The 124,800-nt window shown below is 39.3% G+C and overlaps 4 protein-coding genes across 6 annotated transcripts in view; 1 reads left to right on the top strand and 3 right to left on the bottom strand.

Moving 5' to 3' along the window:
* The first annotated feature begins 2,237 nt into the window (after positions 1-2,237).
* tnfa (tumor necrosis factor a (TNF superfamily, member 2)) lies at positions 2,238-4,106 on the top strand. The gene is made up of 4 exons (XM_047605466.1): positions 2,238-2,467; positions 2,595-2,628; positions 2,885-2,941; positions 3,062-4,106. The coding sequence occupies exons 1-4, from the start codon at positions 2,306-2,308 to the stop codon at positions 3,529-3,531; spliced, it is 723 nt and encodes a 240-aa protein (XP_047461422.1). The 5' UTR covers positions 2,238-2,305; the 3' UTR covers positions 3,532-4,106.
* Positions 4,107-8,174: 4,068 nt separating this feature from the next.
* gabbr1b (gamma-aminobutyric acid (GABA) B receptor, 1b) lies at positions 8,175-104,778 on the bottom strand. Of its 2 annotated transcripts, XM_047605720.1 has the most exons (24): positions 104,527-104,778; positions 90,770-90,847; positions 87,629-87,693; positions 84,174-84,312; positions 78,789-78,974; positions 78,480-78,497; positions 50,574-50,734; positions 45,414-45,548; positions 43,339-43,509; positions 42,043-42,144; positions 40,863-40,928; positions 39,760-39,951; positions 33,710-33,955; positions 33,510-33,573; positions 30,788-30,865; positions 25,824-25,974; positions 22,496-22,628; positions 21,602-21,718; positions 20,332-20,439; positions 19,534-19,627; positions 18,901-19,028; positions 13,159-13,287; positions 12,219-12,362; positions 8,175-11,607 (listed from the first exon to the last, which is right to left on the bottom strand). In XM_047605720.1, the coding sequence occupies exons 1-24, from the start codon at positions 104,732-104,734 to the stop codon at positions 11,320-11,322; spliced, it is 3,201 nt and encodes a 1,066-aa protein (XP_047461676.1). In that variant the 5' UTR covers positions 104,735-104,778; the 3' UTR covers positions 8,175-11,319. The 2 variants fall into 2 exon arrangements, with proteins under 2 accessions (XP_047461676.1, XP_047461677.1); XM_047605721.1 differs by lacking the exon at positions 90,770-90,847.
* A 3,417-nt stretch (positions 104,779-108,195) lies between these two features.
* sh3bp5lb (SH3-binding domain protein 5-like, b) lies at positions 108,196-120,914 on the bottom strand. Of its 2 annotated transcripts, XM_047606007.1 has the most exons (6): positions 118,055-120,914; positions 117,700-117,762; positions 116,829-116,957; positions 112,360-112,521; positions 112,036-112,209; positions 108,196-110,830 (listed from the first exon to the last, which is right to left on the bottom strand). In XM_047606007.1, the coding sequence occupies exons 1-6, from the start codon at positions 118,301-118,303 to the stop codon at positions 110,258-110,260; spliced, it is 1,350 nt and encodes a 449-aa protein (XP_047461963.1). In that variant the 5' UTR covers positions 118,304-120,914; the 3' UTR covers positions 108,196-110,257. The 2 variants fall into 2 exon arrangements, with proteins under 2 accessions (XP_047461963.1, XP_047461964.1); XM_047606008.1 differs by lacking the exon at positions 116,829-116,957.
* Positions 120,915-121,210: 296 nt separating this feature from the next.
* Positions 121,211-124,800, bottom strand: part of gtf2h4 (general transcription factor IIH, polypeptide 4) — an 8,582-nt gene continuing 4,992 nt past the window's right edge. The window contains exons 8-13 of the mRNA XM_047605726.1: positions 124,733-124,800; positions 124,392-124,522; positions 123,716-123,763; positions 123,538-123,616; positions 122,515-122,576; positions 121,211-121,482 (exon numbers count right to left, since the gene is read on the bottom strand). The exon at positions 124,733-124,800 is cut by the window's right edge and continues 95 nt beyond it. Of these exons, the coding sequence (XP_047461682.1) occupies positions 121,372-121,482; positions 122,515-122,576; positions 123,538-123,616; positions 123,716-123,763; positions 124,392-124,522; positions 124,733-124,800 (499 nt within the window). The 3' untranslated portion in view covers positions 121,211-121,371. The remainder of the gene's footprint in view (positions 121,483-122,514; positions 122,577-123,537; positions 123,617-123,715; positions 123,764-124,391; positions 124,523-124,732) is intronic.

The raw sequence follows: 124,800 nt of genomic DNA, 5'->3' as shown, positions 1-124,800 counted from the left end.
TCTTTCCCTCCATCGTGTGTTTTCGACCCAGTCATCTTCAAGTGCATATTGACAATACAAAGCAGACAACAAATGATAACATTTGCCTGTCCAGAAAATAGTAAGTGTTTAAAATGTGTTTAGGAATGTGTGGCTGTTTTTGAAGTGTGATGGTTTTTTTTTGTTTTTTGACATTATTTTTTGTTAGTCTAAACAACACTCACAGCAGGGTATCTCCAAGTTAGTCTGATTGATGTGCAGGAGAAAATAGGTCAATAGTAAAATTATTATACCAACTTTCTTGTACATATCTGCCCAAAAATGTGATTGCTGTGTTGCATATGATTTAAATACATTTTGGACATGCTCTCATTTGATTTTATGCTGTAATTAAAGTGATCGCTGGTATAGCTCAAAGGTTGTGCCCCAAGTAGTTATTTCAGGCTTCTTTTATATATTATATTATTTATTTTTAGGACAAATGAACCATGGTTTAGCTGGTGATCATATCTTGAACTTGGCTTATCTTTTCTGGTTTATTTAACACCTTGCAGTGTTAGTCCACCCAAATTGTAGTTTGAAAATGACAGGCCCATTCTCTGACATGAACTGTTACTTTCAAAAAGTGGGTAGTGTCAGGAAGGAAGCATCATATTCTCCGTGATGAGTAACATGCTCTGTAGTGTAACCACAATACCTCAAAAAGTATAAAAATTTTTTACAACCTTCCTTTCCTGAACTTCGATACTAAATTACCCCTATGTACTCCTACAAGGAACTCATGTCTAGATCTTAATTCTGTATTCTCCAAGTGTTTGCTCTGTGTGTCATTCCAACAGAAATGATAGTGTAGTATTGATATCTTTGTGTTAGTTGCTCTCTCTACAACTCACTGCTAACTGTTCTAGAACTGTGCGTTCTATGTTTTATTCATCAATTACTTTTCGTTGTTTTGAAGGCCACTGTGTTATGTAAACCATCAACCTTTGTGAAGTTTACTCTTATGGCAGCAAACTAAGGAGGATTCTTCAGGAAATGAAGGAGGATGCCATTAGCCAGTGAAAAGAACATAACATTTTGATTTTTGATGATCAGCTTTTACATCTTGTTTGTCATCCAAGACATTTATTGCAGTTTGGCAACTTTAGATTTGTTTGACTGGATCGATGAAAAATTCTTCCACACAGACTCCCTTCTGCTAATAGACATGAAACATCCACACTCATTCTTACTCATCTCAGTTGGTACAGTTCACGCATCAAGAACTGGAGTACCACAATATGAACTAAAATATCACACCGTAGGGGTTCACCAAAACTGGCACTGGTCGCACACATGCAACGCTCTGTTGGTTGCTGACTTAATCCACTAGTTGGCTATACTCCTGCTCTTCACCAGCTTTTATTTTACAATGCCAGACAAGGCCAGTGGCTGTAACACTCTGTGATGATTTCCTATTCGCCATTTTTACCTAAGGTCGTGGTGGTCGTTAGGGACCACATGCCAAAGTGTCCTTGAGCAAGACACACTAACTCCCAGCGCCTGTTACTGGTATACGTGGTTGTGTGAGTGAATGGGAAGATATGTCACTGTCACTACATAGTGCTTTGAGTATCAATAAGGAGAAAAGTGCCATATCAATACCATTACCATTTCCATGAAAGATCAAAACAATCAGACTGTTCTCCTGTTGCTTAAAGAGCCAAATTATTTTACATTCTTTTTATAATAGTATGTTTTACCAGTTTTACTTTTCCTTTTTTTTACTTTGTAATATATTCAGTGTCAAAGTGATAGACATGCTATTCACATTATTAGGATGAGCTTTGTTGGTTGCCTTGATGAGGGTAAACCATTTGTTATTAGCCACGTGTGTCTTTGTAAGGAATTTTAGTTTAATGGTGGACAGCATGTGTTTTCTGTAATTTTGTCTATGCGCTTCAAGAGGAAAGCTTGATGTGAGGGTGACTGTTTATTTGAGAGTAGGCTGTGTGCCATTATCTGTGTCTCTGTCAACCTGCATGCGTATTGTCTGTGAGGTGCGAAAGGGGTTTCTGTAAAGATCTTTGTGTATGTAGGGATAACTCAGTCATGTACATAGAAGCCATGTGTGGGGGAGTGTGAGGTGTGTAAGTTCCTCCCAAACTCTTCCTCATCACTCACAGAATGAGTGACATCACTGGAGTTTCCCCAAGAGGAAACTAATGTCTCTCTTTAAAGAGCGACTTGCAGTGACAGCCTGCAAACCATAGCAGAAGAGGAAAGCAATCAAAGCTGCTGCTGAGCACTGAAAGATCTGAAGTGATCGAGGAATTCATTCAAAACAATGGAAGGCGAATGCAAGGTAGAGCTGGACACCATGGTCGCCACAGAACCCGGGAAACAATCATCACAGGGCTTCAGACTAAGCTCAAAGCTAACCACAGCCCTGCTGACATTCACACTTTGCCTTGCTGCTGCTCTAATCATTTTCGACAGGCATGCTAAGGTGAGAACTCAAATGTTACATGGGAACTATTAAAGGACCCAGATGAAACACCAAGTCAATGAGAGGCTGTACTCACCTGAAACGAGCAATTCTTTAACATCTCTTTATCATTCTCTTTGTGAAACAGGTTTCTGGACAAGATAAAGACAAGAATGGTGATGGTGAGTGTTTTTCCCTTGATTCTCTCAAATGTTTAATAATATACTTTGTGAATCTTTGTGAATCCATATAGCTTTGGGTTAATAATGATGGCACTTCAGAAGTAATAATTACCTGATCTTATCTCACTTTCCAAATAGTTTCTCTTTGGATGTTGTCAAACTAATCTAAAAGTCAAAATCATGTAGTCTTATTCAGATATTTCCAGATTCCAGATAAGACCAGATTTTTTAAGCTTTTGTTTTTTCTTCCTTGCAGATCTTCGTCACACACTGAGGCAAATTTCTAATGTAAGAGCTGCCATTCATCTGGAAGGTAAAAACAATCTATATAACATAAAAATATTTGGGGTCTCACTTTTGCCTGAACAGTAAATTTTATTTTACCAGAGATATGAGACCTTTTCCTTCAACATTTCTCTGTTATCTTCACCAGGAGAATACAACCCTAACAGAACTGACTCAGTGGAATGGAAGGCTCAGGTGGATCAGGCCCATTCTCAAGGAGGACTACAACTCAATGACAATGAGATCGTGATTCCTCAAGATGGCCTCTATTTTGTTTACAGTCAAGCATCTTTTCGGGTCAGCTGTAGCAGTGACAATAAGGACATGACCTCAAATCCTATGGTCCATCTGAGCCACACTGTGAAGCGCTGGTCCAGTTTATTTGGAAATGACAAGTCTGAAGAGTCTTATCACACCATCCTGTACTCTGCCCGTACGGCTTGTCAGAAGACAGTCAGCAGTGATTCAAATGACGAGAGCTGGTTCTCAGCCGTTTACATGGGAGCTGCTTTCAACTTGAAGAAAGGGGACCAATTGAAGACCGTCATGGAGGAGAACATGCTGAAGAAACTTGAGGACGAACCAGGGAAGACCTTCTTTGGTGTGTTTGCCTTGTGAAGACAGGGGACTGGAGGCATAAATGTACAAGTAGAAGAGGAACCATTTGACACCACTGTAGATCCACTGTGGCCTGCAGCCTGCTGTCCTACTACAACTCATTATGATTTACACCCAAACTTTAAATGATTGTATTAGCAGGCTGTTGAACTGCAGCCATGAACACCTTAGCTATATGTCATACTATGTACTTTCTACTCTCTACTTTGTTGTACTACAAAGCTCAGTCTCTACTGTCTTTGAAATTTGTATGAAAGTACCGTGACTGCTGCACATCTATGATTCACTACAGACTGACAAAGATGTATAGATAGGAACATTTCTAAGGATGTGCCAATTTAACAGAACATTATTTTATTTATTTTTATATATTGAAGTATTTATTTATTTATTTATTTATTATATTTTTGTGCATGTGTGTTTCCTGATTTTTTGTAATGAATGCCTCAAACTGTAACTGTGCTGGATTTTATACATAATTTATTTAAATTATTTGTTTGGGTATTTATATAGATAATTAGTTTGTGTTTGTCTGTGTGTTTTGCAAAATATCAATTAAAGAGTCTGTGGTGCCAGGAAATGCTTGTATAGACTCATCAATGTTTGCATTCTTTTCCACGTTTGAAAAGAATGTGGAGATGAAATGTATAGTTGCACTGCTAAGCATGGACAAAAAAATTATCAACAAACTTCAGAGGAAAGCAGCAACTAGTACTGCGAAGGAAGTTGCAGCTGTTAATGAGTGCACTGAGGTTACGCTGTCAACCACACAGTTCTAAAACCACAGTGCTCTATTGCCTTTTAAAACCCAACCCTCTGCACAGCGGAAGATGCTGTGAGTTTGATATTTTAATGTCTCACTTCATCCACATTAAGGCCATTACTATCATGTTAAACAGATATGAAGATAATAATTTCATTTGTGCGACTGTAGAGATGGCTTAATATCATTTGGAGATTCTTTGCTCTCTGTCCTTTCCCAGAGTTTGATGATTGGGGTGTCATTGGGCTTCTTGATCTTGCTGTTTAGAGTGATGTAGAATAATTTGGATTTTTGGAATTTTGATTTTTTAGCCATTATCAACAAATAGAAACTGAACTGAATTTAGGATTTCTGATTATCACACATCATTCTAACAATCAAGTCAACAGACATGTCCCAGTTCTAACATCCCGTGAGTCCAAATATAGCAAATGAAAAGTAAACACTGACATGTTGGTAGATTGCTGCAACATTGCTGCACTACTAGAGAGAAATTATAGGGCATAATAAGAATTTGTTCTCACAGTTTGATTTTATCTGGGCTGTGATTCCAGGACAATTTGAATGAGTCTGAGATACTCTTCTGTCTTCTCCATTGTCTTGAGGGGGACTTTGACTTCAATCTTAACTTATCAAGTTGATGGATCTATAGTTATTACACCACATCTGGAAAGTGGAAGCTTGCTTAAGGTGCAACATACAGTAAATGCATACTGCATGTACTAGATGTCAATTGATGTTGCTTTGGAATAACAGCTCTTATATTGTTTGAAAATGCTATTGGTAGCCTGATGGCTGCAAGGAAAAAAACTTGAGAAACCATGAGCAAAGCCAGGTCATTTGGGGTTACATACCTAATTGAGGCTGACAGGTAGAGACAATATATGACTGAAGAGAAGGGAGGAGTAAAGCAGCAGTAACAAGAAACACGTACGTACGTGATACAAACAGTGTGTGTGTAATCATGTGATACATGATGCATAGGGAAATTGATAATAGATTAAAATGGATAGAGTCAGCATTAAGTATGCACTGTAGTAAAACTTAGTGAGTATACAGTGTGGGCAGTGATGACAATTGGCATGTCCGTGAGGATATTTGTTAAATTAATGGTGGCGAGGGCAGCATAATATATGGACCTATTATATGAAGTAGTAATAAGTAGATTGGAGAATTATACACAGTATTACGATAGGAATCGATAACTACAAGAGAGAGTGTCATGGTTTTTGAACTTACTGGTGTCCTTATTTAGCTGTAGTGGTTATTTCTCACTGACTCATACCTCTTCCTCTACCACCATCAGTTCCGCCGGGGTTCTTTGCCCAAATTTAGAATTTCTCGCTGCACTTATTAAAAATGGTGTTGTCTCAGTCAATGTTCTCAGCCATCTGGGTCATCTACGTAGCGTAAGATCTCCAATATACTCTTGTTTCAATTCTTATTTTGGGGTAAAAATAAAGTTTAGTAACATGTCCAATTCAGGTACTTGGCAACTTACGTGTTCTTTTGGTTTATGCAGTAGTCTTTTCTTATGAAGCTATAAAGCTGCACTGTTGATAAAGTAGGTAGATGAAAAAAATTCCAGGAAATTTTAAGGTAGTCTTACCAAGAATAGTTCACATCTCCAAAGAATGACAGTCAGTCAGTGACTAAAATGAATAACAAATGAGGTGTTTTTGTACATCTAGTATTTATTTACTCATGCAATCTGCAATGGGTTGGCATTAGTTAGCAACGAAGCTCTTCTGTAATCATCAACAGTGGATAATTATAGCACTGGTATTACATAAGATACTATGACTTGGCTATGTGCTTTCTATCCATTTATTTTCAGCGCATTTCTTATGACATAGCGTGAAGTGTAGCACTGGAGCAACAGTCCCTCAACTCAGGGGAAGTCCCTGGTAATCTGGCAATCCCCTTGTTTCCTCCTCCATTGGCAGCTAAATACCACAAATAGAAAGAAATTGTCTTGGGGTGGGAATATACTGGGCATTTTTTCTCCTTTCATTCCATATCATTATATCATTTTCTCTTTTGATGTGTCGCACTTGTGGACATTTTTGATAGAAAGAAAAGTTTGAGAGTGACTGACAGATACTGAAAGTTCAAGATCAAAGTTCAAACTAAGAGGACTGACATGATATGACTAAAAAAGTATGCTAAGTAAAAAGCATTATTGGTAATAGTAAAACGTGGAAATAAATAAAGCTAATGAAGGCATGGAAGGCTGCCCAACCTCCCTTGCACATTGTGTAACTGTGTAACACATTCAGACACGTTTAACTGATACTGAGAAGAAAATACATCTGCATGGAACTGAAAAGCTGTACAAGCAATCAGAGCCATTTTGTTGTAAACAAATTCTTAACACAAAGATGACCTGTATGTTGATGTATTGATGCCCAATACTGCATTTCATGCAGTATTGCAGTATATTGCAGTATAATCAGTTTCCCAGTATACAAATCCAGACCTACTCCCCCCCCCCCAAAAAAAGGCTGCCATGACAGCTAATGTCAACTAAGTTATTAGCCCATACAACGAAGTTAGGGCTTGTATGTATGTATTCACATAGATACAGAGGCACATGCACACATACTGTAGGTCCTTCACTGCTTTGATTGTGAGAAGTGTTGCAGTGGAGCACATAGTGGGACAGTCTGACAGATCATCATGAGGCCTTCCTTGCGAGCGAAATTAGAAGGCTGTATTAGACAATATTTAACTCATTGAGGTTCATATCAAGCAGCACATCAGATATTTCACCATGTGTGTCACCCTCTGTGTTAAAAACCACAAGTCATTTCGTTGGATTTTAATATAAAAGCGATTGCATAGATTTAAATCTGTGCTAGACCACAAAATTTACATAACCGCAAAGGCACACGTGTGCATAAATTTGCAATAGCAGGATGTTTTCAGTTGAAATACACTGTCGAGCAACAATCAGCCTAATCAAAGGCTGCCATTACCATTAAAAAAGTGTGGGAGCTCGCTATACAAACTGTATATAAACACAGTTGCACATGCATTCCCTGATCTATTCAGCTGTATAACTCATCCTTTTGAGTCAATTAAGCTACTATGATCGATTAATTTTCCTTGTGGATCATTAAAGTCTGTCTTAGTCTAATTCACCTATGCGCTTCCGTGTGTTGTTACATGATCATGTAACAACACATTTGAGTTGTTTGATTAAAAAAAATGAACAAAAATCTCTGCCCTTCAAAGATCGGTCTTAATGGGAGTAGATCAAAACTTGTTTGTGAGCTGAAGCTTTTCAGGCCGTCGAGTGACAAAATCAACAGGCAGATACATCAACATGAGAGCGAAAAACCTGGGTCTACATGGCATTCCTTTTCACATTGAAGCTGCGTCGAGTCGAGCGGATAAGTCGACCCTTTCACACTGATGTGAAATGGGCTTTAGACATTACTTACCACCCACCTAGACCAGACTGGCACCCCCACCCCATAGTAATAACACTCCTTGACGGCAGCAGCCATCCCCAGCAGGATGCAGCCTGACACAGACACACACACAAAAAACACTTTAGGTATTTAGGTAAACACTTTAACTATAAAAAATAAAATAAAATGACATTAAAAACATCGTGTTGACCTGGCCTCCAAATTCACTAAATCCCAAAATGATCAACTATCTGTGGGATGATCCACAGAGGATCCTCCCCTCAACCAACCACATTACACCCTCAGAATGACCATGTCCATTCTCTGATGAGTCACAACTGTCTTGGAGGCACAAGGTGACCTACAAAATATTAGGAAGGTGGTCGTAATGTTATGCCTGATAAATGTGTATGATGTTATTTTTGTTTTTAAACCCAGAGAGACATCAAATCTGTGCAAATATGTGGAGAAAAACAAGTAGTTTTATTTTTATTCTTGCATTTGAAATGATCTGTGATATCAGATGATTTAGCATATAGAAATATATTTTGAATACTGTACCACATGAAATACAGCTGGGATATGCAGAGTCTGACTGATTATTTACATGTTATTCACAGTCCTTGTGCATATTCTCATGTGTATCAATATAACAGCTTCACTGCTTTACAGACCCAACAGTTAAAATACATCACACACACATACAGTAGGTATTTACACATGGTCACTTTGAATAAAAGTAGCACTGCACAATGTTCTCATGTTTTGTTTTGATTTTTGTTTGTTTTTTTACTTATCAGCGCCTCATTCTGTAGTAGTCAGTCAGTTCAGAAGTGCGTGCACCAATGAAACAAGCTCTGCTACCACATGGAGAAAAGGTGAGAATAAAACAGAAGTCAAGACATTGAAACGTTTATGAAGAAAGACGAAGCAATGAAGTGAAAATTAAAAACTGGTTCCTTAATGAATAAAAAGAACTGTCACAAGGACTGGTATGTACATGTTTCAATATAATAATGTGATATCATAGAAATCAAATCAGTCCAAATAACAAAAAAAATGGGAAAAACAGGAGGGAAGATAATTTGTTTAATGCCAAAATTTAAATAAAAAACCCTGTAACCAGTTTTGTGACTAAGACCTCTGTTGTGAATTTTAACTTGTATTAGAGGAAGTAGACACAGACAGTTGAAGACTCGGTGGATTTATATATTTCCTGGTTCCTATCACTTTTTCTCATGAACATGATTTTCACTAAAACCCAAACCTCTAACATTACCAAACCTTAACCTGAGATGGCCAATCAGAGAGCAGTTATTAAATAGCAAACACATATCAAATACTGTTCCTTTATACAAATGAGAAACATTAACCCTAACCGTTTTCAGTAATAGTTTTCTTGATGTGGAAACTCTAATCTTGAGACATCAGCAGCAGGAAACCCATTCTGTCATCTCTGTTAGGTATATAGGAGCAACACACATGATGGACTTTCACTTTTTGCCATGAAAAGTTTAGCTTCACAACTTCATCAGGAGGTTTTTATTTTGGTCAACAAAATACCCAGAAAAACTGTGATATTTGCATGTGACACCAAAACCAAAAAAGCAGAAGAGTGAGAAGGAAAGAGAAATACTATAAAAGGTCTTACATAGGAAGTATGATGTCGTTCTACTAGTTTCGTGAACATGCTTTTTTTAAGCTGAGGGGGAGAATTAATACTTGTCCTTTCCTCCTTCATGTAGAGCTGTTCCAGTTAGGGCAGACATGACAATAACTGTTATATGTGTAATGGCATTCAAATAAACATATCTTTTTCACTGGATGATTTTGGTCCCCTTGAGTCACATGTTCCCCACTGCATGCCACAATTACCTCTTGCCTAAAAACAGACAAAACACAGGTGACTGCACAGAGCAAAATAACAACAACAACAACAACAACAGGTGGAATTATTTAACTCAATTCATAAAGTACTGTCACATAGATATGTAACTGAAAACAAATAGGTGGATTTGAAATGCACTGTGAATGTGTACGCCTTCTGTTCAATTTGTATTGTAACATTATATTGAAAAAAATAATAGTTTTCTAATTCAAAAATTGAAAACTATTATTTTTTTCTAATTTCTAATTCTTTACTGCACTGTTTTATTTGGTCCCTCAATCAGAAGAAAATACAACAGTCACCAAAGTATATTTCACCAATTTCTTATTTACATGTTGTCAGTTGGAAGCTATTCAGTATTTATTGTGGCGTAGGAGTACATGTAGGACATGCACAATATGCAATGATACAGAATGGTTACAACATGGAAGTCAGTTAGTGATGCCTGAACAATGGAGATAAGGACAAAAATATGTTCAGCTCTCGCTTACTATGGTTGTCTGCCTTGTTGTCAATGCCTTTTCCACCGGAGTATTAAACACTGTTGCAGCTTAACATTAAACATCGACAGGACAGGTGCATTCCATGATGATGATGCTCTTGGTGATCATTACACCTCATGTAATGCTCCTTCAGATCCTGAGAGTGGCAGTCACACCACTTGATTCTTCACAGATGCCAGCAGTACCCTCAGCTTACTCTTTTCAACCTTGAATCAATCGGACTGAGTTGATCCACAGTGACAGGTTTAACATGAGCACACACTATCTAACAATTCTGCACTCTGTCTGAACAGAGACCAGTAACACTGAGTAAGAAGAGCTAAATAGCTAGCAGATAGCTTGTAATGTAATGGACATAACCAGTTAGTGGCATCTCTTATTTGACCTTTTATTTAGGCTCTTAATGGAGACCATAGAAACATATCGGGAGTTCTAAGGTACAGATATGATAAATGATTTGGGGAAAAAAATGTCCCCTACACTTAACCATTTGTTAAGTCAGTTACTGATACAGGAGTAATATAAGATGACTGAGGCCAAGAGTCATTTGTCATGTTAATATTTTTGAGTGGACACAGGTAATATTGAAAGTGTTGGATGCAAATGTTTCAGTTTAGTAAGCAGCTCTTTACTTGAAGAGGTTGCCAAACTCTGTCCTTCAGTTTCAAAGTGGATGTTAAAGACCATTTCACAGGTTTTAAAGCAGAGCCAGCTTCATTTTGTTAAATGTCACTAGAACTAACTAAATCACTGGTTGACAAAATCACCAAGATGCAACTGACTTCTTCTTTTTGCACATTTTTGGTAAACTTGCTAAAGCTGTAAACTGCATTGTTTACAGTGTTACTATTAAATGTTTGGCAGGTTAACACATGTTAAAAACTTGTCACACTCAAAATGGCACATGGAAAAATTACTGGAAGAAAGGTGATAGCATCACCTCACAATGAACAACATATTTATTTTTTTTTCTCAGAGAGAAAAAAAAAATCAGTTCAGACAGAGCGAAACAAGTAGAAATGTAAATCCTCATTGATGATTTCTTCTACATGAAACTTTCCACTGATTATCCTCTGGTCTCTGCTGGGAGGTGGACATTTGGAGTGAGCTTCTCCAACAGGTCTGCTATTCAAACTTGTTTTTGTAGTTAATTTTCTCCACCTCTATGTGTTGATGAATGTCATTACTATCCACATCTCTCCACCACTCAGCCTCATCTCACTTGTAGAGAAGCTGCAGCCGGCTGGTATGACAGTTATTTCGGCTGATCTTACTGTCTGGCTGGTAGAGGCTGGATGAATTGGCGAAGGGTGGAGGGACGGAGAGGGGGTCAGAGGTGGGCGCAGGGTATCCTGGGGGAGGAGCCAGGGACCTGGGGTCAGTCTGGGTGATGGCAAGAGGAGGGGGACTGTGATTCTGATTGGTGACAGTGGATGCTCTCCTCCTCGATCGCAGGGCTTGTCGCTCGGACAGCTGGTTTCTCAGCTCTGAAACACGCTCTTCTTTCTGAGGGACCAAATTGTAAGGAGGACTCAGCAATCCCGTCTGGTTACAGGCACTATTCTTTAAACATGGCTTTAGGAGGTCATTGCCAAATGCCAACAATGTTTGTCCATCTAGTGGTTCAAATTGACAGCAAAAGTTTTAGTTTCATTTATGCAGATTTTGAGATCTGCCTTCTGACTCCTCTAAACAGCCAAGAGTCTATCAATATGCAGTACACAAAGTCTTGAGAAAACTGAATTAACCTCATTCTTGTGTATCTATGTGAGGTTGATAAAAAACAGTCTAGCTATATTACTCTAGAAGAGACATTCATCTCAATGCATGTATGTTTATCGGGGTCTATCTACAATTATAATAATCACAACTCGCTGAACCTCTCACTGAATGGCATGTTAGACATATCAGGATAGCTGGTTATATTAGACACAAAAAATACTTTTGGCTTAAAACTGGTTTCTTTAAAATTGTTTCACATTTGAATTACATGTTAACCCATAATCTAGTAATGGCAACATAATTTATTGTGACTCTACTGTGCCAATTCAACACTGGCCTAGGTATTTCTTTCATTAGCATATCCAAAAGAATGCAACACAAATGTTTGCACTTACTTCCTGAATTATCTTCTGCAACTCCTTGTTCTCTCTTTCCAGTTGTCTGGACTTCTCCTCGTCATTGTTATTGGTTGACGAGCCTGTCTTCATGGTCTCCTGGGCATCTGACTGCCACTCCCCCCGTGTGATCAGGCGCCGCATCTACAAAGCATGCACGTTTTCCTTACCAGACATGTAAAGTGTTTTACTATTGTTCAATAAACAACAAATAAAAAAACATTTTGTCATTTTAGTTTATTATTAACTAGATCCCTTTCCTTCTCCTACTACAAGTCTATAATTCTGCGTTTTGCCAAAGAACTGTTCCTACGTGACTTGTTTGTACCAGCATTTTGGTGATGCTTCCTATTGACATCATTCTCAAGATGGCAATTTGATGAATACATTTTTCAGGGTCTGGTCTGACATTCAGGTTTGTGTCTATAACAATCCAAATAATCAAGATGCTTTATAGAACTGAGAGAACCAATAGTTAAAATCTCGTCATCAGCCACTGATTTTCATTCATACTATCCTAGACTATTCAAAGTGTTCTGGTACACTGAATAATATTAAATCTTCTGATGCATGCTAGTCCAAATTGTACACCATGACATTTCTTGTCATTTTAACTTCTTCTGAGCATCATTACCTAATCCTAAATCCTAATCCTAGTAATAGTCCAGTATAGTATTGATTGACTAATCAAGTTTGCTTGCATTTGTACAGAAAGTACACTTGTGGTATGCGTAGTTTTGATGAATCCAAGATTTACTGTGAGACTGTTATCTTAGAACACATTTGTTTACACTATAGTGAACCTAATGGACTGGAAAGTGAGTTGACTGGGCAAAAAAATGTAAAGAGACACTGAGGACCTCCGGTGGGTGGACATGGAACACCCAGACTGCAACAATTACTGAATAAGTAAAAGGGACTCAATCCCCACTTGTTTTACCTTTGGAACAAACAGAACCACCAGGGTGATGTAGACTGAGAAGACAATGGCCAAAGAGGCAAAAGCAAAGGAGGCATCCTGCTGGGATGACAGGATCATGGTGACAGGAGCTGTGATCATGCACAGCACCTGGGGAGAACGTGAGAGAGACACCACAGGTTTAGTTCTTTTACAACAGAAAAAAATACATATAGGCCAGGTCATCACAACATCACAAGTAAAAAATGTAAGTCCAACAACTACAGACTAGATCTTATCCTTAGAAGAAACAACAACAGAAGTGAACTGAGCTCCAGGTATCTAAGGTGCAGCCATCGGAGCTCGTGGAATTCTGTGAAAAAGAGCCTAAGCCCCTTTCTTCATATTTTTTCTGCAAAATTGTTTGTCAGTAAAAGAAAGTCAATGCTGTACTTTTTTGCCCAATGATTCTGAAGACATAGATGTGTGGTCAATATAAAATATTGTAAAGACAGGGCTTCTGGGGAATCTGTGACCTGCAAGGAGACATTCAAATAATTTCAGGATCTTTATATGAAAACAACTGAACGCAAAAACAAAAACTGTGTCGTTAAGAAGAAAGAATTTTTTAAAATAGACTATCACTGTTACTTTCTGTGTTGTTGCTTTGGTAACAAAGGTTTGATTTCCGTCATGCAGAGAGGTGATTGATTGCACAGTGTGAGATGGAATGTGAGAGGGTGGAGGAGTGAGGAATGCAGACATAGCATGGCATCCAATGAACATGAAAATGTGGCGGTAAACCTGGAAATAATGCATATTGATCAGCCGTCAGCCATCTCTGCACAAAAGCTGCAAACCCTCATCCAGACTGGCAGATGGAAGCAGCATGCCGACACCAACAGCAGTCATGTTCTCTTTGTTATCTCATTACTCACAGTGACACACAATCCTGTCCTCTGCTCTCACAAAACTCATCCTTTTCATTTCACCCACCTCACTAGAACAAATACAGTAGCATTTCTGTGCACCTGGAATCTTAAGGACTAGCTATAGTCATTCATCTGGAGACAGATGCTTTCCAGCAGCCTACAGCCTTCACAGTAGGGCTGGGAGGTACGGGGAATTTGGGTATCAATCCGATACCAAGTAAATGGTGGGCTGGTATCCCGATACATTTTTCTTGAAATGTCATGATCAATGAATAACTTCAGGATTTTGCCTTTATTTAGTTGATTGTGATTATGATAAAAAGCCAGACACATATCTAGGCAAATAAACCAGGTTTTCTTAACTAATTACAATATAAAACAATTTAACTACTGTACATACAGTTGTTTTAGCCGTCAGCTGAGAAAGTGTGTGTGCAGCCCAGCAGAAAGACGGAATAGAGGACAGGCTGATATCGTGTGTGTCTGAAATACCTGAATCATATGAGTTTATGTGTATTCATGAGCGCCTTGTTCTAAGCTTTTCCAACCCTTCAGAACCGAGCAGATCTTCAGCAATCTGTTGAAGTCCAATTACCGTAACTCACTCAAACAATGGTTTGCATTATTGACAAAATTTCATAAGATTATTTTAGAAAACCAGTCATTAGTGCAAAATAAGAAAAAGGAACAATGTAACAAAAATATAAATAAAACAATGTAAATAACACAACAACAATGGGAAATAGTTATTCAGTAAATGTCAGCAATATTAAGGTTCAGCAAATAAGTAAACAAAAGCAACAATGTAATAATATAAAAATCTGTAAATAAATAATTAGAAAAATGTTTCTCATTAATTTTCCACCACAGAAGTGGGTCTGTATCCCATGTAATTGTCTTCTCTTCCGAGTACCAACGCATTTCAATAACGGCATCACTATCAGCTGTGTGATACTGCTGTGATGCTAGGATTTGAGTGTCAAACTCTGTTCATATCCATCTTATACTAGAGGTGAGGATGGAGAAGCTCCTGCCACGATGAGACTTGGTGATAAGCTACGCTCACATGAACTTGTCACAAGTAATTTTTTGGACTTATAGTTGAAAAACTAACAAAAGTATCGATCTCTGCATGCTAGTATCGGATACCAATACCGATACTACCTTTGTGTTGATACCATCAATATTTAGATCGATACGCCCAGCCCCACTTCACAGAGACTTTGCATGGACATGGCTGCATAGATTTGTCCACCATTCATAGAATTCAGTGATTGAATTAGGGATGGGGCTATCAGTGAGCTCACATCTTATTCAGTTTAGGTGAAATAGGGTACAGAAATAGTGCCATGTACTAAATCATTTCACTTCCTCACTGCTCACGTCTGGGATTCCACATTGACTACAGATCTGATATTAATACTGTGTTCATTGTTTCCAATGTGAATCTTGGGTTTAGCTCTGTGGGCTGTGATCCCGAATAGAGTGGCCAAAAGTTCAGTTCGGGCAGATATCCATTATCCAGCTGGCTGTTCTGATTTGGTTCACTTTGGTTCACAAAAAAGATTTTGTCATTTGCTTCTGGTAATATACAGCCATGCAGAGTGAGTTCATCCAAATGTTTGTGCCTGGGTTTTTTGATGTCAACATCAATAAAGCAGTGAGCGCATAGTATTTAGTTTGCGATGTTCATACAACTCTCTACATAATTGCCTAATTGCTGAGATTAAACTAAATTATTCCAGAAAGACAGAAGCAGACCAAAAAGGGAGGAAAAGACAAAACACAACAATAAACACATGCAGATTTTTCCCCCTGTACCAATCTGCACTTCACCTACTCAGCTTAGGCTTAAATTGGGTTCAGTGCATAATGGATAATCCTCAGAGATGAATTAAAATACAACAATGGGAATGAAAATCATAAAACCAGCTATACCGGAGATGTTGATTAAGAAGTCGCTGTTAGTGTGTGTGTGTGTGTGTGTGTGTGTGTGTGTGTGTGTGTGTGTGTGTGTGTGTGTGTATTTGTACACCTACCTTTCCGAGAACCAGTTTAAGTTTTATACCATCAGATTGAGGACATTTGTGCAAAGTGAGGACATTTTGGTTGGTCCTCATGTTTTGGCCTCACTGTTTTACGCTGTTTTTAAAGGTTAAAACTCAGTTTTAGGGTAAAGGTTACAATTAGGTTAGGGTTAGGGTTAGGGCTAGGGTTAGGCACTTAATTTAGATCGGTTAGAGTAAGGGGCTAGGGAATGTATCATACCTAAAGGTGTCCTCACAAAGATGGCCATACAAGAAAGTGTGTGTTTGTGTGTGTGTGTGTATGTGAGAGAGAGATATGGGTGATGGTGGCAAGAGAGGCAGCAGCATAAACCGCACTTGCCTTTCATGTTGTTAAAGACAGAGGAATATATTTCGATTTAGCAAGTGCAGTTTGGCTAGAGCGAAAGAACTCCTGATGCGCACTGAGTGTTGTGATGTCTTTGGAGACATCAAAACCCCACTTGCAGTATGACTGTTTGGACTTAGACAGAATTGTTCAAACATACTACTGGCTGGGGAAATTCAGTTTCTAAATCAGCAACCAATACTATGTGATGGCTCCAGCGTACCACAAAAGAATCATGTTGTCCCAAATGTGCACAAAAAAATAACATATAACTCACATGGCAGTTGGTAAGTGATAAAGATATGTCACTGCAATTGTCAAATTTACACTGAATTGCCACTAGTAATGAATATACTGTCTCAGTTATTTAACCCTATATTAAAAGACCAACATAAACATGTCCATATCAATGTCCAGAAAGTCAAAGACTTCTTTTTTGTGTGGGAATGCATTACATATTTCCTGTTGCGTTCAAGGCATCACCTCAACCGGAAAGCTGTTTGCTTTGGCACAAATTGTCTAGGGTGTTTTATTTGTCTATTTTTATTTATTTATTTATTTTTTTTATGGACGGTATAAATTGAGTACAGTGCCTTCTCATGGCTGGGACATGCTCTGTTTCGTACAGCATGACCTCAAGACTAATGAGGCTAAGTCTCTAAGTGTAAGGGGATATACTGTATTTAGCTTGCTTCTTTTCATAACTAATAGTTAAAAGCCCAACAATAGTAATATTATATAATATACTTCATTCTTTCTGTGGGTGTATTGAGTTGAACCAAACAGTTGTATGCAGAGAACTCTGCCATGCCATAATTGAAATTTCTTTTTTTCTTTTTTTAAATCACATTACAATTATTAAATGTACCAGACAGTTCATTGATTTTCAGTAAAATTTGCTACTTTTCCGTCACTTGATTAATTGATTGCTCAATACAACAATTCAGCTCTGTATATGTCCTCCAAGCCTGTCCTAGGCATTTAGCTACAAAATAAAACTGTGTTAGACACAGTATAAGACAAGGGTCTAATGTAGAACATGCAATGTGTGGGGGGAATTCTGACATGTGATTCTATCCCTGATGATGGGGACGAGTCACAGCTGTGTCAGTGAAGCTAACTGTGTTTACCAGACTGCAGAGCCTCATGCAGCAGTTTTGGTGTCATCATTTAGGACATGAGCTCCAGGCTGCAAAAGCCACCAGACAGCTGCGTCCTTATTTAAGTTCGCAGACTGGGCCCAGCACTAAGGACAGATGAGTTTCCTCAGCGGTGTGAAATGAAGGAGGAGAAGTCAAAGAAAAGAGAGCAGCTGTACTGGTGAAGAACTCAAAGTGAAGGCTCAGGTCCTGCAGGGAGGCGCACTACCGATGCTACATTAGTTGGGCTGCCAAGAGCTATGGCCATAAACAGGCACAATAATGTTTTATGTGGTGAATTTAGACAGGCTGCCCAGACACAGAAGTAACACTCCACATGACTATTATTCAGCAGTTTGTATTGGGGAGTAAATACTGTTCTGTTGGCCCTGCTTTAGTCAGAGCATGTTGAGTTAGGTTTAAGGTATATATATTTAGTGGTGCCGAAATGCTATCCAGGATTGGTTTATGTGGGGTTATAACACAGTGGACTCTCTATATGTTACCCAAATTGCCCTAAACATAAATATTTTTTCACTTAATGTAGCCCTGTTACTTACAATCAATTTGTTGTTTTGATGAATCAGAATCTTGAATGGATTTCTTTTACTAGGACATTATGCTAATTTTACTGACAAAATTCTGCTATCACTGCTACTTCTCTGCGTTATATGATGGGGATAAATTTGCTGGTATGAAAATTAGCCTTTCTGTTTGTTACTAGATAAAGTGTAGTGAAATGTCATGCTGGTCTGGACCGCCTGCGCAGGTACAGACTACATGTTAATGCCAGAGATGGAATCTGAACGCTAAATACCAGCAGGTCTGGCAGAAACCTGGCCTGATTTGTTCACTGAGCGTCTCAGTGCTTTTTCAAATTTGACCCATAAATGGTAAAAGAAGTCAGAATATAACTCATAATATAACTCATTCTGAGTGAAAAAAATATTAGTAATAATATTAGTTATTTTGGGTCTCCTCTAAGTTACCCTGTGCTTTGATTAGTTTTACCACTATTTACAGCTACTCCCTTTCCCCTGTGAATCACAGCATTCTTAAGAAAAAACATGACGGCTAGTTCACCCAGATCAGGTGATTTCTAACAATGATTACTGATTGCTTTTGAAATCAACGGGTGTCAGTGACATGCATATGGTCATATTTGGTTTAACTGACAAGTTGACAGTATTTTTTCAGTGCCAGCTCAGACTTCCTTTTTTTTTTTAATACAAGACCACAAGACCACACACGCACACGCACACACACACACACACACACACACACACACACACACACACACAAACATTTATTTAACTTACAGCAACATTATAGATGGCCATGCCCACAGCTCGGTGGTCATTGATCTTCTCTGTAGAGATGGACTTGGTCTCATAGGCCAGGAAGATGCCAAGTAGCAGCAATAAGCCTTTATAACCATATACCACACCTACAGAGATGGAAAAAATGGCAACTGTGAGGAATGAAGCAGCTGTTTGTCAAAATCAGAATACTTTATTAATCTTTCAAGAAAAATACATTTTGTTGCTGTTCAAAATTTGCAGAGGTAAATTATTTTTTGACTCTATATGATAGAGTCTGAAGTGTTAAGACTGTTAAATGTGACCAACACTCAGCAGGACAGGTTATAAAGTTGGATGGTCACTGGCAGGAATGACGTCCTGTGGTGTTCTGTGGTACATTTTAGTATGGTGAGTCTTATACTGTAGTGTGGAACATTGCATTCTTAAAGCACTTGTTTAACGTTTAACAAAAACAACACATTTTCCAGATCCTGTCATAAGTTTAGTGTTGAATTTCTAACATACATTTCACATTTATCATGACCTGATCTGTCATGTCACAATTGGCCAACTGAATGGATTTAATCAGCGGTCTAAATAGTTAGTGACCGATACTCTGACTGATTGAATAGTGAGTCATATTCCACTCACCCAGCCATGTGTTCATCTTTTCTGAGCTGCAGTGCTCCAGTAAAGGCTGGATCAAAACATCAAGGTCTCCTTTGGGGGCCTCTCTGGTGAATTTCTGTAACAACATGAACACACAGATGAAGAACAACTCAATACAACTTCTACAGTAATTTAGCAAATATATGATTCATGTACTTATGGTATATAGGCTAATAAGTAATTACATGTTCTATAAATAAAAAAACTTTTTTTATGTCTGAAAAAGGTACTAAATCTCCCAATCTCAGTGTGTGAAAAAGTGCTGAATAATTGATTAGTCAATAGAAAGCCACCCAATACACTGACTGCTTCAAGTAGGTCAAGAAAATACCCAAAATATCTGCTGTTTCAAGCAATCCTATCTTACCTAGATTTTATTTCTAGGCTGCTTTACATTGACAGATAGCAGTAAAAATATGAAAATGAAAGCAAGGTTGAACATAACAATGTCATAAAGATAACGATAACCTTCCAGAGGACAAGAGGTTATAGAGGATGAGAAGAGATGAAAATAAAATGGAAGGTTGCCCCTGCCATAACATCTCATTTCACAAAAAACAATCCTGCCATTATAGACATTTGTTTGGAAATGTAAAACAAATTACAGCAGAAATCATTGTCAGACGACAGTGCTCATTCAGTAAATACACTTAGTTATAGTCAGGAAATGTAGTATTAAATATGTATTTGTAATAAGTGCTGACTTATGAAAAGCATCAGGTTGTGGCTCAGGTTTATTGCTGTGTTGTGAGTCAAAACAGAATGGATGTGTGATCATACCTCCACTGTGATGTGTAAAGGATCCACAATCTGCCAGATCATGAGAGACAGGATGTCAATGCAGAGCAGAACACCAACCGTGGCATAGAGTTTCCACGGTTCCAGGTGCTGCAGGGAAATAGGAGTGTGGTTACTGGAGCAGCATGGCAAGAGATCAAGAAAAGATACAAATCCTGTCTTTACTGATTTTGTATGGAAGGGATTTATGAAGCCATAAATAGACTGGCCTGAGCTGGACGAGAAAATAATGATCCATCACTAACAGAGGCCAATTCAATCTGCTCCCAAAGTGCTGGGCCATGACAGCGAATGAGACACAGAGGCCATACTGATGAGAGTAAAAATCTCCCTGGCTGAGTCAATAAATAAAGACATTCCTTTATGTATTCAACTTTGAAGAAAGAAATTGTGGGATCAGATCCAACTCTCAAAAGTGGTTATTGATTTTGTTGCAATATTTCACAAAACCAAAGCTTTTTGGCTACTCAGAAAGAAAATAAATATTAAGTAAGTAGTAGGAAGAGTCTGAACCCTTTGAAGAGTTTAGGTAAACTGTCATGGGTCGCTCTTTATCTAATGTGGATATGTTTACCTTAGATAGATTTGCCAAATGACCCACTTATTCTGTATTCTTAAAGTGCGATAAAACCAGTTTTGAGAATATGATGCTATTAAGTGTTAACATTTGTGTGTGTACCTTCGTTTTTGGTTTTACTTACATTTGCCATTACAGTACCAGATGTGGACCCTTTGGAGGTATATGGTCAGACTTTATCGTACATGAATTATTTTCCACACACGTAGTTTGCAGTATTTTATTCTCATTCTCATTACTGCCAGATAATTTGACCTTGTAACTATTTAGTGTAATTAACATTTGCCTTTACCTGTGATGTCATCTAATTTACATTAACACGGAGAAAGAGTAAATTCAGATTCTAGTGCCTTTGTTGTATGTGTGTTGGATACTGGAGAGACAGTAAGCATGGCAGAGAACTAGGAATAGTTGACACAGCATGATAAATAGTATGATAAATAGATGCAACACAATGCTCAAGGACATCCCATGTAGGAGCAGGGCAGAGAGTAAATGCAAGGAGATAACGCTCCAATGGGGAATTGTACATCATCTCTGGCTACAGGGCTTGTCTTTTAAAAGGCAATGTTTAAGTAGAGGCTAAACCCCCCATGACTTGGCAGAGGAGCACAGGGTGGACTTGTTAACAGCCTAAAATGTAAATCCCTGGTATCAAATTCCTGTTACATTTACCTTCCTCTTATCTTTCTTTTCATCCTTCTTTGTGAAGACAGTGTGTACCCACCAGATCTTGGTGAACATGCTGCCGTATGCAAGGCTGAAACCTAAACCAAGCAGCCACAGGCGAAACTAGACGAAGAGAAAAGAAATGAAAGGCTTCATAATTAACTCCTTAATATATCAGGCATATGAATTAAATTGACTCTTAGTCTTTCTTCATATTTAAGCCCCATTTGTGGTGGATAAGAATTTGACAAAACACAAAAGGAAAGATACAAGTTCAAAAAATTAGGGTTAGGGGGCAATAGCCTATGTAAGTGGGGTGACAATATCACTACATTGCGAAGACACAGCCAAGACACTCTTCAGTCAACAGAAATCTGGACTTTAGGAAAACATTCCTAAAGTCCAGATTTCTGTCCTCTTGAGAAAGAATTCATTTTGGGCTAAGGTAATCCTGGCAGCGCAGATATTCATTCAGATTTTTATGGTTAAAGGTGTTATATCTGCTTGCAGGCAAAATTCCAGATTCTTGAAATGCTTTTGTTGTAAACAACGAACAACAAAAATCACTATAAATAGAACTCTCTAGATAAAGACAGTGACATACTTTTACAAGACAGAATAAATATCTTCTGACGGAGGTAGGAAACAATTCAAATAATATTAGTGGAAAGCTCAAAGCAGGCATGAGTTCAGTAAAGGGAAACTTCAGCATCAACACCTTGATATGGGATTGCTTGTTAAACTTAGGAATTTGTCTTATGGGTCTGTTATCATTATAAACAGTAACTGGATATGACAATAACACATATTTGCAGTCCTAAAAGGAAACGAATGATCACTTTTTATAATGTGTAATTGTGAAGCCAAATAACAGTGTTCGGAGCAACTTTCACTGTGTACCTGGCAGACAACGGGAAACTGCCTCCTGTGGACATGAAGACCATCAATCCCCAGAGGGAAGATGGCCGCTAGTGCCATCATGCAGCCCACTGCAGTCATGTTGTTAAGGTAGGGCTGAGAGTTCTGAATGTACCTGGAGCAAAAAAAAAAAAAAGAAAGAAAAGAAAAGAAAAAAGAAACAGATAGATTCAAAGAGATAATGAGATGGAAGTCATGGTGAAGGAACAGCTTCCTGAAAAACTAATTTATATAGGAGACAGGATTTTGAATATACAGCAGAAATTGTACCCAGTGAGTACCCATCTTTGAAACAAAAGATCCATTCAGATACGTATCGTTACCTTGTACTACAATTGAAATTAATACTGCAATTGTCATTGCTTAAACTTTAACTGCTTGTCCGTACTGCCTGCTGTCAGAACTGCTTCCTACTATAATAATACATAATACATACTATTGAACTGACTCTAGCCTTAATAGTTTGTTTGAAATCTATACTGCAACTTTGATATGTTCAAAAGTTGCACACCAGCTCACATTCTCATGTTATTCTCTTGTGTGATGATGTGGGCTAATCTATCAAAATATAACAGGCGGAAGTGCTATTATATTATATTATATTATATTATATTATATTATATTATATTATATTATATTATATTATATTATATTATATTATATTATATTAAATTCTATTATGAAAAGAATTCAAGGGTCACAGGGACAGGAATTGTAGTGTTACAATTTACCCACCCATGCATCCACAAACTCTCACTACAATGTAGGCAAGGGTATTTGTGTCTGTCACAGGCTCCCAACGCACATACAAACACACACGCAAGCTCCTCACTGCCATCCTGACTGTCAGCCTCAGATTGTCACCAGAGCAGAATATGACATAGCTGTATGTCAGGAATAGAAATTCCAGCAGGTCTGGAATGTTATAAAGAAAAAAAATATTCTTATATTTTCATCCGTCACATAACTGTATTGTCTGTACTGTGTTGTAGATTTACCATGAAAAAAATACAACGTGTGTAGAATAGCTGACAGACTTAACCTACCAGTATACTATATTAAGAAGGAAATATCAAGTGTAGGGGAATGAAATTATTAAACATTTAAGTCTAATAACTGCACTCGTCGAAAGGAGGCACCACCTACAGAGTACACTGTACACTGTAAGAATTAATCAATTAATATCAAGATCAGTATTAATTATTAGTAATTAATCAATCTCATCATATCTTAGATGTCAGCTCTCAGTACAGGGATCATCTATTTCCAGCTCACAAGGACCTTCTGACAATGACTTAAGTGAAATGTGTGGTTTACTTACAATGGTGAATAGTGAATAATAAACAATAGGATGAATAACATAACAGAGTAATGGAAAATTATGAGAATACCTAGATAAATGAGTTTAACGAAAGTGAGAAGTATGAACGACAATGAGATCGCAAACGGAAGCAAATTGCTTAAATTAATTATTTAAATTTGTTTAAGGTTTCTTTACACATGTATCAACTCTGCTCAAATATGAAGGTGATAGTCTACTTATGTGAACTCCTTGGATGCTGCTCCGAACAACTGGATCGGGTGACCAAATGCTGTTCAGATGAGCTCGATTTTCCACAGTGCTACAGTGCCACAGTAGTTTGATGGACAGTCATGCAGATCCGAATCTCAGCGTCATTTAACAACAAAGTGGTTGTCGATAAGGAAATTGGAAAATACTTCCGAAGGCCAGTTGAAAATATCTACAAAAAGATTTTTAATGTGTGACTGTTTTGACAGTTAAAATAAAATTCAGCTTGTACTTTTTTTTGCGTTAAATGTGGCAAGAATAATTCAAAAACACAAAACTTAACACGCCAACTGGTGGACAACAAAAACTTAGAGTTAAAAGTAAAAAGTATCACAAAGACAAAAACGATCTGAGATGAGAACTGAGCCAAGAGAGAACTGAACTAAGACTGGCCAGGCGCTAGTTTATCACCACATCTTTGCGCCTTTTGATGATTTACACATGAATGCTTTCGTTTCAAGAGTAATAAATAACAGTTGTACTTCTCACAATGTTATACTCAGAAGTAGGATGAGAGAGACATGAAATCAAACATGTTCAATGAAACATCATGTTGGCATGAAAACACGTTATCAGAAACATTCATTAATTTCTACCACTTTCCTCAATATCCTAACATATAACTAAATAATAATAGTAAGCAATGCTAGCTAATATCGAGAAGAAGGAAAGGTAGGTCATATTCGGGCTAGGCTAGCCAGTCTTGCTTTGTAGAATATAGATGTATTAAAATGGCAGTATTGTTCAATGGTAACGAGCTGAGAATAGATTAAACACTGTAATTTTGGTTGCAAGTGTACATTTCATAGTTTGTAGTTCTAGTCAAAGAGAGTAATCTTGCACTTCTTAATTTATTTACGATCTTTATCTGCCACAGGTGGTCCAGGCGCCGAGAAGTCTGATCATTCTTATCTGTGGTGCCTGTTGGTGGATTACATGTAAATGGGAGAAAAGTTTTAAATCCTTATTCGTTGGCTCCGGAATGTGCTTAAAAGCTTGTTTTATGGCTTTGTTTTATGGTCTCAGAAATCTGCAAAGGAAACAACAACAGTCCTGTCCATTATGGACTGAAGTGACCTGTCCTGGTGGGTCTGGGGAGAAATAAAATGTTCTTCTACACGAGTCAAATTCACACTGATAAGGATGAGTAATTATGCCTATAGCCTACAGCCTCGCCTGATGTCTTTAAACATATTGTTTTTCTTCTTAGAATTTAGCTGAAATGAAAGACATTTTTGTATGTGATTAATAAGTATGCTATGGTCTAGGTCCATGAGCAAGTCAGACAATTTTTATTGATTAGATTTAGCATGTCAGACATGTTAAAGCCAATGTTAACTCTTAATATAACTGAACACAGCAGCCACACAGAATTCACAGTTGCTGTGTGTTTGTTCCATATCTGTGGCTAATGAATTCTTGTTCTTCATTCATATATTAATGTCAGATCTGGAGATGAAGATATGCCTCAATACTTACACTTTAAAATAGTATAATGTTATCCTAATAATGTTCTTCCTCTACACGAACAATTCTGGAATTGCTATGAGAGTACTAACTGTGTGTTCACAAAGGGCGTATAAGTGCATTAGTCCTTTCTTTCTAGTTCTCGTTAGGTGAAAACCTTGGAAATTGTGTTCTAAATATCTGAACAATACTCGATTATAAGATAGCTCAAAATAAATAAAATCTATATATAAAAATAGGGAGCATTGCAACTTGAACCTTTCCTGTTTGTACCTGACATTGCTGTTATAGATGTTGAAGGTGAGGCAGACAATTCCCAACAGGATTCCCAACCCAGCAAAGACAGATACAGTCACAAAGAGCTTCTGAGACAGGTAGCGAAACTCTTCAATGACCACTGTCTGGTCTGCAGGAGGTCCTGAGCCTAAAAGACACAAAGGAGATGTGATGTGAAAGATGAAGAAACTGCAGGCAACAGAGGAGATATGAGAGGTGAAAAAAAGTTGTAAAAGAATGTAATGATCACACAATTTGGGTGTGGCTCCATTACCAACATTTATTTAACACTCACGACACAACCAGCTCAAATGGCTGGACAGTCACAGCTTAGGAATGAGAAAAACAACTGCTGCTTTTCAAGTCTTGCTTCATTTAATTCACTGACCTCTACTTTGCATTATTCATGATCCATTTGCCAACTTAACGAAGCAACACAACTGGGACGACGAAGTGCAAGGTCTTTTCAATGTGATGCACAAGGCTCAGTCAAACGAGACCGTGAAAAAACTTTGCTGTTGCATTTTGCCAGTGTACAGCTGTGATACAAATCTAGTGATTAATATCATGTTTTGATACACTACAGTATTGGTGAACCTTATTCAGACTTACTATTTCTGTAAGCACTAAAAAGACAAAGAAAAGAATAAGTGATGAAACAGCACAAATTTGTCACAAAGAAGAGTCATGTTATGGAAGCTGTGGACTGGCGCTGTCTGCTTAAATTTGCCTGCTTAATTTCTTTTCTAATGTAAAACATGTCAATTACTAAATTACAAAAAATAACCATGTCAGAAACAATTAAAGCATAAAACATCCACTGTGGAGTAGTGCAAATGTGAGCTTAACGTAAACAGACCAGTCGATCTTAAAATGGCTAAGATTTCTAAAAAAAAAAAAAAAAAAAAAAAAGCATATAAAGTACAGAAGAAAAAAGCTTGTGAGCTACTTAATGTTCGGGCAGCTTAGTTGGAGTATAGAACCGGTTCAATTTGAGTTTGGGTTCAAAACAATAGTCTGACTAACAATTTACTATTTTTTCCACACCAATTTCAAAAATTCAGTTTTATGATATCTAATTTTGGTTGTTAACGTCAGTAAATACCAGCACATGGGCATCACAAACAATTACAATTTGCCCAGACTGTCCCAATCCCATTTGTCCTACTGTTAACAATGACAGGTAGTAACCAAAATTACTCTCAGACTAAGGAGGTCAAATATTATATTTTAGACACATAGACAAGGTGTAGGAGCTGATAACGAAATAAAGAGAAAATAAACTAAATCTCGCAATGTAATACACAAAATAAATTAGTATGACAAGCTAGTATGACAAAACTTTCACCTGTTTGGTGGCCTGATGGCTGAGAGCTTTAGCCTGCCACAGTAAGAATATTTAAAACTGTAGTGTTAATACACTCTGGTCAGGTTACAAATTGTTCACCTTCAAAGTAGGAAAACACCCCCAGACATATTTCCATCACCATGTTTTACTGTGTGTTTGAAATACAAAAGCATCCTTCTTTCCCCAGTTCATCTTTTCACACTCAATCTCAGTTTCAAACTATGATTCATCGGTAGAGGCTGAAGGTACTGGCGGCGTCACCTGGTCCACCTCCTGACTCTGTTGGAGTCCCTGAGCCAGACTTGGCTGATCGTTGAATGTATTACTTTGTAAAAGTCATAGTGACATTTTGACTATTATGTACAGAACACTTGCTAAAATAATATGAATAATAACAAAGAAAATGGCATCCTTGCTTGTTAGGGATTTTGAGTCAAGTTCTTTGATCCAGAATGGAACACCCCAACAACTGTTTGATAAATTCAGGGAAATTTGGTACATATACACACATATTCGTAGAAAAATCCTACTGCAACAATGAGGTTCATATTTTGGGCTTATGTGAACCATGTCAACAAGTATCAAATAGCTAGCTTTGCATATAGAGTTTGGTAAAATTAATAGAAACTCTAGTTGTCCCTTGAATTAGCTCCTCCACCACGTCAAATGTTTCACTGATCCTTTGTCTCTTCTGGTAATCTTTCGACAGTTAACACTGAGTGACTTGTAAGGTTTAGCTACCATTTAATTAGAGCAGTAATCACCCTCATTCCTTCTCAGGTTCTACTCTGTCACTGATGCACGCATAATGCATAATACTGGGTTAGTTCAGCTTTTTAGCTGTCAGTTTTCTGTGAAGTTTTTATTTTCTACGGCACATTTCACTTTCTTTGCTGACTTAAAATAAATAAATAAATTGAATTACAGCACAACTTGTTAACATAAAGCTATGGGAATATGGAAGTCGTCATTTGTTCAAAGATGCAGGGTTTAGGTATTTTCATAGCTAAACATAAGTGCTTACATGATGAACTACTCAACAGTCATCTGCTCTCTCTTCCATCGTGATCATTTAATTTATGTTTAAGATCTTAAACACACCTCTGTTTGTTTAGGGCTGAAGCATCCATACATTCATTTACTGTATGAAGTGCACATATTCCCTCAGGGTTGGCATCAGTCTAGCGAAAACAGTCCACACTGAAATTCATGTCCGTAAAAATGGTGCGCAGTTCACTTTCTACTGGCATCTGAGACCAATTTGAGCAAAGGCACCACCAGTTTCTTTTTGTGCTCAGTCTCTTTGTTTCTGGATGCCCCCACCAGCCATATCCTCCTACAAGGCTATAGCCTCACCATCTCTGCATAGCTCACATTCTGACTCAGCCAATACACTGTAAGAAGTATCCTTATCCACACTATCCTCATCCATCCTCTGCACTTTGTTGCTAGAAATGTAGTTAGCTAGTTGGTTAGTTACAAACAAAAGAGGATTTCAAGCAACATTCCAAGCATGTCCACAGGATTGCCAGAGGTGAGCTACAAGAAGAACCAAGAGCATTTGGTTATTGGAAGAACAGATTTTAAGAAAAAGCCACAAGAGCACAGAGAGAACATAAAAACAGACTGATTGTTTTCCATTAAATGCTTCACACCGTGTTGTATATTGCCTTACAAATTGTTCTGCAGTAAAAACAGTGAACAGTAGGAAGCCAGAATCATAACTCATGAAGATTACGCACAGTTCATGTGAGTGGGTGTGTTTGCTGAAGGCAGCTACAGGGTACACTTGTGAATGTGTGTGGGTTACGGAAAGAGAGAGAGGCAGCGTGTGTGTGTCTGTTCTTATATGTGTGTCTGCCTATGTGTGTGTGCAGATGTCCTTTGGGAAAATGTGTTCTCCTACACTAATACCTCTCCCTGCCCTTGATGGTGGTATCAGGATAGAATGTTACCATGGCGACTGCCTCCATAATAGTTACCATGGCAATCTGAGAAAGAAGCAGTGATGCAGCAGTTGTTGTCAAGGAGACCAAAAGAATGACAAAGGAGTAGAACAAATACTGGGAAATAAAAGTAAAACAGAGAAGGAAGGGGTGAGACAGGTTAAAATGGTACAATCAGGCAAGAAAGTAAAATGGGTACTAGGGTGGACTGTAAAGAAAGTGGAAGAAAAGAAACCATGACTGGTAAATGTGCCTGTATTCATATAGCACTTTTCCACCTATTGGTACTTAAAGCACCTTGCAGTCACAGTGACACATCTACCCACTCATTCAGACAAGTGCCAAGCACTGGTTTATGAATGATTGAAACAGGATTGTAGAAATAAACCAAATTGATTTAAAGCAAAAAATAAAATGTATTGAACAGCAACCAGTGTTAGAGTACATGAACATGCATTGGGCAATCTGCAACAAAGCCCTGATCACTTTATAGAGCCATAATTCTGTAATGTCACTACACCAACTATTTTTGGTGTTCAGTGTGGGGAAAGTAGCTACTGAGGGCAGACACAAAGAGGACATTCTGACCTAATGTGACTGTCACACACAGTATCACTTAACTTGTCCGAAAGTCAAAATCATTTGCTGACTTTCAAACCCAATGTGCATGACCCAGACAGCCTCACTAGAGACAGCATGACTGCAGTGTCAACCATTAAAACATACGAGGTCAACACTTCTCTGGTCTTCCCCTGGGTCTCGTCATATCAGAGTGAGAGGCCACTTGGATAACCTTGCTTTCTGCTGGCTTGGTTACAAAAACACTTCTGTGGCACACTGCCAGAAATGTATCAGTGCTTACAGCTTTTCAGTGACAGTAGGTAAGGGGACTTAGCAGCTTGGCTTATGTCTTCGCAGGGTATACGTCAACTACTAGCTGAGAATAGTAGCTTAGTTTTCAGGGAATTGGTGGAAAATCCACAACTTTAAGTCTCGGTAAATGGATTTCAAGTGCTAAAACAAACAGAATGTTTTACATGCGATTTGTAAGGAGCTAAACAGTCACACCATAGCCAATTGTATCACTTGATTCTGTTTTCCATTGTATATACTGCAATCCTCCAGTGCTCATGAAGGTAGAACTGATATGGATGCACACAGAGCTGCCCTGCGTACTGTTTACAGAACACAATTTCATTTCTCATAGTCAAAGTCACACGGCCCAATCGCATTAAACCGCCACCCACACTGCTTTCTTCTGTTTTTTGGGACTGTCAGCTGGCATGTTTTATTCTTGTATTGCTGTTACGACTCTGAACAAGTTGCTATGTTTAATTAGTAAATGGAGTGACATTTTCATCACGTTGCTTAACTGTAGCTCTATCTAGCACTGAATCACTTATATATCTGTTGAGCTGCGACAAGTCAGCAGGAGCCCTCCCTACATGCTAAATAAAACCAGACTGACTGACTGATGAACATTTGTAATCATCCTTGTATGCAGAGAATGGGAAAGAGGAGAGAGACGAGAAAGCAGTAAAGCAGAAGGAAAAGAAGAATTAAAGAGATGGGGGTACAGGATAACTTGAGATTGGAAGGTAGAGGGAGTGCAACAGACAGTGATAAAGAGAAAAATAAAGGGGCAGAGGAAGATGAATGTCCCTCACCTATCCACTTGTCATTCCCATACCAGGACAGATTGCCCTTGGTGCTGTCGTAGTATCCAATCTTCTTGTAGCTCCCTCCTGAGAAAGAAAGTGGGCGAGAGAGGGGAGTGGGGGTGGGAAGGAGGGTAATGCCTGTTACTATAACAAATGTTTCTCGTGGCAGTACTGAGTATCCACAAATCAGATATTTCCTGATTTAAAATGTTAACAATCCTAGACTGTATTTTACATCATGCACAACTAAGTGTGTGTTGGAAAACTTCAGCTTTAGTGTTAAATGGAAAACAGTTCAGTTCATATATATACTGTATATATACTGTATATGTACATTATATATGTATATGTGTATCTCTGTATAAAAATGTTTGCGGTTTGTAACACTATTGAATCTTATTGTATTGTATTTATACAGTATATATAGGGCAGGTTTAAGTTTTAATCTTTTCACCAGCATCAAACTTGGCCAACCCAGTGCACTGAGACATTGTAACCCATCATTGGTCAATAGGTCCACCTCTAAGTGCCCTTTTGTTTTTAAATTGAAAATGTTTAAAGCTCATCCAGTTCATTTTAGGAAGCAGGCATCCAGATGCTTGAATGATCAGTTTATGTGCATTTCTATTAAATCACTAAGATTAGTCCTGATCAACTTCGCAGTGCTGGTATGGTTTAAGCTACCATAGCAGCTCATCATTGACTCATCCCATTATGGATGATGAAACCGCACCAACAAAGTAAATCAAGTGAAACAAGCACAGGGAACACAGGCTGAGTAATCAAGCTACAAAAAGGACTCCCATAACCATGTGATCTCTTAGCCACCACTGTCTCTTTCTGTATAAAACAATAATGACCCTCCAGGTCTGTGCAAGAGTAATAATATGAGTAATAATATTCTTATATTGTTAACCATGAGAATAATTATTATTATGGAATGCAAGCTGAAGCTTCAGTAGAAAACATTTCATTAAAACAATTTCACTGGCAATAACTAGTGAGTTGTTGCACTGGTCTTATATTAGAATATAAATACTGTAACAATTTTATGATTACAATTTTTTTTGAGTAATAGTGTACTTTTGCGAATACCAGGATCCACACAGTTTAAATGGTAGGCAACAAAGCATTTTTTGAATCTTGCAGATAAAGTGAACTGAATCTTAACTATTTTAGGCAGCCTTTCTTCCGCCCTATTTGCATATCAGGGACTTGTATATCAAACTCGGGGAAGTGTGACATTAACACAACTGAAAGGCTTGGTGCAACTTGTCATAGAGAATAGAGAGTTTGACTAAGGGTCATTGAATAATCCTTTTTTGAATGAATGAAAAGCAGACTGAAATGGGACATTATGCTCAATATAGAATCTTGAATTTCTTTGCCAAAAATATTACTTAAATTTACCTCTTTAGAGGAAAGAATTTATTTATTGTGTTCATTTTAAATCACTTCACAAGATGTGTCTTTGACACACACTGATGCCATGAGATATCAATAAAGACAAACTGATTTACCTGAAATGACAGACTGTGTACTCAGCTTCAGAAAAGTAAATTTGACAAGTCTGTGAGTCTCGAAGGAAGCTTTTTATAAACTTTTTTTCCCCTGCAATTCTTGGCACTATGTACTGTACAGTATATACCTACTCTCAGTTTGCATACATGGGTATATACATACAGTTGAAATAACACCATGGGAATGTCCATCTATCTTATTGTCCAGGAAGGGCTCTGTGTCTAGATATGTATGTGCTTTGGTGCGAAGTGTGCCTATCAATCCCAGAACAAAAGCAAAATATGCCGGCTGCATCTGGTCGTTATCCACAGTGAAACAAGTCCTATACCAACATGGTCTTAAAGTCCACTCAAGTAGAGAAAGCCATTACTCCAAAAGCAACCTGAAATAGTTTGCAATTGCACACAAGGACAATAATCGTAATCTTTGGAAATATATCCCATTGTCTAATAATGCTGAACTGGCCATAATGACCACCATTACGTTTGGAGTGAAAAGGGGGATGCTTGTTAGCCTTAAAACACCATCCCAGCTGTGAGGTGGCAACATCCTGTTGTGGGACTGTTTTGCTGCAGAAAGAACTTGTGCACATCACAAGATAAATGAGATCATGAGGAAAGAACATTATGTTAAAATAAACACCTCAAGCAACACCTCAAGACATCATCCGGGAAGTTAAAAGTGCTTATGGGTCTTCTAAATGGACAATGAGCCTAAGCATTTTTCCAAATTAGATATGAAATAATAGGGACAACAAAGTCGAGGTTTTGGGGGTGGTCATCACAAAACCCTGATCTCAGTCCTATTGAACATTCTAGACAGAGCTGAAAAGTCATGTGCAAGCAAGGTGGCCTACAAATCTGACCCAATTACATTAATTCTGTCAGGATTGGGCCAAAATTCCACCAAACTATTATGAGAAGCTTGTGGGAGGATACCCAAAATACTTGTCATACAGTTTTAAGAGAATGCTACCAAATACAAGGGAATGTATGGAAACTTCTGAGTCTGAAGAAAGTAGTAAGACAATTTATCTTTCTCATTATTATGGTATTTGGCAAATATAAATCATTTTGGTGACCCTAACTGACCTAAAACAGAAAAAAGAGTGTGCACATAAACAATGTGATGGATAGAATAACATAACTGAACATTTAATCAAACAAAATTAATTCATTTTAAAGAATAGATGAGAGCTGTAGCATACCTTGAAGCTGTTCAATTAGAGTCCAGGCCATTCGAGAACCTTGAGCGTCAAATACAACATGACCCTGAAAGAAGTGGGCAGAATTTTTAATACTGTGACCCTCTCTTACATTCTCTTTCATATTAGCATCCAGCACTCCCAAGCCTTTTAATCGTTTGCACCCTCTTGTTCTCTCTTGCCCCTCTGGGTTTTGTACTTACTGAAACTCCTTCAAAGGAGCTGGTGTTCATTGCTCGGTAGATCTCGGAGGTGATATCTTTGTTGTTGTAGTTGAAATCTTCAAGACGGTAACCCTTAGCCTTAAGTGGTCCCACGGTCTTGTTGAGGGCTAGGGCGAGAGCCCATACAGCATCATAAGCCAGTGGCGCCTCCTGGAAACCACCCGTCTCCTCTGGATTTTTACCCCCAAGTTTTGACATCAGCTGAGCTAGAAACTCCTGAGAGGTCTGAAGAGGAGAGAACATTGCAAAAGAAACCAGTATAAGTGCCATTCTAACCGTGAGAAATCATCAGTGCAAAGAAATATTTTTCTAATCGTTTCCTTGTCTGTGACATGATGTTGTGTTTTGGACCATTTGTAATTCCTGAGATTGAGTCTTGAACATTTGCTGTAATCCTGTTCCTTTTCCTTGTGTTTTATTATTTTGAAAGCATTCCCTGGTTCTTTATATCGTGCTTTTCTTGCTTTGGTGTTTTCCCCTCTTTTTGTCAGTGTTATTTCAATATGATGTACTTAGTTTTTGTTGAGTAAAGAGTATAGTTAATAAATTATAAGGCTGACTGTTGCTGCAAACTGTGAATATCTGTCCACTTTCTATAAATCTAGAATTCTTTGTACTTCCCTCCATAGCCACTGTTCAGATGAGCCCCAGGTGACTGTCAGTTAAACATACAGTAAGTAAAACGTAAAAAGTCAGTTGATCTAATTACTTCTGGAGTTATTTGTTTTTCTTTGTTGCTCTCGAAGTGGCTAGTGTTTATAGCACGCCTCTATCCACAGTCTAAATGAAGATGCCATAACAACTATGGTCCATTTTAAGGTAAATTTAGATTTCCAAATGAACAATAAGAATGTTGAAATGCTAAGGTAAGCCATTCCAGAGGTCCTTTGTTTGAAATTACAGCATTACCAGTTTTCCCTTTTCAGTATCCCACAGTTTGAAGCTGGACAGTTTTTCAGAATTTTACAATGGTCATGTAAACCTCACATTTACATAATCAAAATTAGGCCCTTTTCCAAATGTAGTATTTTCAGTTAAAAGGTAATATCCCAATATTGCTTGCTATTTAGGAATATTCTTTGGAAATCTATACAGTGCATATAGAATATATATTCATTGGGGTTTTTGATCACAATATACACCAGTCAGCAGCTGGTCAGGGTAAGGTAGAGATGCTTGCCCAAAAGAAAAGCCCACATTTCTGGTTGAAAGAAGAAACACAGCTGCTTTTACACATATGTTAAGATTTGAACATCAACAGGCTCTGGCTTAGATGCAAATGTATTTTGAAGTTTTACATGTATATATATATCCACTGAAGACCACAACTTAGGCTCAGGTTAATCTAATAGTCTCTAAAATGTATCTTTGAGGGCAGCAGCAAGTAGTCAGTAGATCTGTCAACAACTTCTATTCCTGCTTATCTCTCCTTTTGCAGTGTCATTCTCCACATTTGCAGTAGCAGCCTTTATTACATTCCTGCCATTCTCAGTCACCTGATCCATAGTTGCCTTAGGTGCATAATTTTATTTTCTTTTCTAAGATGGCAGAACAGCTATGAGCACATTTGTCCTCCAACAGCGTCTTCATTGAATGCTTTCAGTCAGGGAACATGCCCCTAACTCAGAGAATTATGCATACTTTAAACACCTATTTTTCTTTAATCAAACAGAAATCCCATGATGCATTCCCTGTGTGCAATGAACCTTTATTATAGTTACCTATAATACCTTTATTAAAGTTCAAAACATGTCACCCAATAACTGCAAATTAGAGATACAGTGTTACAAAAAGAATCTTCAGTGATGTTGTGTAATGATGGGGGCTATTCATAGATTTTTGATTTTGGGCATTTTTCTGACCCCAGATTTTCAAAAATAATCATTATCAGTCCTTCATGGGGAAATGTGTTCTCTGAATTTAACCCTTTCATTTGTACACACAGCAGTGAGTGAACTCAGGGCAGTGAGCAGAAACACATGCGGTGCCTGGGAAGCAGTTCAGGGCTTGCTCAAGGAACCCTAGGCATGGGCGTGGAATGGCCCTGAATTAGTCACATGATTTCTCCATAAACAAACAATATGCATTTAAATGGAACCACAAACTTTCTAACTCATGGTGGATATATTTAACTCAACAGCTCAGATTTAACATTTGTAAAATCTTATATTATCTTTTCCTGTGTAAATACATGGTATGTGATTTCAAAATCAGCTACTCAAGTGGCAGATTTGGTTGCTGCCTAAAGTAAAGACATCGAAGGACTGTAGCCACACACATACTGTATATGTATTTTTATATGCCTTAGTTACTGGCATATTCATGACAGGGAGTGTACGTAGGACAACAGCTGATTGAACTAGTCAGTGAGATCACCTTTGTTTATTTTTTTTTACTAAGACAGTACTAAGATGGGCTATCTCACAGTGGAATACCAAAGAAAATGAATGCACTGTATTATACACATTCAATGCAGGGAATACAGAACATTCCTGAGAACCACACTACAACTAGTTGCCCTTATAAACCACATGTCAGAAATTAGGTAGTGTGTTTAGATGTATTGGTGTCTTGAAACAATGTTACTAATTGTTATCAAGGTGAAATGGCCGAAACATACTTTTCTCATAAAATGTATATTCTTCCTAAGACCCTTAACAATCCAGACCAGTACTTGTGTATTCTTTAAAAGGTGCATATAATGTTGAATATGTAGTGCGTCTGGTATATCAGTCAAATAGAACAAGGTGCATGTACAGTAGACCTCAGTTACTTGGTTTCATGGAAATATCTAGGTTTCCTTGAAAGAAATGCATGCCAAATCATGTGACTCCACTGTTTGCATCTTGCCAAGTCATCTTACACCTGCTTGAAGTGAAGACAATTATCACCTATTTCAGACTCTCTTGGGGCACAGCCATTGAATACCTCATCTGTGTTAATTATAAAGAGCTATTAAAAACTTTCATCTATCGTCAGTTATAACAAATGCACCATAGAAACAAGGATTTTATAATTTATATCAAAACACCACATTGCAAGTCTCCAAAGAGCCATTTGATTTGAAGGGAAACTCGTGTGCACTGTGCAGATAATTTGTCAATGCAACCTTTACAACCAAAAAACCAATGTGAGGTGTGGCGGTTTAGAAAATTGGATTATTTGTGTCTCTGGCAGCAGGTGCAAGGATCAATATGTCCAGTCAATCGTAACCCTTACACCTGGTGACACTGATGCAGCATGACTCTTCAGATGCCAACAGTTGGCATAAAACTGAAATCAGGATGTTTTAAATATATACCACTAAAGAGGTGACAGTGTGGTCTGTGCACATTTACAAAGAGTACATTGGTAGTTACATAGGTACTATAGTTTCCATCTTAGGTGTATTTTAGTCACTAGTGTGAGTCAAGTAAAAACAATTAGTTTTGGTTTTGGTTTGAAATGGAAAAGGGTAATGTGATAAGACACTTGGTTGTCATCTCATCTTCTACTACCACTTATCCTCACTAGGGTCGCGGGGGTTGCTGGAGCCTATCCCAGCTATCATCAGGCGAGAGGCGGGGTACACCCTGGACAGGTCGCCAGCCTATTGCAGGACTAACACAGAGACAAGCAACCATTTGCACTCACGCTCACACCTAGGGTCAATTTAGCATCACCAATAAATTTAACAAGCATGTCTTTGGAGGTGGGAGGAAACTGGAGTACCCGGAGAAAACCCACGCAGACACAGGTAGAACATGGAAACTCCACCCAGGAGGAGCTCCACCTGAGCCGAACTCGAACCCCTTCTCGCTGAGAGGTATCAGTGCTAACCACAAAGCTACTGTGCCACCCTCAATTCAATTGAATTTTGTTTATATACTGTCAATAACAATACAAATTGTTTCAAGAAACTTTACAAAACCTGGTCTGAAACTTCCCTTATAGGCAATATTATCAGGAAACACAGCATACATTTCCAACCAGCCGTATTTATCCATGAAACCAGATGAAGCTAATCAGTTGGTTAAACTCAGCCTTTTAGGCATAAAGACTTGGATTCCAGTGCTATTGAGAGAAACCTTGGTGTTATACACCAATCAGGCACAACATTAAAACCACTGACAGCAAAAGGAAAATAACACTGACAATACAATGCTCTGCTGGAAAACTTTTGGACCTGGCATTCTTGTAGATGTTACTTAGACGTAACGACCCATGTAGACCAGACCAGACACCCAACCTCATAGCAATGACACTCCTTGCCACCTCAGCAGGATGCAGCCTGACACAGACACACAAAAAAACATGAAAAAACAGCACAAGGTGTTGACCTGGACTCCCATGGATCTGTGGGATGCACTGGAACAAGCCTGATCCACAGAGGTCCCTCCCCTTGACCCATAGGTCCCCACTGACAAGGTTCTGTTGCCAGACACCACAGGACACCCTCACGTCCATTCTCTAATGAGTCAGAACTTTTTTGGAGTAATGTGTTCATAATGTTATGCCTGATCTGTGTATTTGGCTAAGACATGTCCTTTAATTCTCACATAAAGCAGGTGACCAGGACTGATTTCTTTCACCTGCATAATATCATCGAAATTAGGAACATCCTTTCTCAGAGCGATGCCGAAAAACTAGTTCATGCATTTGTCTTCCAGGCTGGATTATTGTAATTCGTTACTGTCTGGCTGTCCAAATAGTTCTTTAAAAAACCTCCAATTGAATCAAAAATACCGCAGCAACAACACTGACAGATCATATTACTCCAATTTTAGCTTCACTTCATTGGCTCTCTGTAAAATCCAGAATAGAATTTAAAATCCTCCTCTTTACATACAAGGCCCTGAAAGGCCTAGCTCCATCATATCTGAAAGGCAGCATTGTACAATATCATCCTAACAGATCACTTTGCTCTCAAAGTGCAGGCCTACTTGTGGTTTCTAGAGATTCGAAACATAGAATGGGAGGAAGGCTCCAAGAACCAGCTCCCAGTCTGGGGTTGGGACGCAGACACCCTCTCTACATCTAAGACTTTTAAGGTCAGGCTTAAGAGTTTCCTTTTTGAGCAGGTGACACTGAACCAGCCCTTGTGCTTCTCTAGGTCTAGACTACTGGGGGATGACGCACTGAGCTAATGCCCTCTACTTCCTTCTCTCTCACACCGAGCTCCTATTCCATTAATTTCTAATTTAATTTCTTCTCTATTACTACTCATGCATTTGTATGCTATTACTGTACAGCATGTGTGTCCCTCACACCACCCCCTCCCCCGCCTCTACCCCCTCCACTCATCTCGTTCCTCCTGCTGCTCTCTTCACGCTTTTCTGTCTCTACTCAAACAAATGGGTCCATCCATATGAGCTGGGTTTGGCTCAAGGTTTCTTCCAGTTAAAAGGGAGTTTTTCTTGTCACCGCAGCCTTCATGCTTGCTCTGGGGGTTTCAGGCCGGGCTTTCGTTAAGTGTCTTGAGATAATTTGTATGTTTATAGATGCTATCTAAATAGAACCGAAATGATTTGAACTGAAACCCAATTACCTCAGATCATGAAAATCTGATTATTATAGATTATTGTGTTTAGTGAATGTCTTTCATTGGAACCCAGCTCTGAAAAGATAAGCATCGACAGTGATCATGATTAACTCACATAATATGAAGAAGCCTACAAGAAACCAGAAGACTCATAATCAAAGATCTTGGTGGACAGGTTCTTTGGTCACTGTGGTCTGCAACTCTTCCACTAACATGCTTTTCTGTAATCTTTGAAATAAATGTGCTGATTTATAATAAATTCAAAGAGAATACTGTATCTTAACAGGACATGACAATTGTGGAAAAGCATATTTCTTTATTGTCTTTTACTGAAAAAGCGTGTTATGTGTTTTAATACGAGTTGTCTAGGGAGGAACCGTATTCTAGTAAATGAATGAGTATATACACAGCAATGTAGTAAAATATAAAAACTGTTGTAGTTTTTGCATTAAAAATTGCCAGCAGTCAATGCATCTGCAGTCACATTAAAAGATACCGCATATCTTACCAGGTTGGAGGCTCCTCGCACCGTCTCTGGGTTGAGCATGACAATCTCTGTAGTAACATGACCCTCCACAGCCTCCGTCATCTGCTCCACAGTACAGTTGATGGATGGATCCTTGATCTTAAACCAGTTGTCCGCATACCAGCCAATGAGGAACCACACGTACTTTTTGCCATACAGCTTCTCTTTGTACACCTACAAATGAATGTGAGGAACATTGCAACACATGATCAGGTACCGTTACAACAAAGATATTTTTCAGTACAGCAGTCTTGGTCTGGGGTGTATTTTTAGCACATACACTACTGGATTGATATATAACTATTACAAGAAAAAAACAGGATATGCATCCACGCATTTCAGAAAATGAGAGTCACAAAGAGAAAGGAAGACAAGATGGATGGTGGATGCAAACAGCATGGCCTATTGCATGCAACGGTTTTCTATTAAGCTTTGATTTAAAAGGTTATGGTTATGGTTTGATCTGCCCAACACCACTAGACTCACTCTAAGCTACTTTGTCAGAAAGTCAAAGGAAAATCCTCTTGCAATTTCAAACCATAGCAAGAACATAATGTTCATACCATATCCTAGGGAGAATTAGATGCTTCCAAGAGGAGGAAACAACAATGAACAGAAAACGGAAATGCACATGAGGAGTAGTTTTCATTAATATGATACACCACTTTGTCTAATAGCAATGGGTTAAAACCCCTCCCCTTTCAATTATTGAAACTCTTGTATTCTGAAGAATTAATGTTGGTAAATGGCACACAAAAAACTGTTAAAGCAAACACAAACATAGGAAGTAAAGCAACTAGGAAAGATGAATAAGAGATTTTCAAACTATAACAGGGAATAACTACCAATTAATGACTGATTAATAACAAATCCATGATGAAAACCCAACACAATGACAAAGTGACAAAATCTGTTTTTCAGCAACAGCAGCAGATGCACTGTATTTTCCTATGATATGGCCACAATCAGTGCATTAAACTGAAAAAACTCAACAACAACTTTAACTTATTGCGAGAGAACACAAACATATAGCTACTTTTTTGGAATTTCTATTGGGACAAATGAGTCTTAACATAAGACATTACCTCACAGAAGACTTTCCTTGCTTCCGTCTCATAGAACAGGCCAACAATAATCCTGGCATCTTGGCGCTTCAAAGTAAAAAAAGAAAGAGTCACACATAGGATGAAGATTAAAAGCACAAGTTAAATGCCTTGTAGTGTGCACTAGGAACAAAAGCCCCCTGTCACCCGCTGCACACACACATATTACTGGGTTACATTTATGCTGTTACCATGGTTTCTTCTGCAATGGTCAATTAATCTTGCACACCAAAACTAGGTCGATGCTGGGCAAGGTCATTGTTAGGTGTGTGTTCCAAGAAGATAACAAGTCAGGTGGAGGAAGCACAGCAGAAGGATGATAGGGGAATACACTGCTAACACAAAGGTTCAAAAATGGATCCACGGTTCTACTGTAATCAATGTGCAGTCCTCATGTGCTACCTCTAATCAACCCATATTTGAAATAAAACAATCTTTGTGTTGATGCCATGTGTCATATTCTGCTGTTTCTGAACCCGAATTAAAAATCATTGATGACTTCAATAACTTGCTGTTTATAGTTGAAAGGCATTCCATGCATCTATGAATAATACATGAATTTACTTTGCCTTGCAAAACCAGAGTGATATGAATTAAATTTCTAGTAGTCAAGATGTAGATACTCAAGTTTAGCATGAACATAAACCAACTATCTCAAAAGCAGCTGTTCTGTTCCTGTTGAGACTGTAGAAACTGCCAGCACTGAACGGAATATTAGTCAGAGTATACATTTTTTTTTTTCAGTGAAACCCAATCAGTTAAAGAATAAGATGAATTCCATACTGAGAAAGTAGAGTCTTTAGGGATAAAATACTGAAATGTTTTTTAAAAGACAAGTAGTCACTTTCTGAATGGACCTCAATGGAGCTGAACATACTGTAATTTAACTTTAATGGTGCTGTGTCTGAGAACACTTCAACAGTCTTAGCTCCAACATTTATCATTCTTTTTATGAGATTGAGGCCCACAGGGCAGCTTTACTGCAGCTTCAGAATTTCAGTGTCTTGCTGAACAACATTCTGGTTATGAGACTGCTTCTGTAATGGCTGGACTGTTGTTGCCAACTATATAGGAGCTCTCTTTCTTGAATTGGATAGAAAGGGCCCAACTGGTTGATTTCCAGTTGTCTGTTATGTGAAAATTATGGGATGGGATCTGTCACCTTGAGGTTTTTGACAGCTACAGCAGGGTCAGTGAGGAAACTCTGCCGAACGCTGATCTCAATGCCTGCCTCCTTCACCCTCTCCTCCAGATCATCCAGAGTCTACAAAACACAGAGATACACAAACACACACTATAATGAGCTAGCAAAAAATGAAAGAATGACAACAACAGAGACAACAACCAAAATAGGAATGCGGGAGATAATAAGTTGCGGGAAGAAATGTGAAGAATGGCACAACAGCAAATTCATTTGGAGCAAAGTGGTTAGGGAGAAATTGTGTATATCACTTAATTATACACCTCTGACAGACGTGTCCATATTGTCCAAAGAAATTTTCTCTCTTGGTGTTCCATCTTTGATTGGTCGGCTACTACCAAGCGGACCAATCACAGCTCTTGCAGTCTGTGTCACTGTGACTTGTAGCCATACTTCTGGGGAGGTGCACGTCAGGGTATGGCGTCAGGGTATGGCGTCAGGGTATGGCGTTAGGGTATGCGTAGTGTCTGGGACGACACCGTAGCAACTGTGTTGACATGTTGAAGCTAGAGTAGCTGAAGGCTGTTACATACTCAGAGGGAAGCGAGAAATTTGTCTCACTCCTAGGGCTGCAAGAGCAAGAACAAAGTTTGTTCTGACTAGGTAATTTATACTTGATGCGAAAATCAAGCGCTGAACTCCAGGGAAGTCCTCATAGGGCCCACCCACTGCAGCATACATCACACACACTAAAGTATTGTGGGATATGCGGGAGATGGATGACGAGAGGCACTTTTCTTATTGTTTTAAGATGTCGGGAAGTCGTTTTGATGACCGTGTCCATCAGATCACACTGTTCATTCAGAATGCACCCACACACAGTGTGCTGATCTCTACCTAGGAGAGATTAGCAATCACGCTGTGCATATTAGCATCTGGGATTAAGCACATCCACTTCCAGTTTCTGACCAATTTGTCCTGGCCGGTTGAGTTGCAAGAACTCCTAGAAGAGGAGTATGTAACAGCCTTAAATCACACATAAGGCTGAGAGTACTAGGTTTGTCCCAGGTGATGGAAATATCCTGAACTTTGATAAGTCTACCATACACATGGACTAACACTGCATTAAAAATTGTTTTGCAGGAAAGTATAAGGTCAATTCATGACTCAAAGTATAATATAATTTTCATTTAGCAATGGGGAGCCGTGGCAAGATCTCACATGTTTTACATGTCTTTTATGCATTACAACACGATCAGCTAATTACAAAACTCGCTGGTGTAAGTTTTATTTAGCTGAGTGTTGTACAAAACTTACTGATGTAAAAACTTCTGTTGTTTGCTGAATGGTGGCAATCTTAGTCCATTTCCACTTTTGAAAGAGTTGCACTCGAGTAGGGTTGTGCAGAGTTGCAGACGGATGGGTGCGGAAGAAGGTGGGAAAGCGTTGGCGGTTGGACAGAGCTGGAGAGCTGGAGCCATATGAGAGCTGAGAAACACGGTGACAGAAATAACTACATCAGAGCTCGTGTCTTTCAGCTACAAAATAAGGACACATAAATAAATACAAACGCATTTACATTTACATCAAAAAGCCTTTACATAACTCCTTTCACAGACTTAATCCTAGTATTAAGAAACGAATCAAGTTTTCTGGCAGATGCGTTTCAAACCACTTTTGAGATAGAGTTGTTACTGAAGGTTTACTCATTTTAAAATACCAGGTGACATACTTTATGTGGAAATTGCTGGAAACATCAGCCACAGTTTGGTCCATAGTTTCTGTGTCTAGGTGTAGCTTAATGTTTGTTAGTCGCTCCCTTTGTTGATAGTTGATGGTTATATTCCTAATAATATATCTTAAAAACATACTGCTCTGAGACCCTAGACATGTCATCAAGCAAGGCGGCACAGTTGTATTTCTGTTTAAATTCCAAACACATTAGTCGTTTTATTCAAAACTGCAATGGTGCAATAAAATCATTTGTCAATATATTTACTTTCCTATCTGTAGCAACACGTAAATTGTATTTACAGATCTGTATGCAGTTACGGTGAAGGGAAGTGCAGTAACATACTGTACATCAAATAGAGCCACAATTCATTTTTGTACACCTTTCAAGTCTCAAGTAAATGCCACTGTATACGCCATATTGCAATCTTAAGTCCTGTTTACCAGAAAGAAAGAAACAAACAAACATTTTTATGGACAGTCAGTACATTATTTACTGTTGGATATTCAAGATATTAGAGGGCTACAATTTACATCACTTAATTCAACACTGAGGGCCTTCAGTCTGGATATGGAAGGCTAGAATGAATAAGAACAATCATAATCAGGTTACACTATCTTCATTTATTAATCATCAAAAAACGAATAAATTACACAGAAGTTTTAGGTTCTATGTTAAGATGTAGACAATGATGAAAATGAGTTGCAGTATTAAGGTAAGAACCAAAGGAAACGGTCCTCGTAGCGCAAAAATAGAAGTTCATATAAAAAATTAAAGCATACGTCAGAAACTTTTTTTAGTCTGAGTGCACTTTACTACCATTTCCCAGGGAACAGAAGGCTTTGCTCTGAGCTCAGAGATAGTTGTCTGACCTCTAGACACCATCCCTGATGTGTAATTGATCTGGTTGTCGGATAATGTAGATCTTTTCAGCAGACAGAGTCAACTGTTTGCTCAGTGTCTTCCCTGCAGGTGGCATAAAAACAAACCAGAACACTACAGCAGTGACACCCTGCTCTATGTAGGATTATTATTACTGTATCAGGGTTTTAGATATTACCTGAGTGTTGTGCAGGACTCAAAGACAACTAACATCAAGGGGGACATGAATGAATAGCTGACATAATAACTTAAAATTTGCATTTTCAGTGACTAATAGAGACATTATATCTCATTACTGTCCACATTTGTATTATGTCATCGTCATGCTGGGATGCAGACACAAAAAAAAGGCTTGTTCATAGTTTTGAAACAGCGGTAGAAATGCACTTAAGGCAGCATTTGCACAATTCTATACTATGCCATATAATGATCAGTTGGAGACAGATTTCAGTTAAAGATGTGAACACACATAACTTACACTGGCCTCCTGTGAACATACAGTATGTTAATCCAAGGTTTGAACAGGGCCCAGGAGTGGTTGAATGAATCAGTATCTCAGCTGTAACCAGTATTCAGCTGCCTTAATATGAGTGTGAATCTTTGCTGTGACATCACTTGTCAGCCTGTTTTCTTTGTTTTCTGTGAACATTATCTTCAGATTTATTAACTCTGATAAGGTGGACAAACTATGTGCTTTCTTTTTTTCCCTTTGTATCATCCTTTCTATATGTGGTCTAGTGTGATACAAGCTTATTCCTTTTCCACTGAAGGTACTTACCACTATAAGGTTCCACATGCGAGCAGCTTCAGCCACCAGCGTGGACACAGAACTGCAGCCAGGCATCAGCACAATTTTAATGGGCTCTGTGTATAGAAGGTCATACAGCAGCTTGGTAGCCTCACCAGGGTCACACTGTGAACAAATACAGACAGCACAACCATCAGTATTGGCACACATTCTGAATGAGGAAATGCAGGAGATAATTTTTCAAACCCTCTGCAGGGTGAAACCCTCAAACAGCTTTGTAAAGAAGTGAGGACCAAAATGTCCACATATTGCCCTAATGTCCTCACTCTGATGGTGTAAACCTCAGACTGGTCCTCACAAAAATAGCTGTACAAGAGAACAACTATAAAAAATAAGAAAGAAAAATAATGGAGGAGTTAGGAATTAAGAAGTGCTTAATGAAACTTCAGCCAGCCAGGGATTGAACCATCAACTGTAGGTCCTTTTTACCACATGAGTCACAGATCTACAGTCTGCAGGATATTTTAACACGCTGAGTGCAGAGCCAAGGAGGTTTGGGAAAAACTGGGGTCAAAATAGGACTGAGGGCTGGGGTAGAAGTGTAAAAGTGTCAGTGGTCAAGAAAGGGTCAAAAAAACAGATTATTATGCCCAAAGCATTTTAAAACCCTCGATACAACAACAGTTTGTTGTTTTTCTCCTTCAATTGTAGTTTCTTCTGTGTCTGAGCCATGGGAAAATAGAATAAACAGTTTTATATAAATGATCAAAAAGATTATTAATTGGAAATGGGTTTCTTGTGCAATTAGATGCCCTTCAGCACAACTACACACAGAGCTGTGACAGAGCAAGCAGCTAGAGGGTGATGTGAGGCACGTTCCAAGGTCACCTCAACCTGCGCCTGCCAGGCTTGTCTGGACAGGCATTTATCTGCATAATGCCGGGGAAAACATTTACCCACCAGTCAAGCCCCATTATCTTGATCGCTATGCAACAAATAAGATGTGATGAAGGCATGGTGATCATTAATTATTTGAGAAAGAATTTAAGTTGGGATGACTGTTGGGAATTTGATTTTGGTTTTGTCACCATGTCCTTGAGATGGCATTCCATATGTCATATTACTCCACTCAGATAATTAAGGCAAAGAAAACACAGAACTTCACTCACAATGCTGAATATCATGCCCAGTAACAGCTAGTATTAGTCCTTTCATGCATGATAACCACCCAGATAGTCCCAGTCAAGATTTTTGTGTTTCTCTCTCTCAAAAAAAATCTTTTTATTTATTTATTTATTTATTTTTTTGAAACATGCACTTTCATGACGCATTTTATTCATACTCAGTTGGGCAAAATTTGTTTGAATTTCCAACAGAACGAATGGAACACAGTGATGATATAAGATGGTATAATACAACTGTGCAAACCATAAAATCAAATATTTCAATTCTGTTAAATTAATATTTTTAAATATTCTCCAAATTTTCAATACAAAAGAAAGGAGTTTGCCTACATGGTCTATAGCAATAATAGAACAATATGGTCCACAACTTTCCAAATGGATGCAATGCCTTGCAATGCAAAAGATCTTTCTTTTCCAAACCAGAAAATCTGTAGAGGTGTCAGGAATTCAAATTGGTCATCTATGGGGATACACAGAGACAGCCACGAATGAGAGCTGCAGCCCCCATGCACTGATTGTACAGAACTGCAGGAGAAGGTCATGTGAATCATCGAACTGTCCAACTTAGGTGTGACAGTGATGTTTTCAGTATGACTGATTCTAATCCTTTTACTTTTTCTGATGGCCACTTATTGTCATTACTACTCACTTGATGTTATTTGCAACTCTTGTAGGACTTTTTATCACACGCTGAAGTTGGATTCTACTATATATACAGTATATATATATAACATGAACATGCATTTGCATTAACCTACATAAAATGACTGAAACCATGCTTAAAAAAATATGTCCCATCCACTAACATAGAGGAGGTGGAGCTTATGACTTTATGATGACTTATGACTTTATTTATCATAACGGATAAATAAGGAAATTGCTGCTGCCAACAAGGAGTGTCATAGCTATGGGGTAGTGGTGCCTGGTTTAGTCTAGGTGGGTGGCACATGTCTAAGTAATGTCCACACGAATGCCAAGAACAAAGGTCCAACAATAATTTGTCTGCAGTGTCAGAGGGTCAGAGTTAAGGCCAAACAACATTTCAGTTCAAACCATAAATATTCATAGTGACTTTTAATTTCCTGTTGTTTGCTAATTTCCTGCTTTCTTGAGGAAAAGCTGAAAAGATTCAAAATTAGACCAAAGCTGTTTCCTAGCAACCAGCTCATGAAACAGTGTGTTTGTGACATCCATTCCTGTGGAGTTACAGGAGGCTGCTCAGGCATGTGTTGCTCTTCACCTAATGGCAGTAAGTCAACAGGCTATGTAACAAGTGTTTGGAGAAAACTTCCCTCTTCAGAATAAAATAGATTGCCATGTAATCTGGAGCTATATTCCACACTGCACTCATATGAGCTTTCAGTGTGTAGCACTATGGAGACACACTGAATCATCTTTTTGCTAGATCTGGGAAAAATCTCAATACATTTATCATCTGTCACCTGATGACGCCGCCTTTTATCCGGCCTCTCAAGCATCTCTTCATGCTCTGTTGGACTGTGATCAGCGGGGGATCCATCAGTGCATGCATGGTGTGATGCAGCTGGCCTGGCAGCGCAGTGCATTGGTTCAGAGGCCTGTGATCAATGAGTGCTCAGGCATCTGCTCCTGTTTGTGAAATGATACAAAGCGCATGATCTTGCCTTTTTCTTGAAGCCAATTTGTGTTTGTTTGAACAAAAGTTGTCATGGTTACTGCTGTCATGCCAACCTCTAGAATCCCTAACCTACCGACCTTGGTTTTAGAAGTAGGAATTGTTTGTTTTTAAAAAACAAACAAACAAAAAAACACCAGTCTGCCACAGTGCATTTCTGAGAGAATGAGGCACATTTTGCTCATTAAATACTGAGTGTACGGGTGTAACCACAGTGCACACAGTGACACTGAAGATAAAAGCTGTGTTGCTTCTGGAAGACAGAAACCAAGAACATTATTTTGTGCCAAATCTATTAATACAGCTTAAACGTTGATTTGACAAACATATCCCCCAACCTGAAAGCTGCTGATGTATGTTACTATTTCTCGTTATTGATGCATTGGAATGCAACCCGTAATCAGCAAGCACTGTATGAAAAGGGATCATCAGACTTTCACATATCTAAATAAGCACTGGCAACACTAATCTAAATGCAGTTTTTATTATTCAGAGCATATATAGGCTACTGTGTCCCTCATCATGTCCCTGTTGAATAAATGCTGCTTGTATCGACTGCTCCTCTTTTTCAGCGCAGTTTGTGTCATACTGTAGAATGACTTATGTTGCCCATGCGTCGCTTATCAGAACTGATTGTTGGGCTTGTGTAAAACACAGAAAGGCCCTACATGACTATACTCCATGATATTTTGCAATAGGAGACAGGGTTAGTTGGAAATATAATATTGCCCATGTTTTTAGATTTCTGTATCAACCATATCAAAGTAATGTGTTAAATGAATGGCTGGTCTTAATAAGTGGTCTGATATTGATGTAAGTCACACACTTACATAATTTGCTTCATCTAATCAGATTAAAAAAAAACATTAAAACATATGTACTTAATGCATTCATTAATCAAGTTTGTGGTAACAGACCAGATGTGCCATAACATTCAGGAGGAGTTCTGGACCCTTCTTCCTCACAGAGCTGTCTTAGCTCAATCAGATAGTGTCTGGTGAGAGTGGCTGCCTAAGGTCATCCACAGGTCTCCTTGATGAAAAGTCTGCTGTTGCTCTGGGCTTCATTTTCAGATCCTAAGGCATTCTGCTTTTAGTGCTATTAGCTGAATGCCCTCTACCAGGAATACCAGCCTTATAAGTAAGTCTGGTAAATTTATCCGATGATAAATACTTTAACTTCAAGATGAAAAATCAGAACCTGTTCCTGTTTTACACAAATAAACGTGTTTTGTGAATGGCATGTTCATGTGTAATTAGGAGTTTGCATACTTTTTCCAAGTTGTGTGTGTCATGATGAGACAGCTTTATTGACAACTGAGATAGAAAACCAAGATAAACTGTGCAGCTGTGCTATCTAGATTAATACAGTGTCTGTGAAGGGGGAACCTCCAAGCCCCGTACCAATAATACAATTTCCTAGTCTGTTCTAGTGTGCAGATAAAATCTAAATTAAAAATTGTGTGCTGCTGTAATAACAATGAAGGTTTTAAGGTAAGCAAGCAGGGAGCCATTGGCAGTGTGGTGTTATTTGAATGTATGCCTGAATGACTGTATAGAGCCTAGTCTTAGACAAATCCATAGTAGTTAGGAAATTTGAGTGGAGCTCTCTATGACTTGAACGTTTTTGCATGCATTTTGAAACATACACAAAAGACCACCACATAAAACTAGAAATGACATTTCTTATGTGGGAACTAAAAAGCCACATTAATAAGTTCATATAAATGGCCTCTTCTTGTGGTATTCACAACTTCATAAGTGGAAATATTCACTAAGGTCCAAGTTGTTAAGTGCAATGTCTTAATCATGCAGCTCACCGGTTACATTTAAGGCTTCATAAGCTATTACTTAATCATAAACTCTTATCTGTCTTGTTTAGCGTGTGTAAGTCGTTAATAAAATAATGAACAAAAAATTGCTAAATTGCCTTGATGTAAAAAGTAATGTTATATACGCGGGTAATTAATTAATTTAAATTAGCCTTCAGAACATATCTGACAATAATTAAATCACTTATTTATATATTAATGGATATGAAGCATGAACATGTGTTCAATAAAGCCAGTGGTTTCAACTTTGAACTGTGTTCATCACACACATACACAAAATAGTTTTTCCATGCCCTCTGAGCTGTCAGTCCAGTACAGAGGTATAATTGCTGTGGTGGGTTACAGTGAAATGGTTACTGATATTACTACCAGATATCTAGCATCTTATTGTTTTGTGCTCACACTGTAGTCTCGTGTCACATCTGTCTAATTCTGGTCAACATATAATTGATCAAATTTAATGAAAGTTGGAAAGAACTCTGTGTATACCGCCAAGAGCCTATAGACTGTCAGTTACTCACCATACTGTCATAGTGTATCAGCTCCAGTTCGTAGTCAGGAAGTATGTCTGTCCTCTTATTCACCAGCTTCAGGGCCATTTGAGCAGCAGGGAGGCAGGCTTGTCCACCGGGCCAACCTCCACTCATGGGAAACAGGGCTCCAATGTAGAGTTTCTTCTTGCCTAGAGCCGGACATGTGCAGTAGAGGAGGAGAGTGAGGCTAAGGGTCAAACAGAAGCTGGTGATGGACCTGCGGGGGGAGATTTGGCAAAGCCAAGCCATAATGGTGGATGCTGGTGGCTCTACAGAGCTTGATCAAGTCAGCGTATTCCTTCAGTACAGCTGGAGGTCTCCGAGGTGTGCTGTGTGTGGGTCAGGACAATTTAATTCCCATGAAACAAGGCGATGTTCCTCAGAGATGGAAACACGTTTTTACTATTACAATTTGCCCGAAGAAGCATTTTAATTCGACTTTTTGTTGTTGTTGTTGTTGCAAAACAGTCAACAAATTAGCCTTTCTTTAACTAAATACACACTAGGAAACTGATCCTCCTCTGCTCTGCCGCGTTTTAAGAATAATCTCACAAACTCACAACGTCGCCTTTTAAAACGATCCTCCTGCAAGTCGATACAAGCAACCAGTTAAACAGCCGATAAAAGTGGTAGCAAAGACGGATTATTCGCGTGAGAGCAGGACCGAGTTGCTGTTCGCAAACTGAATATGGATCAAGTCGAGACAGGTGTCCTAGAACAGTCTTTAAGTTGCATCCGCTGTCCAAGGTGCTACAACTAAACTCGGAGGCTCACGTCATTCATCCCGTTTCGCAGAAAAAAAAAGAGATCGAAACAACGGCGCGTCCCCTTCCTTCTTTATGAAAGATGAAACATCCACGCTGAGCTCATGTGGAAACGTCGAGGGGTTTTATTCAGTCCGGATTCTCGTCATTTACCTGCCCTTCTTCATCTCTGTGTAGGCTACTCACGGCCCCCTGCCCAAAGGCTCATCGCAGCGTATGTAACAGATTACACAGAGACACCGCAATACACGAGAAAATGTCTGTTTCCAATAATCCACGGGAGCCTATTATGAAAGCGGTCGACTCGCACGCAAGGTCGATCTCAGGATGAAAATATGGCCTCAGTGTTTTCGGAATGCGGTCAGCCCCTCATGAGGAGAAAAGGGAAAAATTACGGAAAGCGTAGAGCTTGCAGGTCTGCCTGAGATTGTGCCCGACTGCAGCAGCGTGGAGAGTGTGAGAAATGGGGAGGAGGTCGGGGAAGAGCAGGAGCAGGAGGAGGGATTTTCGGTCCCTCCGTTTTCATAGAACCACTTTAAATTCGCAGTCCCTTAATATACCCTTGCTGATTCATTCCCCCCTCCCGTTCCACAGGCAAAGGGCCACAACCCCACCCACAGACTGGTTTCCAGGTAGTCCACACGCATTTCTGCTTCCTACTGGACTTAGCAGCTGAATTCTTACTCAGTCACCCCACTCCATGAAGAACCAGGGACATGTTCATTTTAGAGTCCCAAAGCCACAAGTAAGTGGCTCACCACCCCACTCATCACAAGAAATCAAACACAAGCAGTTACAGTTACTCAAAGCCTTTTGCTGCCACAATCTAATTGCGCTCCATCGGTATCATGTGTGTCTGCTGGCTTGCCTTATGATAGTTGTGTACTCGTGATAATGATGACTAGAGTGACTGCTGCTGGTATTTAGGAACAACACACACAGCTCAGCATGGCAGGGACACTCCATATACTTTCAGAATTAACTCATGCCCCACATTTCAATGAGAAATGTGAATGATTTTTGATTTAGACACAGTAAACATCAACATTAACACACCTCACAGAGCTTCGAGGTAAAATGCAGGAGCTGCCTTAGGAATGCACAGCAAATATTACCATAGGAATCAGGAATAGGAATTGTGTAATACTACCAATATTACCAAATATTACAATACCAACAGTTTGCAATTAATTAAATAATTTCCATACAGAAAGCCTTTGACTCACTTACTGTAAGACTCACAGGCAAATGTCCCCTTCGTTGCTAATCCAATCATTTATCCAAACCAGTCCAATGTGTATTGGGACTGGTATTTCTCTCTGTGCCATCTATACATTTGTGGCCTAGTCTGTTATAGGCTGTTGTGAACAACATCACATAATTTCTAAAGTGATATTTTTATCTCTGATTTTAGCAGACGAACAGATCAATTCATTCTGCTTGTCCTCTGTTGTCTTTCAGGGTTCTTACTGAGCAGTAATGAATCATAAACTGCTTCTTCCCCACATTCTCCTACTGTCCATTTACACGTTTCTTCATTCCTGTTTCTTCCCCCAAGTTGTGAAGCCTTCCATTTGGTCCCAGCATGTGTGCGTGCAGTGTCTTTAATAATGTATCAGTACAGTAATGGGATGACACTGATCCTTCTTATTATTTGCTTCATACCGTCTCCTTGCCAGCAGTCACAGAGCTTCCACTTGAATTTTCTTTAATCTGGTGTTGCAGCATGATGTCTATATCTATCTGCTCCATCCCATTTCTGTTTGCAGACACAGCTCTCTTTCTAACAGGCCCTGATTTCTTGGAGGGGTTGATAGACCTCTCTGTGTGCCTCTTTCTATCTATTTTGCCATCTCTTTGGGATTATCCATGTTGCTAAAAAAGGTACGACGTATATCTGTGCCTCCTACATCCTGCAGCCCTGAAAAAGTACTGTCAACAAACTGTGCGTCATCAACGGTGACTTCAGAACACAAGGCTCTGCACACAACGTGTCACAACAGTTTCAATGGACATGAAACCAGGAAAGACACACAGTGCGACAGTGCCCTCTAAACTACTTGGGATTTGATAATGCTGAATCACTGGTTTTATAAATTATGGCCCAGTTCTCTCTAGGCATAGTATTCAGATCAGCAGAAAAACTAATTATTATTATTTGAGAATTCACTAATCTGAAGTCCCAAGTCCTAAATGAAAAAATAATAATGTACTCTTCACCATATATGACGCCAATAACTGAAAATATATGGGCAGCTTTTTTTTTCTTTTTCATTTTGTTATTTTTAATGTAAAAAGATAAATGTTTGTAATGTCACAACTGTAAAGACAGCAAGCATTTTAATATTTTTAATGTATTTATAATCATCTTAAGGGTGCAAGCTGCTGCATGTACAGTAAAAGTCAAATTTTGGCTATTGGTAATTGCAACAGTATTTACTTAAGTTTTTTTTTTTAACTAAGCAATCAGTTGATTTCATTATGGATGCAGCAGATTAATCATTACTCATCTAATCATACAATATCCCATAGTAGTCACAGGGGTGGATTTTCCATATTTAGTGCCTTTACCAAGTATATTTTCCTACAGTCACATAATATTTTAAATGGATCTAAATCCTTCTTCCTCTGCTGCTCATAGCTCTACTGCCAATGCAGACTGAACTATGTTTTATATTGGTATTATTATATACGAGTCATTTACATTTAGGTCTACATCCGTTTTGTTTTTCAATATTCAGGAGAAGCAGAAACATGAGGCTACTACTAGCAGTCCATGACATACGCGAATTAATATTTCATATGTTCATTGATTTTATGATTCGGCATTATGACTAACAATGACAGGTCAACACGTAACAAATGTTACAAAACTATTTTGCCTTGAGGTTTTGACACTGAAATGGAACAAATACAGATATACAGCTACAATAACCTTATTTAATAGCTAATGTAGTTGCTGACTAATCCTTATTTCTTCTTCTTCAAAACATACACACTTTGGAGCTTCGTGCAAGCATTTTCCAGTCAAAAGGCTTAGGTCATAAGTCCCCAGTGTTGAAGTTCAAATCAACAGTCTAAAATCATTACATTTAAAGTGTTGAGTCCAATTTAACTCAAAAAATAAGTTTGATAAAATCTGAATATTCTCAAAAGTAATATAATTTCAACATCAGATATACAAGAAAACTCCATTTGATATGTCATCTGCTCTTATTGTTGTTATTGTTGCACTGTCATCTTGTCTTTTCCCTCTCTGCAGCCCACAGTCATGTGACATATATATTCATCTGTACAAGGCTTCTGGGTCAGAACAGATGGAGAGGCATTCTGGCTTGCATAATGTAAAATGAGATCCGACTTGCATCCGTGTGAAGCAACTCAGTATAGTAGTGAAGCAAACTACCCAGCAATGACATAAATGCAACATATGTAGAGTAACAAAAGTTAAGTAGCCCTGAACTTAGCGGTGGCATACAGTTACTGTGCCATACTATGTTGCCAGTTGAAAACAAAGTGGATGCCTGGTGTGTGCTGTGTTGTTAGTTGGTGACTCTACCCTGTCCTGATGATGCAGGCTGGTAGGAGTTGTGATTCTACTAGATCAAAGCGATCTCTCTATAAGGCCAGAGTCCATATGAGGACAGACAGTGGGAAAAGTGGTGGAAAAAAGTTTTCTGACAACCTTAAAATTTTACACAATCTCAAATATTATCATGGAATATTTGCGGAAAATGTTTTTTTCGTGTTTCAAAGGGTGTGGCTGCATTAGAGAGACACAAACAAATACAAATTATATTTATTTTGTCTATTTTTTATAAGAAACTTAATAACTAAATTCTTGACAGTTTTAATGACAGTTCTCAACATTGTCGGTATCAGAGTCAACAAATAACAGAAAATGAATAAATCATCACATCATCATCAAAGGAATATTTAGGCCTCCTGCCATTAGCAGTAGAGCTCTAATCCTGGCTGACATATTTCCCATGAGCCTTTCACACTGTTGAGGGGTAATCTTGTCCATTCTTCTTGAATTACTACTTTTAATTCTTCTAAATTCTTTGGTTTGTGCTTTGAAACAGACCTTTTGATAATCCACCACAGATTTTCAGTGGGGTTCATGTCCGGACACTGATCTGGCCACTCTAAGACCTGGATACTGCAGCCAAGTTCTACTGGCCCTGGATGTGTGGCAAGGAGCATTATCTTGTTGAAACATCCAGTTTAGACCTTGATGGAACAGTGCATGTGGAGAAGGGAGCATGTGGGTTTGGTGAATGGCACAATATTTGACAGAGTTCAATGTGGAGATAATGCTTCGCCTTAGCAGGAGGAAGATAAAGCTGGAAACTGGACTCATTTGACCACAGAATCTTCTTCCATTTCCAGACTGTCCAGCTCTGTGCTTGGGCCTGATGACGCCAGGCTAACCTCTGTCTCTCATTGATCAGGGGCTTCTTGACAGTCTTCTAAGCCCTTAAGCCATGATCTAAAATTCGACCACGTACAGTGTGGGTACTTGGGAACTCTTGGACGCCCAGATCTTGCTTTGTCTTCCAAGTTGTTGGTTCGTCTGCATTTCTGTATCAAACTGCTGAAGGACTGCATCTGCACTTCCTGGTGATCTGGCGGCAGCTGAACCCTTCCTGGCTGAGAATCTGTATCTTCCTGCATTTGGTTCCTTGTTTTAGCCACTTCTGTATGTACTGCCTTTGTATAGACATGAAGCACGGCAATTTCTTATGTATTTTTATGGAAGCAAACAATGTTAAGTTTTAATGGCTGTTTTAGGATTTGTTTAGTATTTTGTTTGTGACTGTACAAAAAGAAATTGCATTTGAGAGTGATTCTTCACAAATGCATGGGGTGTCCGAAAACATTTTTCCACCACCGTACACCGAGCAGACATAACATTATGACCACTGATAGAATAAGTGAATAACGCTGACCATCTTTGCGCCCACAGCCATCAGACTGTACAACAGCAGTATGAACAGCACACAGCTTTGACCTCACTGAGCCCATATGTAGCATACCTACACTGTCACTTTATCCACAACTGCTGTCACTTTATGTACTTTATTTACTGTACTTTTTGTTGCCTGTGTCCTTTTTAATGTTTTTGGCTGCCTGCTTTCTGTGTCCTATTTAATTTCTTTAATTTATTTCTGGTCACTGTTGTGCTGCTGTAACATTTGAATTTCAATAAAGTACTATCTCATCTCATCTCATCTCGTGACAAGCCTGACACAGGCACGCACACAAAAACTGTTTAGTAACAACTCAAAAAACATGAAAAATTGAAATTCATTAGATCCATTGCCTGATCAGCATAGAACAATATGGGAGTTGGAGTTGACCCGGTGTTGTTTTTCAACCACAGCCTCACCAGCTGGGATTAACAATCTTGCGCATGATCTTATGTTCAGTGCTACAGCAGGAAGCAGCATGTTCTTGCAGGAAGATTTGCAATACTAAGTTGGGAATTAATAAAATTACAGCAAAGCCATAGCCTTGTTTACATAGTAGCCCATATGTGTAACACAAGTGCTTACAGTATACAATAGTAAAGTCCATAGGACAGTTTTTGACCTTCTGATAAGTGCTGTTCCAAAAATGAACTCAGGAGTTGGTTCAGTAAAAAACAAACAGAGAGCTGCTGAGATTGTTCACTGTATTCATCTTCTCTAAATGATTCCTTTTTCTGTTTTACTCTTCCTATGTCTGTATTCCTCACTCCATGTTTTAGATTCCTGATGTGGCCTGGCACTAAAGCCCTGCAGGGTAGCTTCCAAACAAAATCACATGTGACATCTTACCACTGAAGAAAATCTGGAGCACAGCTGCATGCAGCCACATACTAACATTCTGTATACTGTATTCTGTAAGATGCAAAGCATGACAGCTCTCAAGGCAGCATGAACATCCATGACAGACCAGCTGCACACAAAGAATAATCATATAGGTCATCATGCATAGTTTGCAAAAATTAGACGTGTCCCCTACTGAGCCCTCCCGTACAATAATATAGACATAAATATTAAAATATTCAGCCCCTACGAATAACGGGAGGTCATAAAATTTATATTATAATGCCATGTTAAAAAAAAATAAAATGTTACCTTCAGTACTGATTGCAGTACTGAGTTCAGGTCATATGATTATGAAAGTATTGGCCACAAAAAAATCTTTTTTTTTTCTTTTTTTTTGAAATATTCAGTAAACAGTTGATTGTCTCTAAAAGTAAAACTTAGAATGCATCACCAATTGCCTGGGGAATTAGACTGCTGTATGCTACTCCCTTATTGGTGGTCTAGAACCTTGACACTACACCACATTCCCTCAGTGAATCCAATTACTGACCAGTGAAAACCCCTGACCAGTAATCTACAATACTGTCCTCAACTGAAATAAGGAGTTAATTCAACTCAATAAATAATGCCTGAAACTCATGCCATTAATCAGTCAAAAGATGTCATTTGGTTACCAGAAGAACTGTTATAGACAGTTTTAACATGGCAAAGTTGGCAAGAAAAATGAGGCAAAATGTCTTTGTTTGCATTTCTCCCTGTCAACTCCTGTCAAGGTTGACTGCATGAACCGCACTGAAATGCAGCATTCAGCACAGCTACAGAGGCCAATGTCAGCCATGGGTGTGACAGCCAGGGAAAGTGTGCTGACAGCTGAGGTCAGGGGGTTTCACTGGACAATAGTTCGATTCACTGAAGGAATGTGATGTAGCAAGTGTGGCAAGGTTCTGGAGTAAGGGAGTGGCCTACACCAGTCTAGTTCCTCAAGCAGCTGGTGGTGCATACTAACAAACATGTTTCAGCATGTTTGTGGGTGGAAAGACTGTTCAGTTTATTGAAACGAGAGAATGGGTTTCCCGTGAACCATGCAAATCCAAAATTAAGACATGTGCTACCTTGAGTCTTTTAGGCCCAGTACAGAGGCCAAATGACATGAGCAGCTCACTCCACCACACAACTCGTGCTCCTTGTCACAGAGAAAGTGCCCTGCCTTGAATGGACAGCAGCCTGCCAGCTCAGCAGAGAACTGCAGCAGCTTGAGGGAAACTTGCGTTAGATGTCATGTTGGCAAACAGCTACCTCTGGAGATGTTCAGAAAACAAACATCAGGATCACTAGTGTAGAGATTGTAGGACAGCACAACAAGAGAAGAACAGTTTCCCTCATTGATTATGCAAGAGTGTGTAGTGTAATTCCCCAGACTAGCTAGTAACATTGCTCTCTGAGAATCTCTATGTGCTTCTATAAATTATATACACACACTCCCTGAGAACAACAGGGCCAAGGTTCTTTGGGACTTCAGCTTCCAGTTTGACAAACAGCTCCTGGATAACCACCTGGACATAGTGGTGGTCGACAAATAGTAGAAGAGTGTGGTGGTGATAAATGAACCAGCTGATGCCAACATGAGAAAGAAGGAACACGAAAAGGCTAGAAGCATCAAGGGTTGAAAGAGCAACTGGAACAGATGTGGAAGGTTAAGGTGAGCGTGGTCCCCGTGGCAGGAGGAGAGTGACTCCAACAGTTCCCAGGAACAACACCTGAGGCTTCAGTCCACAACAGGCAGTACTACTCTAAAGGCTGGACCTACTAAGATCCCAAATTGCATGTATTAATTTGGGTGTGCAATCTAGAATATTGTGTGTGGGCTGGAACTGCGGTTTGAGGGTGATTTATTAAAACGGGCTGCATAAATGACAATGGGTGCAAACAGCTGTATGTGGATAAATAAACACGTTATGGAGTTAGAGCAAAAAACATCTGAATATAGGACACGGCGCAGTGACACAGTAAGCGCATATGTAACATGCAAATTATTTAGTGGATGCATCTGAACCGTTTGGATATTAACCGAACAAATTAAAACGTTTAGTTGCAAAATGAAGATGCATGAATCCTGGCAAAATTGTAACTACAGGTTTGTGTGGCTTCGCACAACAAAGAGAGGAAGTGCTTTTTTCCCCGTTGCCTACAAACATCTGTGAACAGAACCAAGAAGAAGGCTTGCACTGTGACTATTATGTGTCCTATTCAGACGTCATTCTCTCCTTTGGCTGCCAAAACTACCAAATTTTTTTTACCAAATTTTGCACCATCTGCACTATAGAAGGGTAAAACTGGTGTTGAGACCTCTTTTCCCTGGCATTTTGTTTCTGAATGGCACTGTGGGCATCATTGCAGGTGGGAGTTCTCTAGAAGCAGTACAGTTCTTCAGGGTGCTGTGATTGGTGCACAGATTGCCAGGCAGCACATTTGGCTTCAGAGGTTGCTAGATCACTGCAGGGTGACACAATATGCTCAACAGATTGGCAAGATTACTGCATGCAGAGGGATTTGGGTTCACTCAACTCTCAAAAACAACAATTTAAGATTTCTCTCCAACAACAAAGACGTGTTTCAATTAAAGGAAACAAATACACTTATCACCCATTAACATTGTTCTTCATGTTTTTGACTCGTTCCTAAATATTTTTTTGTGTGTGTGTACGCTGCATCTTGCTGGGGATGGCTGCTGCTACACAGCAAATATTGTGGAGTTAAAATTCTGGTGTTTGCGAATTTTAGAAAGAGTAGAGTTAATTATAGTCTTTGTAGAGTTAAATATGTTATATACAACTCTCTGAGGACAAATGATGAAGGTTTTAAAATGGAGTGTCAAAATGGAGTGTTGGTGAATTAACTCTATAAGTGTCAGTGCAACACATTTAACTCTCTTCATTTCTATGACGAGCTCTGAACCTGGATATGACACTTCAGGTGTTAATCTATTAGCCCTGCCCATTTATTATACCCGTACCTGGACATTCATCCTGAGAACTACCCATTAATTTTTACTAATGAGAAAGCTTTGTCTGGCAAGTAAAAGATTTGTTTTGCATATAATGTTATATTTGATGTTAATATTGACTGTTCTCAGATGACCCATACAGAACACCAAGCTAACGCTAACATTTCTTCAGCCATACTTAAGTCAGTAAATGCTAATCACACGGTTAACATATTATGCAGGCTATTTTTTTTTAGCTCGATTAAGCTGTGCATGTAAACGTACTGAATGAGTCCTGATTTGCATTAAAAACCGCCTACACTCAACAGGGGTGCTCGTTTGTAAGCACCGTTTTGCCTCATTCATTCACTATTGTTAGGGTGAAGATCAATAAATGTTGTATAAATGTGCAAATATGTTGTGCGTGTGTGCCAAGTCATGATGCACACACATAAAACAGAGCTGTTCTTGGTTCTGGAGCAGCAGTAGAGATCCGATGGAGATCATAGATGGTAAAATATTTTACTTGACCCCAGGTGATGTTGGGGTTTATTAGCATACAGGGCGCAAAACTGAGGATCACCAGTAACCATCTTTAGGTGTGGTCAGACCTGGCATTAACATGTGTCTCCAATGCTTCCCCTGATCCTATCTTTAGTGTTGTGCTCTGTATGCAAATAAACTCCAACATGGGGCTCAGTAGAATATTTTAACATCTGTTGTCTCTAACGGATTCTACTACTGCTCCAGAACCAAAAACAACTCTGTTTTATGTGTGTGCATCATGACTTGGCACACACGCACAACTTATTATTTATTGATTTCCACTCTGACGTTAGTGAATGAAAGAGGTAAAATGCAGCTTACGCAGGAGCAACCCTGTCGAGTGTAGGCGGTATTGTGGAGGCTGGAGACAGTTCAACACCTGCTGTAGGAGCTACAGGACTCATTCTCTCTTAGTTTCCCTGATGTCTGGGAACAAAGTATCCAGAAAGTTTAATGTAAAGTGGTGCCTAATGTCTTGTACAAACAGTTAAATGATTTAAATGTATTTTCTATTTGTATTTTGGATTTGTTACTGTGGTACATTTTAAAATAAATGTTTTAAGCTTACCATGGCTTCTTTATTTCATCATAATTTATTTTACATGTAATATGTAACCAATAAAAATATTTACACCATACAGTGTAAATATGGAGTAAATACCTGTATTAGTTGACAACTGACACTATGAGGAAGTAATATCTAACACTATACACTAGTGTTGAGAGAAACTATCAGTTGATAGTGTTCAGAAGTGTTAAATTTTAACTATAAAAAGAGGCAATAATAACACGGGAGTGTTAACATACTAACACTTCAAAAAGAGTCAAATTAACACCCTGTGGTAGTAGCACTTTGAAAGTGTTGACATTAACTCTGTTGGTGTTGATTTGGATTATTGATTTTGCTGTGTATCAAGGAGTGTCATTGCTGTGGGGTGGGGGTGTCTGGTCTGGTCAGGGTGGGAGGGACATGTCTAAGTAACATCCACATGAATACAAGGTCCAAACGTTTCTCATCAGACACAAAAAGGTCAATGTTATTTACTTCACCTGTCAGTGATTTTAATGTTGTGGCTGATCAGTGTAATTCTTATAGAATATACTGTACAACTGACATGTAAGCAGCAATACAAAACCAGGTTCTATGTGAGAGAAAGAAACAATGGCATAATGACCACAATGTAGACACATTACGATGGTGTGGAAAAAGTGTTGGCCCCCTTCCCTTCCTCTTTTCTTATTTTATTTGCATGTTTGTCACAACTAAATGTTTCAGATTATCAAACAAATTTAAATATTAGTCAAAGATAACAAAATACAAAATGCAGTTTTAAATGAAGGTTTTCATTAAGGGGAAACAATCTAAACCTACATGGCCCTTTGTGAAAAAATTATTGCCCCCTAAGGCTAATAACTGCTCGGGCCACTGGTTGGTAGCAGCAGCAACTGCAATCAAATGTTTGCAATAATTTGCAAGAGACTTGTTGGTGTGCTTTGGAACATTGTTCTACTGCCGAACCCAAGATCTCTTCAGCTTGAGGTCACGTACAGATGGCCGAATATCCTCTTTCAGGACTTTTTGGTAGACAGCAGAATTCCTGATTCCATTTATCACAGCAAGTCTTCCAGGTCCCGAAGCAGCAAAACAGCCCCAGAGCATCACACTACCACCTCCAGGTTTTACTGTTTGTATGTTTGCTTGCTTTCTTTTGCTTTTTTTATATAGCGCTTTTCTACCCCCATTGGTAGTCAAAGCGCTTTTACAGTCAGAGACACATCCACCCATTCACTCAAACAAGCACACACACATTCACACACCAGTGCCACACACTGGGAGTAACTGGGGGTTCAGTGTCTTGCTCAAGGACACTCTGGTATGTAGCACATTCCGGGGATCAAACTGCTAACCCTCCGGTTTGTGGACAACCCGCTCTACCTACTGAGCCACAATCTGATAGATCTAAACGACGTTCTCATTTGTTCCGGCATGATGTCTAGCTTTTAAAGATCTTTTGGCCTATACAAAAAAATAAAAATTCAGGAAGGGGACCACTTTTTTTTTTTTTTATTATTTTAACTCTGCCTGTCATGATACAAGGCCTCTGCTGTTAATCCTATAGGGTTTAAGTGACTAATCCCTGTAAATCCGTATACAGCTCAAATTCTCCAATTAATATTACAAAGATTTTCACACATCATCTTCAACTCTTCAACTGGTTGATCAATTTGTACTGCCTTCTGTTTTGTAATAAAAAGCTGGGATACAATGTAAAATGTAAAGACAAAATAAATGTACTGATAAATTAGAAGGTATTTAGCACAAGACAGCATATCAAATGTTTAAAGTAGAAAAGAGCTTTTTAATATGCTCATTTGCAATTTGATGTTAACAATATGTTTGAAAAAGGTTAAGATGGGGCAAAAGACTGAAAGTTTTGTAACTGCAAAAACATATACTTAGGTCAATTAGCAGCAGTAAGAATTCAATTCTGTTTTATATGTGTCCCAGGACACTTTACAGAGCCCAGACCCTGAAAACTCCAGAGCAAGCACTAACACCATGGTGGCAAAGAAAAACTTTTAACAGGAAGAAACCTTGAGCAGAACTCAGCTCATATGGGGGACTCACCTACTTGAGGCCAGCTGGGTAGAGACAGAAACAGAGCGAGAAGAGGAGAAAAAAACAGTGGGAGGAACAAGATGATACATACACTTGCCATACATATTATACATACATACCTAATCTAAGATTTAAGCATTAATGTAGAATTGAATCATGATACAAGCAAGAGTACAAGATATAACTGATGTATGTTACATGAGTGAATGGTTAAATTAATAAAAAAAAGAATGGATGTAGTTGGCAATCTAAATATTAATTGAAGAAGTAATGAGCATACAGAGTGTTTATTTTATGGTCATCATGTATGAATTACCCAATAGCATAAAGATATTAAACATGTCTTTATAAACAAATGGGGGTTAATTTCAGCAGTGGCGGTTGCACAGCCACTCCCACTAATCTTTTAATTGTAGTTTTCTCAAACGGCATCTGAAATACTAAACAAAATACAAAATGAGACTACCACATTACAACTCTCATGAGCACTGCGTGTGCACAGTGTTTGCTCATCGGTTCATTCATGACGACTTACTGTAGTCAGGCATTCTCTTCACAACTTTGAACACGGTTGTAAAGTGTTGAAGTATTAATGTGGAGGCCATAGGCATGTTGAAGGTGAACACAGCTTTCTTGAATACTCGATTTTGATTGGCGAATTGCCAGTATTCAACAGTGATTATTACTTGATGGACCTCTGTTGCCCCTGGCAACAAGACAGACACTGTTGCCCCCGCCAACCAACAACATCCAACTTTAACTCTCTTAATAACTAGGGAAATGGAACATTTTCAGAATATAACATTTGATTTATTTGGAGAGGACAAAACACTGGATATATGGCTGAAGAATAAAAAGAACATGTCCCCAGTAGAGAAGAAGAAAAGAAAAGAAATGAGCACAGAATGGGTAAAAGAGGTGAAAATAAATAGGAAGCTAATTTTAGACAAATAAAATCTCCTTTAATTCTCATTTCAAGTCACATTACCAAATCATTTAGTTGCAAGCCGTGTTGTAAGCAAGCTTTTAATATGTGATAAGAAACCACACTGTTTTTTATTACTATAGACTGCATATTTTCACATAAAAGGAGCTTTAGGCCTACTTGATAATGGCCTGCAGTGTTAAACATTTCTTCACATATGTGTACAAGGGTCATTTACATTTAAAAAGTTTAAGACCAGCTTGGGCCTTTCTGGAGAAGTTTGCGTGTTCTCCCTGCGTCTGCGTGGGTTTTCTCCAGGTGCTCTGGTTTCCTCCCACCTCCAAAGAGGCTCAGGTTAGGCTGATTGTTGACTCTAAATTGACCCTAGGTGTGAGTGAGAATGGTAGTAGTAGTAGAAGATGAGATATTTTTGGGCTTTTGCACCTGTACTAGATAGGGACAACTGAAGAAAGGCAGGAATCAAATCCACACTGCAATGAGGACCATAATTTCAGAACAATAAAAAGTGGCTGGTGAACAAAAAAGTTCATGTCAAGCCCTGCCAATAGGTAGAAAAGCACTATATAAAAGCAAGACCGTTTACCAATAGAAAATAGTTTGAATTACCGAGCTAACAAATGCTAAGACGGATGCTAACATGAGAGAACCTGACTGCAGACGTCTCGATACTAATATAAAGTAACAGAATAATCTCCCGGTCAAACCACGCTTCCCAAATGTTATATGCTGCCTCCACAAAAATAAATGATGCAGTTAAGTCGTGTTTCATGCAGTCAGAGCCTCCTCTGTAACAGAGTCAAGACTTCTCACCCTGGCTCCTGAACGTCACTCAATCCGGGCAGGTGCACAAATATTCAGCCTGGTCACATGACGAAAAGCATGACTGTTTTAATAGCCAGTTTACATTGAAACAGTAATAATTTGGGATGACAGAGTGCCACTCTGCTGAGTTTCTCTCTTCATCAGGGGTTTTCAGGCTTGATTTGTTAGACTGAATTGAACTGAACTCTGAAAATAAGGAAAAAAGGAGATTAACACACACTTTGGCCTGAATGATTCTGCATATCGTCAAATTTTCAGCTAAAATCTATTTTTTTTTTTTTTTTTTAATTGAATCTAAATGAATCATGTTGGGATCTAATACTGTCCTTGATAGTAAACTAAGAGCTGCTGCTACTGGACGAGGAACAGTTTCAGTTATTTATAAGTTTATCCCTGCCTGACAGCACTAGTTCAACATAGTCACAATGGGAGCAAGATATTGGTCCATCTCTCACTATAGACCAGTGGGTTTCAATACTGAAGAATTCCACCTCCATTTCCAGCGGTATAACAATACTGACCTTTATATGAAACTATTATTCAGACATTCTTTTTTTATTGGGTGAATATCTAAATGGATCAGATGTAATTATAAATAATTTGAGTGTTACATATGCGCTTACCGTGGTCTATTCCTTTGTGTGAGCCTCCTTTAATTGGCAGTCCGTCACTGCGCTGTGTGTTATAATTGTATTCAGGCTCACTCTAACTCTGGTGAACACCAATAGCACACGCAAATCCCTCAATTACAGCTGTTTGCACCCACTGTCATTTGCACAATCAGTCTTAGTAAATTACCCACATGCTGCAGTTCCAGCCCACATGCAAAATTCTAGACTGCGCACGCAAATTAGTACACACAATATGGGATCTTAGTAAATTCGGCCTTAAATAGCATACTGAGTGCTGTTAGTCTAACATTAAGAAAAGAATATATTTTATGTGTTTGTTCTTTCTGAGTTAACTTAACTAGCAGAGCAGTGTGTCCAGCTCTGTTGTCTGTTAGTAAGTCTCCAGTGGGAGTGGAGACACATTTGCCACTCAACTTCTTATCTTAGCTGGAAGCTGAAAGAAAATAAATAAGCTAGTGTTTAAGTATCAATACTGATGGTATCTACCATGGCAAGAGTTCCCCCTGCTGTAATATGGGAAAATGCTAGATGGAGAAAATAAACTCATGGATAACATTTATTTTCTGTAATGTTTGTTACATCTCTGTATATTCAGAAAATAAATTATATCAGCACCAGTCTAACTCTCTTCCAGAACAGATTACATTCAACCATAAAACTATGACAATCATAAAGCCAGAGACAGTGTACAGACAGACCATGATGTAATTTATCAGCTGACTCCTCACAGATTAGGTTGACATAGGTTATTACTGGAGCAGATTTCATGATAACACACTGGTGAGACGTCCAGTGATGAAATCATGGCTTTTAACCCCCCTTCTGCATCACCCCACCGCCCAGTCTGCTCGGTTAATCTGGAGTGCAAATTATGATTGGCTACTGATTTCAAGCACACCTGCTGTTCAAACCGTCTGTCCCTGTACATGCTGGTCAGCTCCTCTGCACCACCTGATGCCTCTCTTTTGTTTTTTGTTTTTTTTTTTGTCTGCTTTTGTCAACTCCCTCACATCTTTCTCATACACACTGCCCCTCACATGTTTTTTTTCCACACAAGCATGCTTATCGCCACCTCTACAGCAAACAAGTCTCCCTTCTCTCCTCTGATCAGCTCAATCAACGAACATTAAGACACTTCATCTTTTTTCATTTTTGTTGTTGAGAAAAACAGGTAGCTCCAACTTATAAAATCAGACTTGACTGTGGCTTAAAATTACCAGTCAAAATATGTCATATATGTCATGTATTTGAAAAGTGATACAGCAGCAGTTTAGAAGTGAATTGAAAATGATTAGATTCAACTTTATTGTCACTACACAATACCTTGTCAACAAAAGTAGTTATAATTTACTGTCCTTTTTCTTTGTAAGATAGCTAAATGACAAGAATATGTCGGCAATGCCAAACTATCTTTATGTTTATGAAAGTAAACACTGTGTAACTGGGGTAGGGGTTAAAAATAGCCTACACTATTTCCAGGTCTGTTGGCACTGGCCATGTGTGCAGAGTGGCCCAAATGTGAATGCCACAATGTGTAGCAGAGAATAGGAGATGCCTGAGACACCTACTTCAGGGCAAGTAAAATCACAAATACAAACACAAGCTGACATATTGTTGATATAAATTAAATCAATAAAGGACAGTCATTTTAGTTGACATTTTGAGAGCATAATTATACCAAAACTGTCCATTCCCACAAACAATAATCAAGGGCAGAATTTATACTTTAGGATTCATCCTAATCCTAATTATCTGTATTAAGTAAATGGTAAAATATTAGTTTCCGTCTAGTTCATTTGATTGATCTGTGTGACATCCACCCTCTCTGCAGGCTCAACCTTTGCAGCTGCTCTCCTCGTAGTTGGAATCCGTTCAGGACCGCAATGTGGTTCTCTCCTTCCCAAGATTGCCCCGTACTTTGCTGTGGTTTGTTGGGGGAGTAGTACCAGCAAAAAAGACATCAGTAAAATCAACAAATTGATCCAAAAGGACACGTAATTGGTAGGGAGTTGAAGACCTTTGTCTCAGTGAGGGACAGGAGAACACTGAAAAAACTGCTCTCCATTATGGACAGTCCATCCCATCCACTACACCAAACAGTAGAGGGGCAGAGGAGCTCATTCTCCAGCAAACTGACTGAGCTATGCTCCCATAGTGATCGCTACAGGACTTTTTTTTTTATACCCTACTCTATCCAGCTATATAACAGCTCATCTTTTTGTAATTACAAAGCTACTATGACCAATTCATTTCCCTTGGGTCATTAAAGTCTGTCAAGTCTAGGTCAAACAATGAGCTTCCTTTGATGGCATAGCTTATTCTACTGTCTTTTTGCTCTCTCACCCTCTCACCCATTCCACTCCCATTCCTCTAGCTTGGCTCTCTTCGCAATCATTCTCTATGTTTGTATGTATTAAAAAAATTACAGCAACTGAACTATTGACTTGTTCTAGATCCCATCGTCGTCGTCACCGTTATCTTGGTCTAGGGCAGCAACTTCAGCAGAGAGGTCCAGATGGCCCTCTCCCCAGCTACTTCCAACCGGTAAATTGAGAGCTTCGCCTTTTGGCTTAGCCCTCTCTTCATCACGACAGACGTCTGTAGTGGTGAAGAGAGATCTACCTGTCTATCTCCCACTCCATCCTACCCTCACTCGTGAACAAGATCCCGAAATACTTGAACTCCTCCACTTGAGGCAGGAACTCCTCCCCGACCCAGAGTGGGCAATCCAACCTTTCCAGCTGAGGACCATGGCCTCAGACTTGGAGGTGCTGATCTTTATCTCGGCCGCTTCACACTCAGCCGCGAATCGCCCCAGTAAGAGCTGGAGGACGTAGTTCGACGAAGGACCATATCATCCACAAAAAACAGGGACGAGATCCTACAATCGACAAAACCGACACCCTCCACCACCCTGCTGCGCCTAGAAATTTTGTCCACAAAAATTATGAACAGAACCAATGACAAAGGGCAGCCCTGGTGGGGTCGGGAAAGAGTCCGACTTAGAGCTGTCTACACAGATCGAACCTGCACACCTTTGGTTCAGGGACTGAATGGCAAAGGGCCATCCACCCCAAACTCCTGGAGCACCCCCCACAGGATGCCCCTTGGGACACGGTTGTAAGCATTCTCCAAACATTTCCCCTCTAGCATCCTAGCGAAGGTAAAGAGCTGGTCCATGGTTCCACGCCCGGGACAAAAACCACATTGTTCCTCCTCGATCTGAGGTTGCACTACTGATCAGACCCTCTTTTCAAGCTGAGAAGTGTGATCCCCTATAGTTGGAACACACCCTCTGGTCCCTTTCTTAAAGATGGGGACCACAATCCCGGTCTGCCACTCAATGCAATGTTGCCGAGGCGTGTTAGGCGTGTCAGGCGAGACCCTAGAAATACCCAAGGTGGATCTCATCCTCTCCCGGAGCTCTGCCGGCTAAAAATTGTTTCAGTACCTCATGACTTCTACCCCGGTGATTGAACGGTCCAACCCCAAGCCCTCTGACTTTGTTTCCCCCATGGAATGGAATTGAGGAGCTCCTCAAAGTATTCCTTCCACTGTCGGACAGTAGCCCCAGGTGACATCTGCAGCTCCCTGTCCCCACCAAAATTGGTGTGGGTGAGTTGCCATCTGCTGCCCCTGAGGCACGGACAGTTTGCCAGAACCTTTTTGAAGCGAATTGATAGGCGTCTTCCATAGCCTCACCAAAGTACTCCCAGTGAGTTTTTGCCTCAGCAACTGCACTGGCCGCAGACCACTTAGCCATTCGGTACATGTCAGCTGCTTCGAGACACCCACAGACCAACCATGCCCTGTAGGCCTCCATTTTCAGCGTGACAGCTCCCCTCATCTCTGGTGTCCACCTGTGGTTTCTGGGGTTACCACCACGACCAGCACCAGCTACGTTGTGGCCACAACTCGTAACCATGGTGGAACAGGACATGGCCCATTGTGACTCAATGTCCCTCACAACCCCTGGTTGAAGCTCTGTCAGAGGTGGGAGTTAAAGACAATCTTGATAGGTTCTTCCGCCGTTCCCAGCAGACCCCCACTATTTGTTTGGTCCTACCAGGTCTGTGCAGTGTCTTGCCCTGCCATTTGATCCAACTCACCCCCATGTGGTGATCTGCTCCTCTCTTCGCCCAGAGTGTCCAAAACATACAGTTGCAGGTCAAATCATACGATTACAAAGTCAATCATCAACTTATGAACTAGGCTGTCATGGTGCAAAGATGAACAACCTTCTGTTCGAACATGGTGTTAGTTATGGACAAACTGCGACTCACACATAAGTCTAATAACAGAACACTGCTCGGGTTCAGATCAGGCAAGTCGTTCCCCCCAATCACACCCCTCCATGGCACGCTGTCATTGCCCACATGAGCACTGAAGTCCCCCAGCAGGGCAATTAAGTCCCAACTGAGGACTTCCCTTTTTGACAAAGCTTATATTTAGGGATGGACTCAAGTCTCCCTTAGTTATGCTGCAACAGGAATAGGCTACTTGTAGACGATACATTGAACACATGTCCTCTATTCTCTTCTGTCTCGCCCCAAGCTCTTATCCTCTACTTTCTTTTCTCTGGCATGAGGTCTTGTCCTCTTATTTCTAATCTAATTTCTTCTCTATTACTATTACTTGCTCTTGAGGTTTCGGGCTGGGTTCCAGATTGGATTTTGTAAAGCTTGAGACAATTTGTAGTGTTATTGATACTATATAAATAAAATTGAATTGAACTGAATTGAATAATGTTTATGTGATCTGCAGCACATCTGTAAAACAGTCTAATCCCCCTTAACCTGTTCAACCATTTCAGGGTCCTTTGGTCCTTTTTCTGTTATAGTTTTTTGTTATAGTAAATGTGTGATCCCTAATCAATGAACTTTTGCTGAGCAGCAGCAACAGCAGCCTCGGCTACTATCAACAGTAATCAAAGGGAGCTGTTCTGAGCAGTGAAGGTTACTACACAATTGTAATAAGAGGCAACAATATAAAGATGAGTATCGGAATGTACAAGAAGGAGGCAGGAATATTCAGTTAGTTAATATTAGTCAGTCAGTTAGCATGCAGGGATACTAACTGGTCAGGAAAGACTACCAGATGATGAGATTATGTCCTCCCAGGCCCCTGACATTTTGGAGTTTTGGCAGTTCTAGAAACAAGTTAACGGTTCTTTCTTATATCAGGCAAGTTCATTTCTGTTGGGGGAGAGGTAGGCAGCCGACATTGTAAACGCATTTCAGATCACAGCCTTTCTGCCCTCAGACAAGACACTTAACCTCCACTGAACCGCTGAAGCCTCAGCCAGATGAGGAGAGAGGAATCTGACAGGCCAATAACTTAATAACCACATCAGTCTGAATCAACAATCCGACATATAGCGCCTGTGCTAGGCATGCATTTGAGAAGCCGTTTATCTCATTCAGAACAATGGAACTCGGTCCACCTCATACTTATGACACAAACACATGAGATGTGAGACTACTACTGCCGTATGACACCAGGTGCACAGTTAAGATGAGAGACGAAAGATAAACTTCATAACAATAAAGAACAATAAATAAAAATTATGACTGCAAAGTCCAGGCAAATCCCAAAAGTCCCATCAACAACAAACAGACAACAAAGGTGAAGAAGGAGAAAGGATGTATAGAGGTTCACAAGGCATTGTTGAGAGCTGGTGAGACAAAAGGAAGTGAAAACGCTGGGGAAACATGAGGTAAGTAACAATTACAATGCAACAGCAAAGAGTGACTCACCCCAAGCCAAACAGAGAGAGACAGGGAAGGACAGGAGATGCAGGGAAATAGGAAAACACAATCATACCCCCATGATTGGCACCAAATTCAGTTAGCAAAGTGTCAGAAGAGAGACCTAGATGCTGTATTTCTAGACCTGGCTGCATTTGGTTCAGTACCTCACTGTTTGTTATTGGAAACTTTTGATTTTTTTAGAGTCCCAGCCAGTATCAAAGATCTAGTTGAAGCCTATTTTGCAAATATACAGCTCTGCTTTACCACAGCAGAGTACATTACAGCATGGCAGTAGCTGGAGGTACATGTCATGGCAGGGTGTACAATCTCTCCACTAACCTTTACAATGGCAACGGAGGTGATTATTAGGGCTTCGAAATGGATAGGTGGAGAAAAGCTGTATGGAGGGCGTCGCCTCCCCCCAATTAGGGCCTACATGGATGACATGACGACTGTGACGTCAACTGCTCCATGTACTAGCAGACTGCTGGATAAGATAAACAGCAACTTGCAGTGAGCTAGGATGAAAGTGAAACCGAGTAAGTCTAGGAGTATCTCAGTTATTAAAGGAAAGGTAGTAAAAAGAGAGAGCGCATTTCGAATGATTGAGGTGCAGCCTTGTATGGGAAGGGCATACTGGCATACTCCCAGTAACTAGTTTATAGAGGAGTTTAAGTGTTCTGAGGCTGGACTGGAGATGACCCTTACTCAGTCGAAAGATCTAGTAGTTAGGTGCACACCTCCCACGGTTAAAACAGGGAGGAAGTGGAATCCGGGAGACGCGGTACAGGAAGCACAGGCCGCCCTCAGGCTTAGTGACAGCATAGGTCATGTACAGCAAGGGCGTGGAGGCCTGGGGCTGTGTGTAGGGAAACCACTGTGGAGCAAGGCATCAGTAACAGAGAAGAGAAAGATGGTAGTGGAGGAAATCCGTAGGCAAAAGGTAGCAGTAAGATGTCCTAACACAGTGTCGCAGGCTAAGCACGGGCAGTGGATGAACTGGGAGAGTGTAGAGAAAAGGAAGTTGAAGTGGAGGGAGCTGTGGAGCATGGAGGCTAGTAGGATTAGATTTGTGATAGGGGCTATTTATGATGTGCTGCCATGTCCACAGAACCTAAACCAGTGGTTAGGGGAGGATGCTGCCTGCCCACTGTGTTCTTGTGTTTGTACACTTAGCCACATTCTAACAGGTTGCAGGGTTAGTCTCACTGGAGCTCACTGTAAAGCCTTCTTGAGGTGTCATGGACCTAACTTGATGAAACATCGGTGAAGGGAGATGCCGACTTGAAAACCCCAATGATGTGCTGCATACTGCCTACTGCTGTTGGCTAGGCTAGTTAGCAGGTGTCTTCTGTTTTTTTACTTTACCGAGATTTGTGGGGGGTGATGTTCCATTACTTCTTACCTGTTGTTGGCTAGCCTAGTTAGCTGGTTGCTTTTAGTGTTTTACTTTCGGTCTTAGGCAGAGGGAGAAGTGACGGTTGAAGGGCAGTCGCATGATTTCTTACCTGCTGCTGTACGCAATGCTACTTAGCTGGTGTCTTTAAGTGTTTTACTTCGGAGGGGAGACGTGTTGGTTGAAGTGTAGGTGCATGTCCCATCACTTCTTACCTGCTGCTATTGGCTAGGCTAGTTAGCTGGTGTCTTCTTGTTGGTTGCTAGTTGGTAACTGACTGCTAGCCTGCTGGTCATTTATTCAGTTGGACTACGCTTCTAAATGTGTTTTGCCTCAGATCATGGCACAAGCGATTCCAACATCTTATCCTGTGTATTTATGAATGATCTTGCTGTATTTACTGATACATTTCACTGTGTTTTTGGGCCTTTCCCGCGTGCTGCACTGATGTCACTGCAAACCCTCTTTATTGCATTTAAAAGATTACAAAATCAATGTATCAGTGTTTTGGTGCATGTCTTTTACTGAAGAAAACTCTGATTTTCTAATGTAGAATCAGCTAATTCTAATTCAGATTCTGATGTAGTTCATAAATAAGAATCGATGAATGGTCTTTACTGCTGCGACAGATTCTGTAATTTGGCTTTGTTGTAGATATTAATGTTTAATGAAATGATTTTTTTTGTATGGATATGTCTGACAGGGCAGAGAGGGAACACCCACCGTAAGTCTTTCCTCAAATGAATTTCCAGTTTCTGTGAATTTCAGTGAATTTCTGTAATCATTAGAGAGTCTCCCTCGCATAATGTGAATGGCATAGTCCATGCCTTTTGTCTGTGAATAGAAGAACCGCTGGCTGTTCATTAAGATGAGACATGAGAACAGCAGGAAGGACCCAGCTGGAGCCTGCGGCATTGTAATGGGCTTTAGTGTGCATCCACAAAACATCCACACAGATCCATTTTACTCCAAACATGTTTTCAACAAACATTTCTGCCTTAATTGAACACTCTAAAAAATGATTCATGGGGTTAGTAAGTATAGCTCAAAAACAAGACCTTTTTCCTAAACATATTCAACATAGGGGTGTATTCAGCTAGCACAACTTAAAAATTATTCTCACTTAAAAAATAAGGTAACAATTTGCATGAACATTTTTAAGTACAATGAAAGGAAAAGAAATAGAAATTATTTTTTTCCTCAACCTCTTTGTCTCTGTATCTCATCATTTCTGTGAACCCCTGACAAACACATGACAGTGATATAGCTATTCACCAGTGCGCACCTGCCAAAGAGACATCAAACAAACCTAACAACCCTAGCAGTAGCCACAGATCTGGCACATAAATGTTTTTGAAATATTTCCCAAGCCTATTGTTGTTTCTGCCATACATGTTAATCTTCTTTCATTATTTCCTTTAACTGACATGAGCATATACTGCTAAGGGAGAAGTGTTACAGATTTGTAGGCCACAGTAGGGACAATTACATGAGCACCAGGCAGAATAAAAAAAAAAAATGCTGACTCTATTATAAAGTGTAGTAATTCACTGGGGCAAATGAAGGCATGAATGACTAAACCGAAAAGGTCTAGTGACTAGAAGTGACTGCCTGTCTGAACAACTGCAGTGCAGCACACTTACATCAGATTTTACCGTTTATTTGCAATGGCATATAAGAACATTTTGGCAATGACTCTGCTCATATAATGCTCTGGAATGACCTGAGCAAGAGTGACAAATAGTCCTTGAGGTCATGAACCCCTGAATCTGCGCTCAAAAGGGAGCTGACAAGCTGATTAGAATTAGTATTACGTGTAGCGGCAAGCATGTAACATTTCCTTCTAATTCAGGCAAGCTTCCATTCCTATCATACTTAATACAGCATGCTCCAAACAGATCCACCTAGCAAAACTTTGTAATGTTGACTTGATACCAACATCAATTCCAATGAAGTTGGGAGGTTATGTAAAACATAAATAAAAATAGAATACAATGATTCTTTTTCAATATATTCAAATAAACACACTACAAAGACAAGACATTTAATGTTCAAACTGATTAACATTGTTGTTTTGTTTTTCCAAATATGAACACATTTTAAATTTGTTGCATGCAAAACATTCCAAAGAATCTGGGACAGGGGAAACAAAAGAGTAGGAAAGTTGAAGAATGCTCAAAAACTTTTTATTTTTGTCACGTATAAAGCTGCTTCTAATTTATTCTTGAATTGAATTAAGTTTATTCCTAATGAGAGCATTGACGTTTTAAGGTACAATGACATGATGAAAGTATCTAAGAGAGTGAATGTTGTTTGTGTTTGTGACCAGCTCTTAAGTTGGTGTTGGAGTTTCATTAAATCTGAAAATCACCAGTTGAAGTGTTGAACATAATTTCGGTGGGACATGCTACACCTGTTAAACAGTAGCATGTTCTGATAAGAAACTTCAAGGATAAATTGTATAACCTTTTCAAATTTCATTTACTTGCATCGAAGTGCATAGTGTTTTATCATCGTGATGTACATACATACATATGAAATAGTACCAGTCTTCACCCTGACTTTGATCAACTCCACATGTCTCAGCTGTTCTCCAAGAATTTAGAACGGATTGTTACAGTGTCTGTCAGTATGAGATGAAAAGAGGTTACCATACAGGTGAAGAAGACAATATTGAGGCCAGATATTAATATTAAGGCAAAAAATAGTACTTCTGTTTTGACTTGTATGGCTGCCAGGGGAATCAGCATAGTGCATTTTATTGAAAATTCCAATATGAACTTTCCGATATGAATCTGACTGCAGGCAGTCATCAAGCACCATTTATGGGGGCTAAATTGGTGTTGCATATCTTAAATGAAACATGGAGTCTGTAATAATGTAATGTATAATAATAATTATGCCACACAAAGGCAAATACTTGCATAATAACCATTTCCCAGTAAATGGGCACATCTGGTCATCTTTAATAAGCACTAAGCTCCAAGGGGCTGACCTTCACAATGACCAATTCAATATCAACCCTTGTATTTGTAGGATGTATGATGACAAAGACTGGCCTCCTGATTTTTGATGAGGTGTTTCTGCATCTTTTAGTTTTCAAACATCAATAACTGCTCCTTTTTTGTTCAGGTGGTATACAGTGTACATGCTGTCAGAAGGTGTGCCCAACACCATTTGAAGCAGACCTACAGAGGTCTGGAAATAACGTATTTGTCATGATCCCTGGCAGTGCATAATGAGGTTGTTAGCCAGCCCACTAGAAAAGACGAGAATACAAAAGGAGCTAAACGGGAAAAATGAATAATGATGCACAGGCATGGTCTTATATTGTTCTCAGTTGCCACAGCCATCCAATATTGTCTTAGTGACAAAGGAAATCCTAATTTTAGAACATAAATGTTATGTTACCAGAGTCAAAACAGTACCTTACAGATCTATACGTTGAACTAACCCACGGGGTTCATAGAATTAAGCTACTATCTACTCTTTATCTATGTTAAATGCAGCTCTGCTGCGTTATAAGCAGCCCAATATTGCCACCCACAGATATGATGGGAGTACTGTCACTAGAGAATGACTGATCTACTAGCAGTGAGTATGTTAACCTGAAGCAATTTTTTATTCAGTATTTCCTCCAAACATTCAGACTATGTAGTTTCTCTTGTCTTATTTTTATATACGTTTATACAGGAAGGCATTATAAATGTTATTTGACTGTTATTTAAAGTATATATATATATATATATATATATATATATATATATATATATATATACACACACAGCGGGTATTGGTATGTATTGAACCCATCACAACTTTTCATAGTAAACCTATTTCTAAAGGTGCTTTTGACATGAAAGTTTCACCAGGTAATCCATACATAGAAAAAAAAACAAATACGTTCAAAAATTAAGTTATGTGTAATAATGTGAAATAACAGAGGGAAAAAGTATTGAACACACGCACAAAGGGAGGTGGAAAAAGGCATGGAAAGCCAAGACACCAGGTGAAATCCATCAGTGATCAGAAAGCCATCCTGCCCCTTGTCAGCGCAAATGAATATCAGCTGGTTCAGGCCAACCTGATGGCCTATAAAAAGGTGTGTCAGTGACAAGGTGTCACACAAGGATCATCTCATGATGGGTAAAAGCAAAGAACGCTCTCAAGACTTTCACGACCTTATTGTTGCAATACATTCTGATGGCATTGGTTACAGAAGGATTTCTAAACCTCTGAACGTTCCAGTGAGCACTGTTGGTGCCATAATCCAGAAGTGGAAAGAACATCATTTGACCATAAACCGGCCACGACCAGGTGCTCCTCACAAGATTTCTGACAGAGAAGTAAAAAGAATTATCAGAAGAGTTGTCTAAGAGCCAAGCACCACTTGTGGAGAACTTCAGAAAGACCTGGAATCAGCAGGTACAATTGTTTCAAAGAAAATAAGCAATGCACTCAATGGCCATGGCCTGTCTGCAAGCTAACCACGCAAGACTCTATTTCTGAAGAAAAAGCATGTTGAAGCTTGTTTGAAGTTTGCTGCACATTTGGACAAGCCTGTAAAATACTGGGAGAACATAGTCTGGTCAGATGAGACCAGACTATTTTGATGCTATAACACCATGTCTGGAGGACAAAATGCACTGCACATCACCCCAAAAACACCACACCGACAGTGGAGGTTGGAGGTGGTAACATCATGGTGTGGGGCTGTTTCTTCATATAACTGAAGGGAGGATGAATGTAAAAATGTACCGAGACATTCTTGAGAAAAATCTGCTGCCATCTACCAGAATGAAGATGAAACGGGGGTGGACATTTCAGCAAGACAATTATCCCAAACACAGAGCCAAGGAAACTCTCAACTGGCTTCAGAGAAAGAAAATAAAGCTGCTAGAATGGCCCAGCCAATCACCTGACATGATCTATGGAAAGAACTAAAACCCAGAGTTCATAGAAGAGGCCCACAGAACCTTCAAGATTTAAAGACTGTTTGTGTGGAGGAATAGGCCAAAATCACACCTGAGCAGCATGTGACTAGTTTCTCCATACAGGAGGCGTCTTGAAGCTGTCATTACCAACAAAGGCTTTTGTACAAAGTATTAAATATCTGTAAGTGTGTTCAATACTTTTTCCCTCTATTATTATTCTGTAAAGTCAGGGAAAGTGCAAAGCTTCTGTGGAAAAGTAATAGATTTGGTTAAATTCACATTTGATTCTTAGTTGCTCACAGGATGAAAACATCTCTTAGAGCATTTTTTTCCAGGACTTTCTTTCATCTTGTATTTTTTTTTTTTTCAGTTTTGTCGTTGCACATGTTCTATACAGATGAACTTTTAGATTTGTAAATTGTGTTTTTTGGAGAAGTACTGCAGTCACTCATCGTATATTGCATCCAAAAACGTCAGTTACACAAGGGACTAAAACTTTAGCAAATGTTTCAGCTCATGCGCAAGAACTTGTGCATTACAGCTATTAGTAGCAATCAAAAAGATCACCATAAACTTTCATCATTTCTTTCTATTTTTGCCCAATTAACTTCCCTTTAGGTTTACTCCATGACCTGGGAAAATCACGGAGGAAACTTATTAAGAAAACAAATGTAAATGTTCTTACCTTTGTAGTGCCGATCGTCTTTTTGAAAAGCACAGAAGAGACAAAGCCAAGTTACAATACAGCTCATGAGATACACATGTACATGTGTTAAACCACAGTATTCCACTCATCAACAAACAAAGTAGCAGAAAAAAACATGATCGGGGGATTGCTAGCACCCAAACATGCAATCAAGTGTGATCTTTAGACCTCAAAGACAGTTTAATTCAACAAAATATATGTTCACTTAAACTGCAGGAAAAAACACTAATGTCATGTTTTTGTCATAATGAGCAGAACCATACATATGAAGGAATAAATGTGACTCACAGTGACACACAGGTTTGGGTGTATCCCACTTGCCCATTTTATTGCACTGTGTTGAGCTTCGGCCCATGAGGATGAAGCCGGGCAGACAGCTATAGTGCAAAACTGTCCCCTCAACTGCAGGTCCTAGGGGCCAAGAAGACACTCTGCCATTTTCCAGAGATGTCCACACTCGAGGACACAGCAGCACTAGAAACGGAAAGGGAGAACAAAATTTATTTGACATCCAGAAATAAGCTTTGACTGTGTATATATACTGGGAATGTAGCCCATCTCACAGGCATTTAATACAGCACTGTAACCACAGATGTACTGGTGGTGAGCCAAAATGTAATCGTGTGTTCACACTATGAGAAACGAAAGTTGTTTGGAAGGGCACTGACTGTGTATATATCATTGGAACAGGTGACGCAAGGACATACAAGTGGTGGACATGTCACAATGTCAAGTAGAGTGACCAAAAAAGTTGAAAGCAGCAGAGGCAGGGGAGAGGGGAAAGTTAAAGATGTCTGAAATCAACCTTCCCTTTAACAACATGACAAGCTTCAACACCACCAATTTATAAGACATGAGAAACACTGGCATGATCAGATTTGACATCAAGATGGCCTGAAAATGACCAATCATGTAGAACTACATAGAAGACATAACACAGATTCCTGGCAACTGCCAGGAAGGTAATTGGTGATGCTCAACAGGGACTGTCTGTCTCTAACCTTAGATTAAAGATTTGAGATTAGATTAGATCGGATTGGATTACATTCAACTTTTGTTACTCCACATGTACAGGTACAGAGCAACGAAATGCCGTTTAGCATCTAAGCAGAAGCGCAATAAGCAGTATGTACCTTTCCATGTTTTAAGGTCTCCAGCAGTTTTTCTGGTGGTAAAATGCAAAGACACTATCATGGAGCGGAATCACACATTATGAAGGTAGCTAGGGAGAGTCTAGACACTGATGGTGGTGGAGAAGCAGAGTCATCAAGTGGCTGTAGGAGACCTGTGATGAAGACTTCTTGAGATTACAGAATGAGGATGAGGAGAAGGAGACCTGTGTGACATACTGAATTACAATGAACTAAAAGCTCAGGGAGGAAGTAATGCAACAAGGAGGTAATGCAACAGTGGTCCAATAGTTGGTCGTACGAAAGCAGTGATGTAGAAACTGAGGATGAATTAGTTGGCAAAAACAGCCCACATTTCCCAGACATGAATATTGCAATCACTGCATGTGTGAAGGAATTAGCAGTGGAAGAAAGGAAGGAGGAAAGCAGGAAAATGGGTAAACTGGGATAACTTAATCAAAAGAACTCAAGTGTCAAGAACTGGCCAACAGATGTTTTTAAGCAATTAAGCGATGTGTAAAGCAACTTTGCAGGGGAACACTCCATTCCTGAGTTCTAAATGTGTGTCTAACTTTTGTCTTCTCTCTGGGTAAACTAAATATATAATATCTTTGTTAATGTCAAATGGACAACAAGAAATTCACAGACTGACAAATCTCCAGACAGGAGAGGATCAGCAGACGCTCCAGGGTACTTTATGATTAACTTTCTTTACCTTTCCTTACCTGGAACAAGGGCTTGACAATACTTTAGCAGCCTGAGTGATGTAAGGACAGGCAGAGGCTAGTTGAGTGAGAGTGATGCGCATTAGCATTTTCCCTAGCTCGCAATCAGGCATTGATGGAGTGGATGGAAGATAATATTGCCTGGATAGTCTGCTCCACATTTATATTCCTGAAAAGAGGGTGCCCTCAGGGACCTGGCTTAGGGCCTGAATCAGGCTGGGATGTGCCAAAAGGGATCTTGATAGGTGGGAGGCAGAGGCGGAAGCGGAGATAGCAAGGAGTCCAGCTTAATCGTGCAGTTGGAAAGTGTCAACGTGGGGAGTGGAGAAGGAAACATCAGCTACCAAGTGTAGCAGCGTGAAATATCCATCTGCAGGCATCCAGGATGCGATAGTTAACCCTCACCCTCACTAAACATTTGGGTTTACCAGATCTATCCAGCAGCTTTCCATGTCATTTGACGCAGATGCAGTCACTCCATTGTTGCCACAAAAGCCACAGTCTTCCCTCAGCTTATTTAGATGTAACTTTTGGAGGTTTGTCCAATGAAAAACACACAAATGGTTTGGCAGTTTTGATTATGCCTCTGTTATTTCTCATTGTAGAATATAACCAGTTATTTAGTTTTATTTGTGTAGTCCACATTCTGACTATACTTAAAGTGGCAATTTCTTCTTGTGGTTGTGTTCAAGTCTATCACCTTCATTGGCAGGCAGTGTATCAACTGAATTAAATGTTTGCTTATAGTTAAAGGTGAGTTGCACATGCCCATCTACACAGCAGAATAAAGATGCTTACAGCATGGTGTAAAAAATAACTTTATCCCAATAATGTATGAATGTCAATTTCTATGTAACTCCCCAATTTATGCGTAGTGAAGAGCATGACAGCTTTGATAGGTGGGTGCTAGCAGTCTGCCTACGTGTCAGGCTTCTGCCACAGCAAAACTCACACTCTGGGCATGGAGATGGGCAGACTCAGGCATTTACAAGACACAACAGCCAGAGATACCACACTGCTTTAAAATCACTAATTCTGTTGCGACATAAAGGGTTTTTAATCTATGTTTATATCCCTAAGGGTTATGATGGTTGGTAGTGTGCTACTACTGTAGCAAGGGGCATTTTGTAGGAATGGTCTGTATTAAAAAAGTGACATGTAAAACCAGTAGCTTTGGTAAATAAACTTAATAAAACTTTAGTCAAACCTGTGACGTCCACTGGCCACCCATTTGATGGATTTTGTTGCATTTGTTACAGATGGTGTTGTTTCATTGCCTGGTAACAACCATAAAGCCCCAGTGATTTTGCATCAGTAGTAGGTTTTGGCAAGATATGCCAATGAATAAAGTCTTGGTGTCAGATGAAGGGGTGTGAATCTGAATCTGAATCATTCATTTTTCAAATTAAAACCGAAACTGAACAAACGAAATAACTCATTCCCAAAACCAAAACGAAAAAGCGGGTAACGTCTTGTTTTTCTGTTTTGCGATTTTGCACACAAATGGAGAAAAAAAAAAAATGGTTAACTATGCATTTCATCCAATTAGGATATGTTAATCTGCTGCAAATTGTGTGAACCAGAAGGGAACTTTCACCTGACTCGAGGTGTGAATGCATAGAGGGGAGAAGGAGATGAAGATAAAGAAAAATGCTCAGTAACGTCAGTCAGAAGCAGTGTTGCCAGACCGGAAATGACAAATACTCAATTTTATCTTTAAAGACGACATGAAACAAACGGAACAGACACCCACATAGTATATTTGTACATATTTTAATTGTAAAAATCAGCCATTTCAAAGAAAATCTGCATTATAGCATTCTGACTTTCTACTTGCTTGGTGGGGCACAGCTGAGATGACCCTGGCCTACAGCGTCGTAGACTGGTGAACTACTGCGCGTCAGTGCATGTGTACAGCGCACCCTTCAGTTTGGGCAGTGGGGCCTGCAGTTCAGGGCCCCAGAGCGCTTCTCATTGGCTGATTTGAAGCAAGGGGCGGGGGCTGCACAGGTCTTGCTAGCTTGGCTAACATCCATGACTGTATATACTATCGGCTAATGGGAGCTAATTCACGTTCACAAAGCTTCACTTTACAAATCCCCTGGGTCCCCTGGGTCGCCGCTGCACCTGCAGCTCCACAGCTCTACAGGTGGGACCTGGCCCTCACTTGCCTGCCTCGTAAATTGCACTCAGATCATGGTCCACACTACACTATGTTACTTAATACAGCCGCAGCTAGGTACACGTCATACACCCAACCCAAGTTTTTTAATGCACCACACCCTCGGGGACAGCCCAGGATCGGTCAGTGGGCCATACATCAGGAAAGGCTGCAGGACAGTAGTGTGCTGCAGTCCTCTGACCCTGGCGTTTACATCCCTCCCTCAGCATACAAGGAAACACCATGCGATGACATGATCCATGCCACTGTTGCCATGCAACTGGCCAAACAGCCACATCACCTTGAACACTGTTTTGCCAACTACTTTTACATTTGTTCATCATGCTAATTCTGTAAATTTTCTTGATTCCACTGTTTATTTTAGTAGATAATGACCATTTTTATTTAATTTTAATCTAATCTTATTTTATTTTATCTTTCTTGTGTTTTTTAAGAGTGTTTATTTTTATGTACAACTAAGCTACTGTAACAAGGTAATTTCCCTTGTGGATCATTAAAGTCTGTCTAAGTCTAAGTCTAAGACTACTCCATTGGGAGACCCTTACCCTCCTGGACTCTCCCATCTCTCCAGAGATCTACAGAGCATCCCCCTGGACCCTGTCAAACCTGAGTGATGTGACTTGGGAAGCACAGGACCCTACACACTACCAGTTCCTACCAGCACCACATGCCTCTCTTCCACTGTCTGTCCTTCCACATCTTCTCTGTCCTTTGTTCTCCCACTCTATTCACTGAGGTGTAGCACTGCCCTCCCTACCACACAAGGTCACTCCACTCAACAAGGTAGCTGTAGGTAGAACGGGTTGTCCATGAACCGAAGGGTTAGCAGTTCGATCCCTGGAATGTGCCACATGCTGAAGTGTCCTTGAGCAAGACACTGAACCCCCAGTTGCTCCCAGTGTGTGGCACTGGTGTGTGAATGTGTGTGTGCTTGTGTGAGTGAATGGGTTGATGTGTCTGTGAGTGTAAAAGCGCTTTGAGTACCAATAGGTAGAAAGAGCTATATAAAAGCAAGACCATGCTCCATTTGCTCCCCTCTGCTGGTCATGAGAGGAGAATAGTTAAATGTGGTGTCTTGTGTTCTCTCCCTCAGGTGAAGCTGATCTACAGTAATTGTAGATTCTCCCAGCCACTGCAGCAGAAACTATTGTTTATGTATAAGTTTGGTAGTCTTTCTTTCTAATTAGAGTTTACTTTGGCATGTTTATGGTTAGAGGGTAGACACCAGGTCCTCTCGCCCTTTGTGCGCTAGTCTGAGTTGCTTCTAATTTGTTTAGTTATTTGGACAGGCCCATCATGTTTGTGTGTGTTTGTGTTTATTGTTTGCTTTTTTCTTCTTAATAAATAGCAACTTTGGTTGGTGTTTGATGACTTTCGGGAGCCAGTCTAAGGTGATACTAACCATGGGTCTGTCTGCGTAGGCAGAGGAAATTCTGTCGTTCTGTTCTGACGACCTGTCCACTATATTTTCCTAACATGTTTGTGCATTCCTCTTTACACTCTGCACATTCTCCTTCCATAACAGGAAGACATCTTTGCCTCCTGAGACCAAACAATAAAGGACTAAGTGATAGAACATGTGCAGCATATGATAGATAACAGTGGTGAATGGTGAGTCGACCAAGGTTAAACTCACAGCATCTGCTGCGCTGGTTCAAATCAGTCCATGTGCCGTTGGGCAAACACTTCCTGACTTTGGGTCCCACGATGATCCTGTGGCCTCTGCAGATGTATTCTATTTCATAGTCTACTGGGAGCACCTGCACACTGCGGATCTACACACGCACACACACAGAATCAGAACAGGTGTGAAATACAGTATAATAAGTCAGTAAATTTGGCTATATTGTTTTAACTGGTAAAGAATGGTCCCTATGGTCTGCCATCCAACACTCAATAAAGCATAGGCTCCTGAACAAACACTTAAGTTTACATTTTGCACTAGTGGATTTTGAACAGGTTATAAGTAGAACTTGACAATGCAAAAAGAAGAAGATACTATAACAAGGTACAACTACTATCAAACTGCCTACTATCTGTGTTTTTTGTCTCACGCTCCAGTTTATTCCCTTTGCATTTTTAAGCTCTACTTACAATCTGGTTACAGTCAAATCAAACATTGTCATTGTGTCATTGTCACAACAGTCATTTTTGTGAAGAGGGCCATAATTGGTGAAGTGAAAATGTGTGGGGGCCGACCATTCAGCATGACATTCTTTGAACAATTAACATTAAAATGCAAATGAACTATTTCATGAAATTATTTTTATTGCAAAGGACATACTTCTCATGTCTTTACACAGAACACAAATCTAAAGTTTTTACCAAAATCACTCTGCCTTTCATATTTGAAGACTATTTAAAATGAAGAAAAAGTCTGTCTGGAAAAACAAAAATCAAAAAAGCACACTTTTTTTAAGAGGAGATATGGTGGCAGATATCAGGCTCTGTGCAGGACACAGTGATGTATTCTAATATCAGCAGCCTTTTGAAAGAGCGGAGGTTTGACTGGTCTATTCTTCAGGTCATCAACAAACTGAAAGCGTTAAATAAATACAACATGCCGCCGATTGTTTATCAATGTACGCGATGGTGTATGAGGGCGGAAAAAACAGGCACCAGCTCTCACAGTGGGAGGTCTGACCCTGGACTTCTGGCGATGTGAAAGCACCAAAGGGGAGTCGACCCGGGTCTGAAGGTCGACCCGGGATTTTCAGTGTGAAAGCGGAATATGTCTGTGGGGTAAGGTAGTGGGCTACCATGGTGGTGCTGGAACCACACACTACTTTGATAAAGAATTTGTTCAACAGCGGTGTGACACAGTACCGAAATTCCCTGCACGTTGCAGCAGATGGGTATCCTGCAATGCTCAGAAATGAGCGTCAAAAGATTCTATGCTCGACACAATCTGAGGAGAAAAAGACGTCTATGTCGAACGCAGAGCTGGAGAGCGCTCTGGTTCGATCTATATTAGCCTTCCGGGTCACGTAAACCCGATCAATTAAATATTAAAATAAAATTCAGTCCTGTGCTCTCATTTTTCCATTTCGTATTTTTAATCTAGAATCGAGTCTAGAATTGAATTATGAAGAACCAGGTATTCTTTTGTTTTTTTGTGTTAGATTAAAAAACGAAAAACAAAATAATCCGTCACTTTTTTTCACCTTCACTTTTTTTTTTTTTTTTTTAGAAATGAATGATACATGGATTTAATCGGGCCAGGTCTGGCTCAGCAGTGATTTTGATGCGCAAGATGTCACGTAGGTGAGAGTCACCTCGTCTCGTCCTTGGTTATGTTCATAAGCGAGAATGTCAAGCTCAGTATTTGCTTAGCAAATATTCCAATCTCTTGGAACCTGCCTTTGTCCAGCTGGCGGTAAAAGTTGATAAGAGGGAGCTGTTGGTGTCGACCTCGATACTCCAATTTCCACTTGTCTTGAAAGCGCCGGCCCTCTCTCTCAACTTTCCTTTTTTTAGTTACAGTCGCCATTTTTGACCCTTGTCACAAGGGTCAAAGTTTCCCAAGGTGAGAGTGTGGCTGCAGGTCTATTGCCATCTTCTGGTGAAATATAAAATAGCTTTTTGTACACAATTGTGTATTGTGGTCAACAGAGAAAGATTAACTATCTGGACATACACTATATTGCCAAAAATATTTGCTCACCTGATTTTACATGCACATGGACTTTACTATGAAGTCAACCTACTCTTTGCAGCTCCACGAGGTTAGGTGTTGAGTGTGTTTACAGATATTTTTGAACATTCTTCCAGAATTGCATTTGTGAGGTCAGACACTGCTGGATGAGAAGACCTGGCTCATTTTCATCTAATTCATCCCAAAGGTGCTCTGTCAGGAGCCCAGGTTGAGTGCTTTACATCACTGCATTGATGATTTTTATTGCACTTGGTGATGTATGACTTTGATGCACCTGCTCTGCCATGGAAACCGATTCCATGAAGCTGTTTATGCATTGTTCCTGAGCTAAGACCACATGAAGTTTGGAGGTCTGTCTGCAGAAAGCTGGTGACGTCTGCACAATATGAGCCTTTGTTATAATGTTACTGACAGCTGACAGTGGAATGCAGTGACAAGTGTGGGTTGTGACATAAAGACACCTGTGTGTGGAAGGTCCAGTCACTGGATATTTAATCAGTTTTCCTGGCTTAAATTATACTGTGAAGCAACTCAGAGAAAAGGCAACTGAAAAGTACACGTTGAAAAGATAGCTATGGAAATGGCTTGATTTGTATTTTTATTGCACTTTGGCCTTGACTACTGGGGGAAGATGAACTTAAGTTCAGTTGCTGTGCAACCCACAATAGAGTCCTTCAGCGGTACAACAAAGAAGTTAGGGCTACATCTCTGAGTGATGAAGTAATTATTGCATCTCCTCACAACTGTTAGGTTCATGTGATTTTCTGCGCACACGCACACACACACACACACACACGCACACACGCACACACACACACACACACTGAAAAGCAGTTGTTTAGCAGGCAGACATTCTAAACCACTGCCTCTGCTCTTCCCACGTGATACACACTACATGCTTATTTAGTGTTTATAACTACTTGTCTATAGTTGTTGTAGTAGATCAAGAATAGATATTTATTTATTGCAGCACTAAAGACTGTTCATTGAAAGTGATCACATTAATAAACTTTGTTACTCTTTTTACAAGAGGAGTGGTTTATCTATAAACAAGACGTGCAATAAATGATTGGCAAAGCTTTATACAGGAGGAAACACATTCCTTAGGGATCTCTAAACTCTAGCCACTCATTGTATGCAAAACAATTCTCAACAGTAATACTAAAATGAACATTTTATTTATTAAGTTCAATTGTCCAAATGATATGCACACTAAAAATAGAGGCTCTGAAACTGGGCAAAATTCCTGAAGGTTTCGTATGATATCTTAATTCATAATCATTATACTATAACTTGAATGTGTTTTGTAAACAGCAAAAATAACAAAAATCGTTTCAAAAATAGCTCAAAAGTATTTGCACATCTGAGAATTTTCTACATTTCGGCATCAAACTGGACTTCTACAGTTTATTACAGTGACAACAGTCTTTCCTTACCTGCTCTTGTGTCAAACCTCTGTACCTTATTCCACCATCTCTTGGGGGGCGGATGATGGTACAACCTGAAACAAAGACACACATTTAGCATTAAAAAATCAAGCCATCCATCTAGTTTCCCTGTTTTTCAGTCTGCTGGCTTTAAACACAATAATTGCAGAACCTCGGTATTAGGAGAAATATGGTAGATAATTTGCTGTGTTATTTTTACTTTACAAATTACAGACATTGCTGATCTGCACAGGATTATAATCACAGAAAACCACAAAACAATTAAATAAATAAATCACAGACAACCTTGCAATTATACTATAGTTGGCATAAGCTTAACTTATAGTCTTGTATCACTCCTACACTGTAGCTACAGCTACAACTCCACTTGCAGGGGAGGAATGTGAAAACACTTCTCTGACTGCCAGGCCATGCAGATGGGACTTTTATTCATAGATACAGGATATCACATTCAGGTAGAGTCTCCAAATCGGTCTTAACACATTGCATGAATTCACATTTTATGGGCCACAACACTTTGTGAATTGCAAATCCCTGCACAAACTCTACTACTTCTTTAAAACCCAATTCTTCTCTCTGATTTTCTTTCTTTCCCTTCCTCGTCATCTACTAATCTTCTTATTATCCTTAGAACGGCTCTAATGGCTCACTGGCTGCAAAGATGGTCCTGTGAAACACTGCGGAACTTCTCAGCAGGTATGCAAGAGCCTGCCGATTCTTTGTTGGCTGTGAACAAAGTGAAGTGAGAGTAAGCAAGCTATTTAGCCATCACTTACAAAGAAATGTCGAATTGCTGAGTAATTGCTACTTTACCATCAAAAGGAGTAAAACCTAACCTGAAACAATTATCTTCATAGAGAGATTTCAAAATACAGGCACCCAAGTAAAAAAGATTGTCCCTGTTTACAGTTCCTTTTCTTTTGATGTAATGTGTTCATGTGTTTTTTTCCCCTGGAAAACTAATGCACCCATTTAAAACTATATTTAAAACAAAAAAAAGTGTAAGTGGAAAAAAAGACATTAATAGTTTGCAAATGTAGCAACACACTTTAAAACATTGCTCCTCTTTTTAAAAAATTTGGAGAAGACGTATTTGACCGTTTTAGGATCCAGCCACTAGATGGAGACCAATGTTATGTTTTGAACACATGAAAAAGGACCACCCTGGTTTTTGGCTCACTTGTTATCCACAAAGATATTGTTATTACTATTAATATTAAAAGTGTATTGAAATGAAATAGAGGAAAACATGTAAGCAGTTCTAAAAACATGTGTTTTGAGTCTTAATTTAGAGTGGGAGAGTGCTTCAGAGGCTTGGAGCTGTGTGACTGAATGCTGTGAAACCCATATCAGACAGTTGGGCAGGTGGTGAGATGACTTGAATGGCAGAGGAGGATCTGAGAGTGTGGGAGGGTTTATATCTGGAAGAGATCAGTCAGATATGATGGAGCTTGACTTTAAAGAGCCTTAAAGGTTAGTACAATAATCTTAAGGGTCTATACAGAATTTCACAGGTAGCCAGTGGGGCTTGCAGGAGAGCCAGGGTAATGCTTTCTTCGGAGGGGTTTAACTGATGATGCAACAGCAGTGTTTTGGACCAGTTTCAGTTCATGGAGCCATTTGCAGGGTAGACTAAATAGAACAGAGACCCATGTGAGATTTATGTTTGTTGCTGCCAGCAGAGCTTATTTGTCAGCTGAGCAATGGTTCCACATGGCAAAATAATGGTTTCAGTGGTAAGGCTAATGGAGCCAGCTGGCTCTTCACTGACAAGCCACAAGCCAGGTGCTGTTTATAAAAGGTCTCAGTACATCATTTCTAATGTTTATAATTATTTATATGGTTCTACAAAACATTTACATACTATAGTTCAATCCTTAGGTAAAACTTTATTTTTTATGTTTTATTTTTTGTTGCAGAAAGAGACGGACTTGAGAGATTAATTGCTAACATTTTTGATGACCCCATTGCCTTTCTGGGGCTGTTGCATTGCATTGCGCCAGTGTACCAAATTTCCATTTCAACCTCAGGTAATAACTCCCGCTTCCACCGTCCATAGAAATGCTTGTTAGGTTCATGGGTGATTCTAAATTCGCTGTAGGTGAGTATGATTGGTTGTCTGTCTCTCTGTGTTAGCCCTGAGATACACTGTCAGCCCCTCTGCATTATAATCCATTAAAGCACATAAAATCAACTTTCTTCGCAAGAAGAAATCAGCTCTGTGAAGCTTCAGCAATAAGTATTATCTGTATATCTGCTTATCTTTATTGCCTATTTCTCTTACTGCCTTGCTTTCACTGGGGATAGCCTGCCATTTTATGCAGGTTCACCCACAGTCTGAAGCTCGTATTACTAAGCATTCAACACATTTCTCACTGGAGTCCAGGAAAGACCCATGGACGTGACTCTCATAGCAAACACACTCAACGCCACACCACTCCTACTGCTAAGCACAAAGAGGAAATGACATCTTACTAATCCGATGGCAGGTTTGTGTCTGTATTATAGAGATCTAGCATCTGCCTCTGAGGCATTACTGTCAAAGAATGAGCCTGGATATAAAAGCACCATGAATATAATGAATATTCATTAGGGGTTACACCTTCAGTGGGTTGATATTTTGAATGTGGAGCTAAGCCTGCCTTTCAGGAGGTGGGAAGTGCTTGTCCAGTCCTCAGAATCTGTGGCAGCAATTTCATGTTGAGAGTCTGTGACCCTGTCCTAAACCCCATTCAAAACTACAGATGAGCAGATGAGCTATTAGCAGTTTCACCAATGAGACTAATAAGCTTCTTACATAAATGCATTCCCAATGGCCAAAGGGCAAAGTAAAATTATGAAATATTGCATAAAACCAATGAGCATTTCATAAAAAAAAATAGTAACCCCTTTTCAATTTAAATAAATGAATCTTGGTTTCATATTTCATGAATAAGTACTTCATATATACATTCTCAATGCCCACTAAAAAGGCCAATACATTGAGAATTTTTGCAAATAAATCCTGCACGAATCAAAATGCATGTACACCATCAAACATTCTCACACACAGAGCCAAAGACAGAGAAAGAAGGCTCAAAAAGTACAGAGAACTGGAGCTGCCTGTGTTTTAGATAGCAAAGCCATTACCAGCAGATGTGTTATATGCAGACATGCTGGGTGATACGGCTAGCAAGAGGGTAATAAAGGAGAGCACCATTCCCCCACCTGAAAAACAAAAACACAAAGGGAACAATATATTAATAATATGAAGCTGACAAAGAAAATATCTCTCATATCACAAGGTCTGTGGGCTGTTGTCAGATACTGCTGGATAGCATAAGTTACGAGGTTTGGTCAAAGTCTTGGAGTTCATGCAGCTTAAGCGCTGCTGTCATTTAAATAAAAGGGAAGCAAATCAAAGCAGACAATCTGAAACGCAAGCTCATTGCTTAATTTTATTTTTAATGAAAATAAGTTGTGTTTACTTGAGTGAATTTAAAATAGAAATGTTATCACAGGTATATTTTAATCTAATATTTATCTAGCCTATTTCAAAACATATATTTCATTCGTCTGTTGACAGATATTCAAACAGTAGTTATACTTATTCAAAAGCCTACAACACAGAAAAGGCTGTGAGCCTGTGCATTTGAGGCACATCTTTAATGGATGAGATATAGATGAGATTCTGTATTGTCCTTGTACAGTCACTATATACAACAAATTCATGTGTGTTACCAGAACACAGCTTCAGAAGATGACTGCCTGGCTTTTAGTAACTGAAACCAAAAATGGCCAAAGAAAGTTTTGAGCTGTTCTGCTAAGCTCTGCTGCAGTTATGTTGCTTGGTAATGTGATGTATACCTTAACCATGCCCAGTGGGGCAATGCTTTGGCCCAGCGTATGTCTGTCTTCAGGTCCATACTGTGCTCTTGCCACCAGACTTCTTGTGAGCTTAACACAACATAAATGTCTTTGGTCAGTTATTGCTTGATGTTGGGAGATATATTTGTGACATTTTCCATGTTGTTTTTAATAGAGAACAGTACAGCGCATGTGCAGGTGTCAACAGTGTCCTTTCAAATACACTCCAATATGTACAACTGAAGCAGCCCCGGAGCAGCTCAAAAGCACTCCCTCGCTACACTATTGATCTAACCATAAATAATTTCTCTTCACAGTTTCAGGTCTGATTGTTAATACGGCTTCCTCCTCAGATTCCAAGTTTCCTTAATATTCTTGATCCTTGAATAACGAGGTTTATCTCAAGGAGCTATCCATGAATGCATTTGTTTGTTATATGACTAAATATATAATACTGGAATCATATGTTGAGGCTAATTTTAATGTGTTGGAATGTGTTGCTTTAGTCTATCCATGAAGCAGGGTAGAGACAACAGCCTGTCACTGAATGTTCTCCTCTATTTATGGTACTGTGTAGAGGCTGATGGACAGGGTGCTTTCCTCTGCCTGAGATGTAAGGGTTTCCAGCTCGGCCCGCGCCACTACAGAACCAGCCTTCATCACCAGCTTCTTCTTAATGCTGCCTCCCCAACACGTACAAGAGGACAGTGATTACAACAGTCTGCTCGAAGATCTGCAGTGGCTCCCCAAAGATGATTTAGGACCTCAGCCTCATCAGGAAAACACACAGATCTGTTCTTCCTGGCTTAGTTTGTGATGTAGTTGCAGACACAGATCACTGTATGTCTGAACAAAGTCCACACATTCCCCGTAAATGTTACCAGCTGCAGATGCGGCCTGGGCCTCTGAAAGTCCACCGCCTGGTCCAATGTGGCAAAAGGTTGCTACACAAGCCCTTCATTAGATACCAAAAAGTGGTTGCTGATGTAGAGAACATTGCTCCAATGTACACTGGCTAGCATTTCAATCATTTTACAATTATTTTTCCTGATTTATTTTTATTTTGTTTTTGTTAAATGCAGTATATTTTGTTTCAGTGACAACAAAAATAATTATACAGTTAGATTAACAGTTTTTTTGTTATATTAGCTGTATACCAAAACTATTAAAGATAGTTATATAATCAACATGGCAAAGTGCAGACACTCAGCTGTAATTTGAGGATATTTACATCCAAATTGGAGTATAAGACTTAAAGATCTAATATACAGCACCCTCTTTTTAAAGGGACCAAAAGTAATTGGACAGTTGACTCAAAAGCCTTTCATGGGCTGCATGGGTTATTCCCTTGTTAACCCTCCATTATTTGATTTTATCATCATTTCATCATCTGGAAGCTGTTGCTGTGAACCCACAACATGCAGTCAAAGTAGATTCGCAATGAATGTATAATAGACTATCCTTAGGTTGATAAAAAGGAAATCCATCAAGGATCATTGAAATGTTAGGAGTGGCCACATCAACAGTTTGGTACATTCCAAGAAAAAAGAGCACATTGGTGAGCTTGGAAAGTCAAAAAGGCCAGGACATCTACGTAAGACAACAGTGGTAGATGATCACAGGATGTGATGCATGCACATGCATGGCTTCCAACAGCTCTGGGTCACTAGTTTTTTTATTGATGCTGTGACAGAAGACAGAAGCAACTGGATGAATTCTGAAGTTCTGTCAAATGCAGCAAAGTTTATTGGACAGTGCTTCACAGTACCAAAGGGCAATGATCCAAAACATACTGCAAAAGCAATCCAGGAGTTTTTTAAGGCTAAGAAGTGTAATATTCTGCAATATCTGAGTCAGTCACCAGATCTTAAACCAATCAAGCATGTATTTCACTTACTTAAGACAAAACTTAAGGCAGAAAGACCCACAAACAAGCAAACTCAGGCCGTCATTGCCTGCAAAGGATTCTCAATAATACATTTTATTCATGGTAATGCTAATATTTGAAATGAGGGATGTTTTTGTTTAACCACTTGAATTTAACCTGAAAGTCCCAAATCATGAAGATTGTGTCACTGTCCAAATATTTCTGGGCCTAACTCTATAACACAAGCAGCTAAGCAAGTGTGAGAGGTGCAAAAAAAAAATAGATGAATATTAAAGACAACCCAGTCAAAGTCACAGAAATATTATGCTTTTGTATTTGTTTATTCAGGAAGATGAACCTGTGACTTGCGAAATTAATTGCTCCTCTAAGATTACAAGATTAGAGTCAGGGCCAAACTACAGTCCATCTGTTCAGAAATGTTTCCAGTCAATGTAATGAGACTCAGGTGTCGTACAGTGCCCAGTTTCATTTAGGAAAAAACAGGACATGTAGTGTACGATGGCATGGGCAAAGAAATTTTCTGAGGGCCTCAGAAAAGGGGTTGTTGTTGGTCATCAGGCTACAAAACCATTTTTAAGCAGTTTGGAATCAACAAATCCACAGTCAGGTTAACTATTAAGCAACTAAAGGACTCTCTCACATTGCTTCAGAATAACCATGGTATGATGAGGACACAGGCACTTCTCTCCAAAAAGAACACTCTGATCATCTGAATTTTGCTAAATAGCATATGGACAAGCCAGAAGAAAATATTTTGTGGATGGATAAAAGTAAAATAGAATTATTAGGTTTAAATTACATTGTTTGGAGATGAAACAACACTACATTCCAGCATTAGAACCTCATCCTGTCCATGAAACACGGGGGTGGTAATGACCTTGTTCAGAACTGGTTTTCCTGAACCTAGGCCAATCATTGATTGACAGTGAATTCTAAGAGAAAATGGGTTAAAATTTCTCCGAGGCCACGTAGAATATTTGTATTTTAACTGACTGTTTGGGTTTTCTTTATCTACCGTCAGCAGCACTTGTGCAAAAATTCATTGATGTGTCCAAATTCAAGTAATTTTGCAGAAATACGGAAATGTAGAACATGCTGAGGGGTGCAAATAATTTTAAGTGGCACTCTTACCAGTTTTAGAAAAGAGGAGCCAATATCCAACTCCTTATGAGAGATACAGACCTGTGAGTTTATGCTGTAATAACCTAAAATTGTTACAAACATACGGGCAAAGAGGAGGCAGGAAAATCACTGCCAAGCGAATTAAGACGAACCAAACAGGATTTATTCCATTAAGTTCAACTACGCCATGCTACTTACTTCAGAGGGTAAGAAGGATTTCTTTAGTTAAAATGTTTTTCTTTGGGGTCTTTTTTCAACTTTTGGATTTTTTTCCAAACTTGCAATAGATAAAAAACCTTGATAACACTGGTTATCTCTTCATCACAGCATCTATCAGTGGGCTGGATATAATATTCAGTAAGTGAACATTATGTCCTCAAAGTTGATGTATTAGAAACAGGAAAAAAGGGCAAGCATAAGGATTTGAGCATGTTTAACAAAGACCAAACTGTGAGGGCTAGACTGCTGGGTCAGAGCATCTCCAAAACTTGCGAGGTGTTCCAGGTTTCCAGTGGTCAGTATCTATCAAAAGTGATCCAAGGGAGGAACAGTGTGGAACCAGCAATAGGCCTATGTGGTCTGAGCCAAGCTACTGTTGCTCAAATTGCTGAAGAATATAATACTAGTTCTGACAGAAAGGTACACAATGCAGTGCATGGCCACAGACCAGTCAGGGTGTCCATGCTGACCCCATCTGCTAAAGGCCCCAACAATGGGCACGGTGATGCTTTGGGCAATGTAAACACAAAATACAGTTTTTAAATTAAGATTTTTATTATGAAGGGAAACAAAATCCAAACTTACATGGCCCTGTGTGAAAAAGTGATTCCCCCTCAACCTAATAACTGGTTGGGACACCTTTAGCAACAACAGCTAAAATCAAGAGTCTTTTCCGGTGCTGTGGAGGAATTTTGTCCCACTCATCTTTACATGTTATAATTCAGCCACATTGGAGGGTTTTCCAGCATGAAGCTCTTATCATCATGTCATCAGGTATCTTATCATACTCTTATCATCTTATCTTATCTTATCTTATCTCTTATCACCAGGTCATGCCACAGCAGCTCAATAGGATACAGGTCAGGACCTTGACGAGGCCACTTCATTCTCCTTCAGGATTTTTTGGTAGACAGCAGAATTCATGGTTCCATTTACACCAAGTCTTTCAAGTCCTGGAGCTGCAAAACAGCCCTGACCATCACACTACCACCACCAGATTTTACTGTTGGTATGATGTTCCTTTCCTGAAATGTGGTGTTAGTTTTATGCCAGATGTAATTGGACACGCACTTTCCTAAAAGTTCAGCTTTTGTCTCGTCAGTCCACAGAGTAGTTTCTCAAATAAAATAAAATAAAATCTTGGGGATCATCAAGATGTTTTCTGCCAACACTGAGATGAGCCTTTATGTACTTTTTGCTCAGCAGTGGTTTTGGTCTTGAACTCTGCCATGAGGCCATTTTTGCCCAGTCTCTTTCTTATGATGGAGTCATGAACACTGACCTTAACCGAGGCAATGGAAACCTGCAGGCCTCTTTTGTGACCTCTTGGATGAGTCGCTGCTGCACTCTTGGGGTAATTTTGGCTGTCCTGCCACTCCTGGGAAGGTTCACCACTGTTCTGTGTTTTCACCATTTGTGGTTAATGGCTCTCACTGTGGTTCCCCAAAGTTTTAGAAATGGCTTTAGAACATTTTCCAGACTGATAGAGCTCAGTTACTGTCTTTCTCATTTGATCTCGAATTTCATTGGATCTCAACATGACATCTAGCTTTTGTGGACCTTTTGATCTACTTCACTTTGTCAGTCAGGTCCAATATAAGTTAGTTCTTGATTGAGAACAGGCGTGGCAGTAATCAGACCTGGGTGTGACTAGAGAAACTAACCCCAGGTTAGTAATTTATGTTTTAACAGGGGGGCAAACACTTTTTCACACAGACCCATATGAGGTGTTTTCCCCTCAATAATAAAAACCTCCATTTAAAAACTGCATTTTGTGTTAACTTGTGTTATTGTCATCATATATTTAAATTTGTTTGATGATCTGAAAAATTTAGTTGTGTTTGCTCATCTTTGTGTTCAGATGTGTCATATAAAATAAGGGAAAAAAACAGGGGGACATTATTTCTTGTCTTATCCAATTCGTAAGTTAATTTCAATTCATACTGTTAGTGAGACTTGAGTGTTTGTTTTTTCAACAAAAATACTCAGATAGGTTGACTTTCAAAAACTGCTGAGATGGCATGAAGCACTTCTGAACTGTTACTGGTAATGAATAAATCTGCAGGCTGAAAAGTAATTTCAAGGGAACCCCTATATTTTATTTATTTATTTATTTATTTATTTATAGTTCTCAAAGAGCCAAGATTCAACATGAGATAATGAGATAACAACAAGCAGCGCATCTGTCAAGGTCTGCGTCTGTCTGTTATTTTGTGATGTTTTGGAGTTTCCTGTTTTATTTTGTTATGTTTATTATTTTTCTGCCTGTCTTGCCTCATGTTTCTGTCATGTCTGTGTGTCAAGTTTTGTGTTTCCTGCTTTATTTTGTTATGTCTCGGATTTCCTGTCTGTGTGTCCTCGTGTGTCCCTTGATTGTTAATTGGTTTCGCCCCTTGTCATTGCCCTGATCTGTTTCACCTGTGTCTTGTCGTTCCTTGGCCCTCATGTGTATTTATGGCCTTGTCTTCCCTTTGTTCCTTGTCTCGTCGTAAATGTTTTTTACGTCTCCATGCCACATTCCTTGTCTCCATGCCATGTCATGATTCTTTTTGATTTTTGTATTTTGGATTTACCTGCCGTACACAGCGCCTTTTGTTAATTATTAAATAACCCTTTTTTCCTTGGATTCCTGCCAGCCTCATTTGTCCTGCATTTGGGTCCTCACCTCCTACTACCCTTACCCCTCCTGATAGCATCTACAATTTGTCACTTCCAAATAAACAAACTGAACTAGTGCTGATACCTGGTAAGGGTATTCAATTTTTTTATTTTGCTTACTGTATAATTACTTGACAATTACGTGTGAATCTAATACTTACAAAGTTAGTATTACAGTTCAATGTCACTTAAGAAAAAGAAAAATTCTAGAAGGTTGAAAGTTCTGAGTATATATGAAAGGTAAGCTTATATTAATTTTTTTTTTAAGTTTTGATATGTTTGCATTTGTTCACTAACAAATGGAGGGAAAAAGAACTGAAAAATTGACTTAACTGTCATAAGCATGGTCAGACTGAGTGGTGCTGCAAAACGTGTTACTGAAGGGTTGAAATGTTGTGATGACATAAATGGTTCGCATAAAAAACCTGGAGCAGAAGGTAACCTCTCTTTTCCTGTTTGCCTAAATGTGAAATAGTTTCCTTTACAGCAGCTTAGTAAATGAAAGTAGAATCTTTGCAGCAAAGAGTAGAGAGCAGAAGTGATGAGTATTATTTGACTATTACTACCTGTGCAGTCGAATAATAGCTGACTGCACAGGTAGTAATAGTCAAATAATCACGAAGCAGGTTTCTCTTTAATGTGTTGGCCTAAGCTATGATTTGAAGTTTCTTGAAAGTATCTGAAGAATCCTGGAAATCATTCTGTCTGCAGTAACATAAATAGAAAAGAAAAATGAGTCTACTTAGGACACAAAATGATGTTGTGCCTAGTCCCTGACAGCAGTTTCAAATATGCAGAGCCATGCAACGTTTCCCCTTCCTTATCTATTTGCCGTTTATCTGGATCCCTGTTGAAACAGCTTTAGTTCTTCTGACTGAATATAAATCTCTGGATATTGAGGAAAAAATCCAAACTGCTCATTCCATCAAAATCACTGGGTTTGCACAGAAAGAGCAACTCTAGGACGTGATCAGACATGAGGCAACTGAGGGGAAATGATCTCATCATGAAGCTTTACAAATTAGCCAGATGATAATGTGTTCACACAGATTCAGCTCACTGTCTACACACACTAAACTTGTACACACTAGTTCCTAGCTATGTAAATATGCATTACTGCTTATAAATGTGATTAAATAAGTTCCCTTGACCCTCAACTCAATACCCAACTCCTTCAGTTTCTTTTGAGTGGTTTCTAAATCTCCTGTTTGATGGCCCAGGTACTCCTCATCAGCTGAACTTTGAGATAGTGTGTTACAATATAACAGTAAATAGTAAAAGTTTCTTCCAATCTGATACTGAAAAGAAAAGATGAAAGACGTCTGCTGTCCTCTAACTCATCTATGCAAACAAGGATAACCAAAAAGAAAAAAATGTCGAAAGCCGGTGGCAGTGTGAGAGGGGAGGGGGCCAAAGTGGAAAATAGCAGAAGCATGAAATAACAGTAATAACACTGAGCAGCAGGGATGAAAAGTAAAGGAGTGCTCGTCTCAACACACAGAAGCAAGGGAGTGGAGTGCAAGTTAGTTTATTATGAATACTAGCAGGAGATCTCACAGTGAGGCGGCTACCATCAACTGTAGTGCACATCAAAGGAACAGCAGACGAATAGAAAGATGCCTAAAAACAAGGAAAGGGTAATAGAAATGCAAAAAAAAAAGCAGCAGAAGGGGAACAATGCAATGTTTGAAATTAACTGGTGGGGTTATTATGATAACAATATTATGAGTCTTAGGGGTAAAAACGATAATGGGAGTGTATGTACACTACTGGAGTAGCAGAACTTTATGTTCCCATTATATTTCTACTGTCTATTGGGGGATTCCCCACCATTTAGATGAGCAACAATGAAAAACACCCATGGTACAAATAAAAATGCAAATAACTATAAATAATACACTGTAGAAGAAGGGTTTTAGCATTGGTTTGATACCTATACTGTAGTTTTAATATTGGTTAGACCCTTTGTTTGACCCATTAAGTAATGCTCTCTCTGGAGGAATAACATTCACTTTAACAAAAAGCTACAGCTTATTTGTTTGTCTAAACAAAGAAATCAGTCCCAAACTCCTCACTGATTTTAATGAGCAAAATATCTAAATGTATATCTTTTGCTGTGTCGAGTAACATGGTGTTTGGAATTATTACATTTTACAAAAACTGCTCCTTTTGAAGTTGCATCTTTGTCTACTACATGGGAGGCAGGGATGAAGCAGTAAATGACACTTGGATTTACACCGATCGGGCCTAATATTATGTCCTATGTCCTAACATTGTGTAGGTCTCCCTTGTGACTCCAGAACAATTCTGACTCACCAGAGAATGGGCATGGACCTTCTGAGGGTGTCCTGTGGTGTTTGGTAACAGGATGTTGTTAATGGGGGCTTTTGAGGGGAGGGTCCTCTGTGGATCATCCCACAGATACTTCATCAGTTTGGTATCTAGTGATGAGTTATTATTATTAGGACTTGGAAAAGACTGTGCCGAAAACTGATAGTTCTGAAGGATAAACCATTCAAGCTTGGAAGAGGTGGCCTCATTTGTGAAAGCTGAAATAGCATAAATATAAATAAATAAATAGCCGTGGTCCTAATACTCTTCTGCTGATCCAAAGGATAGTTTCACCACTTCTTCTGTCTGCACAGCATTTTGTAGGAGCAGTCACATGCGCTGGTTGTTATAGTCTCAAAAGATCGATAATTTTTTTCCAATACTGTGTTTCAACTTTTTGGTCGGCATTTGAACTTTTTTCTCGAAATGCATGATGAAAAAAAAAATCTTCCTCCTCTCATTATTTTTTTCATTATTTATTTTTTCTCATGGGTGGCCGTACTCATCTGTACTTTAGAGAGTGAAACCACAAATCAATTATATATGCCTCTGTTTCCCTCTGCCACGTGAAATTGATAACATATTTAAGGGATGGGTGCAGTCTGCCTCACAGCCTTTATTGTTTCTCAGTGGTGCAGTTATTGCAATTAACACTCGGTTTTCTTTAAAAATAAATTAATATATATGGACAGGAAAGCTTTGTAATTTATTTTGTCACATACTAATTCTGCTTCATCCAAACTCAAAATAACAAATCGGAGCCCCTCCCATGGAGGAACAGAAATCCACACGGGATCGCATCTTCTTGACCTTCTTCTAGTCCTGCAAGGTTCTACGCTGGGCTTTCTTGAAATTTTTCTTGCTATGTTACCTCAAAATAGAACTTAGTCAAATCAGTCAGCCTCACTGCATTTGACTGGCTTGGTACAGTCTTTCAGTGACCTTCACTGCTGCTTTCTCTGGCTTAGGTTTTCCATGTAAGCAGACGGAAGAATGGGGAGGTGTGTTCTCCCTGCCTTAGGCTTTCCATGTAAGATTGAGGTCACAGCACAGGGCCACACCACCAATATGATAATATAATGCAAATAGGTTTCTTATACTAAAGTGGTCCTGAAATATACAGTGCTTGCCATTGAATCAAAGCACAGTATAAGAATGTGGTGTCAATGCACAGTATTCTGAACCTGGTCAGATCAGTAATCTTTAATCAGTTCAAGAAAAGTACATTTTCAATTCCTCCATGACGAATACCAAGGGAGAGAGTATCCGTTTTCTTGACTTAGCCCATTAAACAGCATGCTTGTGACAGGTTATGACTCTCTGACAAGTCAAGGCGGCACAACCTTCAAAGTCTTTAAAGTTTAAAGTTTAAATTTTTTAAAAAGACAATAAACAGAATGCTTGAGGATTTTTGAAGAGATTATTCTTTAAACCTTGAAATAATGTATACTGTATATAATCTTTGACAAATGACTTACTAAATTTCTTAAAATTTGGCACAAATGTTCACTTTTACCCAAGAGAATATGGTGGGACACTGTGGTCTTTCAAGGACAAAACCCCACACCACAAGAACAATTTATTCCTTTCTGCATTTGCACTCATGAACAATCATCCCTTCAAAATCTGCACAGATCCTTTGCAATTAAAACCAATACTTTTTATATATTCTCCATATATGTTGTTGATTAGGGCTGGGAGGTATGACCAATAATGTATATCATGATATTTTTCAAAATTCTGACGGCATCACAGTATATTATGGAATGTTTTTTTACATGCATAATCAGGTGTTCATAACATTTTCTACTGGCTGAGAGAGGAATTATTGCAGTAGATTGACTAAGGATGGACTATTTTACTGTGATTATGAGTAAATATTGTAGAATAATCCCACACTAGTAAAACGGGTTTGCATCACCCCATGTTAGCACTGCTTGTAGATCAAAAAAAAAAAAAGTTATCAGATGAAATGAAGAAACAGGTACAATTACGGTTTAAATGAAAATAAAATATTAAAACTATCTAAATGAAATTCTAAATTGTCTTCATACTTTAACTTTTTTGTGTTTAGGCCACTCAAATGTCCCACCAATAACAAAATTTTACTAGGCTTCATTTGAACACATCATGACAAAGTAACTGACCCTCGCATGCCGCTGAAGTACAACTTGAATGCGTCATAATACAATTGAATTCAGCCTTATAACTGACTGGGTGCTTATGCTTTATTGTGGCACTGTCCACATATATAGATATAATATGTGAAACATATTATATCTATATACACTGCAGATGGCCTCCAAATTAGTAACGTTCAGTTAGCTACACTAGGAATTGTTACTCTAAAATGAACTATCGACTTATCCAGAGTGTAGTCTGCCTCTCACCTGATGACAGCTAGGCTCTGATGTCCTGGGTCTCTGCTCTGCTGCTCCTACTCCTGGCCTCCCTCTCAAGTCTTTTCTGGTGTTCCGATTTGTGTTTTTTGGGGCATCATCTTAATTGGTTTTCCTCTCTGCCTGCTAGAGCTCATTTGTTCGCGCTCTTAATTCACATGAGGAAGAATGAACCGTGGCCCAAACCATTTTAAGAAGGGGCCAAGGGGGTTATTGATATTAAAATATTGCGTGACTGTGTGGATTTGTGTTAGCTCAGATTCATTAGTATGAACATATATATTTTTTTGTACAAGTCTTCTCATTCTGCCGCTTCAGTTTTTTTCATGAATGGCTCGCTCTTTCCTTACCTTACCACAAGAAAGCTCACACAATTTATGTAAAGTCCTACACTTACATGGCATCTGTAAGTCAACCTTACCTAAATAATTGCAAATTGCATCCACCTAAATAATTGCTGCATTGTCTGAGGATGGAAAGAAAATACTTAAGAAGAACTAAAGAAAGGTAGTCATATTACATCAGTGATGTGGAAATAGTTTGATTTTAAACAGATGCTGCACAGCTACACTAAACAATATTTGTCTAAAATATAGGACATCCTGAAATATAAGAGACAAGCAAGTGAAACATTAAATACAGCAACCGGTGAATCTCAAATTAGTGTATCTTGTCTGCCGTTCTTTTCCTCTCGTGTTCATGTCAGCCTCTTGAAGCTCAGAATCATCTTTTCTGACAGTTACATGTTACACTCTGTGATTTTGAGTTCATCCTCTGTGGCAGCTATAACTCTTGGCTCTGACACATTTGGTCCCCACTTCACTTATGTGATAAATATGAAGATTTATCACAGAAGGCACTTGTTTTAAGTGGTGATTATATGTTCTCATTTGTGGTTACAGCAAAAATAACTCCAACAGGTTTTGTGGAAACTGTACTAAACTCAGCCACCATTCAATATCATACTTTGATATAAATACTTAACCTACACCTCTGAAACATCACATTCCACAGCCTTATGGAAGCTCTTGGAAGCTTTATTGTTATGTTTTCCAATTATTTCCTCTTTTAGCTAGTTTTTAATACATTTTGCTCTTGTAGTATTATTTCAAGCTAAGTAGTGCAAAAGTCTTCTTTTTAGTCTTTACAAAATACAAAAAACTACTGTTAATGAAACTTACAGTGCAGCCTTAATAGTTCAGTGCTTGTCATGAAGGAATGTACCTCCTTGTGAACAGTTGGCATTCAACAGGTATGAGAGATTTTGTAGAATATAACTCAGGAAAACTTACAATTTCACTCTCATATCCTCACAAGGAGGAGTATGAAGGGGTCTTACTCACATGTCATCATTGAACTTAAAAGAGAGAGAGAGGGATAATAGAAATGTTCATTCATCAGGAGCAGTATCTGTTGATGATTCAGTCTATATATGTTTTTCTTAAAGTAATCTCAACCTGGTGGTCATATTTAAGCTGAATGTTTCATTGTCAGCACCTCCATCTTAGTTCAAGCATACATCATTGTTAATGATGAGATGATGACAGGATGGAGTGGAACTATACTTCTAGTCACTGAAGGATGGCATGAGAGTGAGTTGTGAGAACAGTTGAGAACAGTCACCTCAAGTAAACTTGTGTTGTCCCCTCTCCAAGTTTGAAGGCAGGCAGTCTTAACGGTAAGTTGCATGCCAGCTAGCCATTTCTAATTCAATTTGATTCAATTCAACTTTATTTATATAGTGTCAATAACAATACAAACTGTCTCAAGATGCTTTACAAAAACTGCCCTGAAACCTCCAGAGCAAGTCTGATGGCGACGGTGGCAAGGAAAAACTTTATTTCCAAAAGCTGCTTCTCTGACTACTTTTTTACTTATTTATTTATTTATTTATTTATTACATTTTGTCCATGCTGCTGGTAATGTTTCAGGTAACAGTTCAAATTTAGAATATCTTCTAGTCACTAAATGTTGTTTGTTTACCACATGCCACAAGGTACACTGTACTGGGGCTCTGGGCCCCAGAGAGGTCAGAGGCTGCTGTCTACTCTACTGTGGAGCCAACCTCTCACGAGGAGAAATATACTCGCGTGGAGGGAGGGCTACCTTGCTAATCATTCCGTGATACTGAATGAATTCAAATCCCCTCATCAGTATTACTCAAATATAAAACATGGCAGCCTGGCGCTGTTGTCACTAGCAAATTGTGCTTCAATCTTATATTCAAACTGTCTCTAGCCTATGCAAACAACAGTGGATAAACTGCCTTATGCTGAAATTATTATTATTTTCATTTTATTTTATTTTTTTAAATCCGTTTGCATAACATAATCGCTGACATGTCAGTAGGTCTCGGCGACAGCATTAAAATACGAGTTCAACATGTCACATTAGTCAGAATATTGCCTTCGAGCCGTACTCACACATAGAAGACGCCAGCTGGATTAACAGGCTCCCATCGACCGCCACTGGGAGGGCAGAAAATGAAGCTTCCCTGTCTGCAGCAGTGAGTTGAAAAGTGTAATTAGTCCTGAAAAGCGTTCGGCGGAGGTCCACACACGCATGTGTCGTTGCCCAAATCAAATCCTGTCTGCTCACTGATGGTTTACAGAGCCGCCTCGAAAAGCACATCACCGAGAGTAAACACACACGCACACACCTGACCGGCACTAACGGCGTAGGTTTCCAGCGTTGCTCCCTCCCTCTTTGCTCCCTCCTTCTCCCCCACTCTCCGGTGACGTCATTGAGAGATGCAGCGTGAAATGCTGCATTTACTTACTATGGAAAGGATACAGCTGCTTTAGCCCCAAGAAATAGATCAATAAATCGCATCGGTGGGAACTGTTTTTATAAATAGTGTGAAATGAAAAGTTTTACTGAGGAACATATCTGTGGGTCTGTACAAAATGCCATCACAGTTCATCCAGCAGTTCTCGAGGTAGTCTATTAGGAAAACTTGATCACCCATGTTATCTTGCATGATGCTCACAAAACCGTCACCTTACACTGGAGTATTTTTATTTTAGGAGTGCAGGAACCCCAGCAGCAGGGCTACAATACGTGGTGTTCCAGAGTCTGACTGCTGTTGGGACTCACTGGAAATCCCCACCTCCCCATCACTAGGACATAGGCTGTTCAAGACACACAATACTGGGAGATCACCAGGCCAGACAATAGACATCAGAGGAACTTTCTCATAGCAGAAGTACCCTCTATTTTTATAATTCCCAGTAAGAACAATCATAGTTCATAGAACTCAGTTTTTAATGTAATTTTTGACTCCTACTTCAGGTCCTAGTAGAATGAGTGAGTGTGAGATAAGTGCTAGCCACAGTCACTTTTTAAAATGTAAAAAGTGTAAACACTGGTTTACTGACAAAGGCTACTAATGCTCAATTGATGCAAGAACACTAAAGGTTGAGAGGACCTGAGGGAAATGAATGAAGGGAGGACAGGGATCAATTGTCCAAATGGATTGAAGGGAAGGAATGAGGGAATGGAGAGATGGATGGTGGTCTCCATTCTTCACAGAGGAACCAAGGGAGTGAAACTCAGACAAGGTACAGTACAAATTAATCTGCAACACATGCTGTTCACTAAAATTTCTGGACTGCAAATTGGCTATGACCAATCTGGACAAATCTTGCCCATTTATGAACTGAACTGTGTCTATACTGCAAAAGCAGAGGTCAATTTACTGTATTTCCAATTGTGCAAATTGTCTAGAAACCCATTGTGGTAGCTCTGATTGTCCAAGACACTTTGTATTGTATGATGAGGTTTAGCTGTGATATATCTGAAATTAATAGAACTCATGGTTTAGGGGTGCCAATCTCTCAGATGTTTCAAATGTTGACTGTTTTGTGTAACACAGCCTTTCTGATTGCTCATATCCTGATCAGGCATAACATTACGACTGACAGGGGAAGTAAATATCATTGACCAAATTGTGGCAATTCAATGTTCTGATAGGTGTTGATGTGGATGTTACCACCCACCTAGCCCAGACCAGGCACCCCCACCCCATAGTACCCCATAGCAATGATGACACACCTTTGAGACGCTCCCCTCCCCTCAACCAATAGGACCCAAAGGCACCACAGGACACCCTCAGAAGGCCCATGTCCATTCTCTGATGAGTCAGAACAGTTTGGGAGGCACAAGGGAGACCTACACAACATTAGGAAGGTGGTCATAATGCTATGCCTGCTTGGGGTATAGTTGTGCAGAATTTGCACATCATTTGCAGATATGATACAGTGTTTGATGTCCGTAGGTATTTCCAACAAAAAATAAAAAAAATATATATAAAAAAATAACAAACTGAGAAAAGGCATTAAGTAGTGGATAATGATGAACTGACCTGTCCACGTGCATTAGGCAAACATTTGATTGACACTGATACCAGGGTAATAAAGGTAATCATCAATTTGGACCACTCTTGCTCATTCATAGTCAAATTTTATAGGTTGATTTATTCAAGATTATAGGCCTGCAGAGAGGGGACTTTGCCTGTTTCTCTTTCCTTAGCATATCCATGGCATTATAAATTGATTATAAATGCTTCATTACCATCTATAATCAATTTAATTTTGTTTTTCCACCTTGCTGAAGGGAAATGATTGAGGAGCTGAGTGGGGCAGTGGGCATCCCGGCTGACCTCCACGTTCAGAGCTGTCATCTGTCTCCACTCATCCACCCTGTGTGACTGCACCCTCTTCCATTACGTGTCACCTTCACCCATAACAACTCTAAAATTACAAGCAGTGGCACTATTCCCTTCACCTTGCCTCCACTCACTCTTTTTTCTTCTCATTATCACACAGGGCATCTCATTTCAGTTACCAATCACCAGCACAGATGAGTAACTCAAGAAAAGAATGATTATTTATGATGTTCTTTTTCTGAATATTTTTCTGAAGATTAAACTCTGCCTGATCACAAATGGCCATTGATATAGTGACTGTGCAGATGTAAAGAATAAGTATAAAAAAAATACTGAAGTATGAATACCAAAGTCATGAATCAATTATTGAAGTAGCTATATAGAAGTTCAGTGGTGTACTTGACAGAATGACACTTGGGATGGCACCAGCTGTTCACAAAGCTCCTGGAGACAAGCAGTTACAGAAAATGAAGGAATACATGAACATTGTATTTGCACTAAAATAGAAAGTTAAGGTATTCCATGAATAAATACTCAGAGCAATAGAGGAAGAGTCATTTGAAATGTTGAGATTTTGTGCTATACATATTCATGAAGTCTGGTTGGAAATTTTTGATGATCTTGTTATTTTCTAAATAGGATAAAAACAATGTATGTACCACAGTCTCAGGAACCTTTGACAAGAATAGACCCTGCAGATGGGTTTGAAATTATTTATATATATATATATATATATATATATATATATATCATATCAAGGTTCTGCCTTTTATTTTAGCAAGAGAATATATAATGGGAGGTTCCATTTACACGACTTCTAAGATAAAGTGAAGGTTGGCAAATTTTTTTAAGACATGTGACCAATATCCGAGGGCAGGGACTGTAATTCATATTGCATTATTGTGTCATAAATGTGCATGAGAGACACAAGCTTGTGAAGGCTGCCAGAGCAGGCTAGTGTCAGAAGCATAATGTGAGCAGACAGTTAAATATTACATTAGCAGCAGCAGCTTTGCATATCATGACCATCTATGATTATCATAATCTTTGTTTTTTCCCTCCTGCTTAGCCTTTCTACAAAATGTACTGAGAGCAGAGAGGCTGAAAGAGTCAGCTGAAGTTTAGGCTGTGGGGATTTTAACAGAAGTGTAAAAAATGTCTCTGAAGCAGAATTACATGTATTGATTAAGGGCGCTGAAAATAAAGAAGCTCTATGGGCACCTGAGAAATTACGTACAGCGAACAACAGGTAAGAGAGCTTATTTACAGTAAAGTTACTTCATCTATGGGTTCATCGGATGTGTATTATTTCCTGAATCCAGGAAATGGAAACTGCACAACTCAAAAATTATGAAAAGCATTGAAAAAATATTGACTGGTAAAAAAAGGCACTACTACTTGGAAGAACATGATCTCAAGTCAGGAGTTAGGATTTGTTTTCTTTTTATGTAAAAAATAAATCATTTCCACCTTCAATCAGACGTGAAACTGAGTGTCCTTTGTTACAGCACAGTGATGTAAGTTACATTGTAATGTAAGCTTTTTAATGCTTAAGTTCCATAAAATAACATTTAACATCCCTTTAACATATAAAATAAAATACCTGATGCTTAGCAATATTATGCAACTGTTACTGTATATTCACTTGGAACGAACTGCCAGTATGTACAGTGCTTTCTACAAATTTGTTAGTTATTAAATACTTTTTTATTTATTAAATACACTGCAATGAAGACATCAAGTGCAAACATACAGCTACTTTGTAAGCCCACTTTTACATAAAATAATTATATCACAGCTCTGCAAAACCTAGTATGCACACATCACTCCCTGGATTTTAAGTCCTCTTGTAGTTTTCACTACTCTTTATATGGAGAACATGTTATTTCAGTTTACAATATACAGCAATTCCAGCTGGCCGTGGACTGAAAATCAAACCTGTCAGGCCTGTCAGGCCCGTCAGTATCAGCTACCTCTGCAATGATGACAAATACAAAACCTGGAGCAAGATCACATTCTTACTGAAAAAGATCATCATTTTAGAAAATACATGTTTCCTTTACGTTCAAGAATATCGACATCTAGTTCATGTATGTACCTTGGGTACACAGTCAGGACAGCCCAACAAACTATGACACCTACTTGAGACATGACACTATTATCATCATTCAAGTTCCTGCATTAATTATGGGAATAATCTGAGGACAACAATACCATAACAAAATATTGTTTATAATTTGCAACAAACTTTGTAAATCTGAAAATGGGTACACACCTCTTAGGATTAATTCAGGATATTATAATAGGGTCATTGTTGGCTAATCATATCCAATTCGCAGGCACTTCAAATAAATCTTGAATTTCTCTCATATTTAGCTATTTTCCAAGGTCTGGTTCTCAGTGCAATAGCAAGGCTCCAGCCCTCTTGTGTGAATGTCACAAAAAAGGTATCCCAGCGTACCAGAGACCAATTGTCAAGTGAAGGTCTTGCATTAAACCCAACCCTTGAAGAGTTTATTTACACAATCAGCTGAATAGAACAGTTGCGAAGCTTTGCACATATTTCAAGACCTATCTATTATCACTGAAGTTCACTTTGTAACAAATACAACTTTATAGGGTAGCATTACCTGTATAATATAATACTTATATAGTGATAGAATGTAATGCCAATAACTTACCAACATTTAGATCAACATCAAGATTCTTGAATTTTAATTTGTTTGACATTACAAATGTATGTGGTTCTCATTAAAATGGTGTTAATCCTTGTTAATTGTGTTTTACTAGGCTCATTTTAGATGTACAGGAACAACCATCTTCAAATGTTACAATTTAGAAATGCAATATGTGTTTGAGTCATGTTGCCTTTATTAAGCCCTGGAGACATCTGTCCCTGCCTACAAAGTCTCAAGTCAGCTTGGTTTTGTTCAGATTGTCAGCCCAAATTTGTTTTTTGGCATGTCCAGATTGGTTCAGATGCTGGGACACGTCTGTCTTAAAAACTTTAATTAAAGCATGCCTCTAATGAAAGCTGACCCTGCACAATCTAGCTGATGGCACATTTCAAGAAGTAGAAAATAAAAGGACCCCTGAAACAACCCCTAAGGCTAAAACAAGAAGATACCATGTCAACATGGAATGACAAATCAGATGAATGAATAAGACATCACTATGTGTTTACATCATGTTATTTTGTTTTCCTGAGATGTGTGTGATGAGGACAGTGTTCTCTGCAAGGCTATTCTATCTGGTTATTGCTGTCACATAAAGACTCCTTTGTGTGTGACTGATGTACCTGCCAACTTTCTCCTCCTCTCTTACTAACTGCAGCGTCAGTCACTGTCAGTCGTGGCTTTTCATATTTCTCTCAGCTCATCTTCTGCCTCACAGTTAGGTCACAAAACCTCTGCACTCATAACCTCTTCTGTAACCCCTGAAATGCTCTGTCTGATCCTCACTCACCAGCTTCCTCCTGCTGCTGACTATCATAGACTAATACTTCTGTGGTGCTGCTTAACAAAACTCTGCATCTCTGGCTTCTCCTGCCCTACCCTTTCCTGCTGGGCCCCCTTGGCCACTATCTCCCTGCTCACTGGCCTCTTGTTAGGCTTTCTGTCGTGGTCCCGATCCTCACCCAACATACTCCCAGCATCACTCAGGTCACCCAAGTGCTCCACAGAGTCACACTTTTCAAGGTCAGAGGTTATAGTCTGCAGGCTGATAACTGACATGCAGTCTGAGTCTGCATGCTCCCTCTGGCCCCAGCCACTCTCTCTGTGCCTCTCCACCCATAACCGGGTTTTTTCGCCAACTGCCCAGTTGTAATTTACGCCACCAACTCCCACACGGCTGCTGATCTGAATCCCAATTACAGCCTCAGCACCTACAGGGGAGCTCCGCCCACCGCAGACTGCGGGGCTCCCCCGACTTGCCCTGATTTGCCCCCTCTGGGCGTGGATCTGTTCGCTGATCTGCTCCAGGTTCCGCAGGGCCACAGAGTAATGCGTTTTTACTTTTGCCACCTGCTCCTCCAGATGTACTACTTTAGCCTTATGTTCCTGAAAAACAGAAAGAATTAGAAAGGATTACAATGACACATTCTCATGTCTTTTGAATCTTTTTAATTTGGTCATTTTAATGGTCTTTAAGCAATCGAGTTACATGAACCCATCTTCTTATATTATGAGTAAAAAATATACAGTTGGTCCCTGACTATGTTAATATACAATTACAATTCCAAGAAATAGGTATAGATTCCTTCACTTGATACAGTGCAAGAGATACAGTGCTATAGTGAACACAAGGGCCTTTTTTTTTACCCTTATATGTTCAACCCTGCAGTAAAACAACTGATTCTCTAATTATGAGTGAGTCTGTCATCTGCTAAACATGGGTTTCTTGTACTTTTGCATCATCAACTTTTTGTAATTTCAGTTAAACAGAGGAATCCAACACAAGACACAGGGAATGAGGCCAGACTGGGGGTGGAGGGGTACAGTCCAAACACCAGGTTGTGTTGTTCCCCAGGATGCATTTAGCGGGCATCATCAAGTACACTGTTGTTAAATTACAGTTACAGAATGACCATACTGCGTCCTCCCATCTTCCAGGGTTTCTACTTGAGTGTTGAATTTGTGTGTACTAGCAAATATGCAAGTCCTGAGTTTATGTGCTTGACATTGATGAAAGGGTCTGGAGAATAGATCAACAACCAAGAACCTAGGATCTAAAGTCCTTATTTCTGGACCTGCTTGATCAAGTTCCCTGGACTGGTCAGTTCCTTGGACACATCTCCCCCTGGGTTGCCTTGATCAACTCAACTATGGCACAAAGCTCCCTGCCTCAGCACTGCTGTCACTACATTAGGTAAATAAACTCAGTTATTTCAATTACTCTCCCTCCTGTTTGTTTTCTGAATTTGGGTTTACCTGCCATGGTAGGTGGAATGGTATGTCCAAGCATAACAAATGAGGAAAAAGCAAAGGCTCAGGTTAAGCTATACAGTATAATTACTAGAATTGGATCGAAAAGCATCAACATAAATACATGACCTCATACATTTGTCACAAAAGATTGATTTTTCATTTTTCGACTCTTATCAAGCGTTACTATACAAATGCTTAAACGATTAGTTTGTGGCTTCCAGTTCAAATTCAGTCAATAAATAATAATAATAATAATAATAATAATAATAATAATAATAATAATAATAATAATAATAATAATAACAACAAATAATTAAATAATCAATGATTGTACATACCTCCAATATGTGATTAAACTGAGCCTTGAGTTCAAAATACGGTTTGGACTTGAGGATGACTTTCCTGAGGGCTTTCTGGAGAGTCTGGACTCGAGCTTCTGCATCCTGGCAGAGTTGAGTGACACGCTGATGCTCTTGCTCGCTGTGAAAGCGCTCCGCCTCGGCCTCATTGACCTGAAGAGCACAGGAAATGTGAGTCCCTCTCCCTTCTGTGACTGTTGTTTCCATATGATTTTTTTAAAAAGGAATCTTTCAAATTCCACTTATTTTGCCTGCATATATTGCACCCATATTCCAACATCTGCGCTGAGAGCGGGTGTGTACCTTGGCAGTGGCGTGATTAAGCATCTCCTGCCAGGTCGGGTCCATGGTGTTCTTGTCAGCCAACAGGCCCTGCTCTGCCACATACACCATCTCTCTAGCAGCAGTGTGCATGGACACAGCCCTCTCATATCTCAGAGCTGCTTTCTGGGTCTCCTGTTGGGCCTGTGGAAACAGACAGAGACAGCTATTAAACTATCTATCTATTTCTAAAAACTATAGCTACTGCAACACTAAAAAGGACTGACTAATTTTAAGCATCCAATAAACTCCACTGTAACACTGTAACAGACAGATACTCAGGTGTAATCGGAGGAATTTGTTCCCTACAAGGAATGGTATGCTAACAATGGTCAGAGGGGTGAAACATTTTGGGGAAAGATGTCCACCTCCCCTGCTCAGAGAGGGTTCTTCCAATTTATCTTATAATGGCTTCTTTTACTCTTCTTTCAAATCACCTGTCATTTCTAGCTGAAATGTGTACATCATGAAAATAGTGTCCCTTGTCCTTCAGGAATAGGTGGACGTGATGGGCTGATTCCTGGTGTGACGAGCTGACGCGTGACGAGCCTTTGTGAATGGGTAGTTTAGTTTGAATGGCGGTCCTTGACCATTCAGCATTTGAGTGTCTGTAAGGAGCGGTCCATGGATCCTGGTCCATGCCATGTCCATGCAGTCCAGAAAGGTTAGACTCTCTCTATTGTTGTATTCCTGAGTGAACTTGATGTTGCTCTCCACTGCATTAATGTGCAGCTTCCAGCTCCTTTTTGCATGCGTTGTCTGCAGATATGTCTTTACATTGGAAGTAGGTAGTAGCCAGGCAAATATTGAGCAAGACACAGACGTAGTTTGAGGTGAGGTTGGTTCTATCAAGCAGCATAACAGAATACAGTGATTTTGAAACCAATGTATCCTATGATGTTACCTCACTATTGCTTAGTGATGTCGTCAAGTGATGTCGTCAAGTTAACTAAGTGGGTTCTCTTTTTCTCACTACATGTTCAGTTTTTAAGAAACAACAAGAATCAGTTCTTCACAGGGCATATATTTTCAAATCAGAATTTAAATTTAAAGAAGGCAGGGCATGCAAAATCGGTGGAGCAATTATTCAGTTATACACCATGGCCGAGTCACAGGTAAAGTACTTTATCTTTCTATCGTGAACAAAATGAATTTAGGAACAAACAAACAAACATTACTTCAACATCGTAACTGACTAGCAATGGACATGAACATGCGCGATTTATGTAAAGTAACCAATAAGAACACTCAAAACAGCAACACTCCGTAAAAATTTTCTGTGATTGGTCCAATACCTCAGTCTGATTTTTATAAAGCCTTTAAACACAGCCAGGAAGAGGCACAGAAGTCAAGTGTTCTCTCATAGCACTTGAATAACAATATGCTGACAGGCTATTTGGACAAGATTTTGTCAGAAACAAATTACATACCCTGCCTTTAAGCCTTTAATTACTAACTCTCTCTTGACTAGATTTTCTAAATGTGAGTGCACAACAAATTGGTAAGGGGAATTACAATGTTAGAGGATGAGCTCTATTGATAGTGAATCGAGCATTTTTATTTGTGATTAAAGAGTTAGCTGATGTGTGGTTATATGTACATAGTGATGTTAAAAAATAAAGCCTCAGCGGAGCTGGGTTTTCCCTGCTTTAAGAACAAGTTCATTCCAGGAAGGCAGCAAGATGAGCTCTGTCAAAGCTTGTAGGAATGTGCATCTACATTAGACTAGCACAAAGCTTACTCTGGTCACATGCAAAGGCCTCTGTATGAGAAAGAACTGTGATGATGAATGGTGAAGCTTCACAAGCATGTCGTGGTTTACATACTCAAAACTCCAAAGGCTTTTGGAATCTGCATATGAACATAATTGATATGACCCTAGCTACATTTACTAATTTGCATTTTTATAACTACAAATGACAGTGATTAACAGTTCAGATTAATGTTTTATTTTCTTTATTGCTTTCGATTAGACCTCTGCTCTTTCCCCACACATTTTCATTAGATCAATTACAGTTTCAAATGACTTCTCAGCACATCGATTAACTGCCACACCTGCCCCTTCCATTCCGTTTTTTCCATCTCAGCTAATACCAAGGCTAAATGGACTAACTAAATAGACCAATACATTTCATAATACATATCTAAAACAAATGTTGTTCCTTTTCAAACAATTTTACAAGTACTGTTTTTTACTAGTCTGCAATAAGGTGACATGACTCAATCACTGTTGTTTTTTGTCATCCTTCTGCATATAGCCCATTCAGTGCCAAGCTGTGGTGTAGCTACTGCTAGCAATGCAGTGCAATTTCACTGGGTTCCAGAATGGGTTCCAGGCCTTTGTCATACCTGTGTTGTTGTTGTTGTTGTTGCTCTGCCTACTGACAGAGCAACAGAGGTCAGGTGAAAGAGCAAAGACAGAAGTCTTTGAACATCGCTGAACAGCAAACAGCCCACAGATTATCTTGTTGCCTAATAACTATCAAGCCTCAAAGAGTTTCCACTCAAGGATATGTCATGACAGGATCCAGCCCGCAACAACAGTCTTGGGTTCCAACCAGAGAGGATGTCAAATACTGTAGATAAAGTAAGGTAAACCATCTTGTGGGTTTCCACTCAGTGAAGCTTCACCTTAATTCATCTCTTCCATGCATTTATTTATTTATTTTTTTTTATAAACGCTTGCTCCTGGACTATAAAATCTAAACCAGTCAGGCATTAGATTATAACCACCTGCCTAATATTAGTAGTTAGTTAGTAGGTCTCCAAAACTGTTGTGACTTATCAAAGAATGGACATGGCCAATCACCAATGTGTGACAAAATATAAAACTGTTTATTTTAATACCTATACATGGCTGAGCAAAACCAGAATTGTGAACAATGAAGTCCCAACGTCCTCAAACAAGTACTTGCTAATTAGCATGGTTGTAACTTGTTGCTATTGATAAAATGTGTTAAATTTGCATAAATATGTTTTAACTGTAGAATTTGAGGTTGTTTTGATCCTCGTCCACTTTTGTCCTGTGATTGTCTGTAGAATGAATCCGACGAAATGCCTGCCATCAAGATTTTACTGACTAGTGCCACTGTCCCTTTGGTACCAGTAGATGACAGACTAAAGTGTCCACTAATGAGGACAACAAGTTTAAATGAAGCAGAATAAGCTGCAATAAAACCTAAAACTTAATGTCCCCATATGAGGACACAGGGTCTGAGGGGGTTAAACACTAGTTTTTGTCTTGTGTTGCTAGGGGGCAGTAGAGCCTAGTTTTGGTCAGAGTCATATATTAGAGAGTCTGGACAACTAGGGAATGGACCAGCTGAGCTATCCCACTATGCTGATTGATTCTGAGCTTGTCATATGTTTCATGGACACCATGTTAGACATCTAACCAATATTCATCTGTGACTGATGAGGTAATGGGACTACAAAGCATTTTACAGGCAAGTAAATAATTTGACTTAACATGAGTGGCACTGTGGATTTTTGGATATGGAGTCAGCTAAGGGGAGAAGTTAGATGATCAAACTAAAGCTTCACTCAATGGAAACCTATATCAGAATCAGAATGATCACTGGTAAAACAACTCACTCTGCATGGTTTAATGAACTATGGAATAGCTCAGCTGTTTTTCCCCTCTCGTTTCTGCTCGTCTTGCATTAACACAACCTCTGGTTCTCTACCCTGCAGATCACTCTCTTGTTTACTAAAATGCAGTCCAATGTCTGTATTTAGCATAAAATGAGAAGCTCAAATGTCGGAGTAGTAGTATAGGATGTTTTCTGCTGCATACACAGTGGGTACTCAAATGTTTACCAAATTAAATCTAAAAGTAAATTAAAGCTTAACCTACAGAAATGTGCATTAATCAATCACATGACTCAAAACTGCAATATGTCTTGTATGAATGTGACATCTCCATTTCTACAGCTCAGTTTTAGCCAGATTTCTCTCATCTCTCCCTACTGCAAATGTCTTTCCATGACGTAATCAGACTTTCTGTATTTCCTACATGAACCATGCCTACACAATGATTTGATCTCAACTGAACACACAGTGGAGAAATGTTTGTGACATCTACCAGTAACATAGTACTTCTCATTTGTTTTTAGGTGAAAATAAAAATGAAGATTGCCCTCTATCACACTTAAGCACAAAAGTGAATTGATTTCAGCTTTGTTGTGAAAAACATCATATCATATTTTATGTTGATCATCGATAGAATTTCAAAACAAAACCCCCAAAGAAACACTAAACTCCACCCCTCAGCTGTCTGTAGCGTAGGTCAGACTGTGTCTTACTCAACACCAGTTGATGCTGAGAAGTTGGGAACCAAAGAAGAGGGTATAAGTTGGAATCTGTTAAATAAAAATGTTTATGCTTGTTAGAACTTCCCACCGAGACCAATGCACATTTAGTGAAAATTCAAGAACAGCAACAAAACACACCTCTTTGGCAAGTCTGCGAGCTTCATAGTAGGGTCTTGCTTTCTCAATGCATGCACCAAGTTGGGAGGCCTGAGCATTAAGTTTCCTGGCAGAATCAGTAAGAATCCTCCTGTAGCTGGACCTGGCATCCTGAAGGAAGCACACATGTCAAAACACTGCAAGTCAGGAGAAAATAAAAATGATAATGAGATGCCTGGATTATTTTCAAATGTATCTATTGTACAATGGATGCAAAATGAATTACCTAATTGACCAATGGTGATTATATACAAAAGATCAGCCATAACATTATGACCAGTGAGAGGTGAACTGAATAACATAGACCATCTTGTGACAATTCAGTGTTCTGCTGGTAAATCTTTGGACCTGGCATTCACGTAGATGTTACTTAGACATGTTCCACCCACCTACACCAGACCAGACACCTCCACCCATAACAATGACACTCCTTGATGGCAGCAGCCATCTCCAGTAGGATGCAGCCTCAAAAAAATGCTTTGGGAACAACTCAAAAAGCACAAGGTGTTGACCTGGCCTCCAAATTCACTAGATCCCAAACTGATCAAGTATCTGTGGGATGATCCACAGAGGCTCCTCCCATCAATTCATAGGACCCAAAGCCCCCCATTAACAACATCCTGCTGCCAGACACCACAGGACACTCTCAGAAGGCCCATGTTTATTCTCTGATGAGTCACAACTGTTTTGTAGGCACAAGGGAGACCTACATTAGGACGGTGGTCATAATGTTAGGCCTGATCGGTGCATTCTACAATGAAGATCAATTGAAAAGACTGTCCTAGGGCATGAGCATATCAGCATATCCACATCCTTATCCTGACTGCCACAATAAAACACACAACTTCCTCACATCCAGCTGCAGCTCCAGCTTGTTTATCTCGTCGCTGGCCTGGTTGAGGTGCTCCAGCTCCTCCTGGAGGCACAGAGAGAAAGGGATATGTGTTAACGGCAAAACACGAACAGAGGGGCAGGACGGCTCCTGGAAATAAAGTAACTACTGAGTGTCCGGTAGGGTGGCGGTCGCTGCCGTTACAGTTACCCGTAGGTACCATCATGGAGCAACGCATATTCCCGTATTTACTGCAGCATTGTTAATGCAATATGACGCAGCACTGTTAGAAAACCTACCAACTGGTCTAAAAACCACAAATAGGCTACAACTCGTTGGTGTTGGAGGGATACTAATTAATGTTTTTGTGACGTGCCTGGATTCTTGGGTCTAATTCCTCTTCGTATGCGCCGACATCTTCTTCCTCTCCGGTTTCAGCCTGGTTCTCAGTCGTTTCGTAGCTCCCATACTGCGCTGTCGCCTTTTCCGTGGTGTCTCTTTCCGACATCACGGCGCTCCCCTTTCTGCTCCTCGCCTCCTGCCCCGGGGTCTCCTCCCGCTCCCCGGACAGTCTGAGATGCCCCGCTGCTCCATTCTGCATTTCACGAGATGTCCCTTGCTCCATTTGAGGCCCGGATCTGGATACTGGTGTTATTACGGTAGCCACCTGGCACAATACATAGTCAGCGCTTATGCTACTAGAAAATGACAAACCACTCCCGCATACTCCAGTGTCTACTACACGAAGCGCGCCGTCTATCTAGCTCCAGCTATCTTATCTGTCCAGACTGCTTCCATTCACCCACGGACACGGTGCCTCTCCGCTGGATGATAACTCACTTTGCCTTTCAGCTTTTTGTGGGCAACTGTACCCATTTCAAATGTAGTTTGTCTTTTGGCAAATGTGAAACACAAATGTTTCAAACAAATAACGATCAAATAAAACGATCACTTGAAAAGCGTTCAATTTGCTTTTATTTTTTAGGAAAGTCATTTTAACATGATCCTTCAAAATAAGAGAATAGTTTAATTAGACCACGGTGGAAATGTCTAGGCACATCTTGTTGGGAAAAAATAAACAAATATCAACATAAAAAAATCATAGAGCATTAAGAATTAGAGATGATAAAAAGATGAGAAGAAATCCAAGAATGTATTTTTTAAGGTAACTGTTTCACGTTCCTACTTAAAATACAAAATTGCTCAGGTCGATTGAGGAATCGATTTATTTGTTTTCTAATCATCAGAGTGTAATAAGGGTGTATAACTTAAGGACTTAAAATTGCGTGCTTTTATTTCAATTTAGTCTTTACTGGTAGCACTGTATGTAATAGCAGCATTACAAAAGACGTAGGAAAGGACTAAATGCAGATTTGCTGATCATATTTAATTATTGAAGGTATGTAAAGATCGTTTTATTTTGCCAACAGGCAGAGGCTGTTTTAGATGTCCTGTTTGGAAGGACTTCGTCCAGTGCTGTTAGATTTATTTTTGGCAAAAACTGCAACTTGGCTTCTAATAACAACTAGCTTACCCCAATATTGATTTCATATGGCCTAATATAAAGGTAACATTTAATATAGAAACAGTCCATAACAACTCATAAGTGTTATTAGCGATTCCATTTTCATAGTGTGCTGAGACTGGTTGTTCATGTCACTGAAGCAAACACCACAGTTAGACTACAGAAAACACAGCTTTAGCTACACAATGAACAGTTGTTATGGTTGGCTTTTAACATGTGGCCAGGGACAGTGGATGAAAACTATCCTCTTGGCTAATTCTGGCTCAATTGTGATTTATTGTACTCCAACTTATTATTTATTATTGTGCACTGTCCCTGACAGATAAACTAATGAAAAATGCACTCAAGTGCTAGAAGGAAGCAAATGGTCCAAAGAGAGAAGGAAGACTTCTTGCACCTTTATAAAATATGAAAGAAAAAGAAAGAGAGAGAAAAGTGCATTTGGTTTCAGAGTTAAGAGCCAATTAACACCACTGGTGCAGATACTGTAGAAATAAGGTAGAGTTTTAGCCCAGAGTTGTTTACCTCCAACTGGCAAGTGAACAGCATGGGATACAAGCCTTTGTAAGAGGGATCTTATGCGTGACAGGTACAGGTCATGTGTCATTTGTCTTGCAGTTTAAAGGTTACAATGGCAGACTGATTCCTGAACTATCAACAATATGGCTCCTGGATCTGTAGCTGGGTATCCAGCATTCATTGTGACCTTCTTTATGCCAAGAAATTATGCCAAAACTGTACTCTTAGGTCCCTAGATCTTCTGACACCCTTAAAACTTTACACAATCTCAAATATTATCATGAAATTTTTGTGGGGAATTTCTGTGTGTGTGTTTGAAATATATTTATTTTGTTTATCCAAATCCACCACAGATTTTCAATGGGGTTCATGTCCAGACATGGAGCTGGCCACTCTAAGAGATAAATACTGTACTCCTGCAGTCAAGTTCTACTGGCCCTGGATGTGTGGCAAGAGACGTTATCTTGTTGAAACATCCAGTTTAGACCTTGATGGAACAGTGCATGTGGAGAAGGGAGCATGTGGGTTTGGAGAATGGCACAATATTTGGCAGAGTTCAATGTGCCATCTCAACACCAGCAACTCGTGCATGCTGGAAATGATGCTTGGCCTGGCCTTCCGCGTACCCTCACATTAGCAGGAGGAAGATAAAGCTAGAAACTGGAATCATCTGATCAACAGAATATTCTTCCAATTCCTGACTGTCCTGTTCTTGTGTCCTTGAGCCCAACAACTCCAGACGAACCTCTCTCTCTCACTGATCAAGGGCTTCTTGACCTTAAGCCATAATCCAAAAGTCAACCATGTACAGTGCGGGTGGAACACTGGACACCAGTTCGATTTGACCACTGCTGGTGGAGCTCCTATGATGTCATTCAGTGGTTTTCTCTGCACATGCAGATAAGGATGTGGTCATTTCTTGCTGAAGAAACTCTTGGACGCCCAGATCTTGGTTTGTCTTCCAAGCGGTTTGTCTGTATATCTGCAGAGTGGATCCAACTGCTGAAGGACTGCATCTGCTCTTCCTGGTGATCTCGCAGCAGCCGAACCCTTCCTGGCTGTGAATCTGTAGAACTTTCAAATGTACTGACTTTATATAGACACGAAGGATGGCAACAGAAAAATGTGTCTTTTAATAAAAAGCACGGCCTTCATTAGTGGATCACTGGTACCAAAATGACCCAATACTCAAAATTTCTTATGTATTTTTATAGAACCAATCAATTTTAAGTTTTTAGTGGCTGTTTTAGAATTTGTTTAGTATTTTGTCTGTGACTGTACTAAAAGAAACTGCACTTGAAGACCTAAGAGTGAATCTTAATGCAATACTTCACAAATGCATGGGGTGTCTGAAATCTTTTCTCCACCACTGTAGCTCCCCGTTTTATACCCATATTTACACCTTGCTGCATATACAGTGCAGTTTATAGAACACATTCCCTATTTACTTTCTCACTAATTAAAAAAAATGAGTTCAGTCAGTCAATCCAAAATATACAGAAGTCAGCAGTTTATAAAACATATACAGTCATCTCTTTCTTATAGTACTGCCAGCAATGAACACTGTGAAAAACAGGAAACTCCCTGGACATGACAGGACTAGCCATCCACAGGTGTGATGTCACTGCTCCTGGTTTATCTTCCTCTGGTTACGTGTGAGACCTCTGTCGTTTCCAGAACCTCTTGACCTCACTATGTCCCTGCGTTGTCACCACCATCACCCTCTGAGCCACATTCTGCCACACCAGACAGCCCAGACCCTGCACAAGAGCAACTTCATCAAACAGCTGCAGGCTTTTGGATCCAACTATTACAGTGGATTAAGGAAAGTGATGGTTTATTACAACTTGGGTCTTACTTTTGTAGCTCTTGCTGTTCTGTTAGTGACTGACATTATACTCTCAAAATTAACCTAAACACTGGGCATTACACCTATGGAGGACAAATAAAACTAAAATTTGAGGAAATTTCCTTTGTCTAAGACATTTTAAATATTCATATTTTTGTGTTATACTCTTTGTATTTTATATATATCATTTGTATATTGCTTTTATACACTTGTATATACTTTTCTTACATATACAATTTCTATAGTTTAACGCCATCATAAGAGACTTTAATGAATCTGACAACTGGGCTTCTTTTGCATGAAGTGCAGGGTCTCAGTTACAGTTCAATATACCTAACAGTTAATTTCAGTTTTCTTATAAAGTCTTGTTAGGAAATTTAGACTCTATCAAATCAGCTCCAAATTCTGCAGTGGGACAATAAGTTCAAAGGTCTAGCTATTGTAAATGTTTCTACTTCCTTGGACTAAAGAAAGTGTGTGCAGAGAAAACAATGTTTTTAAATTGAATCCACACCGAGAAAACACTGGGAAGTGATTCGAAATGCATTTCAAACCAATATCTACAGGTGTGTCTTTCATATTCTGGTCAGAGGGTATTTCAAAGTATATTTTGTGATCATAAAATGATAGACTGTAGTGGATCGGAACCAAGTTGCTTTACCCCTCGTAGTGAAATGATAGCAAGGTCACGTAAGTCCCTAGTTAGGGCACACTACAAAAATAAGACCCAAGTAATGATTATAATTTGCGCAACTGGGGAATTGTTCAAATTTTTCACAACATAGCTTCTGTAGTATCTTGACAGCACAACAAGGTATAAAAATACACACAGAGAACAATGGAAACTATCTATAAAACTGGCTATATAGTGTTCATAAAATATACAGTAATGACAGCAACATACAATATCCTGTTATTATTTAGCTAGGAAGCAAAATCCAACCTGAGCTCTGTCTCGCAGCACCTCAAAATCAGCCTGGGACAGGAACTGGTTATAGAGCACTCCTGAAAGAGACATCAGCAACAGACAGATGAGAAAAGAGTCTGGAGGTCAGTCAAAGTCCATACTCTCTGCATTAGAGTGTACAACAGTTCAGACAGTTCAGCTCTATTGGCTGAGCTCTGTCAACAGCGTGAGGCCAACATCACATAATATAAATATTATCTTATAAGAATTGGTACTTGTGTAATTATTTTACTTTTAGTGTGATTATAGCATTGTGCTAATCAATGAACAAGGATTCTCATAATTTGTGAATACACTTCTCACACACACCATCCCCACCTGGTTTTTCTATATTGATGGCACCTGAGAAAGGGAACCATTATTTATTATCATCATTACTATTTGCTGGATTAACCGTCTGAATGAGGATGCAGATTTAAACGTATGTATAGGGCAGGGACAAAATAAATTATATCCCTTAAAATTGTTAAAAGGTATCTAGAGGCGATCAAATTTCCCGCAAGATTATCTTTTGGCAACAATCTCAGCTACACCCCAGACCTCTCCACTAGAAATCCCTGCAGTTTAAGTTAAGCTGGAGGTCTGTGAGCAGGAATGGAATATAGCATTTACCAGTAGTGATAGTGTGGCTGTTACTGTATGTGTGTGGAGGCACGGAGTGTTGCACAAAGCACTACTGAGCTGATTTGGAGCACTGAGGCAGGTTTATATGGTCACATTGACTGATTTTGTCAGTGTGATGCTACCATGCCAAATGCAGTAACAAATCTTCACGGATGTGTATTTGTAAATATGATATGACTGGGATTGTATTGCTAGAATTAGTGCAATAGAAATACATAGAGATGAATATACATAATCAGTTGGTTTAAATGGGACTCACATGACACGCACGCGAACACGCGGGCGGGCGGACACACACACACACACACACACACACACACACACACACACACACACACACACACACACACACACACACCAAATTAGCATACTCACCCTCTGTGAACTGCAGTCGATCTCTTTCCAGCTCCCACAGTCGGATCTGATCCGTTATGGTTGGAGGCAGCACTGGGGTCTAAGCACAAGAAAGAAAGCATCAGGCAGGCCAACTAAAGGTCAGCCTGTCAACACCTAACAGCATCAAGTGTTAGAAGGATAGATTGTGTTACCATACCTGTGTGAGCATAACAGGATGAGCTCTGGTCCTTAGAAAGTGGATAATCTGGACAACATAAAACAGAGACATTCAAATAAACTTCAGAGAGTTCCAATCAGAGAAAATATCTTTAAACAAAGGTTATAAAAAGTTTTTACTAATGAAAATCTCTGAGTCTACTTCATATTTCTGTTGCCTCTGGCCAAACTTCCTGAAAAAGTGTTGCTACCATGAAACTGAAAATGGGAAAACATTTTTAAAGAATGTCTTATAATATGTTGACTTTGTACTAATTTCATTAAAAGTCCATGGTTTATTAGCGAAGCGTTTCATTTGACCTAGATTTACATTAAAAGTATCCCATCTTTTTTTGACTGTCTTTGATTACTGATAATTGTTTTTATATCATGATCTTATATTCATCCATCCATTTTCTGATGCTGATAGCTGGTTCATTCAGTGTCAGGAGATAAAATTAGGTGTTCTTCCACATCACTGTCCTCAGTAGAATTTTCCAGCTCCTTATACAAACCAATAAAATTTGAATATGTTGACTATTGTGGCAGCTCTGGGCTGATATTGTTCCAAAAAAATATTTCTTGTATTTGTTATTTTTATAAAAGTATAATATAAAGAGCAATTAAACAGAATTTGTACTGGTCACAGTTTCCCCTGTTGAATGCCAGTGGAGTACCTGTTGTGCAGTGATGCCATTGGCGATGGCCTGTTGCACTGACTCCCGTGTAAGTTGAGCTACCACTACATTAGGGAATCGATACAGCATTTCACTGAAGAGAGCCACCAGAGCGATCTGAAGTTCAGAATCTGAAAAAGACAAACAATTCAGCTAAGTAAGCTCATCCCAAGTTGTGCATTTTTTTAAAGGATACAAGAAACATTAAATAAATTCAAATTCTAAACTTTAGACTGTGTCGGACTAAACTTAAATTCATCTATTAATTAAACAAGGAGGTTTATATGTGACTGAATTATGATGAAGTTCTCAGTTCAAAGTCATCCAGTGTACAGACATACTTGTGTAGGCGTAGATCCGATAATTGGTTTCTACCACAATGAAGCCTGTCTCTCCAGTACTGGGAGTG

Source organism: Mugil cephalus, chromosome 14 (assembly GCF_022458985.1).
Source record: "Mugil cephalus isolate CIBA_MC_2020 chromosome 14, CIBA_Mcephalus_1.1, whole genome shotgun sequence".
In the NCBI taxonomy this organism is placed as follows: domain Eukaryota; kingdom Metazoa; phylum Chordata; class Actinopteri; order Mugiliformes; family Mugilidae; genus Mugil; species Mugil cephalus.
This window is presented reverse-complemented; position numbering and strand designations above follow the sequence as displayed.

Bases quoted from the DNA above. Each gene is read 5' to 3' on its own strand.
- sh3bp5lb (XM_047606007.1), bottom strand. From the start codon at position 118,303: ATGGAGCAAGGGACATCTCGTGAAATGCAGAATGGAGCAGCGGGGCAT. The intron at 116,958-117,699 runs GTGAGGAAGTTG...TGCTTCCTTCAG, and splicing joins AGCTGGAGCTGCAGCTGGAT to GATGCCAGGTCCAGCTACAG. The intron at 112,210-112,359 runs GTACACACCCGC...TGTGCTCTTCAG, and splicing joins TTAATCACGCCACTGCCAAG to GTCAATGAGGCCGAGGCGGA.
- gabbr1b (XM_047605720.1), bottom strand. From the start codon at position 104,734: ATGTGCTTTTCGAGGCGGCTCTGTAAACCATCAGTGAGCAGACAGGAT. The intron at 19,628-20,331 runs GTATGATCACAC...ATGTTGTTACAG, and splicing joins CTTTACACATCACAGTGGAG to AAATTCACCAGAGAGGCCCC. The intron at 19,029-19,533 runs GTGAGTGGAATA...CCATCTCTGTAG, and splicing joins AAAGATGAACACATGGCTGG to GTGTGGTATATGGTTATAAA.
- tnfa (XM_047605466.1), top strand. From the start codon at position 2,306: ATGGAAGGCGAATGCAAGGTAGAGCTGGACACCATGGTCGCCACAGAA. The intron at 2,468-2,594 runs GTGAGAACTCAA...TTTGTGAAACAG, and splicing joins TTTTCGACAGGCATGCTAAG to GTTTCTGGACAAGATAAAGA. The intron at 2,942-3,061 runs GTAAAAACAATC...TATCTTCACCAG, and splicing joins AGCTGCCATTCATCTGGAAG to GAGAATACAACCCTAACAGA.